Source organism: Centroberyx gerrardi, chromosome 7 (assembly GCF_048128805.1).
Source record: "Centroberyx gerrardi isolate f3 chromosome 7, fCenGer3.hap1.cur.20231027, whole genome shotgun sequence".
NCBI classification, from domain to species: Eukaryota; Metazoa; Chordata; class Actinopteri; order Beryciformes; family Berycidae; genus Centroberyx; species Centroberyx gerrardi.
This window is the reverse complement of record NC_136003.1, coordinates 2,918,571-3,062,749: the sequence shown is the minus strand read 5'-3', so window position 1 is coordinate 3,062,749 and position 144,179 is coordinate 2,918,571. Positions and strand designations below refer to the sequence as shown.

The window sequence follows — 144,179 nt, the reverse complement described above, 5'->3', positions numbered from 1 at the left end:
TCTGATTGGTTCTCTGAAAAAAGAAGGGGGTGGGAGAGGTGGTTGGTATTCGGTAGTCTTCCTGATTGAATTTACGCATAAACTTAATTTCTCAAGCTACAACATGGAGTGTTTCAGAGTACAGACTAGGGCTGAAGACAAGACAGTTTACTGTGTCACAACAACCTAGAAAATCCACCTTATCAGACTATTCACTCTTGCTTAGAACGTTACTGAATTGACCTATGCCCACACCACAATAATTTGTTTTGGACAACTCTCTTATCCTACCTTCACTGTTGTATGTTAAGACATTATTTGTGCACAGCCACTTTTCCAATGGACCTCCATGATGTGTTTGATATGATGTGTTTGATGTGTTTGATATGGCTGTGGTTGATAGAAGATTTGTGGCACAATTGCAAAGCCTCTATTTTCACTGCAGACAGGATTTCCCTCTGTGATCTTCACTGACTCTCATGCCATTTTAATTGTTCAGTTTGGTATGTGTTTTGGAGGATAATCCGAAAGGTCAGGTTAGACTCAAATCTCTGCTCCCTCAGCCTCACACTTTCTGGGTCACTGATTGGTCAATCTAAACTGGCACCCTGTCCTACAATGTGAGTGAGGTCCAGAACACTTCATGTTTTTCTTGATGTGTTAAGATAAGACAAGCAAAAATCTGAAAAACCAGCTCGACCTTACCTACCTTACAATGACATTTTGACTTATTTTATGTATTTTTTCAGCAATAAAACCTCAGATTCATAATTCTCTCTGGATAATCAAAAGAACTACTTCACTCATGTAAAAGGGATTATTACGAGTTGTCAAATTTTGGAATCATGTTAACACTTGCAGTATTGGCAATAGTCATGTTATTGTGCGCATGTAAATGTAGCCATTGTTTTGAGTCCCTAACAAAGTAACTAACAAAATGTGTCCCTGTATGATAAACAAAGCAAAAAAACAGTAACACATTTTGCCTTTTTTTTAATAAAGATATATTTCATATTGCAACCATACATCCAAATAAACGCTCTCTTTTCCAGGAAAGGGGGTAGTCAATTTGCCTCCAGATGTTTGCACACTGCGATTTTGTCCATCTTAATGCTGTCCCAGACAAATGTTCCACGTCTGGGAAAAATATTTTTTCGTGAACAACGGTCGGCAGTCTTTGTTCATTCATTGTGACAAGGTCAAGGACAGCCGATCGACTGAGTCCAAGGCTCTGACAAAGTTCTGGCAGTGTAAGAAATTTGAGCCCATATTTGTGTAGTATGACCAGTGCCACGACACTATTCTAGAGAGCGACCAATGGGAGCACAGTAGGAAATGACGGCATATTAGCGCACCAATTGTATAAAATGTAAACAAAACCAAACATGTCCAACTCAAAAAGATGACAGGAGAAGAAGGTGTGACAAAGATCCCAAAATCCATTAGGATACAAGAAAAGAGGGCAGAACATTGTTGTTTTTACCACCATCGTTTGCTGTTTGGCCAACACCACCACCAAATTCCCCAGGTCGCTTTTGTTTGGTGTCAGATATAGGATGTCAGACCTCGGTCGGTGTGCCGTTGGCTGAAGTAGGATGCAATCTTGTCATTCAACCAATCGCACAATATGACAGTGGAACAGCTTTAATTTGTACAGTCTGACAGGCTGATAACCAAGATTTTACTTCTCTCAAATCACATAGTCTGACATAAAGTGAATGCAAAAGACGGTGACAATCACATAGTCTGCAAACAGCTTTAGTGATGTTCTAACTATGGAGGCAGTAGGAAGGCAGACAGAACAGATGTGTCTGGACACAGGGGCGTTTCCAGGGTTTTTTTAATGGGGGGGCCCAGGGGGGACCAAGAACTAATCACGGGGGCCCATGGAAAATCAAAAACTTCTATCAGAAATAAATACAGCGTATTTATAAGTCTATACATTTATAAGTATGTATAAGAGTTATTTATAAGTCAATTATTATATTATTTATAAGAAATGACTATGATTCTTGTATGTGCCTCTATCACCACATACATTTTATACAAGTTTCATGTTGAAAATATAAGAATCTTGTAAAATTCTACAACCAGTATATCTTATTCCATATGGGAGGTACCTTGTGAACAGGTTGTGAAAAAAACACAAATGAAAGGTGTAACAGACTCCTGCTCTGACTTTCACCTGTTGCTGCAGGTCCCTGGCTGCTAGTTTGGCTCTGACTGGTTGCAGGTTGGCTCTGACCTGCACTAAGAAATCTTTGATATCCTGTCCCCTTTTTATTATTCATTCATTATCCTTAAAAAAAATAAATACAAACTACTAAGTCAGTAGCCACTAATATTTACACACTGCTGGGGAATTATGTTTTTATTCTTGTATTCTCTTATATTGTCAATATATAAGCTATTATCAATAAAGGATCCCATTACCTGGATGACTGAAAAATTATCTAATGTACTCCATTTTAAATAGTTCCATTTGTCAAACAAATAACTAAACTGTATATATCTTAAGTTCCCTTTCAAGTACTTTGCGTCAAAGATAACATAACTTAAAAATAGAAACAGTGCTACACTGTTCTGTTTGTTGCTTGCTTTTGTCTACAAGTTACAGAAAAATAGAAATGAGGCCCCTTTTACAGAGAAATCTGCTGCTCTGCCCCTCTGCCCTGCTACATCTCTCTGTGCTGTCAGTTTCACCTGTATCTTTACATTGTTAAATTACTAGCCTTTGACATTATTATCTACTCTGTTTTACCACTCAGCAGCTCCTCTGGTCCAGACTGTCCCTGCTCCTCCTCAGGACGAGTCCTTTTCCTTCTTTGAAAATATTTTTCAATATTAATCTGGATTGAGGGAGCAAACATTCAGAGTCAGAGTTAAAAAGTTAATATTAACGTTATCAGTCCACTCAGTGGATACTGACTAGCAGCTTTATACAGCGTGCTAATTTCGGAAACCCAGCTGTATTCTGAATAACGGTAATAACTGTTACTTCTTCTTTTCGGTCTAATTGGCATGGAAAAAAAATATATCCCTCACGCCCGTGTGTGTAATGGGAGGTGCACAGAGGGGTCCGTTGAGAGAGCGAGTGAGAGAGAGAGAGAGAGAGACCGAGTGAGAGAGAGAGAGCGACAGAGAGAGAGAGTGAGAGACAGAGAAAGAGAGCGAGAGAGAGAGTGCGCGGAGCAAGTAGGGGCTGAGTGAATCAATGCGCTACACGCAGCTCTACATTTAAATAGTAAAAAATAAATAAAAATGTGGCGGTATTGTGATATTGTGGTGGGCCACCACAAAGTTGTCTATGTATGGGAAACCCACCATGAACAGAGATGTGGTGGTGTTGATGCCGAAAAAGTCTCTCCTCCTGTCTTCTGACAGCACAGTAAGTGTTACTTGTCTTCCGACAGCAGCAGTGGCAAACATGGTACTGTTGTCTTCCGCATAGCAAATCAATGAGCAAGACTGATCGTGCTCTGATCCAATGGAGTTGGGCATTGTCAGATTGACAGTGTTCTCTGGCCCAATGGTGTTGGGGAAGCCCCAGGGGGGGGGGCAATCATATTGCAGGGGGTGGCAGTGCCACACCATGCCACCCCTTTAGACATGCCTATGTCTGGACAGTTTCTGTCCAAAGTTTGACATTCATGCCTGACTGGTCCCAGTGAGGTCAGTTTTAGGTTAAATAATGTGGCTGAAAATGCTATCCAGACCCCCGTTTCACGTACGTGTCTTAAACAATCCAGGATAATTGGATGCGTGCCGTATCGAATTATCTTATCAATTGAGCTCAGGCTCAGTCCGTTTCACGAACGTGGATTAGGATTTGATTAGTCAATCCCGCATTAGTTAATCTCAGATAACTGTGCGCACCCACTTTGCTACAAAGGGGAGATGAATCACACACCAAAAACAGGATCACACTCCTTATATGGACACGAGGCGAGGCGAGGATACCTTTGCAGGATGACGTAACATATTGAAATTGACTAAACAACACCTTTTTTTAATTCTCATAGTGTAACCTGTATATTGCTTTGATTTTTTTTTTGTGGTTTCAGTTTACCAAATTACATTTTTGTCACCGGAAGAAAAAACAATATTATCCAGAAAATCCAACACTGGCAGAGCGGCTGAACTGACGGAGGAAGGAGGCAGAGAACATAAATGCATAAGAAGACTTTTATTCACTAAAGAGTGTGGCTAATTTAATTCTGGTCAATTTTAAAATGGTTGTAAGCCCATAATATTTGGACTCTTGTGCTTTCTAATAATGTCACCAGGGCTTGAAATTAACACCCGCCAACCCGTCAAATGTGGGTAAAAATTTATTGTGGCGGGTAACATTGTAAAGTTACTAGCCAATTTGGCTGGTGATGAACCAAGCTCGAAATATTTGAAGCAGGCTGTGTGGTAGAATCGCTTGCGCGTGTAAATGCAAAAATTTACTTCACCCGTTGTGGGTCAAAATGACTAAGCAAGGTTCAAAAGTCTTCTGTGGATTCTTTATTCAGACATGCATGGTTCAGTTCAGTGTTCCAAACAAGCAACAAAGAAGTGACCAAGAACGGAGTTCAGGATCCACTTATATAGGTTAAAGTAAACAAAACTATAAATCTTGGCCCATAGCCAAACCTACTTGGCTCAAAACCAACCCACTAGTTCAGACTTTTAACTGCATGTCCACCTATAGAATCACTCAAAACCACACATAATCATATATAGTACAAGGTACACGCATACATGCACTGATTACATCATTATGGTATGTAGAAACAAAAAACACTCCACTTTCCAGGACAAAGGAAAGCAAGAACAGAGTGTACTATCCATATAAAAAAGCACAATATTAATTTTATTTCTTACATTCCTCCCTTTTGTCACAAGGTGACAACTAAGATTAAAATAAAATAACGCCAGATACATCCTACCCTATGTATACTTCACTTAAACAATGAGGAAAACAAAAAAGGAATAAAAAAACCCTCGTCTTCAACCCATGAGCTTTACACTCAGTAGAGGGCTACCACTCTGGAGAGGTTTACTAGCACATTCGATGCAGAGTGGTTTCCCCTCGTTCATCTAAGAGCTGCTTCGTCGTTGTCACTATCATCCTAGAAGACAGATGCATTTTGCAAAATGGGAGAGACAGGGAAAAAGAGCAGCAGCTTTAGCTGCAGCTTCAGCAACAGCATTTCCCTATGAAACTGGATCAACACCACCTGTATGAGCCTGACAATTACAAACAGCATGAAAATTATGACACATTGAAAGCATACTGAGAGTCTGTATGGACCATGATATCTTCTCCAGCACCTAGAATAAAAGCACGGGTTAAGGCAAAGAGTTCTGCTGCTTGCGCAGAAAGATGTCCTGGTGAACCCTCTACAAAGAAAACAAAGTCAGGGTTAGTCAGTGGTATGTTAAACAAGGCATCACAAAGTTTGGTAGCAATGTCAACCACTTGCAAACAGCAGTGGGGTTCACTTTCCTCTGCTGTAGGAAGAAGTATGGAAGGGTTAAGGACAGTACAACACCAATGCAGCATCTTCGCAGGAGTCAGGTAAGCAGTCTTAGCCTAAAGGATGAGAGAATGAACAGCATATGGAACATGTACAGTTAAGGGACACATAGCAACAAGGTCAGCATTTGCAAGGACAGCTTCAGTAGCTGCAGCAACAGACCTTAGGCATGAGACCATTGCTCTCTCAGTTGTAGACAGATGTTTAGAAAAATAACCAACAAGGCGTTGCTTGTCACCATGGGACTGAGTCAAAACAGCTGACCTAAACCCATCTCGTTCAGAGACAAACAGATTAAAGGGTTTACTATGGTCAGGGAGTCCTAAACAAGGAGAACTAGAAAGAGCCAATTTCAAGTCAGTAAATGCTTTGTCAGCTTCAGTAGTCCAAGTCAGGAAGTCAGTCATGGCCAAATGTTTACCACTGTGCACGATGTCATACAGTGGTTGAGATATCTCTGCATAGTCACGTATCCATGGGCGGCAGTAGCCTACAAGACCCAAAAACAACATCATTTGCTGTTTTATTTAAGGTTTTGGTACCTCCAAAATTGCTGTAACGTATTCGGGACCGAGTTTACGACCGTCAGGTGTGACTATATGTCCTAGATAACGCACGGACTGTAAAACCAGCTGGATTTTGGTTTTGAGACCTTGTGTCCGTTCTCTGCTAAGTAACAGAGAATGGAGACAGTGTCTGTTTTGCAGGCCTGCTCAGAAGTGGAACACAACAACAAATCATCCACATGCTGTATCAATGTACTACCACAAGGAATCTCCCAACCTGAGAGGTTCTCAGCTACAGCCAAAGCAAACAAAGTGGGGCTGCTTGAGAAACCCTGAGGCATACGAGTCCATGTGTAGCACTTACTATTAAAGATGAAGACTAACCAGAACTGGAAGTTAAGATGCACAGGAATGCTGAAAAAAGCATTAGCCAAATCAATCACAGTAAACCAACAAGAATCAGATGGGACCTGAGACATTAAAGTTACCACATTTGGTACTGTGGGCGCTAGATGTTGCACAGCGTCATTTACAGCTCTCAAATCCTGAACAGGTCTCCAACCACCATTAGGCTTCCTAATGGGCAGAAGAGGGGTATTACAAGGAGAATGAGGACATTCCACGATGGCACCTTGTTGTTGCAGTGACTCAATATCAGGAGCAATTCCCTCCATAGCCTCTAGGCTGAGGGGATATTGCCTCTTACATGGTCTGAAAGAGGATTTAGGTTCTACCACTATAGGTGTTGCAGTTTCATACAACCAAAATCAAAACCGCTAGTAGCCCATAGTATAGGCGGAACCATGGAAATCATATTTTCTTCTTCAGTTGTTAAAGGCATGTGAACAAAAGAGGTGGTGTCTGGTTCTTGGTGAAGAAGAACATCCTCATCTACATGCTCTTGAGATCCTAAAAATAACCCTCATATTTTGTCATAGTAAAAATACCTAGCATCTTAGAAGAGAGAATGATACCTTCCGGACTGCAGTACATATTTATTCCCAAAGCACACATGAGATCACGCCCTAACAAATTCACTGGACAAAAATCTGTCAATAAGAAAGGATGATCTCTTAAATAATCACCATAAGTGACAGAAAATGGTTCAGAAATCGGTTCTAACACCGGGACTCCTAATGAGCCAACTGTTTTAAGAAATGTTGTCATTTTGGGCGCATTTGGGAGTAATTTGGACTGCACAACGGAAACATCAGCACCAGAATCAACCCAAAAAAAGGGCACCACTAAATTTCCTACTTTCAAACTTAATTTAGCTGCTTTCTGTTTCCTTGGGTCTAATTTAGAGTACTGACCATGAGTTATAATAGGGTCAGTGTCTGCCTATCCATCTGAACTATCCTGTTCACCTATCTGACCTGTCCCCGCTATCTCCTATGGGTTAGCTGGCTGGAATCCTGGAGCATTCACAGACAGGCTTGAGGGCTGCATGTGACCAGGATCCATCAGGTGCATTCTCATGTCTTTGTATGCCAGACCTGTGATCTGATGAACAATCACGAGCCATATGACCATACCCCCCACAGTTGAAACACTTTAGACATTGCTGGTTGTAAAACTGTGTGGGTGGCTCTCTTCCATAGCCTCTTCCTCGCCGTCCTCGTCCTCTTCCGCGCCCTCTGCGTACTTCACTGCCCCAAGTTCCAGTCTGTTGATAAAACATTAACTGTGCAGATTGGAGTTTCTTACTGTGTCTCTGCTTGATGCCAGTCTGGTTCCTTTCCCCATGGAGGACATAAGCCCAGACTTCGCTGAGGGGTTTGGTTTCCCAGGCGATGCACGTAGTCATGGTTTGATTCTTCAGAGTTGGATGGAGGCCTTGTATCAATGCAGTCTTCAGCAGGTTGTTGTAGGCATCATTATCCTGGTCAACACCAGAATTGGCAGCAAACACAGATTCCATTCTAGCACGATAATCAGTGGCAAACTCACCATCATTCCGCTTGGTCCTGTAGATTTCAGGCCAACTGGTACGCAGGGAAAACGCGGTTTTCACAGCAAAGTAGAGCTCATCCACCTGGTCTCTGTATTCCTGGTAGCCTGGATCGTAGATTGTGTCCCAGCTGGCTGGCTTGATGTTCAGCCATCTTAACAGAAAACACCTGCGACATACTGCTTCCACCTCTGCCAACGTAGGATTATACATTATCAACAACTGTTTCCTTGCAACCTCCCTTTTCTCACCTCCGGTTTTGTGGGGGTCCGGCAGTTCTTTGGCAACTTCCTTCAGCTCATCAGGTTGCCATGGCCTGTGGACCAGGACATGCGATTGCCAGAGGCCTTGACTGTTATCTGATTGTGGATTTGGATACATCATCATAGGCATCTGGTTCACTGTCTCTGTCTGTAGGTTTGCTGCCATGCTACGAGTCTGTGGGCGGTGTGAAACAGGAGTGACATAGGCGGAACCTACATTTGAAGGAGGAGCTAAAAGCCCCAATGAAACCTCCTTCTCCTTGAGCTCAGACCCTCCCACAGTTTGTAGTGATGGATAAACAGTAGATGGTTGAGGTGGAGCCTGAGATGTAGGAGGGGCTGAAGCTGCCATCTTTAGGACCGCCCCCTTGTTGTCATCTTCCTCATCATCACTCTCGTCGTCACACATTCCTGATGGTGGAGTTGTGCGAGAAAGAGCATAGGGGGGAAGCAGGTCCCTCTCTCTGTCCCTACTTTTCTTCTTCTTTTCCCTTCTGCTAACCATTTCTTCTTCTCCCTTAGTCATCTCTTCTGTCCCTTTTGAAAGCATCACATTAGCTATGAACTTTACTGCTTTAGCTTCTGCTTCTCGCTCCCACTTTTGGAACGCATGCCAATTTACCTTCTTTTTACTCTCCTCACTCAATTTCATCTTTTCCTGCTCTTCTTTTTCTTCTAGCATAACCCTACATCTAGTTAAACAGTTTACGCTCAGAGTGCCTCTTATGGGAAAAACACCTTCAGTAACGTAGTGCCAAAACGGCACATCCTCAACCACGCTTTTGCCCCATTTTTCTTCTATCACTTTTACAGGACCTGCAAGTGGGTCTGAAAGTAGTTCTACTTTTCCTAGTGTGCTTTCCATCTCGCTCTCAGTTGGTTGCTTTCTTTTGGTTTTTTTAGAAGGCCAGTGTGGCCTCTTCCCTAGACACAATTTATGATGCTGGTGTCCAGCACCGACAAGCTACCTCCCCTCTTTGCTCTCTCTGCTCTGCAACTTTACTCACTTTCTTTTTTTTTTCTTTTTACCACTCGGACCACACAATAAAATCCCCCTGGACAAATGACTATGTCAAAAGTCTTTTACACTAAATATCACAATAAGTATCTATTTTCTAAATTTTATAGGCGATGGCTCCTCTATACCCACTATGATAAGCATATATCATTATTATTATTATTATTATTATTATTATTCCAACATACACTATTAATTTCGGTACCTTGACAACCACTTCACCATACTCTATTACACACCCATCACTCATTTCACAACTTCATTCACACAATACCAATGAAATGAACCATGATATCAGCCAGGTAGTTTGTACGACACTTTCGTTCAGAGCAACGTACCCTTTGTGTGGATTAATACCCACAGGACACTGATATCACTGCTTCATTCCCATCCACTCACAGTATATCACAAACAATGTCACCCCCTACATTTTTTTTTTTTCACTTAGGATCCCTTTCTACCCCCTGGGCTATGTACTTTTTTACCCCCTGGGCTATGTCCCTTTTTACCCCCTGGGCTATGTCCCTGACTATCTTCCTTATCTAATAACGGCAACCTCCCCGAGGCCTAACTATCCTCCCTGAGCTAAAATTTTACGCCCCCATGAACTACCTAGGTTTTTTCTTTTCTCTTACTTGTTGCAACTATGAGAATACCCCCCTGAGGACTTTACAATCTCATTTACTTCCTCCCCGAGGAAGAGAAAAAAAATTCACAGAAACTCACCACTTGCTCTCTTAAAACGGATGGACGACCCACTGAACGCCACCCGTGCCTGACTTTGGGCGGGATCCAGACCTCCTTTGCTGGAGCGGAACTCTCCCTGAGTCTCCTAGAGACTCCTGCCGGCAGTTGACCCTCAGTCTAGCCCCAGGCGTCGCTCAGTGCTGTGTCCATCCCATCCTCGTCGCCAAACTGTAAATGCAAAAATTTACTTCACCCGTTGTGGGTCAAAATGACTAAGCAAGGTTCAAAAGTCTTCTGTGGATTCTTTATTCAGACATGCATGGTTCAGTTCAGTGTTCCAAACAAGCAACAACGAAGTGACCAAGAACGGAGTTCAGGATCCACTTATATAGGTTAAAGTAAACAAAACTATAAATCTTGGCCCATAGCCAAACCTACTTGGCTCAAAACCAACCCACTAGTTCAGACTTTTAACTGCATGTCCACCTATAGAATCACTCAAAACCACACATAACCATATATAGTACAAGGTACACGCATACATGCACTGATTACATCATTATGGTATGTAGAAACAAAAAACACTCCACTTTCCAGGACAAAGGAAAGCAAGAACAGAGTGTACTATCCATATAAAAAAGCACAATATTAATTTTATTTCTTACACGCGAGACCGCGAGTATACAAAGCAGTGTTGCCAACTTGGCGACTTTTCAGACCCCACTGGCGACTTTATTTCTCAAAAGCGACTAGCGACAAATCTGGCGACTTTTTCTGACCATGGGAAGCAATGTTAATGTGTTGAATCCCAAAGCATTTGGCAATAAATTGGTACAGCGGATGCCGGTTTGCTCTACTTGCTTGTCTAATCCAGAGAGGTCTGACGATCACACCGTTTCCCAGACACAGCATAGCCCCCTCCCTCCGCTGAGAGCAGGGACTGTAGGATAGGGTCCACTTGTAATTTCTACCGGTGTACACCGAAACTGGCCCGGGTGGGCGGAGTCAGCACTTACATTAAAAACGGGCTATGCCGCGCCGTGCATAACAAGTGCAGCATTATATGCAAATTATCGTATGACATCTGGTGACTTCTAGCAACTTTCTGAGCAGCCAATAGCTACTTTCCTTGAAAAAGAGTTGGCAACACTGAGGATAAAAATGAAAACAAAGGAGGGGAGAAGGCGAAAATGAGGACATTTAATGCCAAATGGCGATCAGGTCGTGAGTGTCAAAGACAACAAAAACTGCGAAGAGCGACCTCCAGAGCTTGACAATCAAGCAGGCCAAGACAGGTGTTTTGGAGGACAGTGTCGCCGTTAAGAGCCTTGTATCGATGAAATCCACACAATTTGAAATCAACGCAATTTATGAATATCAGTGAAATACTGTAATTTATTATGCTATATATTTTATTTTTACTAATACTTATGCTTAAATTAACCCAGTAGCACTCATAATCTGGTTTATTTCAAGAAAAACATTTTGGCTAGTGGAAATTCCGATTGGCTGGTAACTTTAAAATCTAGTAGCCATATTGGCTGGTGATCAAAAAAGTTAATTTCAAGCCCTGAATGTCACCAAACTGAAATATTAAATAGTAGGCTATATTATTTTTAATTACTTCCCTGGGCGTCTGGCAGTGGCAAGAAAAAGACCTGACAACAAGTGAAAATCAAATATAAAAATACATTTTAAACAGGTAGCCTCTTTATTGTAATTCTACACTTTCAACCAGGTAATGTGCAAGTAAGTGGACATTATTCTTTGCATCAGAATTGTTACTACTGCTCTCAATATTGTCTGAACGTTATGAGACACTGTCCATTTATGCTGTGGATATAAATTAATTAATTTATTAATTGCTATCTATTCATTGCTGCAGGTAAATCATTCACTCACGACTAAATCGATAGCGTTCATAAAGATAATTATTTGCGTGCGCTAAAGGATCAATCTGTAAAAACACGTTTCCTTCTAAATGCTCCTTATAATGACAGCTCCAGAACCTCTCTTATAAATGCTGCATTCATTTCTGCTGTTGGGTGTGTATGATTTCACCAGGTGGCTTATATATGTCCATACTATCCAGCTAACTTAAACTTAATCCTGGGTTTTTGCAGGTTTGGGTTTAAGGCTCTGTTGCCCTGGTAACAAGTCTGGCTAAACTGTTATCTCGCTTTGCGAAACGGAAAATCCTGGGCTTGCGCCAAATTGTCAACAAACTTAACTGAGTTAACTGAGTTAGCCACGTACGTGAAACGGGATCCAGGTAAGCCAGACCATGTCATGAGTTAATAACAATGTGAGACACATCTGGCCAGGCTGCTGCATGATGCTGGATAGTCAAACCAACCAGTGTGCTGTTGCTCTTATGAAAATCATATCAAGTTGTAAGATTTAACTTGCCAGCGTGCAGCTAGTGTAGACATACTGCTACATTGTCAATCAAAGATTATAGCTGTCTTTGTATGGAGAATCTGTGCAGTCATTTGCTTTTCTTATGATGCAGTTAAACATACCGACACCAGAATTTTATTAAAGTGTATGGCGTCTCTGTTAGTGAGGATGGAACACTCCTATATGTTGCAGCCCCACTTCCTGATTTAGGCTGGATTTGACATAAAAATATTGCATAGTGCAGCTTTAAGCCTTTTATTTCTGATACAACTAGAATTACAATGCTCCATAGCTCCCATGTTATTCATCTGTTGTGAGACTGAAGATCAGCTGTAACAGCCAGCTAGATTAGTATGATATTTACTGGTTCTACCTTAGTCCAGGTCTCCTATCAGATGGGTTGGTAATTTGTGTCTCACACTGTGATAAACATATTTTGTTATTGTTATTAATACTAATCAAAGTTTAAGGAAAAAATCCTCTCCAAAACACCTTTAACTGTCAAAAACATTAATTGGCAATGTACCTTGCATTCCTGGGCCCATTTTGTTGTTTGGTGGTGTAGGCCTATTTTTCTTACTTCCATGGATAACTGTCCAAACGTAAATGATGTAGCCACCATTTTGTACCAACATTCAACAATCATAAAGGGAGAAATCCATCATAGCATTATTTCCTCCCAATCTAATTTCATTTAAGGTGCCGTATATTTGCTTGTGATGACTCTGCACCACCCACACAAGGACACTGGTTTCCTCTTGGGAGAAGCTTTTGTGGCAGATCCACTCTGGACTGTTCTCTCCATCATGAAATTGTCAGTGCACTGTGGTGCAGAGCGCACTACATTTAAAGGGAAGGAAAAGAGGTAATTTGATTGGTGATGACTGACACCAGCCACAGCATCACGCCTACTGATAATGTATTCCTCCTAATCCCATCCTGTTTCCAACTGCACTGCAGGCCTCAGTCGCCACGCCGTGTGCACCCACACCATATGCCTTTGACTGCTCTTTGTGCCACGTGCTAGGGTTGTTTCGATACCAACATTTTGACTTCTATACTGCTACCAGCTCTAGTACCAAATCAATACCACAGTAAATCACTGATAACCGAGAATTTCTTATAAAATGAAACGTAAACTTAGCACATTTCAAATATATTTATTTACGAAATATCTGACACACAAAACACACAGCCTGCCTGAGAAAGAGCTTACAAGCGTGGAACCATTGCTGCATGTATTATATAAGCCTTTTGTGGTTTTTTTGTACTACCTGATGCACTTCTATTTTATTTTTTGGCACCTATGAAGCATGAATAAATTGAGTACTAAAGATATCACACACTTATTTTTTATATGGTGCAGTTTTAAACTGTGTGTACAAATAGGCCTACACATTATTATTATTATTATTATTATTATTATTGTTATTATTATATTTTGCCCCAGAATTTTACAGAATCACAAGGAGGATCAGGCTTGAACCAGTGTGAATTTGTATTCAGTTTATGTTCGTCAGGGACAGGGGGAAAGGATTCTGACTTGCGTGTAAAATACCTTAATCTACTCTGTTACTTGTTATCATACCGGTCTGGCTTTGAATTCCTTGCAAAGACTGGGATGGTTGTCAGACAAATGCTTTGCTAAATTAGATGTGTTGCATCCCTTGGCGATACAAACTTATAAACATCTTTTGCAAACGGGCACAATAATATCTTCAGGTTCACCTTTATCATTGGCTTTTAGGCAAAATACTGCTATATTTCACTTCAAGCACCCTGCTTCTCTACTAGTTGGGGGAAGGGTAGTGGGATCAACCTCTGCCATTTCCAACCTTTTCTGTCTTTCTCTGCGAGGATACTGAGCTATGCAGCTAGCTCTCTCACTTTCACACACAGACACAGGCCGCTATGTATGCCCACCACGTCACCATTCCTTTGAATCCTTAAAGGATATGTTCCTATATGTAATTTGTCTCTTATATACCTGTAATACTTGGATCCTCAGACAATATGTGTCCTGTGAAAACAATATGTTTTGTTTTGAAAACAATATGTCATTTTTATACTACAGCAATCTGTGCTGCAGAGAAAAACAGTTCTGTGATTACCTGATTAGTGGAAGTATGCGTAATGGCAGAATTGTGTCATGAAATCCAAGCTAATTTAAATTTATGTACTTTGCAACTTTTATGTTTACTCTCAACTCCCCTGTGGAGCCTACAAATGACTTTTTTGGATATATTTTGATATATCTCGTTTGGACTGCTTGATAGCAGCAAGAGGCTAGCAATGGGAGCTTGTTGTTTCAACCAACAGCTGACTCGGGAGCCAAAATTATCTGTGGATCCAAGTACTACAGGTATGTAAGAGACAAATTCTAGGTCCAAAATTGCCGGAATTGTGCTTTAGAGGCACAGTCTTTATTTTCCAATGGATGGCACTGAAATGGAATTTTGCAAAATGGTATATGGTCACTGTATAGTACAGTTTAATTTTTTTGGTACCACAGTACTTTTATAGTACCAGTATACCCTGCAACCCTACCATGTGCCATTGATTCACAAAAGTAGACTATTTAAAGAGTAATTCGGTACCCAGTTTGAGCTCCTCTCTGCCTGGTGCCATGCCATTGTTCCGACGGCCCATTATTCCGAAACCCCAATAGTCCGTAAACTCCATGCCTGGCTCCATCCACAACCGTGGCTTCTGACAGCCTTGACCGTAAGCTTGCTCTAACCCTAACCTCAGTGACCCCATGCCTCAACTCAACCACCTCCAGGATGTCGGACAAATGGTCTTTCAGTCCAATATGGGACATTTTTCAGACTATTGGGGTTTCGGAATAATGGGCCGTCGGAACAATGGGCAGTCCCCCTCTGCCTACTGTGTGATTTTACACAATGCAACAATGTGGGTTTGGGGTTGGTCTGGGTTTGGTGACAAGAGGAACAGGACGATGTGTTCGTGGGCATGTGCACGTACTCATAGGCATTTTTCTTACCATATGACGTATCTCAGGACAATTGTCCTTAAACATCTCCAACTGAACACCGGCTGCTCATTTTTACCGCTGGAGGGCACACTGAGCCAGGTTTAGTGAGATAAATATGGCACAGGGACATCTGGGCTCAAATGGTGACAATATGACCAGTGTTGTTGTATTTTATATCTACATAGTACTAAATACCAGTTAACAACTCAACTAACAATGTTTTAGTGTGGAGTTACTCTTTAATCACAAAATAACTCCTGGAATGCATTGAACATCACAGCTTGATGATATCTAACAGTGGATGAGGATCTGAGTGGGGAGTTTTCTTTTAACTTGGGTTTTTGCTCCTCGAAACCACATCCACTGGGTTTGTTTCTGTTTTGGAGAGAATTTTGGTTTGGTTCAGCTCACATTTTCACAGCTGAGACCAGCTCTACATCCTAATCACAGCCATGCCATTCCCACACAACAACATTTATCTACATGTAATCTTAAAGAAAACCATTAAAACATTGTACATCAGTGTGACAACACCAATGATCTACAGTATGTGTTGCCAGCAGCAAGCCAATGCTGTTGTACTGTGGTGAAAGGAAGCAGGAAGACAGTTAGTTCTCCAGCGTCGGGATCTTGCAGACAAAGGGAAACGCCTTGTCACAACTGTTGTCATTCCAGGACCTCAGCGCTGCAACACATACACATACACTGGGTCATGGCTCATTAGACGAGTAGAAAAGCGCTAATGTGGCGTGCATACACAATGTGTGTGTGTGTGAGTGTGTGTGTCTCACCACTGTTGTGTCTGAACCAGATCTCGACACAGTCCTCATCCTGTGGGATGCGGTGGATGCCATCATCCGGCTGGTTGCCGTCCCAATAACTGTATTGATAGTTACTGCCATCTGTCCACTCTAAAGCGCCCTCCTATAGACAACACAGGGAGGACAGCAAGGCAAATTATTAAAAACAAAAAGCTAATTTCCAATGAATGATAACATCTAATCTAAACACTACAATTGGCATCCTTTGCTACATCCTTTGTTGTCCTTACAAAGCAGATTTCCCTAATAACTGCTCCAGTATATCTCCTTCAGGTAGACCCTTATAGATCCTGAGATTGGTGTTATATTCTTTTGAGATGAACTAGCAGGCCTTACTGCTTCCTGTTTTTGAATGGGCCTAAATTGGCTTCTCATGTACACACAAGTTTAGTTATTTTTTCCTCTGATATCCAGTGGACTACATGCATGTTTAACTTGAAAATCCCTGTTAACTTCAACCCTATGTCTAACCCTGCTTCCTCTGTCCCTAAAAATAAATACAATATGGAGTCATGTAAATTGTGGTTCTCATTTCCTCCCTGATAGAAAAAAAAAAAAAAAAACAGAAGGAAACCTATACCTTAAAATGTTCCACGTTTATCTTGATGCAAGATAGTTTTAAAGTATTAATGTTATTGACCGAAACGTTGCATTAAAATATCATGCAAGTGTAGACAGTGTGCGGAACCATATTTCTAAGTATTTCTAAGTATTAATCTGTAACATTTTTATATACCTAGACAAATGTCCGTTTTGCTTCTCTGTATCGCTGATTGCTATATAACACAGTAGTGATTCAACCAATAGCCAGTTCATGAAAGCTTTTACAATTGTTGTTCTAAATACCCAGTGTCTGGTGGGTCTTTGCTGGAAAGAATTTGTGACAGGAAGTGACGCGTTTTATGTTACCAGTTTATTTGAAATAAATAGAAGAAGAACTGTTGGTAGTTAGCATGAGCAGTGATAGCCACCACGGCTAAACAGACAAAGAAAAGAGCGCCACCTACAGAATCTCAAACTTTATCAACAGGAAATCCAAAGAAAAACATGTCACAGCCACACTGTTTGTGTCAGCACTCAGCTTCACCAGTGTACTGATCATCCACACCTGTTTCTCACCATCAAGGACTGATTGATCTGTCGTGTTATTGCTGTACCTCATTTCTCATTTCAATTCTCATTAAGCTTGTGAAGTTTTGATTTAACACTTTGAACCAAGCCTTATTCTGTTGTCATACCTGCACATGCATCCTGACTATGGAGAGTTCATTACAGTTTGAGTGATCTCTCAAGTGATCTCTGGGAAGTGCAGTGCAAAAACACCACAGCAGTGATCACTTAGCACCAAAGATAGAGACAAAATAGAAAAAACACCACAACAATGAGCACTTAGCACCAAAGATGGACACAAAATAAAAAAAAAAATACCACAACAATTAGTGCTTGGCACCAAAGATTGAGACAAATAAAAATACGCCACAGCGATGACTGCAGGTAGGCAGCAGACCGTTTTCCTACCGAGCTCCCTATCTTTGGAATCAACTTCCTCTTGCGATTAAGTTACCTAATTCTTTGGAAATCTTCAAATCCAACTCGAAACCTAACTGTCTTTTTGGGCGCCCCGAGTGGGCTAATCGAGTAGAGCGCGTACCATATAAGGCTCAGTCCTTCCCGCAGCGACCCGGGTTCGAATCCAGCCCGCGGTCATTTGCTGCATGTCCTCCCCTCTCTCTCTCCCATACCTTCCTGTCTCTCTCTCACACTATCTCTGTCAATAAAGCATAAAATGCCTAAAATAAATCTGTAAAAAAAAAAAAAAACCTAACTGTTTTCATTGTCATATACCCTAACCCTGTCTAGTTAGGGTATATTGTTATTGAGTGTTAAAAAATTGTTAAGGTTCATACCCTTTATTATTGGGGAGACAATCCCTAGAGGATTATATCCATTCATTTTGGAGTGTTTAGGAGTAATAATAATATAATTAACTGGTTAACTTTATTAATTTGTGATATAAAAATAGTTACAGCATGCAAGCTTTATTATTACTAGTGCAGTGCCCGTTTGCGCCGCTGCTGCACAGAGCGCTGTTCGCTTGTTTATTCAAAGTTTATTAATATTGAACGTGTCGCGTGTCCAAATTGCACCAAATCCGACACTGCACTTCCTTGGGTCCCCAGCAATACACCCGCCAAGTGTGAAGTAGATCTATGGTTTAAATCCAGACAGAAACTTCACCAGTGAGACTAAACTGCGCTTGAACCGTAGAAGCAGTTTACGGCCTTCCATTGGTTGATTCTGCTGCCAATCAAACGTGTCTGCGCTCCTATTGGCTAGTTTTACTGCCTCCGCCTCTGTTTTTTTCTCCTGTGTGCTCCTTCTTCCCTCTCGGGCAGTTTAACTGAGCGGGGCACGTGCCTTTGTCCCGCTCAGCCAGTCAGAGCCCTGAAGCCCCCGCCCCGCTGCACTCAGACACAGAGCTGAGCGGCTCGCTGTTCGCTTGTTTAGTCAAAGTTTACTAATATTGAACGTGTTGCGTGTCCAAATTGCACCAAATCCGAAACTGCACGTCTTTGGGTCCCCAGCAATACACCCGCCAAGTGTGAAGTAGATCGGACGAACAGGTCTTGAGATATACGAAGGACACACACACACACACACACACACACACACACACACACACACACACACACACACACACTCACTCACTCACTCACTCACTCACTCACTCACTCACTCACTCACAGACAGAGATTCCTCGCTTTAGTAGATAGATGATGAAGATTAGCTCAGAAGGAAAAATGTTATTATTTGGTGAAATAAAAATAGTTGGGACATCCAACCAATATAATTGGGAAGATTAACCCTGGAGTCTTATTGTGTGATCATTGAATGGCTTTTTATTACATTTGACTTAATGGGGCCTTTGAAGATTGGGGAATTTCAGGGATATACCCTTGCTGTCGGCCCCGATAGCATCCTTGTTTATTTATATTATCCTATCATCTTTTTTTTTTTTGTTCAAATCAATATTCCATTTGATTAAGTTTACTTAAATTTACTTAACTTTAATCAGTTTCACGAGCCGTTTCACAAACCTTACCAAAGCTTCAAATATTTATTTACATTAGATTTTAATTAGTCTTTAATTAATCTCAAGGTTTATATGTTTAGATTTGGAGGCAAAGCCAGCTGACACCCAGCAGGCTCTTTGTCAGGCTAAACCAAAAACAAAAAACGATTTCTGTCTAGACAGCATTAGTCAACTGCCTCGCCAACTCCTAAAACAAATGTTAGCTAGGCTACACATTACATGACATCATGTATCTTTGCTAACTAACTTTTTGGCTTACTATTTTAATCATCATTTATCATCAATCGTCATTATCTGCTCCACTTACCGCTGTCCTGCTTTCTTTTCTCTTCCTCCTCTTTCTTTCTCTTTCTTTTTTAACAATTTCTGATAATTCCTCTTAATTTTGCGTGGTAAAATAAATCAATCAGTTATCCAAACAAACAGCCCAGCACAGCGTGCTGCGCTGCGCCGCTGTGCTGGGCACAGAGACATGAATAACATGGGGCCCCTTTAGGGAGGTTTCCTAGTACTGACTGTCGCTGCAACGGTACTGTAGTTTAGGGGGGTTCCCACATTTTGAGACATTGCTGTGGACTGAAGTGAGTCAGCCCTTGGGCGCCCCCTCATGCTGGATTGCTTTATGGCACAAAGACAGATCACTTTACAGCTCAAAACAGGAAGAGGGCGCTGGTCTTCCAGTGCAAACAGAGTTCAGAGTTCCTGGCATTAGCATATGGTGGAAAGAAAGTGAAAGGCTTCCAACATGTTTATCCTCTTCAGTAACACCAAAGACTGTGGAGAATGGTGTGTTTGTGTGTGTGTGTGTGTGTGTGTGTGTGTGTGTGTGTGTGTGTGTTACCTGTCTCCTGTCATGCAGGCCTACCCAGATGTCGGTGGGGATTCCAGGTACACGGCTGTTAACCAAGTCATACACAAATACATTCTCCTGCCAGCTGAGGACGGAGGGGGACAGAGAGAGAAAGAGAGAGATAAGAGAGAGAAATAAAGAGATAAGAGACAGTGGGAGAGAGACAGACAGAGAGAAAGAAACAGAGAGACAAGTTATACAGAGAAACCTACAAAAAGTACAACAGCAGAGAAGAAGATCATCTTCATCTATTGCCAACATTGCAAGTAGCCAAATATTAAACTCACAAAGAAACAAATGGCAATTCTAAGACAGTAGAGTGAGTAAAAACATTCCTGTATCATCTGTAGTATTCACATATCAATTTCAATTTTCAGTTTCAACTTACGTTATTAGCATAACATCTGTGTTGCCAAAGCATATAGAGCAGAAAATATACCAATAAAGGAAAAAGAAAGAGAGACATCAGGCAATAACAATAGAATGTATAAAAAAGTGAATGTAAGGTAATCATCATCAGTCAAGAAAACAGTGAATTTGTGTCCGATAATATAGTAGGCCTACTATGTACAGTATATACTGTAGGTTGTACATGTAGCATGATTCTAGGATGTGAGAAATGCTATATGCATGTTACAATATTATACAGCACACATATATAACAATTAAGTACCTAAATGTAGGTTAAAATGACATGTTTCTTCTTATCTTCAACAAAGCAATAGAGGGCTTTCAGGTGACGTAAAACACCCTCTGGTGGCCATATTGGAGCTCCACAGCTCTTGGTAGCAGTAGCTGTCAAGGGCTGATTGCATTTCTAAACTTACAACTCAGCCGTCTCAACAAAATTCAATAAGATAAGATAGCACTTTATTAATCCCCTTGGTGAAATTCAGGTACCACAGCAGCAACTGGCAGACAGTACCAGGGAAAACAAGTACAATAAGTACAATAAGATAATAAAAAAGAAGAGGTACTAAGATAAAACAATAGATGTAATGTACATAATATAGAGCTGGTTAGTGGGCGTCCTGGTGCCTTAGTGGTCTAAAGCACATACCATGTGACCGCGACATCTTGGATCGAATCTGGCTTATGACCTTTGTCACATGTCCTCCCCTCTTTCTTCAAAACTTCCCTGTCTCTCCCCACTTTCCACTACCTAATAAGGCCAAAAAAATATAGCTGGCTAGTCACATGCTAATCCTGATGTCATCAAGGTTCTGGAAGTGTTTTGGACATTCATTTGTTGTACCCAGATTTCAAAATAGCTGGTGCCATATGGTTCCACTTATTCAATTGATCAGCAATCACACTATAAGTATGATGGATAACAATAGTGTTCTTGCTGAAGCAAGCACACTAATAATACTAATAAAGAACACTAATAATAAAGAAGTTGAACTTGAGGCGCAACCACTGATGACAGCAATTGCATAATGGAGCCTTGCTTCACCCCGTAGACGATAACAAGCCTACTTGATACTTGATATCGGCTGTAATCAACAATAGAATGAAGTTGGATGGGTGGTTAACGTGGGGAAAATCACTTGTTGAATCATGGAACCACGTGACTAGCCAGCTGTATAGACATGGCAAATTTCTGTGCTGGTTTTGACTGGGAAATGATCATTTCACTGTTACATCCGATTTTGTGCTTAGAGAATGTCAGTTTGCTCACAAGCAATCTTAGTTAGGCTACTTGTCTGCTAACCATCACTGTTTTGTGAACACATCTGATTTGAACACTAGCTAACGTATCTAGAGGAAGCTAATTTTAGGATCATTAGTTAACATTAACTTATCTAGTTAAGTAGCTAACAAAGCCAAAAAATAACAGTTCATTGAGGTTAACTGAGCTGTGTTTTGGAGTAGAGACTAGGGCGAAAGACAAGTTTACTGTGTTACAGTAACCTCCATTTGGAAACAAATGTACCTTATCAGACTATTCACTTTTACTTATAACATTACTGAATGGTTCTACAGCCACACCACCACAGTCTTTCTCAGGTATCTCTCTTTTTCTAGCCTGTTATATTAGCTATTAGGCTATGCAGTACAAATAAAATGTATTATTATTATTTTACTATTATTTGCACTCAGCCAATTCTCTAATGGACCTCCCCTTGGCTAATAATAAGGAAGTATTAGGGACAAAAATAAAGGATTATATTTTGAAACTACCTTTTCCAGTGCTGGATGTTGGTTTTCTAGGTAGAAGCACCAGCTGATGGAGTCCCTGTCCTCTAACTAGTCTGTGTGAGTTGTCTCTCATCCATCAACTGTTAAGTTCAACATAGAGATGAAATGTGCCCATCCCCTTTTTCACTCGCCCTAGTTACAGAAGTTAAGTTCCCATTAATTTCTACATAGACATTTCAGACAATAATAAGACAGTTTGCCATAGTAGTAATAATTGGTCAGCTAACCTAGCTGTCTCATTGTTAACACATCTGATTTGCCCACTATACTAACTAGCATATTAACATTAATATCAGTGGCTTTACTTAGTTTGCCTAACCTTTTGCACCAGTGTTGTGCATGAACGCGCTAAAAGAGCGCGTTCATTGAACGTGCTCATGTTTTTGGTGAACGGTGAACTGAACGTATCCGTTTGCAACTAATGAACGTGAACGTGAGCGTCGTTAACTCCCGCGAGAGTTAACGACGCCCACGCACTGTGTTTTACGGCACCCGAGGATTTTACGGCACCCGGCATGGCTAGTGCAACTGGCAATTCAGACGCAGCTACCGGTACCATGCATGGATGTAGACCGGTACTGCTGAAGTACTCTAAATACTCTAAATTGTGTGCTCTGCAGAACTGAAATCATAGCACATCTTTCAGCTAGCAACTGTAATGAAGCCAGTGGTGGAGCCTGTGTATACCAGCTCGCTTGGAAGCATATGACTCTATTTTATGTTTTTGAACTGCTGCATAATTTGGTTCATGCAGGCTAAATACAATTTCCATTGCATCTACAGTATATCTTTACTGCACCTCTTTTTTTCACTTTCTGCATAATATGACACATTGTTTAAGTGGTAAAACATATACTCACATTGGTTTTTCTTGGCTTTTAAAAGTAATCTCTGTGATTCTATAGTAGTACAGTAATTCATTTAGTTTGGGAAGTGGGCAGTGGCAATGATTGGGGGCTGGGGATGGATGGGTAGGAGGAGGTTCTATTGAAAAAGAATAGCTCGGAGCAGCTCATTTAAAAAAAACAAGAAATGAACATGAACTAGTTCATTTTTTGGGACTGTGAACTTAGTTCAAAATTCAAAATTGTGAACTATGAACATGAACTAGTTCATTTTAATCTGTGTGAACTGAACTTTGAGCTAGCTCTTGTGAAGTGTGAACTTGCACAACACTGTTTTGGACTTGTGAGTTTACCCAGTCACAGTAACCTCCAATTGGAAACAAATGTATCTTATCAGACTATTCAGTTTTACTTACTGAATGGATCTACAGCCACACCACAATAATCTTTTACACATATCTCTTTAGCGTGGTTGTTATATATTTAAACATTATTAACTAACAGCCTATTCTCCAACAGACAGAATCAGCTGTGGTTGACAAGAGATTTATGATGCAACTGCAAAGCCTCTAGTGCGTGTGTGTGTGCGTGCGTGTGTGTATGTGTGTGTCTGACCTGTGTATAGAGGTGAGTTTGGCGGATTTAAGGCCGTTGGAGAACTCAGAGCAGTACAGGTCTGCCTCTGCCCAGGTCCGGTTGAGGGGGAAGAAGCGATAGCAGTTCCCTTCAAACTGGGTCCAGAAGAGAGGACAGGAGGCTGGGGGAGCCGAATCTGGCAGCTGGAGGGGAAGACCTGGACGAGGAGGAGGAGGAAGAGGAGAAAAAAGAAAGCGGGGAGTGGGGAATGAAACAGGAGGAGAGTGAAGATTTTTCTCTGAAACTTGACCATTTCTGAAAAATGATTGAAATGAATACTCATTATGTACATCAGGTGCCTCATGCAGTATAAATGCTGGTACTCTTTTATGGAACAAATGACTCTGCTTAAGTTATTTTCCACAGCCTCTCTTAAAGAAATCTCAACCACAAAGCAGATATGGTGAATATTTCTCAAAAACCTTTCCAAAGTCTCAGCAGTGACTTCTCTAAATCCATATTCTATCTCCTAGCTCCTAACCAAAGCCATATTCTCAATGAGAGCAATAAGACTGGTGGAAGGCAAAACTACTTGTAAAGCTAAAACTGAAGTATGCCGGTAGCTTTCAAATGCACTCCAGATGAAAACTTTTCCCAAGCATTCACCTGGACTTTTAAACTTTTAAATACTGCCAGCCACATTCCAAACGATCGACACACTGAACAAAAATAGTTTCACATGTGATCTTCAGGTAGGTGGATAAGTAAAACATACACACACAAAAACATGAAGTGACAATTTGATTAATTTAAACTGGTTGTGAAATGTATAAATATTCAATTTTAGTCATCTGAAAAGTATGAAGCTATCTGGGATTCAATTATCAAATGACAGGCATCAAAATAAAACATCTAAACTCTCTAACTACACAGATAATACAGCAGGGAAAAGACAATTTTGAGTTATCTGGAATTCAATAACCTACTTATTAAATGTGCATATTTGAGATCCAACAATACACTGCGCCCAGCATCAAAATCCAACATCCAAACTCTATTTATACAGACTATTTTTCCCAGTAATCTCCAGCTTTGCCTGTTCCAGTTGTTGCCCTGCTCCCTCCAGCCTGGCAGGCCAGAGACAGAGCTCGTTGTCTGGTTGGACTATCAGCTTTTCTCCATGGCTTGTCAGTGGTGAAGAGCCAGGAGATCAGTACTCACCGTGAGTAATCTTGATGTTGGTGGAGGGTAGTGCTTGGACTGGGAGAACCCAGAGAAGCAGAGCCAAGCACAACTCCCTACAGAGCATCTTCAACTGCTGCACACACTGACACTGAGATACACTGTGGGCAGATAGGGGAGTGTGTTCAGGAAGAGGGGGTGTGTGCGTTTGGCTAGAGTGAATGGTTTGTGTGTGTGTGTGTGTGTGAGAGAGAGAGAGAGAGAGAGAGAGAGAGAGAGAGTTGAGAAAGACTCTTCAGCCCCTTGTTTTTCCAGTCCTTCCCATCACAACTGAGAATAACTGAGAGATAATGAGAATGGGTGGGAGACAGAGAAAGAAACCCACACCCATTTCCACACTTCCACACAGCTCTTAGGAAGGCGTGTTTTGACACACAATGTTGGACATAATATGTTATTCCAAAACATAAGCCAGAAAGTATGAAGCATACCAGTGCCAATCCACCCCTGGACAATAGTCAGCCTTCACTCACTGTAGACAAATGTCAGCAGACAGATGTTGACTGTAACCACCACTCCTCCCATGAGCTGTTCTTAACCAATTGAGTCCAGTCAGATATTAGTATTTCTGTTATGTGGGGAGCCATCAGGCTCCTTAGTTATAGTTTAAAGCTGCACTAGGTACGAATTTTAAGCAAAAATCCAGTGGTCTTATCACAGAGTTGGGCTGCAACAGAGAAGAATATCCCATCCAGATGCTGTAGAATCATCTTATTTTCCCAGATTAAATTCTGGTGTTGGTATGGTATCCTCTCTACACAGGAATTGAAACTTAAGGGTGAAATCCAAAAGTATCTCCTAAACAGCAGCGAGCAAGCGCTCCATCCAGAGAAAGCTGAACTCACCAACGCCAGATCTTAAGCCTCTCTCGTCCCTTTGGTATAAAGCACCACATACCAGTTTACTGATGTCACCTTACAGGATTTCTGAGTATTGAAGTCTTCAATATCCAAACAGTTACCTCTCACTGCCATTTGGGGAAATTCTCACTTTCATCATTAGTTTGACTGCTGTGATATTCAGTTAAAAATTTTGACAAATAACATCTTTCCAAACCACTAGTTATAATCAGCTGGTTGGTTTTCAACAGTAAGAAAAGCATGAGAACACATGCGGATTCAACTTATTCCTCAAATTAAAAATTTTATTACATTGTCTTTACATACAGTAATTCCCCAGTTGTAGTCACTATAATTTTAATTAATGTTATTTTGTAAATTAAATGAAAGTATACTAAACAACAGTCAGTTGAACTTGCTATGATAGAGTAGAAAAATTTGACTTTCTATACAGCTTCCCATAAGGTCCTCTTTTGTTGTACTGAATGACTTTCAGTGTAATTTTCTTTTTAAAGAGCTCATTGGTTTGTCAACCTGATAGGAAACAGCCTCTTAACTGCTTGAATGACCCCAGCAGACAACCTCTGTGGGGTCAGAGGTCAATTCCCTGGCTAACAGACTGACCTCCTTATCCACAGTGGCCTTCACTCCACGTTCCTAAACCACTTCCATCCTAAAACTGGTTTTCAAGATACCCCCCCTACCCCCCCAAAACTGGTTTTCAAGATACCCCCCCACCCACCCACCCATTTTTCCCTCAACCAAGCTATGTGTGGTGTTAGTATTACATAAAACACATTATGTCTGGCATTTATTCTGGCAGGAACCTCTACGGCATTTTCTAAATTAATCAACAAGCTAATAATTTAATTAAAGAGAAAGTTCCTTCAAGCCTAATTGTGTCAGATGTGATCAGCCCCCCTCTGTGTGTGTGTGTGTGTGTGTGTGTGTGTGTGCGTGTGTCACAGTGTCGTATCTAGCCACAACAGTATCCAGAGTACCTCCCAGCTCTACTCCTTTAAATTGAACAGGTTCTCTGTTTTTCTGAAGGCTGACTTAAATTAAATCTATTCCAGACTGACTACCTGATCAAAACTGTATTCACTTTCGGCCAGTTCACTTGAATATCCAAGTTCATGATGTGATCACACCTACAATTGGTTTTCTTTGGTCTGAACCAGTGGAAAAGTTTACTTTGTTGCATTTTTGTATTTGGTTTGTTGAGGTTCAGACTGCCCAATTACAACCAAACCAGGGCTTGTAAACAAAAGTCACATGACTCACAAGTAGCTAAGTAGTAAGTAGTTAAAACAAATCCAATTCCAGTCTCTGTAACTTTAGCTAAGGATGATGGACTTGTCTGCGTTCTTTGCCGTAATTGTTCATACCAGTTAAGAACACATGAAGGAGTAGTTGAATATGAACATCAGTCCAGACTTTATTTTGTTATGCTAGGCTTTCCAAGCATGAGTAACTGCTGGCTATCAGATGTCAACATCCATCTCCTAAAAAGTTTGCTTTTTCCCAATTCTCCAAAAAAGAGGCTGTACTGTCACAACAGCCGGTACAGGATCATGGCCTGGAGAAAGCAGATGAAACTGGTATTGTAGTTGATATGTCTGGAAAAAAAAAATTTCATTGAATCTCTTAGTTATAGCAAAATTGTGTTGGCAAAGCAGTTATGCATTCATAGATGATGAACTTAAAGTCCGCTTTTCACCCACTGTCTCACTACAGACAGACCGCTTGCTGCTCGCCAATACACAGTCAATACGCCTTAAAGTAGCTCGGCACAGTGAACACTGGGTGTTAGCAAAGCTCTCAGCTGATATTGCATGAAATGAAAACGTTATTGCATCTATCAACACTGTTGACATCCCCAATGTCAAATAAACAGTATACTGTATATATAGTATGTATATGTATGATGTAGTATGATATATGATGGTATGTAAAGCCCTTTGAGACTTGACTGTGATAAAGGGCTATATAAATAAACAGACTAGACTAGACTAGAAATGAGAGAACAGCCACTGTGGCTGTGGAATTTCAATTTCCAATGTGACATAAGAGTTCTAAATACATTTCACTTTATGGTTTTAATGCTTTACTCGTGGCATAATTGTTGCAGTTTGATTGTTTGCAGTTGTTGAATGTCTTTTTATTTATTTTTATTTTAGACTAGTTGGTTAGTTACATCATTTCTGTTTAAATATCAGGGTAACTAAACAAAATCCCCATGTCTAGTTTCTAAAGAACTTCAAATTAACTAAACTTGTGAAAATAAATGGGTTCATTAGTTGTTGTACAAGCCAAACTCCTGGGCCCTGATTTATTACCTGAATTTCCCCAAGGGGATTAATAAAGTGCTATCTTGTCAACGCTGCATAGAAAAGGTTCTATAGTCACTCATACGAAGAAAATTTAGAATGCTCGTATGTACAAGAAACTTTATCAATTGTTCGTACACTTGATTTACGCACACCTGTAAGTAATCTGCCTTGATAAATCCCTTACATGCTTGTGCATGTGAAGTCTCATTTTTTATAAAGAACCGCCCTAAAAGATCATGGTCACAAACCTTCCCTTTAAATGCTGCAGGAAATGTCATTGATGTCACCCCTATGCTGAAGATAGCTCAAACAAAGAAAGCAGGAGGAAGATTTTTCTCATGCAGAAATTGAATTTTTGGTAACTGAGGTACTTTCTGGAAAACTCAGTGGTAGATTAATAAACAAGCGAAACAATACAGCTTGTCAGTAGTTGTGAGCTGTTTTATCTGCAGAGCAGTGGCAGAAATAAAAAAATAAAAAAAGTTTGACCTGAAGCAAAAAAACAAAACAAAAGAATTATAGTCAGCAAGAGGGAAATTGCTGCAACAGGCGGAGGACAGACTGAGACCAGTCTGACCGATGTGGACTGGCCACTATGGACCAACCACTTGCTTCCTGTCGTGATAACTATAATTTTTAATATATTTCTCTAATGGCCCTGCTCCACTACAGCCATTGGGCGCATCAGGCATTGCCATCAGCCGTCAGCCATCGAAGGAATGATTCCTTTACCAGCAGTGAAAGATGCTCGCCGAGGTTCAATTCTCGATGGCTGACGCACGCGTTCTCCCACATTGGAATAAAGTTGAATTGATTGTTTTCTGGTGAATCCATTCAAAAGTCAATGCGTTCTGTGGAGCAGGGAGAACGTCACGTTGGCGCAACGCTGATGGCAACGTGACGCAACGCTGGTAGTGGAGCTCTAACGTAAGCCTAGCACATCAAAATATCGCAAAATCTACACTAATCAACAAGCCATCCATCCACAGCTCCTCCCTAAAGGCGAAGTTGGGGGCAGACGTCCAGCAAAACAGGGCTTGGAGAACTATCGAGTAGCCACTCATCGCTTTCAGTCAAAATGTTGATGCGCTCTCTGTCAATCAATGTCTTATTGTTGCCTTTTATGATTGCCTATACTCTGAATTTCATCACCCATACTAATATTTAAAATGATACCAATTAGACGATTTAATTCAGTATACTAAATGGACTAGATAATATAGTTGGACAATATGCACTGTTGAAATTACTTATGAATGGTATAACATGCACTTTTAGTCTCAACGAAGCCTAGCCTAGCCTAAGCATTTTTATATTAATTATGAAAAGGCCTGTTCCTGTCTTTCTTGATGGTCTTTCATTTTCAACCGCTTGGTGCTGTGCGTAAGCATGCTGAGAGCTGTACTGTATTTGTATACACACACTGAATGGCTCATTGAGCTGTCAATCATCCCTTGTCAACCGAGCATATATATATGATGTGACAGTGGAAACACCTCATTCACCCTTCCTTCGCGGTGGACTTCGAATCCTCTATTGAAGACGAACTACCACGTTATCTATTCTTTTGCACTACTTGGCTATGTTTTTCTCTCATTAGTTCACGACTGATAAGCTCACTGCAGCTGGTATTCGTACCCCTGCCAGAGCCTCGTTGAACTTTTTGGGCTGAATTGCGAGTGCTAGTGGCTAGCCCGCTAAGCTAGCTAGCCACAGCTAAGTCTCTCTGAAGGTAAGGAGTTAACTTTGGAGTTAACTTTGGTGACTACGGTTAACTTCTTTCAATTATTATTGCAACGAGATACTTGATTGACAAGATTTGTTCTTTCTTCTAGATTGCTGGTCAAGGTCACGATATGCAGCGCGCCTCGTGTAAGATGGCGGCCTCAAGGCGGTGTCCATGTGGCCACTACATTCCCTCCTCCGATGAGCACGAGCTGTGTGTGTTCTGTCTAGGCCCCGAGCATGCAGACAGCTCGCTAGGCCTGCCAGGGTCATGGCTCCTAGTGACCTTAAGTCTAGAGCGGCCCTTTTTTAACACAATTCCCCCTTGGAAACCATGCCCCAATTGAGAGATGCAGCTGGCTCCAATAGGGCGGATCCACACATGGGCCATCACGGTCTGACCCTCCAGAGACAGGGGGTGTGGGGGGATGGAGGTGGGGCTGCCATCTCTGGAGGGTCAGACCGTGATGGCCCATGTGTTGTTAAGGCAGCACAGAGGCTGGAGGTGCCCTGGCCTGATCACCCCCCTTCAGCAACATCTCGCCTGGGGAACGCCTTCTACCCAGCCTCTGAGAAGAAGGCACAGTCATGCCCCTTTTTCTCAGATGTCTTTGATGAAGTAGAGCGTACCTGGAAGGCTCCGTATGAAGCTAGGGCCCCTGTGCAGGGGTTCCTCCCCTACACCAGCGTGGATAAGGCAGCAGATATTGGCTACCTCAGCACGCCACCTGTTGAGGAGAGTGTAGCATCTTATTTCTCCCCCACATCCAGTCACTCCCTACTAAGCCCTGCAAGATTACCTCCTCCCTGGCAGAGAAGACTTACAGCTGTTTAGGCCAGGCTGCTGCTGACCTGAACACTTTGGGCCTTCTACAGGTACTGAGCACAGAAAAGTTAACTGACTTTGTTATGACCCTATCCAGATGCGCCGCCCAGGCTGTTGGCAGATCAATGGGTTTTTCTGTTTGCATCCAGAGACATTTATGGCTGAATCTAGCTCAACTACAGGCTGAGGAACACAGAGCACTACTAAACACACCTGTGTGCCCCTCAGGCCTCTTTGGGCCTGCTGTTGATGACATGCGCAAGCGCTTTGAAACAGATAAGAATATAGAGGCAGCTCTCAAAGACATGATGCCCAGGTGGAGATATGACAGGAAACCCGCACCTCCATACTCCTACGTGCCTCAGCAGCACCAGCCCCGGCCTAAGCAGCAGCAGCCAAAGCCAGCGTTCTCTCTCAACTCAAGGGACACGCGCACCTGAGAGGACTGTGCTTTCTTTGTTGTAACTCTCTTTTTCCTCTTACACTACATCTGCCGGCCCCGTCTATGACTGCTTGCAGTCCTAGTTTTTTAATTGTAATCTATCATAGTAACTTAAACAGCACAAAATGTTATTTGTATACCTTGTATTTTACACATTATGTATTTTGTGTATTTTCAAGGTTTTGACAAAAGGCCTATTTGAGTGAAATTAATGCAGTAAGCCTATAATCAACCATACACAACTAAGCATTTCAACACTGGACAGCGCGACTAACTGTACATTTACACATACCTGTCAAAAGTGGTTTCCAGAGCCCAATGTGCGCTCTCTTCATCATTCAAATCCTCCCCAAGACCTTGCTCCACTGTGATGTGATCAGCAGCGCAACGCATGGGTGAAGTGTAATGAAATCAAATGTGACCAAAGATGCACTTAAGGTACGATGCTCTTAGCTTAAGTGCTGTTTTGGGCAACACATGAAAGAATCTACAAACCTTATTAAAATCGCTCGTAGGACAACCTTTGTAACCGCTCGTTATTGGGAAACGCAGCCCTGGCTGATGGCAGGGAGGAGACAAGGATTGAGAGTAGCCCATTAAGCAGAGGGATGATTAGATGGTCACGATGACAAGGACCCAAATGGAATTTGGGTCAGGGACATCCTCTAGGATAGGCATTTTGGGTTGTTTAATTACCAGTGAAAGTTGGAACCTTGGTTTAATGTCTCATCTGAAGGAGGATTGTCATTATATGTACCAGCCTTAAAACCACACTTTGTTCTTTACAAGTAGTGCATGGTTTCCCTCATCTGATGCATGCCACCTGCCACTGTTAGGAGAGAGGAACTTCTTCTTCATGTTGTCAACCTCACCCACCGCAACCAATGGTTTTGTTTCTTTTCTGAATTTAGATTTCAGCGACTGATGCAAGGTGTCCTGAAACACAAAATGTTGCAGACAATACAGTTTTAGTCCAGTGGATAGGTGAAATAATGATCTTAAAGTTGGTGCAAAAACCATAGGAAACTACAGTGCTGTGCTGTTCTCTACTGTACTCTACTGTGCTGTAGTAGATTTAGAAAATAAGCTATTTTATAAAACATTTTTTCTTTTATTTTGAAGGCCAAACTGCCAAACTGGAAGTCTTGTTTCTGGTAATTCGAGCTAGTCTTACCTATCGAGGCTGGGTGCGCGCAAACGTGACGTATTTTGAAAGCAACAGCTAGAGTGGGATTTCAGCTAAATAATGGTGTAAATATCAGTCTTTTCAAGTCACTTTGGGATCTGTTGGCTTCAAGAGACTTGGATTATGCTGTGAGAATTGCATGGAGCCATTTTATGGTTATTTTCCGTTATTTTTTGAAGACTGAAGACAGGTCTCCAGCAACTTCAGTTGTTTTGGAGCAAGCTGCAATATATTCTTTCGGGGATCTCCGGGACTGTTGTATGGACTAACAAAATTCACCCGATTTTCTACTGGCATGGGGGTGAGTTAGCCTGGTAAGACCATCCTGATCACGTGACCTCATTCTGTTTCGCTCCACAGATCAGTCTGGACTTCTAGCCGCCCACATCGATGTGGGCGGGAGTACTTGCCTTGACAGACAAACTCCTTCAGCCAATCAGCGAATCCAAATTCAAATCCAGTCGGAAGAACGGCGAAAACATCTTTTCCGCCGAGAAACTCCACTAGTGCATGCTCTTGTTCTTGTTTAATTGTTGTTATTGAGTCTATTTCTGCAATAACTGCACTTATGGCTGTGTTTACTCTACTAACGTTAACGTTACCGCACATTGCTTCGGGAGACGGCATTATGTTTTGCCAGCGGCGGCCTGTATTTCACGTCATCAACTACGACGCAGTCCCTGATTGGCCCGGTTACGTCATCAACTATGACGCAGTCCCTGATTGGCCCGGTTACATTGTAATTTCAGGAAATCGATGTGGGCGGCTGGAAGTCCAGACTGATCTGTGGAGCGAAACAGAATGTGAGGTCACGTGATCAGGATGGTCTTACCAGGCTAGGGGTGAGTAGATAATGACTGAATTTTCATTTTTGGGGGAACTATTACTTTAACTGTACATTACAACAGGAAAACCATGAATGTGCCATTTATATTATATAATATTATGAATTATTCGGGTCAACACGGCAAAACAAGTGTTTCCATTGGGAATTTGCAGATAAAAATTCACCATATTTGAACTCTGCGAAAGGAGTGTTGTAGGAGAAGATTTAGATCAGAACCCTGTAACAAGTCTTTATAGAGGTGGAGAAATAACAGGAGAGAGTGAAACTATTACAGGGCTTACAGTGCAGTGATACCAAACTGTATGTTACCCCCATCTGTAAAGTGAAATGAATACATTTGGAAGGTGTATAGTTCTCTAAACACATATCTACATGCCTAGTTACCTGTGTTCATATGTATGGCCTCCTGAGGCAATGCACTTCCCAGAGATCAAACAGTGTGGCCAGTACTGTGACGTCTTTATCCTTGGATTTTCTGTCGATAAAATTTGAGTTTCTGTAGGTGGCGCTCTTTTCTGTCTCAGCCATGGCAGCTATCGCTGCTCATGAAACTATCACTTTGGGAAACACTAGGTCTGAATGACCTTAGCTGGTCATTGTCTACTTCTCAGCCATCCACCAGCCTAATGCATTCCTCTACCTCTATCTCACATACACACACACACACACACACACACCCACAGTGGTGTTAAGAGGTGTTTTTTCCTGGAGCCAGAGGGGCTACATTCCTGTCTCGGTGTCTAGTCGGTGGGGTCAAACAGAGGATGAATGACATCCACCCAGTTGCTGTATAGAAGTACTGTGATATATTGTATGTGGAATGGAGGAAATTCAGTCCTTCAAGGCTTTTACTGTTTGTTGTTTTTTGTCATTATTGTGACCAAAAATTATTCATTTTGTGTCAGGTTTTCTTAAAAACTGCAATTGAACGTAAAATTTCGGGAATGGCTAAATTTTAGAATAGTACTAAAGTGGCCAAACCAGGGGATGCCAATTTTTTTTTCAATAAAGTATAAAATCTCACCTTTGTGTGGCTTCTCCTGGTTGTTTTCGTATGGATGTCTTAGAAATGGCTGCCACTCTTGTTCTACGCTTCTTGCCTGTGCGGCGAGCTGGAAAATGTCCTTTGCTGCCCCCTCTGGCCACTGGAAAAAAACACCTGTTGCATCCTGTTTACACACATTCACCAGAGCTAACCTGTTGTTTAGGGGCCAGAGGGGGAAGCAACGAGCACGTTTATACTTTATTGCAAATACTTTCACACAATATGATCCACCCGCTTAACAGATAAGGGTTCAAGGAATCCAGAAATCTTGTCAGATTGGCAAAATTCGATTTGTAAACCTTGCCCGGTACGCCTGAAATTTAATTTTAAATTTTAAATTTAATGCAGGGACCCGAGACTGACACCCCACGCAGTGTTGTGTCAGTCCCAACGGGTCTAGTAGGCACCTTAAATCTCTCAAAATCAAAATCAATCAAATCTTTACAACACTGAGTTCAAGCATACCTAATCATGTATGTGTAAATTCTGGAAGTCATAAATGGAAACAGGAATGTCTGCAACACTGCGTTCAAAATTATGTATGGTTACTTGACATGAATTAAACCTGCAATAAGCGATTTCAGACCCTATATCCTAATCCTGAAACTACCATGTGCTATGTGATTTCCTTGAGCATAATGATATAAACCAATATCCACACACGCGGGCCAGTTGTGTTGCTGTTTTCACCTCTTTTCTAAAGCTTGTTGTCAAAATCCGGACGACTCAAAGCTCCTCCCGGCCCATTCAGTAGCTTTTCATTTTTTTAAAACTAGCTTGGCACCTCCCTCGCTGTTTAAAGAGTAAACCCCAAACCCAAGGTTCAAGGTTCAAGGTTCAAGGTTCCACAGCAATGTAATAACTGTGTTCCATCACATCCTCTAACCTGTATCAGTGTTCCTGACCATCTAGAATGTCTGTGGGTGAAAGTGAGACCCCTGAGACTCCCACGGCACATATCTGCTATTGCTGTGCGTGTGGTGTATTCACTGCCCCAATCACCACATCAGGATGAACTCATTGAACATCTAATAGCCTCATCTGACCTGCTTCGTACTAAGTACCCAGACATTGGACTTGTAATTCTTGGAGACTTCAACCACATCAGAGTCCATGACATCTGCCTAGATAACAAACTCTGCCAGGTGGTTCAGAACAATACCAGAGGTGAAGCCATCCTTGACATGATTATCACTTACATGAAATCATTGTACCTGAAGCCTGAGATTCTCCGTCCCGTTAGCTCAAGTGACCACAATTGTGTCCTCTGGAGCCCTAAAGCACAATCAAGACCTCCCCAGTGCACCAAACGGGTAGTACGACCTATAAGGGAGCCTGGCTTGAGTGAGTTTGGCAGGTGGATTACCACCCATCCATGGCAGGAGGTGAATGAAGCAACTAGCACCAATGAAAAAGCCAACGCCTTCTATAATACCATTCTGCCTGAAATTGATAGACATTTCCCTATGAAGACAGTGAAAATCTATCCTTCGGACAAACCATGGATCACCCCTAAGATCAAGCACTTGATCCACCAGAGACAAAAAGCCTTCAAGATTGGAAAATCATGTGCCCTGGCAAGGTTCTACAGAAATAAGGTCCAAAAGGAAATAAACGCGACAAAAAAACAATTCTACAAATCCAAAGTGGAAGGCATGGAAAAAGCGAATTCTAGAGCTTGGCACAATAGAGTTAAATCGATGTGCAATTCTGTGAAAAAGGAGGACCGAATCAACATCCCTGGAATCGATCCCCAGGACTTTGTGACAATTGCTAATGCAATCAACACAAAGTTTGTCAAAGTGTCCCAGTTGCTTCCGCCTCTCGAACGTTCAGCTCTACCTCCTTTCCTGCCATCCCCCCCACTGCACACTATTCCAGTGTGGGATGTGTATAGCAGACTGTCCTCCATCAACTGCCACAAATCCCCTGGCCCAGACATGATTCCCCCAAGAATATTGAAGGAGTTTGCATGCGAGATCAGCATTCCTCTCTGTGATATCATCAACAGTTCGTTTGATGACGGGGTCGTCCCTAGTCAATGGAAAGAGGCTACTGTTGTCCCCATACCAAAATCTTCCCCACCAAACATTGATGAACTGAGGCCGATCTCATTAACAGCTCAGCTCTCTAAACTATGCGAACAGTTTGCTGCGCATTGGATCCTGAATGATATCACGCCAAATCTAGATCCCATGCAGTTTGGCAGCCGACAGAATCGTTCTACAAAACACTATCTAGTCAGTTTGATGGACTCTGCGTACAAGGCTTGTGATGTTCCAGGCTCAGTGTGCACACTAATTACAACTGATTTTGCCAAGGCCTTTGATGCCGTAGATCACACAATGGCAGTACAGTGCCTCCTTGACCTTGGAGTGAGACCGGGTCTGATCCCATGGATCTGCAGCTTCATGACCGACCGCCGTCAGAAAGTGCGTTACCAGGGACATCTCTCTGATTGGGAATACCCCACGTGTGGAGTTGCACAGGGAACCGTACTAGGGCCTATAGTCTTCCTAGCACTGATCAACAGCGCCCTCCAGGACAGAATAGACCACTGGAAATATGTGGATGACATGACTTTGGCCCAGACGTGGACGCTCCAACTACCCTGTACTCTCCAACAGACCCTGAATGGTCTTGATATCTGGGTAGAGGAGCACAAAATGAAACTCAACCCAAAGAAATGTAAAGTTTTACATGTCACCCACATGAGGCATCCACCCGCCCTGCCGACTCTCTCCACTGACCAGAACATCCTAGAAGTCTATGACAGTTAAAGTCCAGAGTAACTTGCGATGGGACAGTCAGGTGGACCACATGTTGACTTCAGCCAACAGGAAGCTTTTTGCTCTGCGTCGCCTGAAGAAATTTGGTGTCCGAGACCCAGAACTTGTTTCCATCTACACAGACTACGTGCGCCCGGTGCTGGAGTATGCAGTCCCCGTCTGGCACAGTTCCCTGACTGTAGACCAGGCTAAAAGGCTGGAAAGCACGCAGAAACGGGCTTGTAAAATCATACTTGGCCAGAGGTACTCAGGGTACCCAGAGGCTCTCTGCACTCTCGCATTGTGCACTCTATCAGAGAGACGCACTCAACTGTGTCTTGGCTTTGCCAGAAAGCTGCTAAAGTCCAACTTCAGAGACTGGCTTCCCTCCCTCAGGGAGGAGTTCACAGGTCGTCAGACAAGGAACTCAAACAAACTGGCCATCCCAAGATGTCGAACTGAGAGATACAGGAGATCACCAATCCCCTATATGTGCAGACTCCTAAATGACAGCGGATTTTAGATTTGAGATATGAGATATTAGATTTTAGCTTAGATAATTGCAACATTTTACATTTTTCAGTCTACTTAGTATTGATGTTTTATTGTAACAGCAAAATAATTCAGTGTTTTTAATGACAATTGTCTTTATGAACCTGTAATAATGCTGAAAGGTCAATAAACAAACAAACAAGTAAACAAGGTAAACAAATGCAGTACACTAGTGCAAAATGGTAAAGTGACCATCAATAAGGAGTAATATAACATATATAAGAAGTATAGAAAATATAAAGTGACAGAGTATAATAAAATAATTAAATACAATAAAATAAAAATATGTAGCCTATGATATGTACACTTTTCAAAATATATGGCCGTATGAAATGGAATGAAGTTAAGATGTAAATTAAAGTGCAGTTGGCTAAGTGGACAGTGTGCTACAGTAGGCTATTGAGCCTACTGCAAGTATGCATGTGTGGTGTGTGTTTGGGTGTGTGTTTCCGGGGGGGCAAACTGCTACCGTTTGCCAGATGGTAGCAGTTCAAACAGTTTGTGGCTGGGGTGGCTGTGGTCTTTAATAATGTTCAGGGCCTTCTCCCTACTCCTCCGGGTGTAGAGGTCCTGCACGGCTGGAAGCTCAGACCTAGTGATGTGCTGCGCTGTTTTAACCATCCTCTGTAGAGCCTTACGCTTCAGGTGTTTTTTCCTGGCACCATGCTGTCAGGCCTATGACGGTGGTGTTGTCAGCAAACTTGACTATGGTGTCAAGTTTGGAGAGGGCTGAGCACGCAGCCATGAGAGGCTCCAGTGCTGAGAGTCAGAGTGGAGGAGGTGGTGGTGCCCATCCGCACCACCTGGGATCTACCAGTAAGTCCAGAATCCAGCTGTACAGTGTGGAGTTGAGACCTTGATCCCTGAGCTTTGTGAGCTCAGTTTAGAAGGCACAATGGTACTGAATGCTGAATGGAAGTCGATGAACAGCAGCCTGTGTTCCTCTGGTCCAGGTGAGAGAGGGCAGTGTGGAGGGTGAGGGCAATGGCGTCATCTGTTGATCTGTTTGGCCTGTAGGCAAACTACAGTGGGTCCAGGGTGTCAGGCAGGCATGAGGTGATGGAGGCTTTGACTAGCCGCTCGAAGCACTGATGATCGGGCGGCAGTCATTTAGGCACGTTACTTGGGAATCCCAAATCTGTGGTGAAGCCTGACACCTAATGGTGAAAGTAGGGTACTGAACTGGCCATCTGCTATTGGCTGGTCTTTGTGCCAGGTCACCATCAAAGACTAGTCAGATCCAGCTTCCTCTAAGAACCATATCCATAGTCAAGTCCTTCCTCTCTTTTCACGACCTAGAAGTAGTCCTTCATGCTTTCATTCCATTTCATCGCCTCAAATATTGTAACTCCTTGTATAAATATAGAAATGCATAAACGTTAGTGTGTTGTCCCATGGCTTTTCTTAAACAGCTTGGGCCTAATTGTTAGTGTGTTGTGAAAGTACAGGTAGTGTTTTGACATAGAACTTGTGAAGTAGCAATGAAAGGTGACCTATGTAGTGTTTAATCTGTGTAGCCTATGTAGTCCAAAAATGTAGCCAAACAAATGCCAATAAAAAACAATAAAAACGTATATACAAAACTCTAGAAATAACCTAAGAGAAGATTTGTTGAAGATGTAGTGGAAAAGGATAAGGAAATACTGCATAAGGTGTGTAGGAGATTAGCAAGAGCTTTTTTTGGTACTTCCTTGTACCTCATCAGTGACATCACGTGTATAGTTTTGGCCGCCATGACATGACGTATTCAATTGCCCTGTCAGGACGTATTAAATTCTAAAGTCTTAAAGTCTTTGCCCTGTGACACAGTATAAAAATGCGTGTTAACAAGTGCTTTCTGAACACGTGTGTTTTATCCTCTTAACGTGGGTTTTTTGCTTGTGTCTAGAGGTAATAAATGACCGTGTCGAGGAGTATTTTGGAACGCGCTTTTAGCCCCAACAGCGTTCTATACATATCCCTTGAGTGCGTAGCTCCATAAAATGAAAAGGAGCCCAACACATTGAGTAAAACAAATAACCAAATTCATTTAGTTAAAACAACCCAACATTGGGGAATGTGCTATTTCAATACAACGTTGGATTACATGTTGGGTTATTTTTGACTGATTTATTTTGACTGAGTAATATCCATAAACCGATATATATCACTCTAACCTTAAGTACCGACCTTGTAACTTATGCCACAGCACCATGTAGCTAAACCAAAAGTATTTGTATATTTTATTCACTCAGCACTAAAGCTTCTGCCTCTGCTTCCCGTGATCCCTGGCCAGTGTGTCCATTGTGCCACCCACTGAATCAGCAATAAGGAATAGGCCTACTTATATTTCTCTATTCACAAACATTGTGAGCCACCCTGTACTCTTCACAGGCTGGCTCATAAACCACTATCAGTCCTCAATACTGTTATCCTAAATTTGATGGCTGATGAATTGCCTATGTGTCCAGTTTTGCCAGGATTCATAGCAGGCGATGAAGCAACCTGAGGCTGAAGCTGAGCATCACTCTCACTCATAATGCTGTCGCCTGGCAACGACATCCCAGATGCGAGAGAAAAACTACTATTCCTGACCCGAGTAAACGGCGTAGGTAGACAGCAGTAGGTGAGATTAAAGGTTATGCACAAAAATGACACCTGAAACTATTTTTGTTTCGTTTTCTCGGAAGAGGCAAACCTCTTGCACCAATTAGCAAACGTCGAAGGCCGACAGAGGGCGCTGTAATAAAACTAGGGAGAATCTGCTGCTTCCCCAAGAACGAAGAAGGCCGACTAAACATTAGCTATAGCAGCGACTTGCTAACCGATTCATGAACGTTGAATAAACATATAGTGAGAAGTAAGCTTGAGAACGGAGGCGGTTACCGCTGCCGGCGGGTCATGCAGCTCTCTGAAAGGTAATGAGCCGTAAAGCCCCGGGGTCTCGGCTCAGCGGCGCCCACAAACTGCAGCCACACTGGAATGACTGGCACCCCAGGTTGGTGTCCCGCCCCGGGGGAGGCTGGTTAGAATAGACCGGGGACTCACTGGGCCTAAGCACAACTGCTTTATTTAGCTGTGGCCACATGGGAGGGAAAAACTTGTTGGATTTTGCCACCAGCAAGTTAAATAGTCAGCATTATGTGTATCATGTACACTTTGAGATTAACGTTAGTCAGCGTTGTTAAATTCAACGTTAAGTCACTGCGTCTTATACAGGGCTGATTGTTTACGTGCGCCTCACTGATTCCAGATAACTGACTTCTCTTTGCTGGAGCATTCCTCGTGTTGTGAACTTATGATCTAGTAATTTGTTAATTGGTTGGCTGCGAATATATCATACGCCTTCATTTGGTAATTTATCTGATATGGTTATTTTATCACGCTATTGAGAGACAAACTTCCAAGTGCAATTTGCCTTAGTGCACAAGGAAGGCATTTGGCTTCATTAGCATGATGGTGCCACTCATTCGGTTAGCTAATAGCAATTAGCCACCAAGCCTTACACGTTGGCTAATGTGGTAGCTGTGCTAGCGGTAACGTTAGCCTCACGAGTCCTGATAACGATTCAAGACAGTGATTTTGTACAAGGCTCCGTCTAGCACGGCGAGACGATACACGTCTATAATGAGATGTGGTTGTCATCACTGAGCAATGTTAGCTCTCTCTGTTAATGTTAGCTGGTTAGCCTCCTAGCCATCCTTCTCTGCTGTTAGCTTTAGCAAGCCAACTAGCTGGGAGAGACACCACCCTTCTCTAGCAACTTCCCCAAGGAACTTCCGGGCATGTTTTTTAAACATTTGCACACAAATCTATGGAAATATTCGTGTTGCAGCATTTTTGAGTTCATAAAAGATGACTTTGAACATTGACACAGGACTTGATAGAAGATATAACTTGTGAGCAGGGACTGTTGTTATAGCCCTCATGTCTTGATATTTTTAGTTATAGTAGCTTAAAAGTATTCTATTGTCAAAACTAGATATCAATGCTCAGCATCAAAACTCATAACCCAATAATCTTGAAAGTAATCTGTAGGCTACAGGTTTTCAGTTTTCAAAGTAATCTGGTAATTAAACCTGCAATAAGTGATATCAGAATTTATAACCAATCCTGAAACTAATGTGTGCTATGTGGAGAGTTTATAATGATTTAAACCAATATCCACACACGTGGGCCAACTGTGTTGCTGTTTTAACTTATTTTCTAAAGCTTGTTGTCAAATTCCGCTCTGGAATGAAGCTCCTCCTGGGCCATTCAGTAGCTTTTCTTTTTTTAAAAACTAGCCTGGCACCTCCCTCGCTGTTTAAAGGCAGCCCATGTAACCTTCATAGGGAGAAAGATCTGTCAAAGCGAGACTGTTAACTGGCTACACGTAGGTATGTTTAGCTTTTATCCTTTATGCACGGTGCTTTTCTAGGTTTGTCCTTAGTAGGTCTCTGTAGTGCAGTGGCTTTGAGGTGCTTTATTTACAAAGGTGTTGCAGTTTCTGGCATCCTCTAATGGTCTGAATCTTTTGCTTATCGCAGCTTTAAGATGTATATTTTGAATGGAATCAAGGTGTCAGAAAGACTGTAAAGACACCAAATTATAGATTGTTCACCAAAAATATTCCTTAATGTAAGGAAGAAATTTTGCTCTGAACTGTAAGTCATAGTAATATTGTGATAGAATTTTTATGAAGCAAAGTTTTACTAAAAAAAAAATTCCACAGTTGTATTTTGAAGGCAAAAATCTGCAATCCAAAGGTATTGCTGCTGTCCTAGCACAGAATTTACAGCTAACATCTACTCTTAAAATGGATTTTCGAAACACACACACCTATAATCTAAGCCTATTATGTATTTCCCTAACATTACAAGCCAGCATAATGTAACTGAGATATAGTATGACTAATACTGTGAAAAAACATCCAGTTTTTTAGTAGTAAGATTTTGTCTGTGTGTCCATATATTTAGAGTTGACAGTGTGTCATCCAGCCAGGACGGAGTGAAGTCCAGAGAGCTCAGTGCAGCAGTGTTTGACGTGTTGCCCTCCGACTGCCCTGACCAGCAAGCACTGCCCAACGATGCCTACGCTGCCGCAGATACACTCCAGGAAGAGGGTGAGGGCTCCGTTACTGCTGCTGGTTCAAGATGAATGTCTCACTTAACATATTAGGTTTGGGCTGAGATCAGGTTCATAAATAATGCTGAAAGGTAGGCTACTGTTAAAGAGAAAGCCAACCCTAAAACCCTTTAACACTGTTAAAAACATGGTTATTGATGATGCACCTTGAAGTTCTGGGTCCATTTTGTTTGGTGGTGTACTTTTCATATTCCCCTGGATAACTGGCCAAATGTAGACATTGTGATCTCACATCAATATTCCCAGCATAGCTACAATGGAGGTTGATAGCAGAAAATGTTTCAGCTAAAATAAATAATAATAAATAATAATAATAATAAATAAAATGGTAAATGTCAGGTTTTGCTGTCAGCCCCTCAGAATCAAAGAGCAAGGGCTTCTTTCTAGGCCCACCGTTTTGTACTGACAACAATCATACAGGGAGAACTCCATTGCAAAAGAGGCAGAGATACCAATTTCTCCACAGACAGTAGCCTAGATTGCAGTGCAGCCACAAATGGCTAGGTAGCTTTATTCATATGCCCATACACCCACTTTTGATTGAAGCAACAAGTTCATGCTCCTCTGGGGGTTATCCAAAGGCGTTCTGGAAAACAAAATCACTAAATAGAGCATTGTAATTGTTATACCTTCAGTATGCTTGCTGGGTAAGCAGGGAGCAGCTTAGAGCAGAGCCATAAACACCAAACATAACTGCATTATCATTTGTTGCTATAAATGGTTTATCTTGTGACTAGAGTGTTCCTGACTGAACAGAAATAGAAATAGATGAGGCAGGTTGAGGGAAGTGGGTGCACAAAAAATTGCAACACTTAATCACAAAATAACTCCTGGAATGCATTGAACACAACAGACTGATGATATCTAACAGTGTAAGAGTATCTGAGGTTGATTGTTTCCTTTTAATTTAAGAATAGATCATCACCTATCAATAGGGAACTTCTCCCACCGAGTCTTTGACATGTTGAAATTCACTTGAGGCCTCATCCCTCCTAGGTTACTGTATTTTGACTCATAATGGTGTCGAGCGTGGATCTGATGTGGATCTGGTACCTGCATTATTAAATGCTCTGCCAAGTCTTTACAATCAATACTAAAATGGAAGAACAAAAGTCATAACTCTAAAAGTGGAGTCCAGGCAGCCCCAGGGGTTCTTGAGATTGTTTGGCAATTCTAATTTATGCTAGTTAATAGTATATCCTCACTGCTGTTTTATGTGGTAGATGTTTGCAATGGAAAAAAGCCACAAATTGCAGTTTAACTCGTGGTCCCATTTGCACTGTATACAATTATCACATTCTGTACTAAATCGTATCTAAAATGTTGTCTACAATGCAAATGGCCTTGTAGAACTATTGGGGTTCTAGTAGAGGTGCACCGATACTATCTGTAGTAGTGATGCGCGGGTCAATCCAAAACCCGCGGGTCCCGCAGGTTTATCCGCGGGTGGGGCGGGTCAGGGTTAGGGTTGGGTACCGAAACCCGGTACCACTATGGCAACGGTTCCTATACGACCAGTACCTACCGGACCAAATTACAACGCAGATTACGGTGCCTCATTTCGGTGCCATGCCTGAGCTGCCGATTGAAATATCTGTCCTCCGGTGCTCCGTAACCGCCGCACGGGCCATTGGGAGCGCACCGTTTGAAACCCTCTGTATGACGTGCCTGCCGCTTTTCTCTCCTGTGCGATTTGCCTTCCAACTTTTGGTCGAAAGCCAAACAGCAGCGCCGCTCGTCAATGTCACATTTTGGTCGCTTAGCCAATCAGATAAAAGAAGAGGCGGGTCTTAAAAGTTTTCACTACCGATAACGTCCGGTTCATACAAACTGACAGTTATTTGTTAATATGCAACATGTGAAAAGTATATGAAGATCATATCGATGCACCTCTACAAACAATATTTGTCTCATTGGAGAGGATCATGGTGGAGCTACAGTGCAAGATGAACTGGAGCACTTAGCTAACGAATCCTGTCTCCCCATTAGATCTGCTTGTGTGGTGGGATGAGAGAAGCTAAAGTCAGTTGGCCTGGTGTCACCTGTGCACCCGCTCCCTCACTGCCGGTTGAGCATGTTTTTTCTGCTGCGGGTATAATTGTTAACAGGCTTCAGATCTGTCTCTCATCTGAGCATGTGGATTTGCTTATATCCTTTAACAAAAACAGGCCATTCAAGTAAAAGACTGGAAATTTGTGAAGGCTAAATCAATATGATTTGATCAGACGGGCCTACTTTTACTTATTGGCACTTAATGGTATAGTTGTTTCAGCTGAGCTGCCGCATTTAACCAATGCAATTTTGATTTCAACAAATTGGGGCATTTTATGCACATTTTTCATCTTTAAATTGAGCAAATATTTTGTAGTGTTTGCGCATCATTTTTAATTGGATATGTTGTCATATAAAGTTTTGTTTACACAGCGCGTTTAACCCGGTATGTGGTCTGTGTAAATGAAAGCCAGGAGCAAATACCATGGTAACCATGGTAATCATCTCACGTAACAACAAGCGTACCATCACTTGTGCTTAAGTTGCTTGTGGAAGCTGGGCTATCAGCGGGAAACTGTGGCAAACAGTCAATTTAGAAAAGCTGTGTAAAGACACCATAAGATGGCAAGACGTAGGCTAGAAGTATTAATGATAAGCCTATACCTTTATTAAGCCATGAGTTAGTTTCCATGTGTTTTTGCGAATTGAATGTATAGGCGTACATTCAGTGTTCTAAATGGGAAACGTGTTTTAATCTAAATTTAGATTAGCAGTATTTGAGTTAGGGATGGGACAATAACCGGTATTACTATATATCACGGTAAAAAACAATAACGGTTATCACTGCCGCTCCATTTTTAGTACTGTTACCACCACAATAACTGGCAATTTGTTAGGAGGCTGAATAGCAAATGCAGAAAGTCACTTTTCCCCATAAATATTTTACATATATTTTACAGTGTTACATTAAAATGTGTTTAAAAAAAAGAGAAATGTCTTGCTATTGACATTATAAATTAGTTAAGTAAGTTTATGTGTGTGTGAATAAACACAGTGAAATGGATCCTGAATTTCCCCAAGGGGATCAATAAAGTGCTATCTTATCTTATCTCATATTACATCAGTTTAGCCTCTTTATGTTTTTTTGGACTAGTTGGGTAGTCGGTTACATAACTTTAAACGGTAATAATATTATTAAATGCAATTCCCATCCCTATTTTAAGCTCACATTTGCCTGGTGCTGTTGAACATGTTGATGTGAACTTGTTATGCAGGTAATATATCAGTGTAATTCAGCATGTCTTGTGCCCCCCAGGTGGATATGAAGCTGGTGGAGGTGCCTGTGATACTACATTTGGTTGGAAGTCGCTGGGGCAAGAGTTGAGGCTCAATGACGTGACAACGGATTTGACTCCTTTTCAGCATGGAATTCGTGCTTTAGCTTCTAAGGACATGAGGAAGTCGCAGGGTAAGGCCTTTGACTGATGTTCAGTGTTCAGATGCGATGAGTGTAATGAGAAAATGGCAATGGCTACTAGGGCTGCGACGATTCTGAAATTTTAGCTGACGATTATTAGTCACACAAATAATCGCGATCAATGATTTACTTCAATGCAGCTGCTCAGCCAATCTGGAACGGAGCTGGATCAGAGCCATAGGCATGGTTTCTGTATTTGTCAGACTAGGCAGCGGTCTGTTGCATATTTGAGCCATATAACTGACAAGATTTTGCTTATTATAGTAATTTATCATCATATCAGTAATCAAAATAGAGGATACATAAACCAATGTGACTTAAATAAATGTTGGAGATAAGGTTATGGATAGCCACGGAGAAGCCTTCTATTTGGCGACAGTAAGCCAAAAAAAAGTGACATGTTCCTCATGTTTATAGATAATAAACAGATGGTTGGACATGGTGATATGACAAAACAATATTACCTAAACAAAATGAATGAAGTAATTAACCGCACAGAGGCATACTAAGACAAAAGTGTGTTGGACAACCGCGCTATACCAAAATCACAACCTAAAATCACGGCGTGCCCATAATGTTCGGACTTACCCCACAGCACACTCAATACATTTCTGCACAAAAAAAATGCTTACATCCTCACCCCGGGGACTTACATGCTTCCTTCTCAAGGAGAGTAGACTATATATGGTAGTATTCCACAATATCGCAATAAATGAACAGTGACCATATTTTAGGCTGCAGCTAAACTGATACAAACATCACTGAGGGAAGCCTAATATGAATATCAGCAACAGATGGGTAAATATGAGACTCAAAAACAACTACACACGCAAAAAAATGTGTTTTAGAAAGAAACTTAGTTTTAATTGATTTTCCTTTAGGCATATGTCTTTTGTCTTTTTTTCCCTGCGCACTGTGCATGATATAATAAAGTGCACATAGCCTTTGTGTGCCCTATTATTTAAGGTATAATAAAAAAAATTGTTTGCATATGTTGTAATTGAACGAAATAATGATTTGCACAATAGCAGACCCACTTGAGAATTTTAAACAAACACTAAATCTTCACAGTGGGGAACGACCGCAAGAAAGAAGCAGCCGTCCTACTTAAGTGCTCCGGTCCAGACTGTCGTGGTACACATTAAGCCCGATAGGCACACGCCTTAATAGCCTATTGTTGGGTATTAAAGACTAGTGTTATATTGAGAATACTGTAAAGATTATTATAACTAATCGTGGAATCAAGGGCAAAAAAAAATGTAATGTGTCAGGAGTGCTCCATCGGGACCCGTTGCAACCGGGACGAGCAACCACTACACCTAGTCTATTTGACCGACTAAGATAAAATAACATGGAAAACTAAGCAAAACTAGATAGTTGTGTTCACTTGCCCAGAGGTAAAATGTAGACAGGCACAACACAACCGGCAGACCGCAGTGGAAGAACGGACCCGGTGTAGCAGCTTAAACGACTTACTAATTACTAGGGATGCACCGATTTTTTTTTCACTGCTGATTCGATACCAGAATTTTGAGTATGAACCTAAACAGAGTACCGATTCCGATATTGACCCCTTTTTTTTCCTCTAGAAGTACACAGCTGCATACAACATGTAAATAACATGGGAACAACAATTCTATTGTTGAAAAACTGCAGCAGGGCAAAAGAACTGACCAAAATAGGAATGACTATTCCTAGGATATATAAAAGACTGCTGCAATATAGAAAACAATACTAAAACATTCAGGCAGTCTTTGGTTATATTTTTCTCTTAATTTAAAACCAGATAATCTTCAGTGTAAATAACTGACCAAAAAATAAATGAATAAATAAAGTATGCTACTGTTACATAACATAGGGATACAGCGCAAAAAAACTCGCAAAAGAGCAATAAACTGACCAAGATACTAAGCCCAAGGACACTCAATGTAAGTTTGAGCCAAGGAGCAGGCAAATGAAGTTCTTGATAACGGTGAGTTGGATAAAGATCTTTGGGATGCTAGTAATGGCATAGCCATCTAGTAATGGCATAGCCATCTAGCATCCCTTTGGGGCTAAAATAATTCCCAACCGCAGACATGTTTACATCCGCACATTGCCTGCACACTCTCTTTCTTTTTCCAACTTCTTCACTCACTCGCGCCACGTCACGTGCAAACAGGCATGTTTTACGGCAGGCGACCAGTTTATTACTCCGAGGGCTCTTTTTTTTTGAACCAGCATTTTAGGCCAATATCAGTAGGACATGTGGGATACACATATCTCCCACTACAGTATCTCCCACTTGCCATCACGATATCTCCCACTATGATACACTATGATATCTCCCACTTGCCGTCACGAATTTCAGACGTACATCAAGACAGGCGGCAAACATGACAGCGAATCCACCCATGTCAGCAGGCCAAGGTAATAAAAATCCAAATTATCAGTTATATTCACACTAATACAACCAACTCTACTTGAGAAAAATGAGCAGTATAGGTTGCAGTTTGTTTATGGTTGATTGTAAATTCATAACTAAAAATATTTTGGATTTGGGCATCAAACGAGTTAAACGCATTAATGCTTCCAAGTTGTATCAATGAGATGTTGACGTGAACGCGGCATTAATCACACTTTAACCGGTGGTGTCAGTGGCCAGAATTCACTGGGGGAACCCACCTCTTTTGGGGTGTCTGGTGGTATGATCACCTGGTGAATTTGTTTTACATTTTTTTGAGTATTTTGAATAGAATTGAAATATTTCAAACTGTCAGTATTGCTCTGTATTTATTTTTCCTGAGACTGATGACGGATACCGCATTCTGGTTAAATTTTTTTCGTCAAATATCGCTGTTCTGGTGTGTTCCGGCCCAATGACCCCCCTGACTATAACTAACTAATGCTTTAAGAGAGCCTGGTACACAGGCTTGATTCAACAGAGTGGGATTGAGAACAAGTTATTCCTTTTGACAACTCATGTAATAATATAATGTATGCTACTTTTCCGACAGTTTTATCTCAAATAAGTGATGCTGAATTCAGGTGTTCCTTGTTCCTTATGGTACTTGATGCACTAATTGGCTAATTTATCACACTGCCATCATATATTTGGTATCACAATCAAAAGGTGTCAAAAGGTGAGAAGTCAGTCCACATCAAACCACTTAAGCCAGGTATCGTTTTATTAGGTAACGTTGTTTGATCATTGTACTTTATTTTACAAATTGGTCATCCAACCAGTGGTTTTCAATCATGGTCCATTGTGACCCAAGAGTCTGCAGTTTTTCGTTCCAACCAATCACTAAATCAGCTCAATTCACAGATAAGTTCCTCCTCTCTGGTTGTAGATGTAATTTGTGAGAAGTTGCGAACAGCTTGGTGTATGCTAAATTGACTGAATCGCCTCGGACTTGGAACTCTGGATCCCTGTCATAGCAAACTTAGTGTATGCTCTACCAACCGAGCTAAACTGAAAGTGATGCAGCGGCATGGCTCATAGAGTCTTTATATCTGTGTCCTGTAATGGCAGATTTCAAAATTTTTTATTTTTTTAACGAATGACCGACTGACCAACAGGCTGACTTATACTACTGCTGGTCACAGCTATAAACTGCTATTGACGATGTACCTTGCATTTCTGGGCCCGTTTTCTGGGCATGTTCAACAATCATATAGGGGAAAAATTGTAGAAGAGGCAGAGAGACCAATTTCTCCACCGATAGTGGCTTCAATAGACCATAATGCAACGCAGCCACAAGAGATGTTTAGTTTTGAATAAGGGGTACAATGTTTGCCTTTTTCTCGACTGGAAAAACCTGCTTTGTTGCTCTTACTATTACTATCACCATTACTCTCTCCACCTGCACACATAAACACAGCTGATTCAAACAAGTTTAGTTCTCTCTTTCCTAACTCCAGTAATGCATGAAATAGCACAGATTGATTGATATCTAACAGTTGAAGTGTATCCAAGGTTGGAATTTTCCTTTTAATCAGTGAAATCAACTGCTGTAGTGATTGGTAGGAATGAAAACCTTCTGACTGTTTTTTGTCTGCTCATGACACATGGCTGAGAACCACTGCATTAGAGTGCAGATTTCCATCAGTGCAGCCAATGTCAATGTATTGTTGTTGTCCATGCAGACAGAGGGATGGCTCACTCGGACGAATCTCGGCTGGCCAACCTCCTGCGACGAGTCTCCCGGGAGGACGACCGCGACCGCAGGCTGGCCACCCTCAAACAACTGAAGGATTTAATCAGCCATGCCGAAAACAAAGTGGTTAGTCATCTTGCGATGAGATTATCTATCTGTTGGTTTACTGGTTTCCTGAAAATTCTTGCCTTTACAGAATTTTTTTAATTTATTTTTTTTCTTCCTCTCTCCCAGGGTCCACATCTTACACATTTTTTTTTTAGCTAAAAAGACCAATTCATATCATTAGAAAGTAGAGGCAGCATTAGACATTATCTACAAACAGCAAAGTGACTGAACTTTAAAGTACAAATTCAAGTGTCAAAAGACAGGTAGCACTATGACCTTCAGGACAGACAAATCTCTATTTCAATTTGTTTTGGATCATATGTGAAGAAAAGAGAAGAGAAAATCCAAGGCACTCTCCTGAAGTTAAAAAACATGGACATGTTTCATTGTTCTCTGCACCCTGAAGAAGGCCTGGTTGGGCCGCAATGCGTTTTAGTACGTTTTAACATGAAATAGCCAAGTTCAATAAAGGCTTTTTAACTTCAGGAGAGTGCCTTGGATTTTCTCTTCTCTTTTCTTCACATATGGACTCCCCACATGTCCAATGCGCACCTCCAGTGAACACGTCTGAAGTCCATGCAGCGTTCCTCTTCTGATCACCATTGTTTTGGGTCATGTCAAGAGAAACGTGCTAACATTTTGGTCTTAATGGCCTTCATCAGACCATGAAAAGGAAATGGAAGTCATGTCATATGTTAACAGGTGATTGGCTGTAGAGGGTCACATGGTTTTCAGGGTTTTTCCCGGCTCAAAATGAGGCAGAGGTGGTACTTTAATCGTGATCACGTGCACACCTGTGCATGTGCGCATGCACAATGCCTTCATTTGGCTCAAGCACCACTGTCTTCAAGCAATGTATTTAAGAATTTTTATAATTCTACGGGTGAAGAAAATTACAATTATATCACTTGGGGGGGCTCTGTTTAACATAAAATTAAATATAACTGTATTCATGTACACAGTTCACAAAAAGCGGCCCTGTTACATGGCAGTTGAATATAAATATAAAATAAAAGCCATTGTTTTCACAGTTCCCAACCAGCAAAAAGTGGCCCTGTTACAGGGAGCTGAACACTTCATTTAATTCACAACCAGAGGCAGAAAATTTCAGCCTACTGTTTTTAATTTTATAAAACTGCTTTAGGCACTCCTTGTAGTCCAACGACTCCTGGAGCCTCATTTATAAAACATTGCCTGCGTGCAAAACCAGCTTGAAACGTGTGTGCGCCACTCTTCACGCAGATTTTTAGCGCTCTGTTCACCATTTTATATGTCACATGGGTGAAAGTGCGCCGCAATGAGTTAGACTGCAGACTCTCAATTGGGAGACCCGAGTTCGATTTCCGGCAGGAACGAAAATTCAAAGTCGCGGGGCTGTTAGACTCTTAGTTTTGTTGGATTTATAAAAGCAAACTGCCAATTTCCTGCGCTATATTAGATGTGGCGTCAATGGAGGGAGCATTTAGATTGTCAAAGAAATTGTCAGTGAGCAAAGAATTACTCTGGGGTTAAGACATATACAAGGACAAATAGAAAGATCTGAACTTGGTGTTAATCTCTTGCTGGTCAGAGGTAACAGTGCCAGAGGAGTTGCGGATCTGAGTGATATAGTTCTGCGCTGCCCATTGTGTCAGCTGTAGAGCGAGGGTCTGGCTGGCCTTATCAACATGTTCAAAAAAAGTACTGCGTAATTTTAACAGTAAAAGTTCTACTTGGTTACATGAAAGTAAATCAAATTCATTTTGCAGTCTTAACCTTCCTTACAGATGTCAGTGGACAGAGACATTGCATATGTTTTTCAGATTTGAGATATCATCTGATATTTCTGAAAGCCTTCTATTAACATGAGCTGTGTATAAAATACTTTGACCACGCAGGCAGGTCTTCAGTGTTTTCCACAAAACGGGGAATGGTCAGGGGTAGAGTTTGTTTCAAGAAAAAAGGATATCTGTTATCCAGTTAATAGGCTGTGAAATAGGCTACATACAGCAAAGCGGTCCAGATCAGGTAGAGTTAGGCGTCCCACCAGGCGCAGCAGAATGCAGCGTGGGCAGAATTTGGGCCTGGTAAAATTCAGTTGTCGCTTGTGGGGTTAGATCTTTGGAAGGTTAGTCGTAGTCAGGTTGGGTGAAGTACTCCAAATCAGATTCCAGCACTGTGTAGTTGAGTTTTCATCTTTAATCATCATCTTTAAAAGCAGCTCTGCATCTTGCCAGCTCAACTGAGAGGTCAGGAATTTGTCTGCCTTTGTAAAAAGGTTTGCCACGCTCATAAAGAATTTTCATGATCTTTTTCTTGGTCCAATAAGTGGTGGAGATGCACAATCATGACCCTTGGGGAAATATGTGGTTCAGGCTTCGCGGCTAATGAGTGATGAGTACTTGGACTGAAAGATTCAGTAACAAATAGCTTTCTATAACAAATATTCAAATATGCTCTGAATCTCAAGTGCACTAATAGGCTGTGCTAATAGTTGATAGGATAGGAGGATTTGGAAGCCTGACACTGTTGTTGCCTGTCAGACTGGCTCTAGATAAACTCTTTTTTTAGATGCAGTTCAAGCTCTAGTTTTGAGGTGGTGATGAGACCACACACACACACACACAGTCTTTATGCAGCTGTCAGTGTGGGAGTCTTGTTGGAATGTGTCAACTAGGGTCAAGTGTTTTCCCCTCCCACAGGCCCTGGTCAAACAGTTGGACACCATCCTCAGCACCCTGAATGACATTTTGAATGAAAGGTAAGAGAAAACTCTGCTGTATTCCAGTGTTACTCTGGAGGCAGGACTTTGTTCGTGCTGTGTTCATGTCATATCGGATTTAAAACTGAGCAGCTCACTGGGGAAAAACGTTCACCTCAGCCTCTTAGTGGTAGTTGCAAGTAGGACGTGGGATTTTTTTTGTAGGCTCCGTTATCTCCCGCATGGTGTCATGAATCATGGAAGTGTATCAACACAGGCAGCAAACATAGCAATCCACCAATGTTGACAGTTAGCGACGGGATGGTATACAGAAATTCAGTATATCACAATACAAAAATGTGACAATATGTATCGTGGGGAAGAAAAATGATTTGTGATATTGGCTACATTTTATTCTGCTGTAGTAATCACAAATTGGACGGCTTGCCCATCACAATTTCACTATCAATTTCTCTATCCAAGTTATATTATGGATTCACCCTGACCGCCGCCGCGTCCGCTGCAGATCCTCCATGTGAACGGGATAACAGTTTTTATAAGAATCTTTTCAAATTTGGTATGGACATTGATGACCCCTAGAGGAAGAACTCTATTGATTTTGATGTGTTTATGATTATTATAACTATTATTAACTGATTAAATTCATGTCCATGCTATTTGGACCCATATCTCACCAATGGTGCATTATAGTGTATTGAAATTTGTCAGGAGAATTGTTCAGGCTATTGGGGAGATTTGTATGAAGTTTGAACTTTTGATGATAATTATTAATAAAATAGTTAATGTTATTGAGTTAATTTATTATTCAGTGTTAAAAAAATAGTTAAGGTACATACCCTTTATTATTGGGGAGACAATCCCTAGAGGATTATATCCATTCCATGTTCAGGAGTAATAATAATATAATTAACTGGTTAACTTTTTTAATTTGTGATATAAAAATAGTTACGGCATGCAAGCTTTATTATTATGAAGATTAGCCCAGAAGGTAAAATTTTATTATTTGGCAAAATAAAAATAGTTGGGACATACAACCAATATAATTGGGAAGATTAACCTTGGAGTCTTATTCTTATTCTTATTGAATGGCTTTTTATTACATTTGACTTAATGGGGCCTTCGAGGATTGGGGTATTTCGGGGATATACCCTTGCTGTCACCCCCGACAGCGTCCTTGTTTGCCCTTTGTAATGACATTTTAAAATTGTTGTTTACATTCTAGTAAGTAATTCATACTTTGTCACTGAACTTTTTGTTTGTGTCGTATCTTGGTTGTATTGAATTGTGAACTGCATATCGCGTCTCGAATCGTGTTGTGAGATAAGCATATCATCCCATCCCTATTGACAGTCCAATGCAGTAATCTATGGTTTAAGTAACTCAACAATTAACCTTACGATTGCCATTTTGGATGTGGGTGTTCCAACGAGTTAAACACGTGAACAGCTCAGTTGTAGCAACGACATGTCATCCCGTTCTTCCGCTCCTTCCGATATGATGTGAATGCTGCATCAGTCTTGATGTATTTTATACTGATTTGTACTCTGAATTACTGGAATGATCAGAATGCCTTTAAACACAAAAATAAAGAAACTTCGCTGTGTATGGCTCAGCATGTAACGTTTTAACACAGATTTCTAGAAAGAATCTTATATCTGTGCAACATTTTTTCACATTCACTCCAAAAATGCCACTGCCAACACATTTCATTCTAAATCATGTCCAGTCAATTGAATTGGTCACAATGGACTCCAGTCAAATTGTAGAGACATCTCAAGGACGTTCAGAGGAATTTGGATGCACCATAATTCAGCTGGGAATGTCACTGCAAATGGGTTGAATACTCATTAACTCAAAAAATGTCTTCTTTTCTAATTTTCTAATTTAAAAAAAACATCCACTTTGACATTATGGTTTATTGTGTGTAGATAAGTGACAAAAGATCCCGATTTTATCACCTTAAATTCAGGATCTAACTTCAGGATCTTTCTGATGGCACTGTAATTGCTCTGGCACATTAATTTCCATGTGTCCTACTGCAAGACTGTAGCCAATGCCACCTTAGTTGAGTTCAACTTAATTCCAAGACCAGGTCCAGTTGAGTTGAGTCAAAACCGACACCAGAGCAAATCAAAACTTATTCAAGACTCAGACAATAAACAGTGTACCTTTCATTCCAAATATAAAAGTAATGATGAAGAAGTTTCTTGAGGACCAACAGAGATGTAGATCTATCTGCGGGAGCTCTGTACTATACCCGTCAACATCCACTAAGCAATACATAGATGTTTTTAGGACCATCACATACTATACACAGGCGTAACCATTGAAATTGTTTGTTGTGCTGAGGAGAAAATAAATGAAAGTTCAAGACATCAGAGAAGTGGTCTGGAGACCAGACTCGGGATAGTACACCCCTGACCATATGCACTTTTGTCTGTTCACCTTCTCAGAGGGCTGAAATGAATCCTACTGCTGCCAAAAAATCTAGAGCAAACCCTGCTATTCTGATATTGACTGCTCTCTGCTGTCATAGCTCTTCTCTCTTCTGTGGTCACTAACATCTTGTATCCTTGGTGTTGGTCCTGATGCGAACAGCAGTAAGCTGCTGTGGGAATTGCGTCAGGATGCGGCGGCCTGCCTGGGTCTGCTCTGCACAGCACTAAGCTACGAGGCTGAGCGCATCTTCAAGTGGCTCTTCCTCAAGTTCAGTTCGTGTGGTCGCGACGAGGTGAAGCTGCTGTACCTGGTGGCAGCGCAGCGTGCCCTAGAGGCCGCCGGGGAGAGGAAGGCCTTCTCTACCGTCATGCAGGTAAGCACAACCAAAGGCTTCAGTGCCGATCTGTACAGCTGCTTTCCCAAAAGCATCCTGGTGTTTAAAGAACACATTTGGTCTCCAGTGTTTCCCCTAGAAAAGTTTCTATTAGTGGGGGTGTGTATTGGTTGTTGCCCATGGAGTTCAAAACACTGTTGTTTGCTTAACATTAAAAGTTAAATTATTGAAAGGGGGTGAGAGTGGCAGAAATGCATTTGCTTTAGGAGCGAGGGGGGATCACATTGTTGCCTAATTGATGATGATGGCGATTAGTGGGCGGGTGATTACTGGGCGGCCCGTCCACTAATTTCTATGGTAGGGGAAACACTGGGTCTTATTCACAAAACTTTTCTTAATTAGGGCTTCACTGCAAAGCGTTTGGACCATAGGGGGCACTATAATAAGGTCCCAAAGTCTAAGGCTCAGCCCCGCCGTCCCATTAGTTGTAGAGATGTGAAACTTGGTACACATACAGTTGTGGCCAAAAATATAGGCACCCTTGCAATTATTTCAAATAACTCTCCTGTTCTTTTAGAAATAAGTTGAAAGACCAAATATTTTGGTGTCTACATGTTTATTTCTTTGCTTTGTATTGGAGCAAAACAGAAAAACTGGAAAAAAAAAATTAAATCTTAGGTTTTTCCTCAGAAATCCTAAAATGGCCTGGACAATATTACCGGCGCCTTTTAGAAAGTGTTAGAAATCATCTGATTTCAGTCAGGTGATTCTCATTTAATGTGGAATTGAACTCACCTGTGGTGACTTGCAGATGCCTACAATATAAAAAAGCACTAATTTAACCACTTGAATATAGAAAAGAGCTCATACTGCTGTGTTGTGTCACTCTTTGTACAACAATGAGCGTGGATAAAAGAAAGAAGACCAGAGAATTGTCTGAGCAGGTCAGACACAAAATTATAACCAAGCACAAACAATCTCAAGGCTACAAGTCTATCTCCAGAGACTTGGGAGTTCCTGTATCCACAGTGTGCAATGTAATAAGAAAGTTTAAGGCCCATGGAACTGTAGCCAACCTCCCAGGACGTGGCCGCAAAAGAAAACTTGATCGAAGATCACAGAGGAGGATTTCTAGAATGGTGGAGAAAGAACCTCGATTAACTGCCAAACATTCAAGCTGACCTTCAGGCACAGGGTACAGTGGTTTCAACCCACACCATCTGTCGCCAACTCAATGAAAGAGGGCTATATGGTAGGAGGCCCAGAAGGACCCCATTTCTGAAAGAGAGACACAAGAAAGCTAGACTGGATTTTGCCAGAACACACCTGGACAAGCCAAAGTCCTTCTGGTAGAATGTTCTGTGGACAGATGAGACCAAAGTAGAACTTTTTGGTAGAGCACGTCACCTCTATGTTTACAGAAAACCAGGTGAAGCGTTCAAAGAAAAGAACACCTTCCCCACAGTCAAACATGGAGGTGGTTCACTGATGTTTTGGGGTTGCTTTGCTGCTTCTGGTACTGGGTGCCTTGCATGTGTGCCTGGCATCATGAAATCAGGAGATTATCAGGGCATTTTGCAGCGCAATGTTGAAAGAAGTGTCAGAAAGTTGAGTCTTCGTCGAAGGTCATGGGTTTTCCAGCATGACAGTGACCCAAAACACACTTCAAAAAGCACCAAGGACTGGATTAAGAAAAAACACTGGACTGTCCTGGAGTGGCCAGCAATGAGTCCAGATCTAAATCCCATTGAAAACCTGTGGAGAGATCTGAAAGTAGCTGTTGGGAGAAGGAACCCTTCCAATGTGCGAGAACTGGAGCAGTTTGCACAAGAAGAGTGGGCCAAATTGCCAGTAGAGAGTTGCCAGAAGCTAATACATGGTTATAGGAAGCGCTTGACCGAAGTTATTTTGAACAAAGGCTGTGCTACCAAATATTAAGTCGAGGGTGTCAGTAATTTTGTCAGTGCCATTTTTATTCATTTTTGGATTTACAAGGATGTATTAAGTTCTAATTCAAAAACAAGAGATTTGTAATATCGACCATGAAATTAAAATAATGCTTGAACCATTTTTTTTTATCAGTTTCAAGATTTTTCAGATAAAATTGTGAGATATTTGAAGTAATTGCAAGGGTGCCTATATTTTTGGCCACAACTGTATGTATCTGATCATGCTTAACAATTTTGCCTCTAGGACTCATAAAGGACTCACAAAGTCTGCCTAAAAAAAATATTCAATCCTCCCCAACTGGTGAAAGCCAACCCCAGATTCACTCTTGTTTTGGAACTTTTTTACTGTTTTTTACCCTTCTGGCAACCGCAGGGAGGAGGGGTCAACTTTGAAAGTTGTGTTTACAAGCCACAACCAGTAAAATCCTACTCAGTATGCCTTAAGCTTAACAAATTGTTAATTTGCTAAAAAGCCAACTATTCCTTTAAGAGCATTCTTCTGCTTCTTGGTGTCTGGACCTTAAGAAGCTAGTAAGTTCTGTCAGATCTATCACTTCAAATATTTTCTACTCTAAAAGTTACTTATTGGTGGAATCACCAATCCACCAGCAACTGTGGACATAGGAGGAATAAGGCAGCTTCATAGAACTATTGGGCCTCATTCACGAAACGTGCGTACGATCAGATTTGATCTTAAAGTGTACTTACGAACGTTTCCACGAACATTTCGGCATTCATCATTTTTTTTCTTACCTGAATTTATTCTTTGGTACGAAATCTACGTGTGTTTGGAAACATGCGTGGGGCATTACGCATGAAGTGGTTTCTACTTAGAATGCCTTATTCTTTAAGGGAAATCTATTAAAGCAGTCCCAGACCTCATATCAACAACAAAATGTGTTTCAGGCCATTTGTAAGCCTGGTGATAATAACCATATTAACAAAGCTAGGCCGATATGAACAAATTCATAGGCAATTCTATTCAATTGGAAACATGAGTGATTAAAGTGATTAATTAGTATCGTATATATATTATATTATATTATTATATTATGTATTGATCAATAAAGTTCAATCTTATCTTACCACAGGAGCAATAGACTGTGCACATCAAAGCACCGTCTCCAAACGCTTTCCCTATTTAAATCGCAAACAATAACACACCATAAACATTCAGTTAATTTGTGACGCCAACCTAAACCTCCTACATGTGGTTTCCAGCTGTCCAGGAGGGATCCACGACTCGTTGGTGCTGCAGAACAGTAGGGTGTCGTGCGTCTTGAGCAGGTGCTGCTGGAGACGCACGGCGCATATAGGACTGAATGGAAGTTAAATTAACCAGAGTCTCAAGACTAACTAGTTTGTCTCTAGGTGATAGAGGTTATGCCTTGACCACATTGCTAATGACACACCTGATAAACCTTCAGACCCCTCAGCAGAGATCATATAATTATCATACGTGCACTCGCTCCGCCACAGAGTGAGCGCAGCATACTGAGCTGGAAGGCTGTGATGAGTTTGGACACCGCAGGAAGAAAGCTCCTGTCAAGAGCTACAGTCAAAACCAGCAATATTATTATAAAGCCTAAAGTCTGAGCTTACCATCAGATGGAGATGCTGCTTGAATTAAACCAGTGTCCAACTCCACTGATGACTGGACACCTGACAGCACAGTCTCCATATTATTTCCCCAAACATTTTGGCAGCGCCCTGCCCTCCGCCTGGAGCTAATAAACTGCATCTATTTGGAGTTAGACTATCGCCCTCGTTTTTTAGATTCTAGCTGTAAGTCAAACGGTTTCTTTTTAATTTAATTCAAGGTGTGTGTTTCTGATGTTGCAGCATTGACAGCATCAGTAATTTCGTGCCATGTTTTCTTTCTCAGTTGCTGTCACTCCACCGCTTACACTTTTAAAAAGTATATATATTTTTTTCTCTCACTCCCGAATACAACACTTGTATTATAGAGTTTGAATTTTTCTTCTTGGGTCTGTTTGCCATTCTCCACCACTCCAGTAATGCTTTCCATTTGCGCACAACCCTTCAGTCTGCAGACCTTTTATGGAGTTGAACGGGGCGTTTAACTATGCAAATTGATTGGCACAGGCACGCGCATCCAATTTACGAACGATTGGCATTCATCATTTGATACACCTGTGGTCCGCACAAATCGAGGTTGTCCGCACGTTTCATGAATCCGACGTTGGTCTTTCCTTACGAACAGAAATACGCAAAATATACGAGGAATTTACGAAAAGATTTTTGAATGAGGCCCAATGAGTGTAAAAATAATTATGCGTTCTGTCTTGACAAATCAAATTATGCATTCGTACCACAAGCAGCAGCTTAGAAATTGTTCATTGATAAGCTTTGTCAGTAAGTGACTTCTGTTTGAAGCTGCAGAGTCAGTTTATTCAACAGCTGAAAATTAGCTCTGATTCGATTTATTTTCCTAACACTTGTACATGCTCGTTCTATGGTCAGTGGAATATTGTAAGGGCGCTAAGGCTCTGGCCTTAGCCCTCCTTAATTTTGATGTTTTTTAATGTTGGTGATTTAGGAATCAAAGCTTATTCTGCTGTTTCACTGATTGTCTGTCCAGACAAGAGTGCTAGCTAAAATGTACATGTAAAGTGTTTACATCACAGTTCTATAGAAGTGCATGGAGCTACCTGCTGGCACCAGGTAGAGGCCTGATAGCAGAGGATGGACTGACTATGTTGTGTTTCAGCTGGTGATGAGCAGCCTGCAGTCCATCCTGGAGAATGTGGACACGCCAGAGCTGCTTTGTCAAAGTGTGACGTGCATTCTTCAGGTGGCTCGCTCCTACCCTCATGTCTTCAGTACCAACTTCAGGGTGAGAGTCATTAATTATTGGTCATGCACAGTTCAACTGGGATAGCAGAATGAAAAACATCTGCTCATGCTTTTCATTCTTTTTTTTTACTGCTTCTGTCTGTCTATCTGTGTTTCTTAATCTTCATTTTTTAACCATTATTTATTCAAAGAAAGTCGACATAGCCCCATGCTCTTTCCCAGCAACACACTGCTTCACATTCATACAGTTCCACACATTCACACTGGGAGCTACCCAGTACAAAACAAATTTTAAAATATAAATAGGACCCTTATCTATAGCCTACAGTATGCACATGGTTCTCTGTTGGAACCTGACTAATTGCACTGATGGGGAAAAAATAAATAAATAAACATCCAATTCTAGAGAATATTAGTATATTCCAAAGTATTCCAGAATATAATTAGATATAACTATATAACTACCCAACTAGAACAGAGTTGAGTATTTAAAAACAGATAGATACCAGCATATACCTGAATAACCCCAGCCCCTGGTCACGGTCAAGAGTTCCTCACCTTCCAAATTTCAATTTAACCCCTGTGGGTACGTGACGTCCTTCAGAACAGAGCACCAAGAGTTTATCATCTTGTCCAAGAGCTCCACGTAGATGGTGCCTGTTTCAGGGGTTATTTTTACTGGACAGTGGATTTGACTGGCTGGTTCAGCTTATGAAACCGCTCAGTCCACCAGAGGATGACATTAACGTAGTGCGGCTAAAGTTGAGATATATTCAACTTGGGAGTGCCTACCTGCTGCGACCAAACCATTGAAAACAAATGTGCTTTTTCGCACATTTGTTTTCAATGAGAACACAGAGTGTTCCAAAAAGGGTCCGATGTGATCACAGCCTTTCTCATTCACTTTCTCCACCCACATTTTCCCAGCAGGTCCAGGGATTCAATCTGATGGCCTTCCAGTCAAAAGTCTGTTTTTTAACCTCTAGGCCACCTGTCTTCCCACAGGACACAGTGGACATCTTGGTGGGCTGGCACATTGACCACACGCAGAAGCAGTCACTCACTCTGCAGGTCTCAGGTCAGTTGGATTTCTCATTTGTACAAAAAAAGATTATTTTCATAGCAGTTTCAATAAACAGGGTATCTGCAGTTCCTTAAGTCTCAAAAAAAGTCTTAAGCTATCTAAATTTTACTGCCTGACTGTCATTAGAGATCTTCATTTTTTTTTTTTTTACTTAAAGCTGGATTGCAACAACACGGTTTAAACTCATGTAAGATTAGTTGTAATCAGAGTTAGTAAAACTGGGTTTAAAAATAAATGAATCCAGATTTAAAATTCATAGCTGTGTTGCAAAACTGATTTAAGCCTACATTTAAATAATGTAAACAAAGATTAAACAACTGGTTAACAAAAAACTAGCAATCAGATGTGGGCGTTTTGGCAATATGCCTAACAAAAATAGTATAATCAAAAGGGAAAAAAAGCCTACTCGTGTTAAATTTGAATTCAAAAATTATTAACCCTGCTTAGTCTTAAACTAGGTTTAAAGTTTGAATCAACTGCTAAACTATGATTTAATCCAGTTGAAAAGTTAATCCTTGTGTATTTGTGATGTAATTATAAAGATGGAATTAGAGGTATTGACAGATTCTTTACAGTCAGTGATTTTTAGTCGAGGCAGAGTTGAAAAGATAGGCAAATGAAACAAGGCAAATTAATTGCCATGAATTGTGTAGTTTCACCAAAAAGATGTAAATGGGCAGCCGAGCCAGCAATAGCGTTGGTTTTTATTTTCCTCTGTTGTAATACATTACCGTAATTGGCCTCCATTATTATATTCCTGCAGTTTTCTTCCAACTGTCCACTCATAGATTAATACAGGACATGATCTTATGTTGGACATCATGTCCCAAAACAATTAATTTCCTGGTATCCTTTTGTTATACTGTTCATTGATAGTTTCAGAACTTTCATTAGCTGTGTTCATTCAAAAATAGGCTGGTTTTGCCAGTTTTGTTTCTTTACTTTGGCTTTTAAGTTGGTCTTCAATTCCAACTAGCACTAAAAGCTCTTACAAGGTTATAATTGACATTATGAAACCTGCAGAGAATGCATCACTATGTGAATATAGTGAAAGGCTGAACGTTTGTGTTTTGAGAAACTGAGGAATTTCACAATATGCTAATCCAAACTATCATTTCCATGTAATTGTTGTATAATTGTTGATATTATATTATATATATTATATTATATTATATTAGGGCTAGGACGATAAGTAATTGTGAAAAAAAGATACATGGGGACAAAATAACTTTTACAGTATAGTCAACAACAGTTAAATTTTCAGTAGTCTATTTCTAGAACAGTTTTTATTAGGCATGTGTGTGCGGTGAATTTACAAGCAACATTAGTGAGATTAGTCTCTGGTGTGACAGAACATAACATGATACGCAGCGTTAGAAATCACTTTAGATCAATTTCTATATACTGACAAACTTTTGATTTTGTGGCGGCCCGTACTGATATTGTGGTGGACAAGCTTAAACACCGAATGGCATTTTTCTTGTGCAGCAGCGCCCGACTGATTGTTGTGACAGGCTCAATCATGCTGTGGCTCACTAGGCAGCAAATCGCAGCGTACATCAACTGTTACTAGGGAAAACCAGGACAGGAGTGTTTTGATAACCAATCGGCGTGCCACATTTATCCATACAAAAAAAAGATATGTTTTACTTATCGATTTTCCGCCCGTTATCGATAAATCGATAAGTGGTCCCAGCCCCTTTTTATATGTGTTGTGTTTTACAGTTAATACTGCTTAAATTTACTTCATCAATAAAGGTCGCTGTTGTCTGTATTATGACTTAATGTGCCATGTTGTTTTTAGCCTGTTGCTCTAAAGAAGCTATAAAAGGTAGAGTGAATGATGTTCCTGTTGTGTGCTCCTCATTTTTCATGTTGATACCTTACTACTGCTTACAACAATATGTCTGCCAACACTTCTTGGGGCTCATTCATAAAACTCAGCGGTAACAGAATAGCGATGTGCACAATCTGCGACCCAGTAATTTTACCTAATTCATAAATTGACCACAGCCGGGAGTACCGTGACGGAGCCACGTTACCGCTGTGTTATCCCCAGCTGTAGCCCGGGTGACAGCCAATCAAAACCAAGATATTAATTAAGGTTTACATACAGTATTTAACACCTTGTCCGCACCTGTGTGTCAGTGCAATCGGCAGATAAGCCTCTTCCTCCTCATGCTCTCTTACTGCTGCAATTGCAATGTTGACCATGATAAAACGAATGTTTATGATGTCACTTACTGAAATTATAAATTGGCCATAGGTGGTGATTGCGACCAGATGAAGACCTATCGAAACTTTGTAAGATAAATAAATATATGGGAGCTTTGGCAGCGGTGTGCGGCGTTCTCTTTCTTAAATACTTTATACTTTACTAAGGTTTATGGCATGTGCCTATGGTCATCTTCTCTTTTGTGTCATGATAAACTGAAACTATCAGAAACTGCCTTTTTATAACCACAATCAGAGCATTAATTAGTAATTGCAAAGCCAGTGTGTGAGTCATATTTATTAAACATTTTCATGTTTCCAAAGAGAATTAATGCCCTGGAACTTTCTACTGATTTTTTTTCATTAATTTCTGCAATATACCATCTGACTAGAGCAGGTGGTATTTTTTGTGGCTTTTATGAATCACTTTCACAATATGTAAATGATCAAAAGGGGTGGAAGTACGGGGAAAACGGTAATGCTAATAACGTCCCGGTATTTCACATTTATGAATGAGAAAACACCCTATCATGACGGTATCTGCCCCTAACATCACGCTAAACCTGCATGTAAGTTTTATGAATGAGCCCCCTCATTTTTCAATGCCAAAGCCTCTGCACGACGTTGGTAATTGTTAAATTGGTCCTAAATCCAGTTGTAGGTTGCATTAAAATGACACAAATTTAGCTTTTTGAAAGTAGTAAGTATGTCTGTCTGCCTGTCTATCTCCCTGTCTATCTTTAGGCTGGTTACAGAGTCTGGAGCAGTTCTGGGTGGCAGACCTGACCTTCTCCACCACCCTGCTGGGACAGTTTTTGGAGGATATGGAGGCCTATGCAGAGGTGAAACTACGGAGTCTGAAAGCATGTTGTAAAGGCCACATTCAGCTTCTCTGTAGCAATGCTCTGATACCACTTTAACTCAAGCTTAGAAAAGCTTTAGACAGTCTGAAAAAATATGGAAAATTAATTTGATTTTTTCTAGGTCTTGAAAAGTTTGGGAACTACACACAAATGTTTGGAAAAATATGATAAAATATTGTTGTTCAGTCATAATATACATGTGACTACACAATTTATGTTGTTTGGGACCCACTGTCAATTAGGGCTGCATGATTAATTGTATTAAAATCACGATCTTGATTCATACTACTCTATTCATACTCTATATTATCTCATTCCTAAATGACAACAATTCTGACGCATGTTCATTAGGGATATCCAATGCATCAAACCAAGCGCTCCTAATTTCTCCCTAAGTTGCATTAACAAATGACAACACTGCGTTACACCACGTGACGAATTGTGCACATGCAGAACGGGCAGAAACCAGCAGACAGGAAAACGAATCCAATGAGCGACAGAATGGAAAACCGTTGTTTAAAGAGTAACCAAACCCTACCCAAATCTGTGGTGAAGCCTGACATCTAATTGTGAAAAGTAGGGTACTGAACTGGCCGTCTGCTATTGGCTGGTCTTTGTGCTAGGCGATGTCCCCTTCTATAGAGTACAACAGGTGGTGACATCACCTGGCACAAAGACCAGCCAATAGCAGAGGGCCAGTGCAGTATCCTACTTTTCACCATTACATGTCAGGCTTCACCACAGATTTGGGTTTGGGGTTCAGTTACTCTTTAAAGGTTGTGTTCTAAATAAGAGAGGACGAGAGATGTAATTGATTGTTTTATGTTCAGTGTTTGATTCAACAAGCAGTTGAATTTAAGCTATTTTTTCTGTTAAAAAAACAAGCACATATCTTGGGCAGGCCCACGGCGCGTGTTTTCAGCTCAATTCAATACATTGAAGCATTGCCACATGGTTATCAGTAAAATGACCTAATTCCACTAATGTTACTTAAATGCCACAAGGTAATAACGTTACCTAGGGTTAAATTTTGTAGGGCAGCAGAAGACGAGTTATCAAGTTACACAGGAGAGTTTGGCACAAATTGTGGAATGTTAAGTGTCACTTTTGTATGGCGGTCTACTGTTTGTGCACCTCCACGTCAGACATGACATGATGTAACATTAGGCGCATTAGAGATCGATTTAGATCAATTTCTATACATCGACCAACTTTTTATTTTGTGGTAGAGCTACTATGTATGAGAAACACTGCATCTCACTGCCAACGACACCCTCTAGTGGCCATCTGATGAAGCGTAGATGGCTGGCTGACAAAGTTGATGTGACAGTCCCATATTAGTCACTATCAAATTTTTTGTTGTTTCTGTCTGTATCAGGCAAAAAAGTGCAATCAAAATTTATATTAAAAATTGGTTTCCCTAAGAAAAGTGAGAGAATTGTGATCTCAGTTCTAAGCAAGAAAATCGAGATCCCCTTTTTTTCCAGAATCGTGCAGCCCTATTGTCAATTCACATCTTGTGATATTTGTTGTTGTGTGTAAGGATAATCTTCAGTTACAGAGTAATGTGGCTTTAATGGCTGACTTAATGCTCCTTTTAGGACCTGAGCCATGTGGGGTCAGGCGAGGTGTTAGACGAAGACATCCCCCCACCCACGGTGTCGCTGCCCAAGCTGGCAGCGCTGCTGAAGGTTTTCAGCACCGTGGTTCGCAGCATCGGAGAGCGCTTCAGCCCCATTAGAGGACCCCCCATCACCGAGGCCTATGTCACTGATGTAAGAGCCACACTCAAGGAAACCTGACTGCTCCTAGGGCAGAGTAGTATTAATACTATGAAAGCTATACTTCTGTAAACCTGCAATAAGCGATTTCAGACCCTGTAACCAATCCTGAAACTAACTACTACGTGCTACGTGGAGATTTCCGTGAGGCGTAATGACATTGGCTACTCTAAAAGTTACTTTAGTTATTGGTGGAATCGCCAATCCACCAGCTACTGTGGACATTGGAGGAAAAAGGCAGCTTCATAGAACTGTTGAGTGTAAAAAGAATTATGCTTTCTGTCTTGACAAACCAATTTATGCATCGTAGCACAAGTAGCAGCTTAGGAATTGATCACTGATAAGCTTTGTCACTAAGTGGCTTCTATTTGAAGCTGTAGTCAGTTTATTCAGCACTATCTGAAAATTAGCTCCAATTCTGTTTCTTTTCCTAGCACTTGTACGATGTGAAATGTGTCCTAATAGTACAGTTAAGTACACCAAACCTAATGGCTCGGTCGGTCAGTCACTCTGTTCACCACTTTCGTTCACGTGGGTGAAATTGTGCCGCAGGGAGCCAAACTGCAGACTGTCAATCGGGAGACCCGTGTTCGATTCCCGGCAGAGACGTGTCCACAAATTTGTTGTCGCAGGGCTGTTAGACTCTTAACACTGGGTTCACACAGGACGCGTAGCGGCCGCAGAACGGCCCCAAAGCGGAGGCTGCTTCCTTTCGACACCCATGTTAATAGGTCAGGTTGTTCACACTTGTCGTGGCGCAGCAAGTGTGAACAACCTGTGTGAACAATCCAACCATGACTCGTGCACGAAATCGCGGTCCTTGCCCGCCACGTGTCCTGTGTGAACCTAACGATACAGCATTAAGCCAAAACACAATTGCATTAAGCCAAAACGCACAAAATTAGCTACAACACAGCGGAAGCTGGTCATAACGGAAGTGAGAGGCGGACTTGTTAGCAGCGAGATGCATTATGCTGCCTTCAAAATAAAAGCATGAAGGTTTAAATGTGTAAAAATATAGATTTAAACCAATTTATTTGTATTTAATCATCAAGCCCAATAAGCAACAACTCAACTTGATGTCACCATAATAATGAAAAATACCATAATGTGCAGCATTTTTTAACTACAAAGGCTGCTTATATTATATTGCACAGAGCACAGACTAAATTGGACACTGCAAAGGTCACCTTTCATTACTACAGCACAACAGTGTTGGGGAAACTAACTAGTTACGTTACTAACGTGGTCTTTATTAAAAATAACTTTCACTGTGCTCACAAGCGCTTTCAATTCAAATCTTAGGTATGATAGTGAAAGCTAAACTTACAGTTAACAATAATGTTCTTACCCTTTTCATTGATCAGTTCAAAGTAACGCAAATATTTCCAAGTTCTGCATTTTATTGTTGTGTTCATTCTGAAAGCGAGTCGTAACCTACAAGCCTCCACTGCACCGCCAGCCTGCTGCACAGTCTGCTTTTAATAACATCATGTAGGGCAATACTTTCATGTTTTTTTAATTTGCACTAACTAAACATTTAACCATTTGAAAGAAAAATAAAAGTAGCGAAATGTAACTTTGAAGTAACTAATAACTGATAAATTGAAAAACGCATTAAGTTAGTTGTTACCACAAAAAGTAATCTCATTACTGTAACCCCCAACACTGCTGCACAAGATGTCAAAACACTCCTACAGACCTACAGTTTAATTTCATACTAAAATTTAGACCCAAGCAAAAATCATGGCAGGCCCTCAAAACCAGCTACTGTATGAAATATTTAAAACAATTGTAGATCTTTGTAATGCCAGGTACTGTAGAGTTGACTGCAGGTAACGTTTGCTTTATTTCTTCACCATTTTCAACTTATCAATTTGTGTCGTTTTTATTTTATTTGGCAAATACTCGTTCTTCTAGTTCATCAAGTAAACAATAATAACGTAAATATAACGACCCTACACTACCTTGATTTGGTCGCGCTTCGCCGCGTCATCAGAGCGTGGAAAAAAGTTGAAGCCAGCTGAACTTCAGTTTGTAGCTGCCCTCGCCCGGCGTGCTGCTACATTTTACACAGCCGGCTTCCATTGAAAACGAATGACGTCCTGTCGCTTTGTAGCCTGTAGTCTGAACGCACCATTAGAATAGCACCTTTGTTGTCCCCATGGGGAAATTTGGGTTGAAGTGTAACACATTTGAGGTGTTAAAAAAGTCTTGTCTTTAACATTTACGCTGCAATGAAACCCAATTTCCCCGCGGGGATCAATAAAGTATTTCTGATTCTGATTTGAGAGCAAGAGCTCATTATTCTCTTCAGGAGCTAGTTAAGGTATTTAAATCGTTTAAGGTATTTCATATGCTGCGTTTCTAGTTAACAATGCTGCATAATTTGGTATTTTTCATTATTGCTATGACATCAAGTTATTGCATATTGGGTTTGATGATTAAATACAAATAAATTGGTCCAAATCTATTTTTACATGTTCCAAATTTTGTGCTTTTATTTTAAAGGCAGTGTAACACATCTCACTGCGAACAAGTCTGCCTCTCACTTCTATTGTGACCAACTTCCATTGTGTTGGCTTAATTTTTGTGTTATGGCTTAATGTCGTTATGTTGTGGCTTAATGCTGCTGCTGAACCAACCCTTTGTGGTTTCCCCTTTCTTCCTTTCCAGGTACTGAACCGGGTTCTGGCCTGTGTGACCACAGCCAAGCAGGTTCTGTTCTCGGAGGCGGTTCTGACGGCAGGGAACGAGTGTGTGAGTGTGTTGCTGGTCAGTGTGGAGCCCTGTGGTCAGCTGACGGAGGCCGTACTAGCCTACGGCCTGGACCAGCTGGACTGCTGCCGGGCCTGTGGGTCTGACTATAGCCTGGCAGTGCTCAGCCTGCTCACCTTGGTAAGATCACTTTTAGAGTGCAATCACATCTATAGTTTGTTTTTGTTTGGTCCAAACCATAGTGTAAATATTTGATAAATTCTCAGGGAATTTCAGGGAATTTTACAAATTGCTCACTTTTAAGGAATGCAGAAGAATGTGCTCTCTAATTTATTTTACACATTCCGTACATTAGATGGTGGTTTTCAGCTCAACTGTAGTGGAAACCAGACTGAAACACGACCAGGTCATGGAAGTGTTCTGACTTATGCTCCGAGTTGTGGACAGTCATGGAAGGGTCATGGTATTTTACGTAGCATAGAGCATACAGGCGTAATCTTTTCCAAGCTTCCTGGGTCCATTAATCCTACTCTAGAGACTTCAGTTATCCTCCTTTTCCCACATTGATTCCTGCTTGTATGTGTTGCCACGACCACATCCCTGCTAGCACTATAAGGCTACAAATGACTAACCACCAAGCAGAGGAATAATTAAGCTGATTATTTGGTTAACGTTTTTCTCAGCCCAGACTCATCTCATTTCTGACTGTGGCATGGTACCTTGTGAATCCCACACTTCCTCAAAATTCCTCCTTATGAACATAAAAACAGTGTGGTTGAGTTCACTGCACCTTGATCACAACTATCTCTCTCTACCGCTTATTGTAAGTCGCTTTGGACGTAATGTAATGTATCTCTGTAATGGTAGAGGACAGTAAGAATTTGGTAAGACATGGTTAGGGGCTTGTGGAGTCTGTGGACTTGAGTAAGAAGGAAAATTAGACTAAAAGTCTGATGACCCCTGTTCCCAGAGGAAATGATGAATCCTAAGCAGCTCTGATTTGATTGGATTTTGGTATTTGCAATGCCAAACCACATGATATTAGTACAAACTTACTGATATGCCAATCTTGACTGTGTGTGTGCATTTGTTTTTAGATTGTGGACCAGATCAATACCAAGCTGCCTGCATCATTTGTGGAGAAACTGTTGGCACCCAACTCCCAGCTACTTGAGCTGCGCTTCCACCGTGAGAAAGAGGTGTGTGTGTGTGTGTGTGTGTCTTGAACAAGATCTCTGTATATGTGAGGGAGGGTAAGAATCAATAATGGGAGTTTCGTATGCCGAAGTGTAAGGCTTGCTTCATGCTTTCTGTGTGGCTAGATGCGTGTATGCAGACGTGCCCACAGTGTATCTCGGGACGCATGCTTCTTGTGCTTCTCATTATGACCGCGTGGCTACTGCTGTGTGTGAAAATCTAGCTCTCCACATCCCCCAACAACAAAAAAAATAACCCCACCGGAATCAGACAGTAGTCTTTTACATCTACCCTATACTTGGAAACCGTTAAATGAATATAGGTGAGCAAACAAGATCTAAAGGAAGGAAGTAAGCACTTTTTGGTGGAGATAAGCCTGAGATGTTTTCTCCTCTCTGTATGCTTATGTAGCCCCACACAACACACACACATAACGTAAAGGGTCGGAGGAGCTAAGATACTAAGATACTATCCGCTAAGGCTAGTGGATAGTATCTCCTCCGACCCTTCAAATGTGCTTTACGGAGCGTACCAAGTCCTGCCTTCAAACAGGCGTTCAGAGTTCCGCAGTTCAAACACAATAGACTGATGAATTATTTTATTCCCCAGTCAATTGGGTTACTTAACTAAAACAGCAGGCCAGCCAGGAAAGTGATATCAGGGACCCCTGTGCAATAATAATAATAGTTGTGACATGTGCAATACCAAGATTTTGTGTGGAGAGTACAGTATATGGGATTAGTGTAATATGGGGATAACTTAGTGTCCCTGTGCCCTTTATGTGCTATTCTGATGTTTATGTATAATTGACTAGTGTGATTATGTGTGCTATGTGCAATGTGATTGTGTGTTCACCTCACTCTATGTATGGGAGCTGCTATCATGCGTAACAAATTTCAGAGAAATCTGACAAAGTTCCGTCGTATCGCAATGATTCACTGTCGTGAGAAGTTTCGACAGGCGCAGTCTCGTGCGAACATGAGGCTGCATTCAAGAGCATAGAATTGCAGACAGAGATACTGTAGCTTCTAAAATGCTTTGGTTAGAAAACCATGGCATTTTAAAGCATGGCTAATTATGACATTGGTTAATCGCTGCATTCCTGCTGTCACACCAGTGCCCCTAAATTCAACCTCTCATTTGCATTTTTAAGGAAGTAGGAGCAAATGCATTTTGCTTGCACTGTAGAACCTTGTTTTAGCTGGCATGACACTGGTCCCTTCCTACCAGTGGTTGAGAGTGCAAATGTGTTTTGGCTTTTGGGGGAGTAAGCACAGTAGTGCTCCTATAGAGTAAAATTTGTTTCCTGGAGATAAATACTGGAAATAAATAGGCTAAAATATTTAGAAGTAGGCTAAAACTTACTGACTACTACTGTATTTAAAGTTTGTTTCAAATCAAGTGCAAACTCGGCCTGGTCGTACCATTCCCACCCCGCAGGTTTGCCCTCGGTTGATATCACAATTCCCTGATTTAGTCTTAAGAGCCTATGCTATAACTAGCTTACTTTTATTGTCCATGAAGATTTGAGACTTTTTATTAATCAGGTAGCCCAAAGAAGTCTAGTAGCAAAAACAAATGGTGAGTGCGCAAATCTAGGAGATGAGGTGAATATTGGACTTTTGGACCCACAGTGCACTCATATGGCTTCAAAACACATGGATTATGCTGCACGAGCTGTTTGGAGCAATTTTATGGTAATTTTTCCCCTTTTTGGAACTGTAAAGAATAAAGCCTCGACAAAAGGCTGACATGGAGCTGCATTAGCTAACCGGCTGTTTGTTATGTGGATATACAAACTTCACTGGTGTTAACCCTGACTTAACCAGGCTTAGTGTAGGGCTATTCTAAAATTATATCATTTTATTATTTTGGTTAGTTTGGGTTGGAATCATCGATCGGTTCTCCTGATCGTCCTATATCGGAAAAGAAATATCGGAATTCTCTGATCTCAAATTTAGAGTGAATACAACCGATTTGGATCGCGGGCCGATCTATCGGTGCATCCCTAATAGATGTGTATAGTCACTGGTCATAGCTTTATCTGGTTAGATTTGCAAGACTGTAGACTAATGACATGCATCATCTTTGTGTCCAAACCCTTTGTTGTCTCAAAAGATTTTGCCTGTCTCCATGACGGGCAACACTTTTAGCAAAACAATTATTACTAGCACTTTTAGCAAAACATTTATTACTTTCCAAGATGCTCACAGTTGACATGGATGGATCTAGCACTGAGGTAGTTTTCATTTGTGTGTGCCAGGTGATGTCAGCTGTTCACGGCGTATACCAGTCACTGCTGAGCCTGAAAAACATCCCAACGCTGGAGGCAGCTTATAAGCTGGTATTGGGTGAGATGTTGTGCGCCCTGTCCAGCCTTCTGGCACCCCTGCAGCCCAGTGGTGGGACCTTGGCACCCATTGGCCCCTGCCCCAACATCCAGCACCCTGCCTTCGCCTCCCTCACGCTGCCCCCGGACAGAGCCCAGTTCACCCTCATCTTCAACCTCAGCACCCTTACCACCATTGGCAACACAAAGAACTCTCTCATTGGGGTGAGAAACTAGGCTTTTCGTTCCTGCTGCTCACTAGAAAGCAAATGTACAGCAGGAATTCCTTGGTGTTTTGGAGTCAACAACAGTAATTTCTTCACCAGACATTTCAACAGAATTTTCTTTATTTGTCCTTCAACCCTGATGGTGGTGGTGGCGGCTAATGTCACCATCTGTTGTATCTGTGACATGGCACCAAAGATCAGCCAATAGCAGAAGGCAATTTCAGTACCATGTGTTTTACCATTAGATGTCAAGCTTTACACACATTCTTCAAGTCCTCAAAATTCAACCAGTTTCCTCTCGCTACCATTTGTGGCCTGCAACGTGTGAAAATTGCATAGTTCAGCTTTAGACATGTTCACCAAAATGTAACATGTGCCAAATGAAAGAAAATAGCAGGCTAAAATCCAGAATGCATTCATTATATCCCTTGATTTATCCCTGTTTAGATGTGGGCGTTGTCTCCCACGGTGTTTGCTCTGCTCAGTCAGAATCTGATGGTGGTCCACTCTGAGTTAGCAGTCTACCACCCTGCTGTCCAGTATGCTGTGTTATACACCCTCTACTCCCACTGCACCAGGTAATACACATACACATACACGCACATATTGTATTGTAGAATAAGAGGTAAAAGATGCTGTTGACATGCAACCCTGCTGTCCTATATGGGATTTTGAATCCTACACTCCAGTTAGACTGAACGGCCTTGAGATGTCTCTGCCATTCATTGTCCCCCACAGTGAAATTGAGAGTATGGATCGCCCTGGGCCTCGAAGGAAAGAAGGAAAAAAACACTTTTTAACAGAGTTTAAGGTGTATTAATCTGTTTTTATATAATTTACTGTTATCCAATTTATTTTCATATTCATATTAGGCCTGTATTTTTCCCACTAATGATCTGTATAAAATGGATGGGTGTGGTGATAAATTGGAAAATATGAACAATAAAAAAAAGTCTTCGGTACTGAGGGAACCGTGAAAGAACACAAAACAGATCAGTCTAAACAAATGAGAAAATGCCCCAATTTTACAGGGTCATACAAATGCCTATTGGGGCTTTAAAGGGATAGTTCACCTGAAAATGAAAATTTGGTCATTATTTACTCACCCTCATGTCCATCCATAATAACACACAGTGAGTTTGCTAGCGCTGCCCCATATCAGCCTTCTCCAAAAGAAATGAAGTGGCTGGGTCCTGGTTCTTTACAGTTCCAAAAAGGGCAAAAATGACCATAAAATTACTCCAGACACTTAAAAGTTTGATTTTGTTGTTAAAATCCACTTTGATCAAAAAACTGAAAAACTACATGTCTAAGTCCACCATCAAAATTCAAATTAAGAGTGATATATGGGTCAAACAAACTCAATAAACACACTTAATAGCTGTGTATAATATAGCATTGTAGCCAGGTATATTAGATTGGCATGTTTGATCAGCTTATCACTCATATTTTGAAATTTGGTCTTGGTGTGCTAGGGACAGCGCTGGGTTATGGAGAATGGAGCTTCTTCAGTAGGACAGGGAGTTTCCTGTTTGAGAGGCATTCAAAGCAGATTTGAATAACAAAATCAAACTTTTGAGAATCTATTTTTCACATCTATTTGTTTTGTTGAGCAAGTGATCGCATCAGATCCCATCTTCAACCAGCTGTTTTCTTGCTACACTATGTGGTTAAGATTTCCTCTAAGGTTTTGAACGGGTCACATTCGGAGTCAAGATGCAAATAAATGATTGACAGAGACATCTTGAGGCTGCTCTGTGATATGATTGTCCTCTTCTAACCAGCCTCATATCTGTTCTTTCTGTCCATCCTTCCAGACACGATCACTTCATCTCGTCCAGCCTGTCGTCATCTTCCCCCTCCCTGTTTGATGGAGCAGTCATCAGCACAGTCACCACAGCAACAAAGAAGCACTTCAGCACACTACTAAGCCTTCTGGGAGTTCTGCTGGCAAAAGAGCACCTCTACCCTGAGGCCAGGTTCTCTCTCTCTTTCTTTCTCTCTCTCTCACTCACACACCAGGTGCTGGTCCAAAGTCTCAGCCAGTACTCAGGCAACCAAAACCACGTCAATTGGCCGCATGGTGGTGCTATAACAAGAAACTTTACATTTTGGCCGATAACTTCTGATCCGTAGGTCGTAGAATCAAATTGGGCGGGGTCCAAGCACAATATGGTAATTTGTCCAAAAATGAGAAACTTAAAGGAATAGTTCCCCAAAAATGAAAATTCAGTCATTATCTACTCACCCCCATGCCAGCTGAAACTCAGGTGAAGTTTGTTAGTCCATACAGCAGGCCCTGATCTCCACAGCCAAATGGCATAGAAGCCTTCTCCAAAACAGTTGAAGTTGCTGGGGACCTGACCTGAGTTGACTTCACGGTGAAAAAAATAACGGAAAATAACCATAAAATGGCTCCATGCAGCTCGTCCAGCATTATGCAAGTCTCCGGAAGCCAAACGATCCCAAAGTGACTTGAAAAGACCGACATTTACACTATTATTTAGCTGAAATCGCCACTCTAGCTGTTATTTCAAAATACGTCACGTTTGCGTGCACCCTGGCCTTGATAGGTAAGAGTAGCTCCAATTAGCAGAAACAAGACTTCCAGTTTGGCCGTTTAGCCTTCAAAATAAAAGCGCAAGATTTTAAAATGGGTAGAAATACTGTTTTAAACCAATTACTTTGTATTTAATCGTCAAATTCAATAAGTCAGCACCCATATTAATGTTTGATGTCTACTTAAGTCTCTGTTCTGTATGTATTCTGCACAGTGTAATACATGCAGCGTTTATAGTTAAAAATGCCACATTTTTCATTACTATTTTGACATCAAACTCGGTGTTGATTCATGGGGTGCTACTAACTTTTGTGGTGGTGTTACTAAAATTTTCAGTAGGTAGCACCAGTGCCACTAGTGGAAAAAGTTAGTCTGAAGCCAGTTGAGTTATAAGCCAGCAAGTAAGGTAATTTAGCAACTAATGTTAATGTTAACATGTGACTGCTAGTTAACTAGCTACTAACTCTAGCTACTAGCCAGGTAACATTAGCTATTGTGCAAATCAGATGTGTTAACAAGACAGTGATAGCTGACCAGATACTATGGTTACCTAGCTAACAAGCTGAATCAAACAGATGTATCGGTAATGAAATGAGCACTTCCCAGGTAAAAAAAGGCACAGAAATAAACTATCTGTTCCATAATGTTGAGACCACTGAGTTGTAAGTTCAGAAATTCAATCAGCTGTTCTCAAGCATTGTTGCAAAGAGGTCCTCCAACATGGCTGGTAGAGGGTGTGTTACATCACCTGAAAGCCCTCTATTAGAGGTGAAGCCAGAGTGCTGAGTGTTGTGTTGCTGTGTTCAGGAAGCTGCTGCTGACCTGGGCTCAGGAAATCTCTGTTCTGATGAAGAAGTCAGACACCTACAGCCCTCTCTTCTCCCTGCCCTCCTTCAACAAGTTCTGCAAAGGCCTGCTGGCCAATGGTGAGCCTAGGACCGACACAACCAGCATTTCTAGTAGAGTAGTAGAATTTTTCGCCTGTTAAAATAGGATGGCAAAATATAATATAATAAATAAAAAATAAATGTATGCAATGTATTAACCTTTTTCCCATTTCTTTTCTCTGGACAGCCCTTAATGAAGACCCAGGTATCTGCCTTCAGACCTGCAACAGCCTCCAGGTCCTGTCTTCATCCCTGTCCACCGAGCTGCTGCAGAGGTCAGCATCACCCATACACCCACACACACACACGGTTCCATGTTTGTTGTTCCTGTGGGGAGTGATGGGAGTGAAAATCCAGAATGGTCAGACTGAATTGCATTTTCAGAGATACGATTTAAATTGCATTTTTTGTTTTGTATTGCGTGTCATTCATTGGATACAGAACACTGAAATGTATTTTTCCCCATCATATTGTAATATATATATATTACTGTAATTTGTACTTGACAACATCAGTAGAATTGCAAGAGAGAGTGGACAAGGTTCTTGGGCATGATGTTGTGGATGTCAAACAGCCGTCACATACAGTTCAGTACTTCAGAGAAATCCTACACGGACTAACCAGGAGGAACACTGTCTGTAGGGAAATAATACTTACATTGTCTTGTCTCATTTCCTTCTTTTTTTATTTTTTTTTTATTTTTTTTTTTACATTTGCTTTATTTTTCCATTCAAGAGTCAGTCATTACAAAACAAAACACATTGTACAAGATCTCACAAAGGAAGAGAATGAATGAATCAATGAATAAATAAATGTATACAAGTGAAATAAATAAGTAACAATAAGTAAGAGCCGTAAAATTGCGTTTCCAACCACCTATGGTTGTGGTTTAAATCTTACCTGAAAAGACTGGATACCATGTGAGTTTTTGGCCTGTTTAGGCTTGAGAAAAAATATCGAAAAATTTGAGCTGCCTGTCTGAACATAGCATTTCTGCCAATACAAGTTTTCGTTTAACCATATGTGTATGTCGTGGTGTATTAGGTGTGTGGATGTGTGCAGAGTCCAGCTGGTCCACTCAGCAGTGAGGGTGAGGCAGGCCTATGGCAAGCTGCTCAGAACAATCCCTCTGGATGTGGCGCTCAGGTCAGACTCACATTAACCACTATAGGGCATCTAAAATAGATCTTTTCTAGGTGCTGAATCCTTTTAGATCTTGTGTATGGCATATCCTGGATGTAAAACTGTTCAGTGAAAGTTAATGAAGTGAATAGAAATGTGCTGGAATCAAGACTATTTTACACATGGTCTTGGAATGGTCAGTTGTGTATGTTTCTATAACCCTTGTTCATTTATATCCTATGCTGTGTCCTATTTGCAACTGCATTGACCCAGTTTACCCACAGGGATAAATAGTTTAATCTAATCTATCAGATTATGGATCTAATCATGTTGGTTTATTGTCTTAACACGGTACAAACATCTCAACAATTTTAGGTTGTGAATTGAGAAGGTAATGATCTCACAGGAAATAGCTGACTAGATTCAGAACCAATGTGGATGTGATGTCTGTGTTGAATACCCATACACATCTTTTGGATTGTGTCACATTAATGGGTGGTGTGTGTGTGTGTGTTTGTCCACAGTAACCACAGCCACCCAGAGATCGGGGAGATCTCACTGGCCATCCGCCGTCACATGAGCCGAGCGCCTAGCAGCACCTTCCACCCTCAGGACTTTAGCGACCTGATTGGCTTCATCCTGTATGGAGTGCTGCACCGTGGAGGGTATATCACTGTTTTCAGGGGATTGACTGCACTATTGTTTTTACAAAGTCTGTTATCATTGCAACAAGTTAGTGTTGAGAAGAATAATGTATTTCCATCAGCGCAAGTGGGGGGGTTATTCTGAAAATATAAGCTATAGCCTGAGATACATTAGATAACTTCTCTCACAGATATTCAAATGGCTACATTGATACTGATTATTGTTTGGAGCCCCGCTACCTCGTAGCTCATCGACTAACTAGCATGAACATTCCTGCACAACATGAGAATTACAAAATTCTGTGGAGTCTACTTCTGGACAGCTCCAGTTCAGAAATTCTGTTTCTACATGTATTGTGACAAAATTCAATACTACTCAAATTTTTTAATAACCCCACTGCGACACAGAGTTCCTGGTTCCAGACAGGGAACATGAGGGAATTAAAAAAAAAAAAGGAATAATTTTACAGTAATTGTATCCTCGAAATAACCACGTCCGCGACCCCTAGAGGAAGAACTCTATTGATTTTGATGTATTTATGATTATTATTATTTTTATTATTATTTATAATTAAATTCATGTCCATGCTATTTGGACCCATATCTCACCAATGGTGCATTATATTGTATTGAAATTTGTCAAGAGAATTGTTCAGGCAATTATGGAGATTTGTATGAATTTTGCACTTTCTGTGATTATTATTAATAAAATAGCTAATTAGTTAAATTTATTATTGAGTGTTAAAAAAATAGTTAAGGTACATACCCTTTATTATTGGGGAGACAATCCCTAGAGGATTGTATCCATTCATTTTGGAGTGTTTAGGAGTAATGATAATGTAATTAACTGGTTCATTTTATTATTTGGCGAAATAAAAATAGTTGGGACATACAACCAATATAATTGGAAAGATTAACCCTGGAGTCTTATTGTGTGATTATTGAATGGCTTTTTATTACATTTGATTTAATGGGGCTTTAGAGGATTGGGGAATTTCGGGGATATACCCTTGCTGTCAGCCCCGACAGCGTCCTTGTTTATTTCTTCACTATCACTTTTCAGCTCATATAAGCTCCACATTGGCAAAGCGAGAGAATAATATTTCCATCTTGAATTCTCGCCCTGTTTACAGGACGCGTGTACCATCTTCATTTCAACTTCCTTTTTGGTTGCGATTGATAATGTATAAAAGTAGACACTCTACAGTAGCCATTTGTAAACACTCCGCTCAGGGTCACTGGCTCCAGCTTAGTGGCTTTGCTGACCCTTTGTGGGTAAGCAATTTATAACCTCAGACAGGCTCCAGGAAGCTGGTTGATGTGCCTGTACTGTAAGCAGAGAGGTTGGTCTGTTGCCAACTTGCACTAGAGTATGTGTGCATTGTGTTAATGTTGTACCAGGCTTAAGTGTTAAGAAACCTTTCTAAGCTTCATATTTACATATTCACAGCAAGGATCCGTGGCTGGAGCGTTTGTACCATAGCTGCCAACGGCTGGAGAAGCGGGACAGCCGAGGCGGTGCGGATGGCAGTGGGCTGGGCGTGGTGCCGCGGGCCCTGCTGAAGACCGAGGCGGTGCTGTGGCAGTGGGCGGTCTGGGAGGCTGCCCAGTTCACTGTGCTATCCAAGCTCCGAACGCCGCTGGGTCGAGCTCAGGACACCTTCCAGACCATCGAGGGTAAGGGAGCAGAGCCCAGGACCAGCTCTGTGCAGTTGAATCACCAATCAAAGATAGGTCATAACAGGCAAATAATCAAATATTTGTTCATGGGGATGAATGTTTTACTTGGCTTTTCTTTAACAAATGCGCTAGCGCTTTTTAGTTGCCCAGAGAGGGTCGGGGGGATACTGTATTATTGAGTGAAACTACGTTGACTTTAAAACTCCCCCTCTTAGCAAAGTACTTTGGTAGCACAGTATTGTTATAACAAAGAGATTCACTGAACAAAATATTAACTATAGTTAGAAAATCACATACTACTTCCTGGTATGTGGATTTCTGCAGTCTGCAGTAAGGAATACAAGATGAGATATAGAGATGAGATATGGCACACTGCATTTCCCTTACGCAGGGCTCTTGGTGTTTTGTGTTACATAAAGTGTGCATACTGTACTTCCCCTAAAGCACTGCACATTGCAAAAAGCACCTAGAAATATTGAGTTACGTTATTAAAATGATATTCCAAAATTAACTATGTAGGAATGAAGAAACAGCTGAGGAAGAGCTATGGCATAGACCAGCCACTAGAGGGCTTCTGGAGTCATTTTAAAGTTGCACTGAAATGCCTTTTTAGCTTTTAGACAAAATTACTCTTCTGAATTATCCCTCCTCCTGCGTTATGTCCTGCCCCAATATCCTGTTTGAACAGGAAATGCGTCACATTAAGGAAGTAAGATGGTCTGGTTTCATTGTGACTTTAAAAAACCCTCCACCTCTCTCTGGCATTGTTTTGTTAGCTACAGTTATCTTTATCAAAGTCTCACAAACTCTAGAAAATAAAGGCCAGTCTGGTTCAGTGGAAAGTAGCATGACTCATCCAGCTATTTCTACTATCCAGGAAAATGGACCTAGCCAAACACAACATTTGAACTGAGAGAATCTTTGGTGAAGGAAGTGATGCTTTTTGTCCAAAATCTGCTTTAGCCATTTGAAAATTTTGGCACACACTGAATATTTAAGTATTTGTTTAGAACACGCACAAAAGAATATTGTTATAGAATTATTTTCGATCTCCAACAGCAAGCTCTAACATCCCTGTATGTGCAGAAAAATGGCAGAAAATTGTGTTCCTTTGCTTTGACGTTTTTAGGCCTGTGAGGATTAGTCAGCATCATCAATTACATTGACTGTGTAAATTTGTTAATTTGTACATTCATGATGAAGGCCTTGTTTTGTTTTGAACATCTGTTCATTAAGCTCAAACCACTAATACTACTACTACTATACTTATTAGAATTCCAAAAAACTGACCGACAGCGGGAATATTGTCAACAGAAACTCAATAATATAGTGATTTATTCACTGTGCATAACTGAAACGATATACCAGTGTCAACTGCCATGCACCACCTCAACTAAAAATGCAATGCCAAATGCCAAGCAATATTTGCAGTGGCAACATTTTTGCTTTATTAGCTTGCTATTATTATGTAGAAAGGTGATGCTAGCTATTGCTGTTTGATCAACGGCCAAATTGCTGTTCTCAGAAACATGGTTGAAAAAGCTTTATTTAATAATTGTGTATTTTTTTTAATGCATTTTATTTAAAGGAATAGTTCACCCAAAAATAAAAATTCAGTCATTATCTACTCAGAATCAGAATCAGAATCAGGTTTATTGCCAAGTAAAGTTCACAATACAAGGAATTTGCCTTGGTATGTAGGTGCATACAATAAACATGGAGAAAAATAGGAAGTAGAAGTAAAAGAGCACAACGAGTACTGTAAGTCAAAGTCAAGAATAGCTCTTTTCTGGTGAAAGAGCTACTGGTACTGTAGCAAAACACTGAATTTACGAACAAAACAAGACAAAACAATGCGCACCAACACACCGAGGCAGCCATCCGCGGCGCCATCATAGCAGACTAGCTCACCCCATGCCAGTAGAAAATCGGGTAAAGTTTGTTAGTTGCTGGGGTCCTGTCTTCAGAGTTCAAAAAATAACGGAAAATAACCATAAATAACCATAAAATGGCTCCATGCAGCTCTTCCAGCATAATCGTCAAATTCAATAAGTGAGTACCAATATTAATGTTTGATGTCATAATAATAATGAAAAATGCCCATAATATGTGCCATTTTAACTATAAACGCTGTATATATTACACTGTGCAGAATACATACAGAACAGAAACTAAAGTGGACATCAAACTTTGATATGGGTACTCATTTGAATTTGACGATTAAATACAAAGTAATTGGTTTAAAACAGTATTTCTCGGACCAAGGGTTTATTCCTAAAATAAAAACCCAACTTCAGCTTCAGTTTTTTGACCAGATGCTGTATATGCTACCTAAAGGAGAGTTGATCATCAAGTAAAATCCCTAAGTATTTGTAGGTGGTGACGAGCTTAATTGCTTTACCTTGTCAAGTGGCAGTACTCTGATTCAATGAGATATTCTTGGAATTAGAAAAGCCAAGTTTGGTTTTCTCTGCATTCAGGACAAGCTTTAGTTGGCAGAGCTGAGCCTGTGTGATGTAAATTATAACCATCAATGCAAATGTGGTGGTGGTTGGACCAGACCCTTGTGCATGTGTTTCATTGAAGATGAAAATGGAATATTCCAAATGAAAAAGGACTGATTGCAGATGCAGTGAATTTTTCCACTTTTCACGAAGCTGTATCCCTGTGTTTCAGGTATGATCCGGAGCCTGGCTGCCCACAGCCTGAACCCGGAGCAGGACGTTGGGGCATGGGCCGGGGCCGGAGGTGATGGGGACGGTCACCACTCCAACCAGCTCCGCCTGGCTCTGCTCCTGCAGTACCTGGAGAACCTGGAGAAGCTCATGTACAATGCCTATGAGGGCTGTGCCAATGCTCTCACCACCCCGCCAAAGGTGACTGTACATACATGGGCCCATCCAGACTTCAGCATTTGCAGTGAGCTGCTGGCGCCTCCAGTAAACCAGTAAAACAAAAATTCAAAAGTACTACTGAAGGAGTGCTGACTCCAGGGAACTAAAGCTAATAGCAGTGGTGAAAATAGGTGGCAACTAGATCCCTTAAGTCATCTTTATTGGCCTATGCATTTCAGAGCTAGCTATCAACAAGCAACCAACAGTGCCCTGAAGATGTATCAAGTATGTATCAAGTTGCCGTCCTGAACCTTTTTTTCCTCATTACTATTTGCTGAATTAGATGCGTTGAGGCTTTTGGTGGTACAGTTTTTTCTAACTACACTACTGACAGGCCACCTGTGGCACAAAGGAAGTGATGCATTTTACATTTTCAGCAGCTGCAGCAGTTTGAAATATATATAAAAGAAGAACTAGCTACTTAGCATGAACAGCGATGGCCACCATAGCTGAACAGATAAATAAGAGCGCCACCCACAGAAATTCAAACTTAGTCAACACAAAATCCAAGGAAAAAGACGTCACTGTCCTGCCACTCTGTTTTTTGACAAGTGATTTCTGGGAAGTGCAATGTAAAAACACCACAGCAGTAACCACTTAACACCAAAGGTGAAGACTAAAATAAAAACAAGAATCCCGCAGAATATCACTTAAAAAGAAGGTGCACACATATTCTGTACACACACATACAAGTTTTTTTTCCAGCAGTGGCATGATAAATCCCTCCCTTCCTGCCTCTCAGGGTATCAGGACGTTCTTCTACACCAACCGTCAGACGTGTCAGGATTGGCTGACCAGGATCCGCCTGGCATTGATGAGAGTGGGTCTTCTGTCCGGCCAGCCGGCGGTTACGGTTCGCCACGGCTTTGACCTGCTTACCGAGATCAAAAACAGCAGCACCCAGGTCAGTATACATTAGCCATTGTATGAAGCTTTCAAGTGACCAGCAAGTTCAAATTTCATTATCCAAAGACTGTACGTTTTTTTGTACCCCGCCTTCCCTATAGTGGATTATCAGGCGTACTGCCTAAAGCTTATAGCCTGCATGAGTCACAGAATACGTTGCGGGAGTCATGAGTTTATTAAAAGTTTATTATAAAAGAAGACAAAGATAAGGGGAACTACGGTAGGCCACTGTGCATTTGCCACTTTTTTGCGGGTGGCGACAAAATATCAGTGTTTTAAAGAAATCATTTGGCTACAGCTACTAAGGCACACACAGTTAGCAGCCTGCCTTGTATGCAAACCACCACGATTATGACTGAAGGATAAATGAAAAATGCCCACTAAACCACCTTGCAGTTCACGTTCCTGTGTTGAGTCACAACAAAAAGCAGGATCACCAAGTTTGGGAAAAAATAATAAATCTATCAATAATAATAATAAATATATCAATAAAGGATCCTGAAAAAGGATGGCTGAAAAATTATCTAATGTACTCCATTTTAAATAGTTCCATTTGTCAAACAAATAACTAACCTGTATATATCTAAAGTACTTTGTGTCAAAGATAACATAAGTTAAAAATATAAACAGTGCTACACTGTTGTTTGTTGCTTGCTTTTGTCTATAAGGTGAAGAATAGAAATGAGACCCCTTTTACAGAGAAATCTGCTTTTCTGCCCCTCTGCCCTGCTACATCTCTCTGTGCTGTCAGTCTCACCTGTATCTTTACATCGTTACATTACAGCCTTTGACATTATTATCTACTCTGTTTTACTGCTCAGCAGCTCCTCTGGTCCAGACTGTCCTGCTCCTCCTCAGGACCAGTCCTTTTCCTTCTTTGAAAATATTTTTCAATATTAATCTGGATTGAGGGAGCAAACATTCAGAGTCAGAGTTAAAAAGTTAATATTAACGTTATCAGTCCACTCAGTGGATACTGACTAGCAGCTAGGCTATACAGCGTGCTAATCTCGGAAACTCAGCTGTATTCCGAGTAACGTTAACTGTTAGTTCTTCTTTTCGGGAATTCAGTCGGCCGTCTTCTTGGCATGGAAAAAAAATATCCCTCACGCGTGTGCAGTGGGAGGCAAACAGACGGGTCCGGTGAGAGAGCGAGAGAGAGGGAGAGACAGAGACCGAGCAACAGAGAGAGAGAGGGGGAGCAACAGAGAGAGCAAGCGAGAGAGAGCGAGAGACAGAGAAAAAGAGAGAGCGAGAGAGAGAGATCGCGTGGAGCAATTAGGGGCTGAGCGAATCAAAGCGCTACACGCAGTTCTATGATTAAATTGTGAAAAAAAATAAAATTTGTGGCGGTCAGTGCTGATATTGTGGCGGCCCGCCACAAAGTTTTCTGTGTGGGAAACCCTGGAGGGGTAGAGCGAGGGGAGATTGTCCACTAGTTAATTGATCGCGGATGGCGTCGTTCTCTCGGACGGATAAAAAAATAAAAATAAAAAATGCTAAAATGGGTCACCAAATATACTTTGGCGGCCGTGAATATACCTGGGTGGCCCACCCAAGTAAAGTCTATGTGTGGGAAACACTGGTGTTACATGAATCCGTTCTGAAGTTATATGCCTTTTTGTGATAAGCCACGCCCACTGCCACACCCCTCTTTGGCCAATCGGTGTGAAAAGTTAATCAGTGCTTCCTTGTCCCATGACCAAACTTTCCACAAAGTGTCATGCAAATCCCTTCATAACTTTTGGAGTTATGTTGCTAACAGACAGACAGACGGAACAGGGGACAGTTGGACACAACCCCCATCCTACTAAAAAGTAAAAAGAGGAAACCCCCATTAAATTAACTTTCAATTACTTTAAATTTACTTGCTAGTAGGGATAGGACATATGCTTATATCACATTACGATTTGATACGCGATATGGAGCTCATGATTCGATAGAACCACAATACAGTGTAATATAAGTTCAATGACAACAAAGTGTCCTACTTTGTTGTCATTGAACTTATATTATTATTGTGCAGGATTATGTTTTATTATTATGTTATTTCTGAGCCACAAATATTTCTAGCAATGGCATTGGCTTGATAGAATGCACACATGACATTTAAAAATGTCATTACACAGTGCAAATAATATAATTTAGATGGAGAGCTTGTGAAATTGTGATAGGCAAGCCATCTCATTTGTGATTACTACAGCAGAATAAAATGAAATAAAATGTCACGATTCATTTTTCTGGCCCACAATACAAACACACATTTTTGCGGGTTTTACTTTCAATCAATAACTATAGCAGCTGATTTTACCGATTAATGCCATTTTTACAGATAGTTGATTGGTGAGGCGGTGGGCTTTTTATATGTTTTGATCTGGTAGCCTGAACCTAACCTGCTCTGGTATGCAGCCTCTTACCATGGCAGTGTTACCCGCTTTAAATTGAGACACCGTCTTGACAACCCAGGGTTAAGCCCAGAGTTAGCTTGCTAAACCACTAATGCATCCACTCATACACCTTCTTTGCAACCTTTTGGAAGAATTGAGTATTTTGAATCCAAAATATGTGCGCATTCGTGCCTTGTGTGGATTAAACGGGCAGTAAGCGGGCAGCTGATCTCCTCTATCTCCCTCAGGGTCCAGAGCTGGAGGTTCCTCTGATGTTGCTGGTGGAGGCTCTGTGTGAGCTGCGTTGTCCTGAGGCCATTCAGGGCCTGGCAGCCTGGAGCCTCTCCACTGGTGGCAGGAGTCTGGGCTGGCTAGGCTCCGTCGCCCTGCAGGCCGAGGGACGGTAAGCAAACTGTTTTAACCAAGGGCTTTAAAACTAAAATATGAAATGAAATCATCTAAATTTATGGCCATAAAGTATTTGTCTTAAATACAGTCATTAGAGGGTTTTTTTTTTTTTTATAAAAAATTTTATTACTTTAATTGTGTTTCATTTTGATGCAACTATAAAATTAGACAGTGGCCCTGACAGATTCTTGACCTTCAATGATATTTAGTTGAGGAAGAGAGTAAGACAAATGCCATAAATTGTGTAGTTTCAACAAAACATGTGAATGTGACGGTCAGGAGTGTTTTGTTTTCTTATGTTGTGTTACATTACATTACATTACATATTACATTACACTGTGACCAACTTCCAGTCACAGTAAATTTGACCCACATCCATGTTCACTCTTATATTAAGTTGGACTTGCATCCAATTCGAAGCAGCATTAAAATGGTCTTAAATCTTTAATTTGGCTTTCTGAACCTGCAGGTAACCTGTCAGTATGTGAATAGTCAAAGTACTGAACTTTTCTGTGTGCTCTGAACTACTGAAAAATGACAAAATACTAATTACTACTATTATACTAATACTGCTAATCCAACTGGTAATATCCTATAATTTTAGTTGTTCATAATTCATATGTCTGTCAACACTACTCTCATTTTCTAATGTCATACAGATTACCAAAGGCTACGCAGGCCTTGGTAATCTGAACTTCAGTAATGGTAGTAATAGTACAGGTTTGTGTACCCATTACCTTCCCTGTAAAGTGTAACTAAGCAATGTTTATGTGGTTTATTATGTTATTTTGTTATATTCTACTGCTTTTGACCACATACCAGCATTTCATTTAAAACTATTGAAATGCTGTGATTGTTATTAACTTTAAGCAAATTTAAGCAAATTGATAACATCCACTAAATTGCATGGCTCAACTAGGAAATGAAGTATACTTTTCTCTCTCCACACAATTTTTTGACTATTGTACAGGTAAGTTCTCTATCAGATGTTAGGTTAATTTAATTGGTTCTATGGTACTGAATAATGTGTGCATGTGTGTGTGTGTAGGTTTGAGAAGGCAGCTGTGGAGTATCAGGATCAGCTGTGTGCGGTTACAGGGATGGACTGCAGCATCAAAAGCTCTGAACGTTCTCTGCTCAAACTCTCCAGCAGTACCACCAGCCCCAAACACACGAGCAACGGTCAATACCAAACACACCAAACACACACTGTCCATGTAGTCTTATCCCTAGACAACAGTTAAGTTTTGACGTGGTATGTTGCAATGTCTTTTTTGTGGGGGGTGGCCTCTACCTGTATTTCAGTCGGTAGTGTCCAGATTTAGACTTAGGAATCGAAAACGACTCAAATTGAATTGAAATTGCATTGAAACTTAAGTTAGATTAGTAGAGAAGTGGCCAGGGTGGATTCAGAGTTTAGCACTCCTATGTGGATAAAAGCGTTGGACTCAGAATAGAACCCTGGTGGACACCACAGGTAACTTGTGTCAATGGACTACCCAATAGCAGCAGAGAAAGTTCAATTGTTCAGATAGGAGGAAAGCCCGTCTAGAGCAGAACCAGTACATGCAAATATGAGGAATGATCAACACTAACATCTAGGAGAACTAAATAGCATTTTCCTGCATCAACCACTAAAAGAAAGTCATTTTGCACTTTAAGAACTGTCTGTTCCATGAAGACTCTAAAACCAAAATGAAAGTTCTTAAATAGACCATTATTGCTTATAAATGTAACTACTTGGCTGACAGTTTTTCCCAAAACATTGGACCTGAATGGCAATTTAGAGATCGGTTTGTAATTGTTTATGAGGGATATATGTATGATACAAATGAGGTTTAAGAGTAGGTTCTTAAAGCTGCACTATGCACGTTTTGCACGTTGGTGGCCCCAGATGCCAGCGAGAGGTCACTGTTTGAATTTTGAGGACTTCATTAACCAGAAATTCTGTAACGCGATGTCAGTAAACTAAATGTCTTCTTAGTGTGTGGTGGTGGTGGAGGTGGTGGAGAGGATTTTTACATTAAAATCTTGCGTAATGCAGCTTTAAGGATAGCAGGTTTCTGTGTTGTTGTTTTTTTGGGGGGTTTTTCTGATGGAGTGGCAAAATTTATTTGGGCATCTTTATTAAACCATTAAACTAAACATTGGACCCATATTTAATTATCTTCTGGAGGGAGATTGCGTTAACAATGAAAGTGAAATTGGCAGAACTGATTTACTGGCATTTTAACACTGGCTCCTTTTCACACATGACAGCTTGCCGTTACATTTACAGAACAGGCTGCATGTGTGAAAGGGACTACACACTCGTCCTTAAGACTGGTTCATGCTGTATGCGGAAACACGTAATGGAGTGCGTGCAGTGAAAATTATGTTATTGCAGCCAAAACAACTGGGCGTGAGTGAAACTTGGAACAACGCAGACAGCACCGCAGCAATTTCACTACAGCAACCATTTCTTTTTCTTGCTTTGGTGTCTCACCACTACAAAATAAAAATAAGTGCAACACTGTAATGTACTTGCAATGAACTTGTGCATTGAGCATCCCAGTACCCCTGTTTTAAAATCTTTTTGTTGGATTTCCTCTGACCAGGCGACAGCAGGAAGACTGTGTTGCTGAAGTCCAGCGAGTGTTCTCCTGAGGTGATCAACTTCCTGGCCAACAAAGCTTGTCAGTGCTATGTGGCACTCTGTGATTGGCCCTCAGTTCAGGAGTGGCAGGCCAGTGTCCATGCCCTCAAGAAAAACTCCACCAATCCAGCTAGCATCCACCTGAAGACGGACTTCAACTATATCCGGGCTCTGAGCCGGTTTGAGGACGGAGATCTGGCCGAGTGTGGAGCTCAGTTGCAGCTGTTGCCTGGAGAAGACTACAGCCTACTGAGCTCTAGCAGCAAGGATAAGCTGGGTAGGTGCATTATGGGACTCACCCCGGAAACAAAATGTTATTGAAATTTTAAATCACCAAATTAAACACAACACAAAGGAAGGTCTGGGATCGAATCTCCGCCCCGGTCCTTTCTGTGTGGAGTTGCATGTTCTCCCTGTGTTTGCGTGGGTTTCCTCCCACAGTCCATAGACATGCAGGTCAGGTGAATTGAAGACCCTAAATTGCCCATAGGGCATGAGTGTGTTTGTGTGTAGTATAGTATATGATGGTATATCAAGTATATAATCTAGCAAAATGATGTATATGAAGTAGAAAAAACAAGCACAGATCCTGTGCAGGCCCACGGCGCCATCTAGAGGCCTATTAACGAAGTGTGGATGACAGACCGACTACTTGCCTGACCTGAAAATGCCTCTTCATACTGCCGTGGGTAAACAAGCACAGATCCTGTACAGGACCACTAATGCTACTTAAATACCACAAGGTAATCATGTTACCTACCGTTAAATTTGTAGGGCAGCAGAAGATGTGTTATCAGGTTACTGTTTACAAATCCCGTTACTAACACAGGAGCAAATTGTCAAAGCCGCCCTCTGGGAAAAAAAACAATGCTGTGTCAATTGCGTTTTTTTTTTTTTTTCAGGCATTAAACATTTCACATTAATTGCAAAAACTTAACGCAAATTTTCACAGCCCTAAATGCTATATATTATTTTAGCGTTCCTTTCAAATAAAGAGCCTGCAGAGATGCTATTTCTTCATTGCTAGTAATTGGACCCTGTTCAGTGGTGCCAACGATTTACTTGGGGACACATGGATGATTTTGGTGTCTGTGTTCTTATCACTTGATCATTTTGACGAGTTTGCCTGCTCCACAAGATGAGCAAGGTTTGAACCTCAGAAGCAGCACAGTTTGTTTAATTGTATAGTTCAGTGATTTTGTTTTTCAGCCAAGATTCCCTTTTTACCCTGGACACTGTTTGTGTGTGTGTGTCTGTGTGTGTCTGTGTGTGTCAGATCTGAAGAGGCTGCTGCCTTCCATGAGTCCAGACCCATCAGAGCTCCAGAAAGCCATCGAGGTGCAGCTCCTCCGCAGCGCCGTTAGTGCCATGACAACAGCCACCACCAGCAATCACCAGCAAGAGCAGAAGACCACAGCCAATCCTGAGTTAGTTTTCAAATGGGGAAAATTTTCCCCATTCCCCATTTTTGTTTGCTTTGGATGGGTCTTTTTATATAAAGGGATACCATGACATTCTGAATTTTAGTTGGTTAGTCAGCTTAACTCTGAGGTCTTCCCAGATTCTTGAGCTCCTCACCCTGTCATGGTAATTGAGGCTAGCAACCTGTGGAGAAACCTCATTTCCGCTGGTTGTATTCGCAATCTCATTCTTTAAGTCACTACTCAGAGCTGGTGACCACAGGTGAGGGTCGGAGCAAAGATTGACCGGCAAATCGAGAGCTTTCCTTGGCTCCGCTCTCTCTTCACCATCACGGTCTGATGCAATACCCTTATTACTGCAGCTGCTGCACCTAACCGTCAGTCAACTTCATGATCTCTTTTACCCACATTTGTGACTAAGACCCCGGGATCCCTGAATTCCTCCACTTGAGTCATTTGCTCACCCTTTGGACCATTGGTTTGCACCTTTTTATGGGTGTGCGCTCTACTGCTAAACTACTTGGTCACCAGGAATTACCCAGAATTTTAATATGACAACATGTGGATATATCAGTACAGTCTTCTCACCAAGGCTGGATGTAATTTTAGTGGTTGAACAGTGGTTGCATTTTTCATGTTGTTTCATGTTGCAAAGACAGGATATTTATGGCTGTTAGAGCAGAACCCAGGACTGCCATTATGTGCGATAGAGGGTCAACTAGAGCCTGGCCTTGGAAAATGTTATTAGCATTCATCATCGAAGGCATCTCTAGTATCAAAGTTTGACTTGCTTCCTAATCTTTGAGCATGAGCATTTTTGACCCCAGTTATGTCACATTACTTCCGTTTGTACTTGGAATAAGTCATGTAATTTGATGTTGCAGTACCTTGGTGCGCTGCCTGAAGCAGACTGGCCGGATCTGCTTGGGTCCCCTCCGTCTGTCCACCCTCACCCTGTCAGATGCCCTGCCCACTCTCCCCACTCTGCAGCTACACTGCACTGCTGCCCTGGAAAACACACTCACCGGACAAGAGGTATACACAAACACATATTTGCACACTATCATACCCTGTCTCACACCAAACATGTTTCAAGCAGCGTTTCAAGAGCGCAGACATTACGTCATGCTTAACTAAAGTTACAGGGACTTGAATCCCCCACTCCCCACCACCAAAATCTCTAACCTCACGGGATGACGGGGTCACATGCAGCTTGTCCAACAAGCAAGCTGCATGTGAATTTTGTTTACAAGCCCTGGTTTGCTTGTAAGTTGCCCAATTGCCCGTGACAAGTACTTGGGCAAGTGGACTTTGCTCTGTTTGCCTGAATGGGCAGTTTTGTTTTTCATTCAGATCATTCATTGTTGTTGCTTCTGAAACAGTCCAACCTGCCCACCATGCTGATGGTCTCGCTCTACAAGGATAGAGTGTTGTTGCAATGACAAAGCTGAACGATAAAGGCCAGCACTGGACCAGACACATAGACCCTGTTAAAATGGACATTTAAAATATAGCAAGACTCAGCAAAGTGAGTATTTGGAACAAATCCACAAGCAGACAATATCTTTCCCTGCATGATGAGATCAGATTGGCTCATAGACAGTAAGGACAGGCTGTGGATTGGCTCATTCTCTCCCGTAGCACTGCACTGACTGACTCTCTGTGCATGTGATTCTTAATGGAAATTCAAACCAGGTGCCCAAGACTGGTTAGAGGTAAGAACCTCCAACCACAGTTATTACCCAAGATATAAGATATTGTAGAAGTGGCAGGAATGTAGAGACGGACAACTTCTCTCGTTGACTACACCAACTCGTGTGTCATTTATTTCAAACCACAGAGCCAGACAATTTACATCGCGCTGCCCAAAACACAACAACACTACGTCGAGCTGACGTCACTCAGAAAATACAGACTTTCTTAAAGGGACCGTGTCTCCTTAACCCTGAGAACCACACAATATAACTGCGTGTGTTAAACATACCCAAACCACAGATTATGGTGAATAATGTCCATAGAGTCCGCTACATAATCATTGTTTCAGTTGTCACACAGTGCTAAATAAGGTTGCCACTAGGCTTGGGCGGCTATTCGATAATATTGCGATATTCATGAAATATTTTTGAAACTTTGTCAAATCATTTTCTTTTTTTTTAATATGAAATTAAATATTATTCATGATTATGACTCCGTGTTCATTCATTGAAAATTAAAATTTCAAATTTGAAGTTTTTTGGAATAGGACACTCATACAGGAAACAATGTAAAAATGAAAACTGAAATAACGGCAATATTATTTTATGTTTGCAAGTACCTGAAGCCTTAGTATCAACTCCTGAAACTAGGTGTAATTACACCCCGAGTGTTGTTGTCTGCTGTGTAGGACTGTGTGATCCCTTTGTACAGCGAGGCTCTGAGCTCCTGTAAGCAGCAGGACGTCCAGCCCTGCCTCCATGCCCTCAGATACACCATCTTCCAGAGACAGCTCCTCCTCAAACTCAAAGGTAAATCTGTCAATTAATATACACATTGCAGAGTATTGTTACAATTTTCTCAGAACAATGGCTCTCAACTGGTTTGGCATCAAGACCCAAATTTATCCTTGCCTTTTAAGTCCCAATCCTTAATTAATGGGCAAGGTATGAACCAAGTTGTTCTTTAAAAAGAAAGTCAGCAAAAACATCTGGGGGGAAAAAATGTAGACATGAGCAAATTCATTCTAGAGCCAGAGCTGGTGATATATGGATATATATATATATATATATATATATATATATATATATATATGTATATATCACCAGCTCTGGCTCAAATTTATCCTTGCCTTTTAAGTCCCAATCCTTAATTAATATATATATATATATATATATATATATATATATATATATATATATATATATATATATATATATACATATATATAACACCACCGTAATTCATATTATTGAAATTAACCCCCCTCCCCCGCCAACAACCACCGTCATATTAGTGATCAGTATGTTGTTAGCATGTCCATTTATCATTTAGTAGCCTAAGTTGAACATAGAACCTCTGAATATGTGCTCTTATGGTTTTTTTTATTACAAAATAACGGTGTTCCCAGTGTAAGGCTAATAAGACAAGCCACTGATGAAGTCGGTGTGGCCTATAATGTAATAAACATATTGTCTTGTCTGGAAAGACATTTCAAACATGTGTACCAAATTTTATGCAGCTCGACCAGAAGGGTGTGCTGTGCTGTAATGACATTTCAAATTTTAAAAGGCTGTATCTCAAAGAAAGCCACGAAATGTGGTAACATGATCCAGGTATCCTAGCTTTACAAATCTGCCTTGGGATCACCCAACGCTTTTTTTTTTTTTTTTTTGACCTATCACTACCAAACTTGGTATATAGTTAAAGGGGGTTGAGTTACACTGTGGAACCATTTTCCAGCAAAATCAGATAAACAAAATAGGCGTCAACAACCAATGAACTTTACAATAGGCATGCCTTAACAAAAAAACAGAGATCATCAAGCATGTCTGCAACAGCATTCCAAATCATCTCATAATGGATGCCAAAAATGCCATAAATTTGTATCTCCTAAACTGGTTAATGGAATTACAAACATTTGGTCCCCATGTTGCATGTAAGTGTGCCTTTACACAATATAGGTCAAGCTGGTCTGAAATGCCATTAGTTCTTGAACCACGGAATCACTGCTCGGCTATATTTGTCTGTTGTTTTCATTGTCTATATTGATCCCAACGTTGCACTGGTGAGTCATGACTAGTGTTGTTTATTATATTATTATTATTGACAATTTCAGAGCTGTCCTATGTTGGATATGTGTGTGAGGAGTGGGTTCGTTCACATGACGGTCTGAAATTTTGTCATCTATACTCTGGTCCAGGTTCCTCTGCCTCCGTAGACGGCCACCTAATGGAGCTGTGTCTCACTTCTGTCAAATTTGCCCGTAAACGGGGCAACATTGCCCTGGCGACCCGCCTCCTCAGCCAGTGCAGTGACGGAGAGGGCGAAGAAGAACTGAGCCAGACCTTCAGACGTCTGACCCTAGAGGGCGCTGTTGGGGAGAAATGGGGGCCGGAGCTGGAGATAGAGAAAGCCAAAGTCCTGTGTACTGCTGGTGAGGAACAGGAGACATTCAAAGGCTGTATGCCAGCTGTGTGGGAAATTCACATTTAAAGGCAATTTTCACACGTTGGCAGCCCCAAATGGCAGTGAGAGGTAACTGCTTTGAGGACTTCAATACCCAGAAATCCTTTAACGTGATGTCAGTAAACTGCACACAGCCCCAATTGAGCAAAATCGTAATTAATTTGTGTCAGTTTCTGCGAAACCTCTCCTCAGGAAGTTCTATTTAAACATAATTAAGCTGGCTTGACGCAGGTTCCATTCACGGCAGCAACGACGTTAGCAAGTATGAGGAGCAGCTTAGTTTCCATTCAAGGTGCTGACAGCAGGGTGATTGTTACACGGTGCAGAGAAATGGCGTTTGGATGGCAGCTTTCCTCTTCTCCTCCGACTTCTCCAGGAGATGACACAAATTACACCCCATATTGTTAATTCTAGCTTTCTCTGGACGGAGGACTCGCTCACTGCTGTTTAGGAGACACTTTTGGAATTCACTTTTAAGATTCAATTCCTCACTTAACCTCACTAACTAACCCTAACCCAGAATTAAATTTTGGCAAATAGGATGCATCTGTGTCTCAATTAGTAATGATGAAGACGCCCTTCTCTATTGCAGCCCCACTTTGTGATTTAGGCTATGAGATGGCTGGATTTTTACATTAAAATCTTGCCTTGTGCAGCTTTAACATGCATTAAAAACTACAGGACTCTCACCACTATATGTTATAGATTCTCAAACATAATTAGCAGAGACCACTCATTTTTAGCCTGCACACACAGCTGGTTCAAAGAGGCTCTACACAAATGATACAACCAGAAGTGTCAGACAATTTGTAACTGGTGAGTAAAAAAAATGGATCAAAGTCTCTTTGTAACCGCAGTGAAGGTGTGAACTCTGTGCTCTACAATCAAGCTTTCATTTGGACCAATTTCAGTCTTGAGTTTGATTCCATGTAAAATCTAAAAGAATATCTGGTGGTTTGGCAAGTTACACATCAAGAACAGCAGGAAGGACAGATGATGAAACATACTGATAGAGAGCAGAGGTATGTTGAGGCATGAGGCATGTTTTTAGAGAAAATCCTTCAGATTACCTTTGAGGATCAAGTTATGGAGCTGTCCAAACAGTGATAGTCTCAAAAAGGGATCAAGTAAGATTTTCTAATAATTTGAATACATTCATTCTTTTGTGTACTTTTTGTCATTCTGTTTTTATACTGCCAAAGTGTTGGAAGGAGAACTATTGTTCATGAAACAAAATCACATCTGTAGGGAAGCAAGGAAGAACGAAAATCTGATTGAATATTTTGTGGTCATCAACAGCCAAACATGGCTAACTTTTCTCAGCCGACAAGCCTCTTGACCATCCACACATCGGCTGAGTTTCCTTAATCGCTCAACTCTATAGGAAATGAATTGCCCTCCGGTGACTTGTTGATCGTGTTGCTCACAGTGTGAATGCACAGTGATGCTGTTTCTAGTTTCCTGTAAGCAGTCCTGTCCTCTGTCCACAGGCCAGTCTATGGCAGCCATGGAGATGCTGAGCTGGGCCGCCCTGTCCTATTGCCGTCTGGGGAAGAATGAAGGCGCCGCCTGCCGTTCGCTGCTGACACTCTGCAAATGGCTGCTGGCCGACTGGAAGGACCTGACGCCTCAGCTGAAACAGGCAGGCTCAGCCACCAATACAGCTCATTAGTCGCTTTTCTTTGAGTTCTGACCACATGCAGGTCCTGAAAAAAAGTCTTGAAATGTCTTGAATATAGATAAATACAGTATTTAAAACCATACATTCTGTTTTAGAGGTCTTTTAAAATGGGATTTCTTGAATTTTAGTATTGGCAAAAATCTCAATTACCAATTTCTTCCAATTGCCTGGTATTGGATACCACTATCATTGTTTGTAGATCTTAGGATATTGCCAGTGGTTACACTAGCTAGCATAGTGACCAGTCTTCTAAACTCTACTGGCTACATAAATTCATAAAACACTTTATTTGGGGCTATCAGCATGCACTATATGCAGCACCAACCAAAATATCTAACACAGTCCAGTAATTAAGTTCTGGAAAAACATGGAAATATGTAATGGAATATGTGCAGTAATTACAAAGCTTGAACTTTCATTTACCATGTAATAAGTGTGCTTTTCCTTAGTATTGATCAGAGCTGATGGTGATGTTTTGGTCCAGGTGGTGAAGAGGTCAGGAGCAGTTAATGCATCCAGTGCTATTGGCAGCATGTCACCTCTCAGCCGCAACATTGCTGGCCTGCTGGAGCTCCCACTGGAGGACCAGGGCATCCCCCGCATCATTGCCGAGACCTCAGGTAACATTAGACACACGCAGGTACTCCCGGGCACATCTAGATACATCTAGACACATTCACACACAACTAGACCAATCTGGACATCCACACAAATCTAGAACACCTAGAAACATCTAGACACATCTGGAAATGTCTAGATACATCCATACACATGCAAACACCTACAGAAATGCCCAGACACATCCACAGACATCTAGGCTAAAGACCACCGTTTGTACCATTGCTGAAGAGATAATGAAAACTTTTGTGCACACATCCTCAAGCCATAGTAAATGGGTATTTATGAAAGCTCATGCTGCCTATTACTTAGCACTAGCTTAGAACATTTTGTTCATTGTCAGTAAAATGCCTTGGGGAAAAAATATGAACCTTTGATAGAAGACAGTAGATATTACTGTAGATGTTCATCTTGTCGATAATTAAGTCATTGATCTTAGCAGATCCAGTAAGAGGGCTCATATTACACCCATATTGGCCTCCCTCCACTGGTTGATTTCAAAATCCTGCTGATTACATACAAGGCTTGTATTTTGCTTGTATTTTCACTGTGTAGCCTGTGTCTTTTATGTTGTAACTTGTGGAACACTTTGTGACACTCATCTTGAAAGGTGCTATACAAATAAAGTTTTACTTGCTTTCTTCATAGATTGAGTTAATAGATTTGTGTATTCCTGCTGCACAGTATTTAGTAGGTAGTGTGTAGCATGAGCTTTCAGACAGCCAGTGAGTCTTGAAAGGCTTTATCCTAGCAACCATTTAACCTTGGTGTTCTTGCTTCTGCAGTGAGCGTGGGCGTTGGGGAGCCAGACTTTGTACTGGGCCAACTCTACCAGCTCTCCACCAGCCAGGCTCCAGAGATGGCCAAGTCCTGGGCAGCTCTGGCCAGCTGGGCTTACCGCTGGGGCAGGAAAGTGGTGGATAATGCCAGGTTAGTAGACACAGTGGAATACAACACTTACGCAGTGTTATGCAAGCATTGAGGGATTCAGTTATGGTTGGACTGAATTTCGGAATGGCCAAAAGTGATGTATGGAGCTTGGAGCATGTCATTCTCACAGATACAGTGGTTCCAGTATCAAAGTGGCCGTCCACCTTGACTTTTCATCACAGCAGTGGTAAAAACCATTCAATCAGGGTCATTTCTATGGCTAAATACAGCTTTTTCTGTTGAGAAGTAGAACCCCCACATGTGCAGGTTCTACTTCTCAACTGATGATCGGCACTTAACCCAGCACCCACTGTCGATGTGCGTATAGTTAGTTGTTGGCTAAATACAGCTTTTTCACGAGAGCTCAGTGGAGAATGGAAAGAATCGTGAAAGCAAATAGGCGGGTCAAAAAAAATGCAAACTGTGGTACAGTCCTACCATGTTGTCCTGGACAGGATCTCAGCAACGATCCTGATCATGATCATTTACTGCTGGATACCTAATAAACTGGCTAAACACTGTATTAAGCTTGGATGTCTTTTCTGTCTAGTCCCATCATCCCTTTTGAGCAGTATGATCCATAGTATTTCTTCTGATTTATTTCCTCTCCAGCCAAGGGGAGGGCGTGCCCCTCCTCTGTGGGGAAAAGAAGGAGATCGAGGAGCTGCTGCCAGTCTCCACCAGCGAAGAAGACAAGGACGCCATCTTCAGCATCCTTGGACAGGCCATGTGTCGGCCTGCTGGCATACAGGTAGTCTCATTTTCCATTGCCAATAGATCACGTTGTCCCAGCGCAACCTGCATGATCAAATCCTAACTTGGATGTATTGGGTCCTGTTTTTTTCCCATGGCGCAAATTCAGGTCAGGCAGGCAGTCAGTCAGGTAACGCTTAGTGAGATGTCGCATCGTGAGATGGCCTCTAGTCCCTTAGTCTTTGACTAAGTGATGGCCTCTCGCCTATGGGCTAAATGCCGCTACACTGCAACTAAATATGGTTGTCACTTTTCATTGTAGTGCTTAATCCTGTTAAGTTCACACACAGTTAGGTTATTAAGGAGAGTGGCAACCGCACTCTACAACAAACTCACTACCTGAAAATTTGGGTATTGACTACCGAATTTGAGAGCGGATTCGGTTAGTCCGAGTAGTGTGTACCAGAACCGCACTGGAGAACTGGTTGTTATGTGACGTAAGGCACAACATTCGTTACCTTACATAACATTATCATTGTTATTTTGAAAGAGAATGGAGGTAAGTGTTGTGAGACATTCTCAAATTTTCTATCCAGTCTGTTTCCTCAACATTGAGGTTGTTCCTACCAGTTCTGCGGCCTTGGGCCCAAATGTTGCAGTTAAAAGTGTCAAGTCCATGCGGTGGAAAAAGAGAATATGACGCCGCTGTCAGTGGCGGTTTATTAAGATCTTATGGATACATTGACGCCTCTGGTTACTGGTGTTACTGGTGTCAAGTAAACCGAAAATACAGGCAATGGTAGCCGCCATATTGGTCTGAGGTAAACGTTACTATGGTTACAGACATTCTTTACAACCATCGCGAGATCGGAGGAGTGGAGTGACTCCTGTTTCCCGTACATACACAGTCTGGTAATTTTACTCGCTTTACTCGCTCTGCTCCGGTGTGTACCAGACATATCCAAATTCACTCTCACTCATAAATGCGGTTGTCACTATTTATTTTACTAGTTTGCGCTGAGCCCCACTCCGTTCCGTTAATTTACATACATCCATGTCTTCCATTGCCCTATAAACTTTAATGTTGGGTAACGTTGATACATGTGGTATCTAAGTGATGTTAGTGGAATTATTTAACCGATAACCATGTCGTGATGCTTCAGTGCAGTGAATTGAATTGAACACGCGCCGTGGGTCTGTACAGGATCTGTGCTTGTTCTTGTTTCTGTTGAATTTTATTCTTTTTCTTTTGATTTAATATTTAATGGACTGTAAGGTTACATGCATCTGTTGTCAATACACAATGCTCTTACTTTGAAGCATTGCTTAAAGGTGCAATAAGTACTTTTATTGCCCCATAGCACAACAGACCATAATATATCTGCAGGAGTTGATAGGGTTGTGGATCAATACCAATGACTCAAAGGTTGCTTGGCCAGGTGTTCTGGCAGTGCAATTCATACTGGTCACCGTTAGAGGTGATAGATGACTTAATACCCCTTTAATAATATCTCAGTGATATTACCTTGTCATTAGGCATCAAGGATAAATGTACAGTGCAGTTAGGAGTCACACAGCTGTATGATGAAACATTGAGTTTTGTTCATCGTTCCTTTTCCCGGAAAAATCTCTCCAACTCTCTCAACCCTCTCCAAGGATTTCCTATTATTTTTATTTTTTATTAACGGCTCATTCATGAACAGTGCAGATTGTTCTGATCCTGCTCTTTTTTTTTTTTGGTGCATGTCAGGATGAGGACATGGCTCTACAGCAGGATGACGAGGAGGATGACATGGTGGATGTTATCTGGCGGCAGCTGCTTGCCTCCTGCCCCTGGCTGGGCGAGGCAGGCCAGCTGGTCACCGACGGACTGATCCATGTGTGGAGACGCGTGGTGGACCGCATCTTCAGCCTCTACCGGGTCTCTTGCCGGGCCTACTTCACCTTCCTCAAGCTCAATGCCGGACAGGTTAGGCTATGACACACCATCTGCAGGACTATTGCAGGGCACTGAAATTGTTTTAATCAGGGTGTGATTTTCGATGGGGGTGGGGGGGGTGGGGGTGGGGGTGATTTCCCTTCCTCTGCTTTTGATTTGCCTTCCTCTGCTTTTGATTTCCCTACCTCTGATCATTAAATTCAATCGCCGGTGGGGACACGCTTTTTCCCCCTCTCTGGTATGTTTTATTAACTAACCCTCCCAGGGATTGGTTCTTTGGAGTTCTAAAAAGGGCAAAAAAGACCATAACATTTCTCCAAACAGCTTGTACAGCCAAGTGTTCTGAAGCCAAATGATTGCACCAGAAGACCTATATTTACATCAGTATTTCACTAAAACTCCCCTTCCCCACTGTGATCAGTAGTATCATTGTATCTTATCTTAAATAGGCTGCTCTTGATCAATCTGTGTTGCATGTGATTGGCTACTTGTAACAAACCCTGCCCCTTTCATGTGAATGCACTTTGTTGAACTTGCTTGGAAACAAATTAATATTCAGTATATTTCAAATCCCAAAATCATCCCAAAATGCTGTTGTGGTCAGGTCCCTATCGACGAGGATGACCCAAAACTCCTGCTATCCAATCAGAACAGCAAGCAGAGCAATGACGACGTGATCGTCATGGCGACCTTGCGTCTCCTCCGCCTGCTGGTGAAGCACGCTGGTGAACTGAGGGAGGGGCTTGAGCTGGGCCTAGCCTCAACCCCCACCGCACCCTGGAGGGGTATGCTGCACTGCAAAACAAGCATCCCCACACACATTCTTTAAATGGGAACTAGTAAACTAAAAAAAATAAAAATCCTGTTAAGAATAATATATATTTTTTTTTTAATACTTTTTTTAAATTGTCATCATAACTTTGCAAACATACATCTTAGTGCAACACATCTTGATGACATTTCTTTTTGTGTGTAAAGGTGGAGACCAATGTGTGAGAGAAAAAAAAAAATAATAATAAAATAATAATAATATGTATACATATATAAATAATAATAATAATGAAAAACGATAGTTATAATAATAGTAAAAAAAAAAACTAAACATGTTTGGCCTCCTCAGGCATCATCCCCCAGCTCTTCTCCCGTCTGAACCATCCAGAGGCCTACATCCGACAGAGCATCTGCAGCCTGCTGTGTCGAGTGGCCCAGGACTCCCCACACCTCGTTCTCTACCCCGCTATAGTGGGCTCGCTCTCTCTGGGAGGGGAGGCCCAGAACACTGGTATTTATCCTCTTCTGTTCACTCTGTACTCAGTCAACCTGGGTATCTGCAGCTTTTGGCTTTGTGAAACCTGCAAATCCCCTGATGTAGCCATTGTTAACCAAATTTGTTGACAGGGAGCAAGCTGCCATCAGCCTTGCCCACCTTCCTGGACAACATGCAAGGGGAGGGCCTTGGTGAGGAGGACGACGAGCAGCCAGAGAGCAGTGGGCAGGGAGGAGCTACAGAGGAGCTGGCAGCACTCTGCTCCAGTCAGGACCAAGCCATGATGCATGACTGCTACAGCAAGATTGTGGAAAAGCTGTCATCAGCCAACCCCACCATGGTGTTGCAGGTAGGAGGCTGCACAGAATTACAACACTCATAGTAGTAATAATAATAATCATAATACTATTAGTATTAACATTGTATTTCTCAATGTTATTATTATTATTATGCTGCTTCTTCTTCCTCCGAGGAAATCTGCCTTCCCATGCATGAAAATAAACAAAACTTTGCACATAGGTCCAGTCCCATGCCAAACTTCCTCAACTGGCATTGGGGGCCAATAGTCCTGATGGGGGCGCTACAGCAACCGTCTAAAGTTCAAAACTTTGAAAATTCATTAAAAATCAGTCGTACGTGCTACGGCTTTGCAACTTCAACCTCAATGTAGGCCCAAGTGTGAGGAAACTTTCGTAAACTTCGACCTAGCGCAAATTATGAAGTCCATCACTCTGTTTTTCTCAAAAACTGTAAAACTAATTAAACCTATCTCCTCCCACATTTTTTGACACCAATTGACACCAAACTTGCTACACAGCATCTTGAATGTCCTCCACAAACGATCCAGCCAGATTTTTGAAATATCAAAAATTGAGCTCAGTGCATCAAAATGTTTTGCTGTAAACACTACTGTAAACAGCTAACTACAAATTCTCGCTAAATAAATCTCCAATATTCATGAAAATAAATTACAAAATTTTGCAGTCATGGTAGATAAAATTTCAGAATTGTATCTCAAAAACTGAATTTTTGCAGTCAATGGAAATAGAGCATCTTTAAGCATCAGTTTTTCACTTATGGAGCAATCAATCTTTGTAATAATAAATTACAGACATCTCTATGTTGTCTACATGAAGTACGCAAAATCTTTGAAATCTGCCTTTACATGCATGGACAGCTGTTATCGGGCACCCTGGTGGTTGGCTAAGTCATGTGTGAAGCCACCTCTAATTTTCCCACTTCTCAGGTAGCTCAACTCGATCGCAACTTGCCATTGGTGGCAAAGGTTGTGAGTTCGAGCCCCGGGGGATGCAGAATGAACATGCTTATGCCTACTCAGGCATTGTGCTGTGTGAATTAGAGACACATGATTTCAAAGATATTTTAATGATACTTATGAGCCGGGCAGTTCTGCTGATGGACCCTCATGTATTTGTCATTTGTCTTCCTCCTCTTCTTCTTCCTCTTCCTCCTCTCCATGGAAACAACAAAGTGTTGTTTCCCTGGAGAATCATGGACTTTCTTTAAAATGCTTTAAAAGGAGACATTGTGCCAAAAGTTCTTGTCTTCCTTTGGCGTGGTGGAAATAATACGAGTGTGGCATTGCGCCACACCAGAATGTTAACAGCAGAAATCCTGCTCCAACCATGTGCCATCGATAGCCATGTACATGCAGGTGCAGTGTGCAAACAGTACAGCAGCTGTTTTCTTTGATTAGTTCCTCCTCCTCCTCTCTGGCTGAAGACGTGTTAGTCAGGGATATCAGCTGCTGTAGTGTTGGGTTGACATGAAAACATGCATACACATGGGTCTTGACAGCACGTGGTTGGAGACCACGCTCTGAGCGGACAGTGTTGTCTGCCCTGAGGTGAAGTATGTGTGTTTTTGGTCTTGACCAGCCAGTAACCAGTTGTGGTATTGACCGGCCACTTAACCAGCTAGTAACCAGTCCTGTGTGTTGACCAGGTCCAGCAGCTAGTGGGCGAGTTACGTAGGGTGACTTTACTATGGGATGAACTGTGGCTGGGCGTCTTGCAGCAGCAACACATACATGTCCTGCGCAGGATCCAGCAGCTGGAGGATGAGGTCAAGAGGGTGCAGAACAACAATACACTGCGCAGGTGAGACTCATTCACTTCTATTTGAAAAGTTTTGCTCCAAAATCAGACCCCCAGGCTATTTATCACTAATTGCAGAGAGGTACAGTAACCTCTTAAAACAGAGTAAACCATTGGTTCTCAACTATGTGCCATGCCCAAGAGTGCAGGTGTTTATTCCTCCAACCAATTACTACAGCAGCTTATTTCACAGAGTAACACACCTTCAACCAGAAAGGAGGAACTAATCAGTTAAATGAGCTGCTGTTGTCTGATTGGCATGAAAACCTGCATACACATGGCTCTCAGTAGCACATGGTTGAGAACCACTGAAGAGAAAAACCCAGGACACTTTAGCATCTGTTCATTTGAAAATCCTACTGAGTGACATCACTACAGGTAACCTGGACAGCCAGTAGCTGATGGGGAATGCACCTACACAGGGGTCTGTGTCCCAAATATAACACCATAGTGAAGCATTGATGTGAATTGATTAGAAGCCTCAGTATTTAGAAATCATAGGTTCAGCAACCATCAGGCATGGAAAGTTTTCACCTTTCTGCAATACAGTATTTGCCATTTTGATCCCATTGTTTTCAAAAATACATTAAAAACAGCTTGCAGAGACATACTGCTGCTTTGACGAAAAATAATCCATAATTTTAAAATACACAAGTACTTTATAACGGCACAATCATTGCAGTTGCAATCACATCAAAAGTAGTTCCATTCTGGCAGAACTAAAAGTGAAGAGATTATTGCATGTATTTGCCTCCAACTCACGCTTCAGGATTTGTTTTGCCTCTTCACTGCCACCAGAAGTAATAGTGCACAGTAATGGAAAAAGTGAAAATAGTCCCCATTAAATGCAATAATTAGCTACATGATAAAGTCATGTTTGGAAAATCTGCAATACACATGCTATTCAACATGATGTATTCCGTTAGTCAAGGTATGTCTCTGTGAGATGATTTTACTCTATTTTTGAAAACAGTGGCAGCCTATGACTTTTGGGACATAGGGCAAACCTGCAGAAGAACAGACAGCAGTAGCTTCTGCAGCTTCTAATGTGGCATATACATTAGTAGGTTTAGATATTTCATGGGCAATAATGGCGATAGGAAAAAAGTAAAGTTACACTGGTGTTACTCTTTAATATGTATTTTTTACCCTCCTCTACTCATTCCCTTTGTAAATTGTTCATCCTTTGAACCAAAGTTACCCATAGAATGATTTTGTAGTGACATTAACTTGACCTAAAGAGGTATTTTTTGATATGTTCTCCTTAATTTTTTTTTTTACTAGAAATAGGCTTTTCTTGCATCCTTTAACCACAGACTTCAGTACTTGAACCCTGTGAGTAATTATCAGTCAATGCACTCTGCCTTGCCCTGCAGAGATGAGAAGATTGCCATCATGCGCGAGAAGCACTCTGCTCTGATGCGTCCAGTGGTGTTTGCACTGGATCACGTCCGCAGCATCACGGCAACTACGGCAGAGACGCCACATGAGACCTGGTTCCAGCAGACCTATGGTGATTCCATCACGTCTGCCCTGGATCGACTGAGAAATCCCCACAACCCGGCCAACCCCGCCAGCAGCTGGCTGCCCTTCAAACAGGTGGGTGCGCACACGCACATTTGTATGAGGTGTTGGAAAAGCTCATTGGCAACCATTATTTTCTTATTCTAATATCTATACTATCTCACAACAAAGTCAAACAAGTGTCCCACACAGTTGACAACTATAGCACTAAGGATGTAAAACTTTGATTATGGCATACAACTGGTGAATATCTACATGTTGTCTTTTTCCTTTTAGGTTTAAGTTTTTCTTTTTCTAAGGGGACTCGGTGATGGGGTGGGTGTGGGAGTCCTAGACTAAATGTGAAAGAAAATGCCATGATATGATCATTATACATTGTACACCTGTGTCTTTTCAATAAATCGAATATGTTAACTGAGTGTGTTGGTGTGTTGGTCAGATCATGCTGAGCTTGCAGCAGCGCGCTCAGAAGCGAGCCAGCTATCTGCTCCATTTGGATGAGATCAGCCCTCACCTGGCGTCCATGACCACGACAGAGATGGCCCTGCCAGGCGAGGTGTCGGCAACGGACGCCGTCACCATCCAGAGCGTGGGGAACACCATCACCATCCTGCCCACCAAGACCAAGCCCAAGAAGCTCTTTTTCCTGGGCTCAGATGGACGCAACTACCCTTACCTTTTCAAAGGTGGGAGACCAACTCAAACACAGTAACACACAACATCAGTGTGTTTGGCTACATAGTGGACATATAGAGGTCACCTTCCAAAAATTGTAGCGTTTCTGGAAAATGATTAGGTTGAGCCAGGGTCTGAAATCACCACCCACCAAGCACCAAATGCCGTAAAATGCATCTTTGGTGGATAAATCAGTAACAATCACCCGTCACAATGGCCAGTAACCTTTTGAGACATTAACATTTCAATGCTTCGTTTATATACAGTCTTAGGTCTTTGCCTGTGAGCCAATCAAATCAACAATCAAGATAAACAATGTGGTAGTGAAAGTGGTAGCGTCTAAACTTCCTGGATGGTTAACTAAAAGAAAACTTGGAAGTCCCCATGAAATGAACTCCCATTACTTTGACTTCCTGGAAAATGGAGTATCTTTAATGGTGACCTCATGCTGCACCAGTAGGCAAAAATATAAACTGCCTTTTCTCTCCCTGACTGCTATTCCATTAGTTTACATCCTCACTGCATTATGTCCCACCTCAAAATCCTGTTTCAACAGGAACTACATCAAATCAAGGAAGTAAAGATGCCATTTCATGGGGTCTTTAATGTTATGCCCATCTAGCGTCATATAGCAGATGTGCGGCCACCAAAAAGAGAAAATGAAGATCACCACAAAAAGGTCCACTGTATGAGTGAGCAAGTTGTAAATTAAAACTCTAGATCTGCTATTGTCTCTTTATTGAATGTTTTACATTTTAGTGTTCACGTAACTGATTTTATACAGGAAATGGCATTGAAAATGCATAGAGTGACATATTTATATGACAAATTTGTATTTATTATTTTTGCTGGTGAATTTTGTTTGTTGGCAGGTCACTGTAAATTAATTTCCGACTCTGGGTTCAGGGGGGCCAAAACAAGCTGATGCACGATGAGTGACATTTTTTCTCTCTCAGGTTTGGAGGACTTGCACTTGGACGAGCGCATCATGCAGTTCCTGTCGATTGTCAACACCATGTTCACCAAGGTCAACCAGCAGGAGCAGCCACGCTTCCACGCCCGCCACTACTCCGTCACGCCCCTGGGAACCCGATCAGGACTCATCCAGTGGGTGGATGGAGCCACGCCCCTCTTCGGCCTCTACAAGCGCTGGCAGCAAAGGGAGGCTGTGCTGCAGGCTCAGAAGGTAAGCCTGGTTTCTCTTAACACTGTGAATACTAAGTGGACATAAACTACAACAGGTGAACGGCAAGCAAGTGATTGGTTGATTTGTTTTTATGCCTCCGCGCCGGCAACAGCCGTGGCCGGAGGCATTATGTTTTCGGGTTGTACGTACGTCCCATTCTCGTGAACGCGATATCTCAGGAACGCCTTGAGGGAATTTCTTCAAATTTGGCACAAACGTCCACTTGGACTCAAGGATGAACTGATTAGATTTTGGTGGTCAAAGGTCAAATGTCAAGGTCACTGTGACCTCACGTCCGTCCCATTCTCATGAACGCGATATCTCAGGAACGCCTGGAGGGAATTTCGTTACATCTGGCACAAACGTCTACTTGGACTCAAGGATGAACTGATTAGAATTTGGTGGTCAAAGGTCAAGGTCACTGTGACCTCACAAAAGACGTTTTTGGCCATAACTCAAGAATTCATACGCTAATTATGACAAAATTTCACACAAATGTCTAATAGGATAAAATGATGAAGTGATGACATTTTATATCCAAAAGTTCAAAGGTCAACTTCACTGTGACATCATAATGTTTTGCTTACCACTGTAGCTGAGAAAACGATCTTGGGTCAATCCTTTAAGTTGACCTAATAATCACATTAATTATATGTGTTCAATAAATAAAGACTGTCCTTGCAATGATAAAACAAAGTTTATTGGCGGAGGCATACAACCACGAGGCGGTTATTTCTAGTTTAAAGCTGCACTAGGCAATTTTTACATGTTTGCGGCCCTGCTAATGACAGCAAGAGGTCACTGTTTGAATATTGATCACACATATATATACATGTATATGTGTGTGTGTGTGTGTGTGTGTGTGTGTGTGTGTATATACTGTATGTAGTAGTTTTTTTATGGACAATTCCCATTAATTTGTAATGTTTTATTCTGTTTATTGTGTGTGTTCCTGATCACATCCCTGGAAAAGTGTCAAGCCAGTACTACAGAGTTACTAGAACATTCATTACATAAATAGTCTTTCCTCCGTCCTCCCCAGGCCCAGGACTCATTCCAGCAGCAGCCCCAGCCGGTGCCCCTGGTACCCCGCCCCAGCGAGCTCTACTACAGCCGGATTGGGCCGGCGCTGAAGGCGATGGGGCTCAGCCTGGACGTGTCGCGACGAGACTGGCCTCTCAGCGTCATGAAGGAGGTGCTGAAAGAGCTGATGGAGGCCACACCCCCCAACTTGCTGGCCAAGGAGCTTTGGTGCTCCTGCACCACACCCAGCGAGTGGTGGAGGGTCACTCAGGTAACATACAGAGTTAGGATAGACTTGGTATGGGATGGGTCATAAAAAAACTATTTGAATATTAATTTGTGGGGATTGTCAATTTTTGTAATTAGGCTGTCATTTATTTATTTATTTTTTACAATGGTAAGATGTGTCATTTAAAACAAGGGCTTCTGCAGCCATTAAATTACTCTCCTCCTCTCTGGTGTTGTTACCTCCACCAACAAATTCGGAAGTAAGTTATGTTTTCAATGTTTTATGTTTTGTCTGTTGATATGTTGATACTCTTAGTGTTTTTCTTTTAACAATTATTTTATGAAGGATTCAGTTAAAGTAATGTAGTAAGTCATAGAACTTGCAATCTTGAACTCCTGACTCCTGCAACGTATTCTGTGACTCATATATGGTCTTGAGGCAGTACGCCTAGTAGTCCACTCGAGGTCAGGCAGGGTGATTGATTCCACCATATGAATGATGACGAATTAGGCAATATTGGCACCAGGATTGCAGCGGTGATGAAAATTCTGGCAGCCCACCGCTGTCAAATGAATATATAGGAAACACTGGGCCTTTTACAACGTCATCACCGGAGTCTTGGTCATCCTGCAATCAACATAATGCTTAAAGGCAGACAATTCTGTGTCTCACAATGACCCATATCAATACACATCAATCATGTGTGTGGAATAGAATTACCACTCATATAACAGTTAACATAACTTAAAGTTAACGTGACAGTCAGTGCTATTTTCTAACTTGTAACGTTACCAGTTAATGTCAGCAGCTTCAGGTTAATGGATGTATATTTTGTGCTTGGTGTGAATAAGAACTTTAATAGTTGAGTTGAGAGTTGTATTGTGGGTTTGGATTAAATCAGTTATGATAGGGCCACTTCGTAATTAACAGATGCCCATTTTTGATAAGGGAGTAGAAAATAAACTGTCCCAAATGGCCTCCATTTTCCCTCACTTCTCTCCTTCACTCTGTTCCTCCCCTCGTCTCCTCATGCATTTGCAACACGCATTTTTCCTGTGTAAATTTGGTCCAAAAGTCACATGCACTCACAAGTAGCACCTTTTAGTTTTGGTCCAGTCGTCCTGCTAGGTTCAGAGGTTTTGGCAGCCGGGGAGAGACAAAACAAATTATTTTCCAGTCCCTGTAACTTAAGTTTAGCATGATGAACTTGTCTTCGCTCTTTGCCATAATTTACCTTCTCTGGTGCTCATAACAGTTAAGAAGACATGAAGAAATAGGAGAATATGAGCATCAGTCCAGACTCTGGTTTGCCCTTGCTTCATTTTGTTACGCTAGGCTTTCCAAGCATGAGTAACTGCTGGCTATCAGTCAATCCATCACCTTATACCCATAAAACCTTGCATTTTGGGGTCGTTTTCTGTAGTTGGTTTGGATTATGTTCTAACTCCTAACAGACCGCACCACAGACCTGCATTTTCAGGTATCAGGTATGTCAGTTGATACAAGGGTTAGAGACTCATTCGTAAAATGGAGATGTAAAAGGACACTCAGGTGTGTTTATAGAGGAGTTTCCCAGAATGAACTAAACACATCTGCAGTCTTTGTGGATGTGTTTTCTACCACAATCTGTCCAAGTAAAATGTTTAGTATGCAGATATATTTGGCTGACATCCCCTCTCTGGTATGTTACAGTCCTATGCCAGATCCACTGCTGTTATGTCGATGGTTGGGTATATCATCGGCCTCGGCGACCGTCACCTAGACAACGTGCTGATTGACATGACAACCGGAGAGGTGGTGCACATTGACTACAACGTCTGCTTTGAAAAAGGTAAAGCCTTTGAGTAAGCAAAACCACTTCGTCTCAGTAATGATGTGCCATATGTCTTCAAGAAGTAGTGGAGCTGCTTGTTGAGATGACATTGGAACTTTATTGATCCCCGTGGAGATGGGGGTCGCTGCAGCAGCAAATAGTAATAGAATACAACAGGGAAGAAGGGGCTACAAACGTATGCAGCTTACAATTTCAACGCATTAAATAGACTATTTGGGTGGGAAGTATGGGTTACACCGTTATATCAGTCTGCCGATATTGGCCTTTCAATAAAAATCAAATATCAGCCAGTCAGTGCAATGAAACCTGTAAGACTCTGTTAACCCACTCTGCTAACCCACCTAAAAGAATTTAATGAATCTGGGTTTCATTGTGTTTTAGTGTCCCATGATGTCCTAAATGCTGTTTCAGGCTTTTCCAACCTGACAAGAATACAAATCTTGAGTCTCTGAATCCTCCTCATTATTTGGGATATTTTTTTTTTGGTATGAAAGTTGTCAAATTTAAATATACAGAAAATTGTCACAAAATATCAGCTATCGGCAGCTTCACTTCAAAAAAATATTAGCGTCTTGATATCAGCCTTGAAAATCCCGTATTGGTTGAACCCTAGTGGGAATTATGGGCAAGAGTCTAGATAACTTATAATAATACAATATAGTGACCAGATTTGTTAGTTCATCTCCATATCATTGAGAAACCAGACACAGCAGCTCCTGCACTCTTTTACACTATTTTTTATTTTTATTTTGCTTCCTTTTATTGCTTATTTTATATTCTGTTTGTGTCTCTATATTCTATTTGTCTTTTTCCCTGGTGAATCTTACTACTTTTGCTACAGCAATGATCTAATTTCCCCACAGGGAAATACAATTATTGATAAAAGATAATCAGCGATATCAGACCTTATAATCAATCCGGAATTAAGCTCCTTCTGGTCCATTCCGTAGCTTTTCTTTCTAAAGCTACTGAATGGCCCGGGAGGGACTTCATTCCGGAGCGGAATTTGACAAGCTTTAGAAAAGAGGTGAAAACAGCAACACAGCTGGCCCGTGTGTGTGGTTATTGGTTTATATCATTATGTCTCAATGAAATCTCCACATAGCACACATTAGTTTCAGGATCGGTTATAAGGTCTGATATCACTTATTGCAGGTTTAAGACCACACTTCCCATGAACCCCATTGCTTCCAGAGAAAAAAGATCCAATAAGTTTACTTGCCAACCAAGGATGATAATTGGATGATGACAAGAACAAATGGAACGTCCCAAGTCCAGCCACCATCATGTTTACGATAATTTTACTCAAAATTAAAGTGCCTAGGCTTTACTAATGTTAAAATGATACAGGTAGCACCTTGTAATGATCCCCATGGGCAAATTGGGTCGCTGCAGCAGCAAATAATAATAGGATACATCAAAGAATGGGATAAAATAAGAGGGCAAAGAGGTTTTGCCTAATTGGTTTTGCAAAAATGGAAGGCTGGTTTTCCTGGTTGAATTGCTGAGTGTAGCTTTAACAGTGTATGTGCATCACCAGGGAAGAGCCTTCGGGTGCCAGAGAAGGTTCCATTCAGGATGACCCACAACATCGAGACTGCCCTGGGAGTCACCGGGGTGGAGGGCATCTTCAGGCTGTCTTGTGAACAGGTCAATGTCACATCAAGCACTACTGGGTCCCATATCACACTACCTTTTTTAATGGAATATTGAATAAGTAATGTTTCCAGTGTATAAGAGTGTCCGGTTAATTATTTGATGGTACTGCTTCACTTTGGGAGATTCTAATTCTTAGTCTGTGCCATTCACCCTGCTTTCTTTTGCTGTATCTTGCTGGCGGTTGAGGCTGTGCTGAGTAAACAAGTCAGATGTGTTGTTTCAGGTGGTTCAGATGATGCGTCGGGGCAGAGAGACCCTGCTGACCCTGCTGGAGGCCTTCGTCTATGACCCACTAGTGGATTGGACGGCCGGGGGGGAGGTGGGCTTCGCCGGGGCTGTGTATGGAGGAGGAGGCCAGCAGGCTGACAGCAAGCAGAGCAAGCGGGAGATGGAGAGGGATATCACACGTTCCCTCTTCTCCTCAAGGGTGGCTGAGATCAAGGTGAGGCATCGCAACTCAGGAGACTAGGCCATAGGGTTGGACTGATGTATGGGTTTCAGTATTTTCCGCAGGTTGACAATTGACTTGTCTACTGGTCTAAACCTACAGTGACAGCAGTGGAATCCAGTGGTAAACAGGGGCAGTATGCTAGTCTCTGCACTGCACACATGTTAACTCTCCATCTGAGTGTTGAGCAGTTTTACACATCTCCGATTAAAAAGTATCAAGTTACTCTTTACAAATACCGTTAATACATGCGAGTTTGGAGCAAATTGTAGAATTTCAAGATTCACTTTCGTTTTGACGGGCGACTCGGTCAACATGACGTGATATGCACATAAAGGCCCTGACACACCAAACCGACGTCAAAGAACCAGCGGCGACGAAGGCCGACTGTTGCGTCGCCTCATGTCGCCTGCGTCTGGTCCAAAAAGTTGCACTTGAACACACCGCAAAGACTACACCCGACAGCCAACTAGCACGTACGTTCTGCGCCTGCGTGAGGGGAAATAACTCTCCATACCTTATGTCTGATAAGAAGTTGCAAATGGCACTGGCGTTGTCAGCCCTTGGTCTTTTGGTTGTGGAAGAAGAAAGGAAGAGGCGAAAAAAAAGAGAAAAATAAGGAGAAACCGCACTAAATCATGGATACTCCAGCGACAGGCTCAAGGGGCTTTCCCGAACCTGTGTCGAGAGCTGGAGATAAATGAAACCTCCGATTTTAAAAATTTCGCTCGGCTCTTTCCTGTTCAGTTCCACATGTTGAAGGAATTTATCAGTCCAATCATCAAGAGGCAAAACACGAACTACCAATCAGAGTGATCTCTCTCACCGACGGGCTCCGACGCCGATTCAACATGCTCAGTCGGCCGAAAAGCCGCTGACAGGGTCCGACTAGTGCCGACGGTGCGGGACACACCGCAAAAACTAGGGACACAGACGCTTACCGACGGCCCGACATTGGCCGACGGCCGACCGTCGGCCTGGTGTGTCAGGCCCTTTAGGCACAGCGTTAGAGATTGATTTAGATCAATTTCTATACATTGACCAACTTTTGATTGTATGGCATTTCTCTGCAGAGCCTGTGTGATTGTGTACGTCCCCGTCTCGCATGTGCGGAGCATGCGGCAGCAGAGCGAACAGGGAGGGGAGGGGCAGAGGAGGATTGTTTGCTCCGCTCTAGGAGTCCTCTAGTTAGTCAGTCACGGATGATATCCCTTTCTCAGATCAATCAAAAAAATTTAAATGATGATGATTTTCTCTGCTAAAAGTATCAGCTCAGAAGCAACCATAGGCAGGTGGGATCCAATGGTCCCCCACTGCTCAGACAAGGCAGTCTACGCATATTGGCCAGATGGTGGCACTATAACACATATGTTTACCTTTTGGTCCATAACTCTCATACGGCAAGTCCAATCTAACTCATACGTGTATACAAATTCATACTATTTTGTATACAAATGTCCCTGAAAAGATCAACTAAATGGAGTCAGTTCATTACTGCACACTAATGATCAGGAAGCAAAGTATTTTAATTTGATTAGTGTAATGTGTGGACCGTGTGCAGGTGAACTGGTTTAAGAACCGTGAGGAGATGCTGGCGGTGCTGCCCCAGGTGGAGGAGGCCGTGGAGGAGTACCTGGCCCTTCAGGAGCTGCTCTGCCAGGGGGAGAGGCTGCAGGCCAAGCTGCTGGAGGAGATTGCCTTCCTTGAGGGGGCCGAGAACCACCCTGACCACCTCATCCTCACCCTGGAGCAAAGGTCAGAGAGGGAAAGGACTGGTCACCTCAAACCTTCATCTTCATCATTTTCTTTTTATTCTTTTTTTCTTTTTCCATTTGTGTGTTTTTTTGTTTTCTTCTCATAGGACCATGTATTTTCATAGGTTCACACACACACACACACACACACATAGTAAGGTGTGATTTTGTTCATTAACGCTTAGACGTTTAGACTATTCAATTAAACTCTAAAAAAAAAAAGAGTAAAAAAATGCAAATGCCCATCCCTACTAGGTAGACACTCTGGGTAGATGACATTTCAATATATCTTGGGATGCGCCAGGTGTGTGGAACAAGATCTCTCTCATTAATGATGTAGAACTGGCTTGGAAATACTTTCATGATGCTTTTACTAATATTATAAATAAACATGCTCCCTCCCGCAAATTTAGAGTGAAAGGTCGAAACAATCCTTGGTTTTCCCCTCAGCTGTCCAGTCTACTAAAAGAAAGGGACGTTGCCTGGGCTAAGGCCAGAAAATCCAAATCCCAGGCTGACTGGCTGATTTTTAGACAGCTCCGAAATCGCTTTACCTCTCTCATCAAAAAGGCTAAATATGAGTTCTACCTTTCTAAAACTACTAGTAACTTAAATGATCCTAAGAAATTTTGGAAAGTAATAAAATCTTAATTTGGGAGTGTAACTACGAATGAGTTGCCAGCCTGCATTGTAAAAGACTCATGTACTCTAACTGATAAATCAGCCATTCTTAACTGCTTTAATGAACATTTTGTTTCTTCAGGTTCTTTATTTGAGTCTTTACATCCAGATCCAAAACAGCCTAATGAGCAGAGGGTTTACTCTTCACCACCCCCAATTAATTCTATGGTTCAACCATTCAATCTTACTCCTCTTGATGTGATAGAGGTCCATAGAGCCTTAAAGCAATTGGATCCTAATAAATCTGCAGGTCCTGACAAGCTTGATCCTTACTTTCTCAAGTTAGCTGTAGACTTTATAGCAGAACCTCTGACTCATATTTTTAATCTTACCCTTTCCAACAATGAGATTCCTAACATATGGAAATCTGCCTATGTTCTCCCTTTGCTGAAAGGAGGTGATCCCTCAGTTGTTAATAACTACAGGCCGATCTCTAAATTATGTGTTTTAGCTAAAGTCCTTGAAATGTTTGTTAGTGAACAACTTAAAGAATTTTTAGACACAAATGGTATTCTATCACAACATCAGTCAGGCTTTAGAAAACAACACAGCACAATAACCGCTGCTATTAAAGTGGTGAATGACATTATTGAGGCACTGGACTGCAAAAAATATTGTGCAGCTCTTTTTATTGATTTGATCGGACGGACAGAATGAGGAACACTCTGTCCGTCTGTCCGTCCGTCTGTCTGCACATGGGCATTGAGCATTGGCATAGGCAGGGACTGACGCAGCTGATTTTTCCATTTTCCCAAGTTTACGCTGTTTATGCGCCTTTTTGCCAAGTCTGCGCGGAGTTGTGGCGCGCGCATCCCCGGGTACGGACTAGTAGTAGGATTATTGATCAGAACTTGTCATTCAAATCACACATTGAAAACCTTGTTTCCAAGCTGAAACTTAAATTAAGTTTCTTTTTTAAGAATAAATCCTGTTTCTCCCTCCAGGCAAGGAAACACTTGATTTCGGCAACTTTTTTACCTTTATTGGACAGCGATCTGCTCTTTATGAATGCACCTGACCAGTGCCTAAAAAAGTTCGATACTGTATACCATTGTGCTTTACGTTTTATTACTGGCTGTGGCAATCTTGTACACCACTGTACTCTGTATGCTGCTGCTAAGTGTCCATCTCTGTATGTCCGCAGACTTTCGCATTGGTTGGCTTTTATATATAAATCTCTCCTTGGGCTGGTTCCTCCTTATCTGTGTACATACATGTGTAAAAACCAAAATCAATATGGCCTGCGCTCTCACGATATTCTACAGATGTTGGTCCCCAGAGTTAGAACAGAATTAGGCAAAAAAGCTTTTAAATACGCTGCCGCTTCTTCCTGGAATAATGTACAGAAGGACCTGAAATTGTCAGAGCTGATTACTATGGGGGAATTTAAGTCAATTTTAAAGGATCGAGAAAATAGTACTCTTGGTCAATGTGATTGCTCCTAAATTTTCACTGAAATCGTTTTAGAAAATTGTACCTGTTGCTGTTATATGCATCATAACTGGATTTTTGTCTTTGACCTTGTATTGCATATTAACTGGATACTGTGTTCTCTCGTTTGTAGTGTGTGACAGTTGTATTTGTCTGTTTGTATTGTTTGTGTCTATTGTTGTAACAACGTTTATGCTGCTTTCTTGGCCAGGTCACTCTTGAAAAAGAGATTTTAATCTCAATGAGACTTTTACCTGGTTAAATAAAGGAGATATATATATATATATATATATATATATATATATATATATATATATATATATATATATATATATATATATATATAAATAAACACTGCAGGCAACAGTGTGTGCCACCTGCAGTCTGAGAGCCTATCCATCCACTCTCATCTCCATAGGTACTCTGAACACACCCAGCTGCAGTCGCGGCAGCGGACTGTGCAGGAGGCCATCCAGAGCAAGCTGTCTGACCTGGACCAGTGGATCTCCCAGTACCAGGCAGCCTTCTCCAGTCTGGAGGCCACCCAGCTGGCCAGCCTACTGCAGGACATCAGCAGCCCCATAGACCTTGGTTAGTTTGTTCGATAAATGGGTTTGTTTGGTTAAAGAGACAACGTACACCGTTTTTAACCATCAATGACTTTATGTCACGTGCCGTTGCTTCACAGTAAAAGCCTTCTAGCGCTGCTTCGTTGCTTCACACGTTTAGTTGTATTACTGCCATTTTTTCAGTCCCTTTTTATTTTGTTGTATAATAGAGAAAATGTGAATCAATATTATGCACTCATTTATACAGCAGTGAAGCAACTTGCACAGAAAAATAATTGCATTCTGCATGTTAATTATTTTACGTGGTAAAAGATGTACTGCTCCTATAAGCCCTTTTCTTATTTATTTATTTATTTATTCTCTAGCCAAAACCCTTTTTCTTTTCTGTATAAATCAAAGTTAATTGATCAAAGATAATTGATCAGTAACACAAAGATAAAAATGATCTAAAGGAAAAATATAAATCTATTGTCCTCAGTGTTGTGGGAGCTGTAAGCAGTTCCCATCCACTTCTCCCAGAATGCCTGGAGAGAAAAATTGGAAGCTAAAGGGGTTAAGTACTTAAGTAACTTAAGTAGTGCTACTAGCTTTTGTGCTACTAAGATTTTCAGTGGTCTAAGTAGTGAAAAAAATTAGTCTGGAGCCCTAAAGTAAGCATAAGTCGTGTTAACACACCTAGATTTCTGCTCAAACTTTCGACTTATTAGAGCATGTGAACACCTTTCTTTCAGCTTTTTCAGACTGTATTTACAAAAGAAATGACATGGTGCAGTGCAGTAGTGTCAAGCCGTAGAGCGGATAGAAACAGGGTTATTCAAGAAATCACGTTACTTAAAACCAAAAATGCCATCATCTTATCCTCTCTCTCCTTGTTCTCTACCACACTCAGGTCCTCCCAGCTACGTGCCAGCCACAGCCTTCCTGCAGAACGCCGGCCAGGCCCACCTGATTAGCCAGTGCGAGGGCCTGGAGGCAGAGGTGGGCTCCTTGCTACAGCAGCGCCGTGGGGCCCTCCGAGGCTGCCTGGAGCAGCTGCACAGCTATGCCACAGTGGCTCTGCTGTACCCGCGGGCCACCTTGCTGCGCCACCGGGCACACCAGTGGAAGGCCTGGATGGAGGAACTGCTGCAAGACATGACAGTGGAGCATTGCCAGCACATCTACAGACAGTCAGTAGCCATGCATGCTTTCGTTTCTGCCATTATACAATATATTACCATCCTGAAATAGGCTGAGCAGGTGAAGCTATGGCCCCTTGTTAACTTAAGCTATTAAATCCACTTTAATCAGATGGAGATCTTGGCTTTAATGGAGGACATGGCTTTAAAAAAATGTCAAGCCTTAAGAAAGGGTCTGAAATTACCACCCAGCATGCGCCAAATGTCTTCTTTTCCTGTTCTCAAACTTTGTCCCTGCTGGCCACCGTACACTCTCTATGATCGTGAGCCAATCAAAGCAAAACAATGGCTCCTGATTGGCTGCCTGTTGCACTCTCCTATAAACAGTTCTACGTAACACAGACAGAAAAGGCTCTGGCCTAAGTGCATTATAACAATAACCATTTATTTACCTCTTTAGAAAGAAAATGCGGTAATAATTTTGAATTTAATATATTAATGGTATGAACATTTATAAGGTATGTAGTGATAGTAAACAGACTATTTTTTTCCTTTCTTCTAACACTGGGTTCACACAGGACGCTTAGCGGCCGCAGAACGGCCCCGAAGCGGAGGCCGCTTCCTTTTGGCGCCCATGTTAATGGGTCAGGTTGTTCACACTGGCCGCGGCGCACATGGAGCTCCGCTCGCGGCTCACAATCTGGAGTGCAAGTATCGGCGTCTGGTCTGTTTTCCCTGCGTGCCGCGGCGCGTATTTCACAGGAAAACACCATAGAAGTACACTATAGATGGTCCATTTTATCACTACAGAAGCACAAATATATTAAATGATCAACTTACCAGGCTCTTCACTGTTGTTGTTGTTGATTAATCCATCTGCACTGATTCAAGTTTTAAATGCAACACATTGTAGGATGATGATCTATCTGGTTTTGAATTATCACTTGCCTTTTTTGAAAATTGGGTCTGTTATTGAAATGCCACAAAAGTAAACAAGGATACATGTTTAGGTTTGTTTATTTATAGGCTACTTAATTTATTTAGGCCTATGTCATTATTTAGAGAGAGAGAGAGATCTAGGTCCCATAGGCTTCCCTAATTATTGCCTGATCACAAGTCACAACTCTGGTTGAGAAAACAAACAAATAAACGTGACTGCTTTGATATGAGGGAGTTTGTGAAGAAAGGAAATGAAGAATATGGAAGATATTAAGTTAATCCCTGATGTGGAAAAGTACAGTGAGCTGTCAGCATTGTTTCTACAAGGACAGCAGTAAAACAGATGAAGTTTTGGTGGCTATTGGAACACAATGTAAGCAGCCTACAGCTGTTTCCACGGGGTTTTTCTCCTCCTGAAGAGCAAGAGAGCTGCTGGTTGGCACGGAGAAATACGCTTTTGCTGTGAACAACCCAACTGCGACTTGCGCATGAAATCGCGGTACTTGCCCGCTACGCGTCCTGTGTGAACCTAGCGTAACATATTTTCATGGTTGTGTTCATTGTCTCCTGTTCCATTTCCATGAACACAATGCAAATCCAAGACCAACACGTTGTTGAATGACCAAACATTGCAGCACAGACACCAGTGATGTTAATAGAACCGAAATGTTTTAACTGCTTCAACTCTTGTTCGGTACATTACGTATTTCCAAGGTACCCTATTTTCAAGGTACCCTACCTTGGAAATAAGATGGAACGAACAGTTAGTAGATTATTTATTCAATCTGTTAGGGGAAAAAAACGAGATTGATATTATAGTTAAAAATGTCAGGCAAACAAACATCAGCAATTGTCGAACATGTGAGAAAATATGCAGATACTGTAAAGGAATAGTTCACCCAAAAATGAAAATTTTATCATCATCAGTATGTCCATATAATACACAGTGAGTAAGATAAGAGACATATTTATTTTCTCTGTTTTTATTGTGTATAGATGTACCCACCCATGTCAAAATTGTGTATTTCCACACTTCACAGACGCAAGTGATTTCGGCAAAAATAGACCAGAATCTGAAAAAGAATGAACTGGCAGAAGATGCCATGCGGCTCCCATCTGGTTCCTGCACTGCGTCCGCGCCTGGTAGACACAGCAACACCAAATACAATGGCTCTATGTTGGCTCCAACACACGGCTCAAACAAACGAACAAATGCATCTGGTTGGCATTGGCCTTAAACCTGCAATAAGCAACATCAGACCTCATAACCAATCCTGAAACTAATGTGTGCTATGTGGAGATTTCATTGAGACATAATGATATAAACCAATATCCACACGTGGGCCAGCGTGTTGCTGTTTTCATCTCTTTTCTAAAGCTTGTTGTCAAATTCCGCTCCGGAACAAAGCTCCTCCCGGGCCATTCAGTAGCTTTTCATTTTTTCAAAACTAGCTTGGCATCTCCCTTAAAAGTGGCCCTCACCCCCTCCCATTCCGGAAAAAAAATTCTCATAATGGCGGAATGGATGAAGCGAGTGAGTAAACTTGTTAAACAAGTAAACTTGCTACCTACCTCTTCACTTGTCATTGCGGGACACGTAACCTTCAGCGGGACATAGGCCAGGCCTTAGTAACCCTCGTAGTGCAGTGGCTTTGCTGTGCTTTATTTACAACTATTTTTGTCGCCCTCTAGTGGTCGGAAAATCGCTTATTGCACCTTTAAGAATCCTTTCCCCTCTCCAGGTACGAGGTGCTGTTTACCCCCCAGCCTCCTGCAGCCTCCTGCCAGTTCCTGTCCAGCGTAGAGTTGGCCCTGCAGCACCAGGCAGCTGACACCAACGGGTGGGTGATGCGCCAAGCCGAGCGGCTCAAGGCCGAAGGCACAACGGGAGCAGCCTGTGAGGAGCAGCTGCAGGAGATTGAGCGCTGCATCGCCGTCTTCCTGCGGGACAATGGAGAGCCAGGCTCCCTCAGCCTGGCTGGCATCATCACCTCTGCCCTCTGCACACTCTGCAGGTCCTATGGAAATAGCTGTTTTACACTGCCTTGTTAATCAGTGCCCACAAAAAGAGAGAAAAAGCTTATTGGTATAATAATTTGTGAGCCAAAATGAGCACAGCACAGGGTATCTGTGGGTCCTTTAAAAAGCCTTGAAATAAATCATAGAATTGTAAGGCCTTAAAAGTATTAAAATGTGTTAAATCCAGTTATTAGAGGTCTTAACGTTTTTCACCATGTAATGACAGGTTTCATTGTGCTGCATGTGCATAATCCAGAACAGGGATCGTAGTACAATATGCATTCTATCTACTTTACTAAACACAGCTGGATTTCATGTACCTTAAAAATTCATTTCCTGGTGTCATTTTGACACATTTTAGAACTGTTCATTAGCAGTGATGTGTCAATGTAGAGTCGTGTTTGTGTCCCAGGCGTAGTCTGGTGATGGAGGGGGCAGCGGCCAGTGCTGGAGAGCAGCTGTTGGACCTGACATCTCGGGATGGAGCCTGGTTCCTGGAGGAGCTCTGCAGTATGAGCGGTAATGTCAGTGCTCTGGCAACCCTGTTGCAGCGCTGCCTGCTCTTACCCCACGACCTGGAGCTCCCAGCACCCACAGCCATTACCCAGGCAGTCTATCTGGCCAACGCCGTCTACACCTGCCTGCAGGTGGGTGCAGCACCGACCGCACTGTGAATTCAATTACAAATGGAAGCAGAGCATTCACTTGGTTGGATATGGGCTCGGTCAAGAGGTAACGGGTCACATTTTTGCTGTTTTAGTGAAATAACTTTTTAAGGATGAAGGCTAATTTACTATACCATACATATTTGGATAGGTCTTTCCAAACGCTTTCATTTGGTATTACAGTTTAAAGCTTGGGTAAGCAACTTCAGAGGAATGAGAGCCACAGATGTTCACTTCTGCTTGACCGAGCCCATATGACAAGTTTCTCAAACAAAAGTTTTCCATTATTTAAATCTTGATAATGATCCACTTCTTGAATAAAATTTGAAAGTGAATTGAACCCAACCTCTATGTGTGTGTGTGTCTGTTTTTTTTTTTTTATTACACTGATCCGTCTCTCTATTCACTGTAGGAGCTGAACACAAACTTCCGTCAGATCATTTTCCCAGAGGCGCTGCGCTGCATGTTGAAAGGGGAGCCCACACTGGAGGCCATGTTGGCAGAGCTGGAGCAGCTGGTGGAGCAGAGCTCCGACGGTCTTGGACTGCAGGGTTTGGCCGACAGCCTGCAGGCCGCCACAGGCCTCGACCCCGACGCCCATAACCACTGCCTCCACATCACCAGGTTCGCCTTTCAACGAGCCACAGGGACAACATGCTCGTTAGCTGTGTATAGGCATTAATGAATTTACACACTTTGGGAGCAGACAAGTGTGCAGTCACAGATAATGACTGAATTTTCATTTTTGGGTGAACTATTCCTTTAACACTAAGGCAAGTCTGTCATATGATAGACTAATCTGCTTCAGCGACCCACACATGGTCATTGGCTGTTCAGCAGCTTACAAGTCAGCCTGTGTGTTGGAGGCTGGAGCTTAGTAGTTGAATAGTCATTCTGATTTTTTTTTTATTTTTTATGAATGAACAGACATTTAACCAAACCAATTCTGCAGAGATCAGATAACTACAGACAAATGATACTAAAATAAGTGACTACACTTTATCAAATATCTGCTGTAATTACTTCACCTGAGATGAAAAGGTTTTATGCAGTAGTTTGATGGCTGTGCCAGAGACTTTGTAGGAGGAGATACGTCCAATAAAGGTCATAGGTTAGTTATGTACCTTTTTTAAAAGTACCATATGTAAATGGAAAGGAGAGTGCAACACATTCAGTTTCTGTGATTTGTGTATTGAATTCTACTTGTCATGCATTTGATCAATACACTTCAGCATGGGCTTGGACTGATTGCAAACAATGCTGGTAAACATAGGAGAAAATACATGCAGCTCAAGAAGGGCTTTTAATGTTATTGTGCAGTTTGGGATATGGGTTTGTGGTAGGACTGTCTGATATTAGTATATGTATCCAACACTGGCATGGCTAATGCTTAACTGGCATTTGTTTGCGTGCTCAGGATGCTGCGTGCCCAGTACTCTGAGCTGATCCAGCCTCGCAGCATGGATGGGCCAGGCCAGGACACACCCAAGATGTCCGCTGGCCAGATGCTTCTGGTGGCGTTCGATGGCATGTTCGCCCAGCTAGAGACGGCCTTCGGACAGCTCACTGAGAAGGTAGCGCCCACTTTTTTTCCTTAAAGTGTAGTAAAACTAACAATAGGCCTTAAATGACATGGTGTTATGTATTCTTTCTTCCAAGACCAATTTTTATGTAGGCCCTGAACCTAGTTGAATAACACAAGGGATAGTTACATTAGATCTTGTCTTGTGGCAAATGTTTAGTGTTTGTACACTGATTCTCCTGACCCATCTGTAAATGAAAGCCCTTCTCTGTGATTCCGTGGTTGAATACAAGTTTTTTCAAGGTATACAATATATAAAACTCACCTGTCCTTTCCCTATTTTCCCACACTCCCCATCTTCTCTGGCTGGTCAAGTTGAGTTCTCTGGAGGTGTCATCAGCCTGGAGGAAGGTGGATGTACTGCGGGAGGCTCGGGCCGCCCAGCTCCACTTCTTTGACAGCCTAGCTCAGCGACAGCTCCTGGACGAGGTCTTCTTCATCAAGAGGCTGCAGACCATCAGGGATTTCTTCAGACTCTGCACCTCATTTGCACAGACTCTCTCCGGTAAGAGCTCTCCACCACTGCCACATAGGCACTAAGGCTAGGGTGCCCAAATTGTGGCCCGCGGGCCATTTTGGCCCACAAAGACTTTTGGTTTGGTGACAGAGGGGGGTCAGAAATATAAGATAATTTAGAATAATAATTTAGAATAGATAAAAACTTTGTATAAACTCAACAGTATATTATTCAAATGACAAAAATACTTTAATATATTTTGTTTGATTATAAACAAATATGTAATGACCATAAAGTTGGGGTGTCTGTATTGATATTTTTCCCAATAATGGACTAGCTATCAATGGAAGTGAATTGGCATCTGGTTATCAGTCCATATTTTCATTGGTGTCCTTGCAAATCCTTGCAACACTTAGACACTTTCAGTTGCTCTTGGAAGTGAGGGGAAGGGCAGTCCGTTATTCAAAATATCGAGGATTTGTTTTGTGGGTGATATTATAAATAATTTCAAGGCTTGAGTACATGTGATATCAACAGATAAACTTAAATTGAATATAGTTATTTGCCCCTCATGGTCAGGACAAATGTACCACTGGTCAAAATGGACCACAGAACAGTTAACTAACACATCTGGCATATACTTCTCATTCATTTGTCAATTGATCATCGAAGCAAAATCATGAACAGAAAATCATGTTTCTGTTCTGTGAAATGTCTAGCAAGACTGTTGTAATTTGTATAAATTGCTGATTTAAAAAAAATAAAAAAATGATTTGATCTCTGACATATTATACATAGTTGTTGGTACATATCACATATTGGTGTTGAGGAAATTCTCTAGTATCCTATTTTAGCCTGTTGTCTGACCAGTATTCGATGAACCCTCCGTGATCAGGTAGTTGTCCCCCAGCTGAGGACCCGTCACCTTCCAATGGGCCGGTGGGTTTGGGGAAGCCACTGTACCGGGGCCCTGGAGCGACAGGGCCAGGCGTGGCAGTCGTCAGCGAGGACCAGATGACCCGGCCCATCAAGGCTTTCACAGCAGAGTTTGTTCGTCAGATGTTGATGGGTCTGCCCAGCCAGGCCCTCGGTCTGGCGCTCTGCAGCACCCTGTCAGCCCTCGGCCTCGACCTCGTTGCCCAGGTGGAGGCCAAAGACTTCGGAGCCGAGAGCAAGGCAAGACCACTGTGTGTGTATGTTATACATAAGAATGTGGATTTTTTTCACATCTGGTTTCACTCTATTTTATTTGGCTGAGTAAGGGGTGACCCTGAAGAGACACAACAGGTAGGGTACATTGGTATAACATTGTGCTATATGAAGGAAGTAACTTTTTGGTCGAGGCTTGTATAGGCGTGTATTCAACAGGGTATACATGGGTCCTTAAAAAGTCTGAAAAAAGTCTTTAAATTATTTATCGAAATTTGAGGCCTTAAAATTTTTTCTTTTTTCACTTTTAGGTGGGCCAGGTAGCATTAAAAAGCCTCAAATTAGGCTTTCTGAAACCTGCACTTGATACCCTGTTCAAGTGGAAACCATATTTCCATATTTACAATTGATTTACTTATCTGTGGAAGTAGTTTGTAGAATAGAAGACTGATTGAAAAGCTCACTACTTCCCAGACTAAGCAGCATTTGAATCTGACCCTAAAACATTGTCTGTCCTGGCTCTGAAGGTGTCCCTGGACGAGCTTTGTAAGAAGGCAGTAGAACAGAGCCTGGCGTCAGGCCGGGTCTCCCAGCTGCTGCTGAACCGCGCCACAGTGCTGGCCTCCTCCTACGACACCGCCTGGAAGAAAGTGGACCTGTTGAGGAGGCTGGACGCCAACCTGGAGGCTGCCAAAGTCAGCCTGCAAAGGAGCCAGCTGCACATCGCCATGTTCCAGGTACTCATAAATGACTGTGTGCTGATGCCTTTAACCAGCCAATCAGTGGATCATATGCCGCATTGACATCATATCGGTAGAAGTGGACGAATGGGATGACATCTCATTGCTGCAACTTGGAAGTTCACATGTTTAACTTGTTGGAATGCCCACATTCAATATAATTTTTATTATGAATTTGGAATCAACCAGAAATGAACTGCACCAGATAGGCGATTGCTTGCTTTTCATAAGTAGAGTTGATTGTGTTAGTCAGAATAAAACTGATTTTCTATTTTTATTACCTTGGGCTGCCATGTTCTGCCTGTGTTGACACACTTCCGCAATTTATGACTCTTAAGTGGGAGATTGGAGCCCGCAAAAAAAATCCCACATGTCCTACTTCTCTTGTTCCTCCTCTCTCTTCCCTACTACTCTGGAGGCTGGTGTGAATGTTTTTTTCCCCAGTCGACTGCTCACATTTACGGTAAATCTGACATGATGTGAATGTGGCAATAATCCGGCCACAAATATTAGTTACCGCCTCATTAAAGCCTTAATCTGGAACAATGACCGTCATTTGCTACCACATTTCTATGTGTCTCTATGTGTGTGTGTCCATCCTCCAGTGGCAGCATGAGGATGTTCTGGGACCCAGTAATCAGCCACTGAGCGTCAGTCTTCCTCCTCGCTCCATCATTCTCAGCAATATGAAGAAGAAGTTGTACAAGCTGAGTCAGGATGAGGCCGCCATCGCAGCCGTTCAGGTCAGCATCACGTCACATATGGCATCTGGTGGTCGCTTTAATCCAAACACCCTTACAACACTGTGAGTGCATGCGTTTTAGTATTGGTCACCCTTGTGGGAGTGGAACCCCTAACCCTGGCAGTATTAGTGCTTATGGTGTGTTATTGTTTGCAATTCAAATAGGGAAACGTGTTTGGAGATGGCGCTTTGATGCACACAGTCTATTGCTCCTATGATGTTTGGCAGGCCAGCAATAGCATGGAAATTGCTTTTTATTTGAGTCTGTTCAGTCCCTCCAGGAATTTGCGATTTAGATCCAAGCAAGTGTGTGTGAATGAGAGAAGGAGAGGTAGACAAAATCACTTTAAAAAAAAACAAATCGCAATTATTTTTGCAATTTTCACCCATTCCTGCAATTTTATCGTAAAAAACACACAAAAAATCAGGAATTGCATTGCAAGCCACCGCAAAATCAAGCATTTTGGGCCCCAATGATTAGAAAACAACTGGTCTGTTCTACTGCAGAATATGGGAATTTGATATATGATAATCCTCAAGGCTTCTCCAATAACAGCAAATGCGCCATTGTCGGGTTTGGCTGTGCACTCGAGGGTCTTTATATCATAATTAATCACTTATTCCCTATGAATTTGTTCATATAGGTCTACCTTTTTTAACATGGTTATCAGTAGGCTTACAAATGGCCTTAAACACACTTTGTTAATATGAGGTCTGTAATTACTTTAAGTGACTTTGCATAAAGAATAAAACTTTCTAAGTAGAAACCTCCTCAGCGTATCTGCCCTCACGCATTTTGATTGTACCAAAAAATAAATTCACGTGAGAAAAAAAAAGATGAATGCCGAAATGTTTGGGGAAATGTTCATAAGTACACTTTAAGATCAAATCTGATTGTACACACATTTTGCGAATGAGGCCCATTGAGCTTCACATCCACTGTGTAAGTATCCATCAATCCAGTGTCGTCATCTTGAGGCAGCAACAGACTGTGGGTTTGATTCAAGAAAACGTGATAAACAGGAATAGCCTTTCCTCTCTGTGTCCCAGAGCTGTCAGGATCCTGTTAGTTTGAAGCCCTGTGAAATGGAAAAGGTAACATGTAAGGGGTATTAAAGTTATACTGTACAATTTTGGCATGTTAGGAGCCGCAAATGGCGATATGAGGTAACTGTTTGAATATTGAGGACTTCCATACGCAAAAATCCTGTAAGGTGATGTTAGTAAACTGCACACAGCATGCTCATGTTTCCCAAGCTGGCTGGTCTGTGATCTCTTTATACCGGTTTTGGTCTATCACTTTCTGTGTGGAGAAGATTTCCCACCAGGGACCATACCCACTAGCACAATTTAATAGGCCGAATCTACGGTGTCTCAATTAGGGGATTGAGAAAATGGGATGCTCTCCAATCTCGGCTGCTAAAACAGCTCGATTCTTATCTTGCCTGATGTAGCTTTAAATTTATCACCAACCAACAAGTCCATGTCCTGTGTTTGATTGCTGGTGTCCTCAGGAAAAGCTGGCGTCGCTGGAAGCGAGCATCGAGCAGCGCCTGAAGTGGGCCGGGGGGGCCAACCCGGCACTGGCCCCCGTCCTACAGGACTTTGAGATGACCATCGGAGAGAGACGGGCAATGGTGGCCAGAGAAAACCAGCGCACCAGCCAGGTATGAGCACATCACTAACATTACTGAAAATTTCTGAGAGACCATTTGTAAGATTAAAGTGACTTGGATTAGGAGAGCAAACTCTTTCACAGTAGAATACATCAGCCACTGTGGCCGGTGTATTCCAGACTTCACCAGCTACTTACACTATTTTACCAGCCAAATTCATTTTTGAAACGGAAATAATCTCTAAAGCAATGTTTGTTTTCCTTCCAAAGTGGCTAGTAGAATAGACATACTTAGCAGCCACAGCATTTGATTGGTGGTTAATGATCATTTTTGTTTGGTAGAGAAAGTGATGGACTACTGCCATCTTTCTCCAGGTCACCTTCTTGTGCTCCACCATCCTGAACTTTGAAGGGCTTCGGACTCGGTCCCCTGAGGCCCTCAACATGGATGCAGCTCTGTTTGAGCTGCTGAAGCGTTGCCAGCAGACCTGTTCCTATGCCACCCAATTCAGCAGCACAGTGTCACCACTGGAGCTTCAGCTGCTGCACAGACTGGTAGGTTTGACCTCTGACCTTTAACAGTTAGGTACAGAGCCTACACTCCTGTCCAAAAACATGAGAAGTAGGGCTGCACGATATTGGAAAAAACTGACATTGCAATATTTTTTTTTTCCTGCAATATATATTGCGATATGAAAAAATACAGGAATTTTCACCAAATGACTTGAATAGCTCTATCAAGCCTTGCCCCTTTAAGAAGGTGGCCTTGTGGGTAACTTGCGCGGGTGACGTAGTAGGAAGTGAGTGTGTTTTTAGCCGCAGCCAGAATGAGTTGCAGGATGCAACTGAGTGAGTAAAGTTACCATAGTTAGCGGGAAAGGAGCTTAGAACGTCACCGAGAGGCCGTGCATTATGTTCGCTGCTGTACCGAAATAAAGTGCCAGTTCTCCACTGCAGAGTTGGTCCGGACTCTTAGTAAAAAGCTTGTTACCAGCTACGAGCCAGGCTAAGCTAAAATAGGCTAGCACAACACCAGAGGCTTCCCAACTACAGTTCGGAGCTGCGAAAGCTGGAAAGGTAACATACGCTACTCTTACAACAAACCCTTAAATCGGAGTAAATGATGTTATATCAGACAGACTTCTCTTGTAGGTTAGTCATGGAAAATGAGAACCGTGCGAGTTTTCCTTTTGTATCAAGCAGCAAAAAAGTTGTAGCATGACGTGTTTGAGTTCATTTGCCTTACTTGACATCGCAGGATATATTGTGCAGCCCTAATGAGAAGTTACTTTTGGGAGGCAACTATATAGACTCTCTATATACCCTGTATTTCAAGACCAGTAAGCCCTCCTCTCCCCTGACCACCACAGAGCCCAGTGCTGGACCTGCCCATCGGCAGCCCTGATTGGCTGGCCTGTGCCCAGAAGCAGCTGGAGGAGGAGCTGAGCGTCCAGCGAGGGTCGCAGGAGGATAGGGAGCAGCAGCTGGAGTCTTGTGGAGAGACATTGCAGCTCCTGGTTGACTCCATCAAGACCATCTTGTCTAACCACAACCGCCAACTGGCTGATGTCAAGCACCTGCTGAGAGCCATGGCCAAGGTAGGCCAAACACTGAAGGTCCAGCTACCACACACACATATGCTCTGCTGGCTAACATTACCTGGATACTAAAGATCCAGGCGTCCAGTGTTTCAAGTGCACAAAAAGCAGTGGCTGCACTGCTTAGCTAATCGTCTGTTATATGCCTTCTTTCTTCATCTGTTATGAGTTATGCCAGTGGTTTTCAATCATGGTCCATCGTGACCTGATAATCAGGTTTGGTTGGGATGAAAAATAGTGCTGCGATACCCTGGAGGCACAGGCAGAAAGTGTCAGACACTTGCTCCATTTGTGCCACGCTCCAGTCAAAAGGCTTGTGCTGAGTTAAACCCTACCGACCATCATGTTTTAGCTGTAACCCAGGAGTCGTCCCACTGTGTGTATCCTCTCCTACAGGATGAGGAGGCGGCAGTGGCAGAGGGCGAGGAGATGGCATACGAGGGCAGCGTGCGTCACTTCCTGTTGGAGTACAAAGCATGGCAGGACAACATCCAGCTGGTCCTGTTCACAGTGGTCCAGGCCAGTGGGCAGCCTCGCAGCCAGGAGCAGCTGGACCTGCTACAGGAGATCCCTGCTACCCTGAAGGAGCTGCACTCCCAGAGCCAGAGGTACTGATACAGACACACTCTCATACATACGTACACTCTCATTCACACACACACACTTAAACATTTTTAAATTATACTTTATTAATCAGGTATCCTAATTGAGATTCAAGAGAGACCTGAGAATAAAAACAAACATTCATGAAATTAAAAATAAGAAAATACATAATACAGTATAGTGGCAGAAACCAAGTAAACTAACCACTCCTGTGATCTGGTATCATAATTGCTGGATTTAAAAGGCAGTAGAGATGTGAGGTAAAAGGAGCCTTATAGATAAATGTAATGCAATACATTTCCCTTCTCATTGTTAAAGAAGACCAGCCAACTTTTTGTCATAAATCACAATGGTTAAGTGTGAAATGTATCTCCTGTACCTACATCCAGTGGCTTCAGAGTAGAGGCAAAATGTCTCCATAATCAGACATGAACAGACATGAATATGGATTGTAGGATTGCTTTTCTGTTTTCAGAGGAGAAACATGCAATGTTTCTGTACAAAATCCTATTTTTACCCAAAGAATTTTGGGCAAGGTGTTCCACACTGGTCAACATGGCATCATTCCCATATTTCATCTGCTCCTGTATAAATTGTGTGTGTGTGTGTGTGTGTGTGTGTGTGTGTGTGTGTCTCTCCATACAGTGTGTATAATGGGCTGGTGGGCTTTGCCTCCCCGCTGGTGACTGACAGAGACAGTGAATGTGCCAGTCCTGTTTCTACAGCACAGACGAGCTTTGCAGCAGGTATGGACTTCCTGGACTGTACATGAGTCCTATTCACTAAGGTTGGGCGATTATCTCCATACATTACTGGGATATAGGATTTTATCAGCGTTTTCCATACATAGGCTCATCTGTGGTGGACTGTCACAATATCGGCACCGCCGCCACAAAATAAAAAGTTGGTCAGTGTATAGAAATTGATCTCTGTCACATCAGAGACTAATCTCACAAGGCTGGGGCACTCACTCAGCTGTTGCTTGTAAACACACCACACACACATGCCTTTTTTTTTTAAATTAAAATGTGTAATTTCTCAGTTAAATGCCAGTGATTTCTGGTGATAATGAGTAATTATTAGCATGATAACTGAAACATTTGCTTACTGGTCCTTTCATTCTCTCTTAAATGGAACTTCCATGTTTTAGTCAGACAGATGAGGTTGTTATAATATTGTTACCCAGTTATGAAAGTACTAGGTAACACCATCAAAAATGTACTGCCAAGTAAAGACAAGCTTGATACCTCAATATTACACTGATTTTACTCTGTAGATGCTTTATTCCTTGGTTCATTAGGGTGATGAGGTAGTTACCACATCTCCTCTTTAAACAGAGCGTCTAACAGCTATAAACTATGGTGCCAGCGATGACATCAACGAGAGATAAGTATGGTCAAAAAAACTCAATAGAAATGCGTTCGCATTGCAGCGGCCATCTTTGTTGTTCCCTTGATTGATTGATAGGAAGCCCAGCCAATGACAACAGTTTCAGTGTGAAAGGCATATAATTGGCTTGGATACAGACGGAGGGCAGATCACTGGCCCGAGAGCAAATGGCTCTGGCTCCAGGCCCCATAAGTTTACAGGACTTCAAATACAAGCTGACACAACCTGAAGTTACAAACTGATCCCCCGACAGAACACTGACAGAAATCCCAGGAGCCGTAGCTCTGAAAATGAAGTGCTGAAACTGTGTGAAGAGTGTTGTAGCTTTACATGTAAAATTTTATTTCATTATGCGTAACCATTAATCAAGCCAATACAAATATTAAGTTACAAGCATTACATTTTTATATCCCCGAAATGTGAGTTTCAGGGATGTTATGGATTCACCCCACCCGTCACCATGTCCGCCGCCGTCTCGTCTGCCGCAGATCCTTCGTGTGAATGCGATAACTTGAACAGTTTTTATAAGAATCTTTTCAAATTTGGTATGGACATTGATGACCCCTAGAGGAAGAACTCTATTATAACTATTATTAATTAACTGATTAAATTATTCTCCATGCTATTTGGACCCATATCTCACCAATGGTGCATTATATTGTATTGAAATTTGTCAGGAGAATTGTTCAGGCAATTGTGGAGATTTGTATGAAGTTTGCACTTTCTGTGATTATTATTAATAAATTAATCAATTAATTTTTGTACTGTTACTTTTTTATTATTATTGTTTTTCTCTTTGGGCTCAATTTCCCGTGAGATGGTAAATGCTAGAGCCATGAAACTTTGCACCATGGTCTAGTATGGCTTCAATTAGACCCACAAGAAATATGCCCCCCATCGGCCTGATGGTGGCGCTATAATTAAAGGTCAAAAACTAAAAAGTTTAAAGGGCTGTATCTCCCACACCGTTTGTCCGATTTACATGAAACTTGGTACACATGTCCACCTAACCATACTCTATAAATTTGCCATAAGGACTCGCCTCGAAAATTTTTGTGATATTGTGAATTATTTAAGTACACATTTTTAACATCCCCTCCAACACCATTTGACCGATTACCAATCACCAATCACCAATCACTATGAAACTTGGTAATCCTGTTCCAAGCTTTATGTGGAACATGCACACCAATTTCCATACAGATCCGACCAGATTTTGCCCAACAGCAGCATTGTGAGTGTACAGCTAAACACAGTAAAGCCAATACGAAGTTGGATATTGACACCTTTTAACTTGCTATTACATTCTTCAGTATCAGAACTTGATAGCTTGGGGCCTGATGGCTCAACAGCCTAATATGACAAAACTGACGGTAATCTTAATGCAAACTTCCACGTTTCAGCTCTGGCTGCTGTACTGGCATGAACCCAGCCATGGCCGCTAGCGGCTATATGTAATTAGTTAAATTTATTATTGAGTGTTAAAAAAATAGTTACGGTACATAGCCTTTATTATTGGGGAGACAATCCCTAGAGGATTACATCAATTCATTTTGGAATGTTTAGGAGTAATAATAATATAATTAACTTTAGATTAGCCCAGAAGGAAACATTTTATTATTTGGCGAAATAAAAATAGTTGGGACATACAACCAATATAATTGGGAAGATTAACCCTGGAGTCTCATTGTGTGATTATTGAATGGCTTTTTATTACATTTGACTTAATGGGGCCTTCGAGGATTGGGGAATTTCTGGGATATACCCTTGCTGTCGGCTCCGACAGCTTCCTAGTTCAGTAATGACTACATAACTTGCTACATAATGTAGTACTGTTATCATGCTAATAGTTACCCGTTATCACCAGAAACTACTGCCATTTAACTGAGAAATTACACATATTTATGAAATAGTTACTTGTTATTACCAGAAATTGCCAGTTACTTTCTGATCATTTCTCTGTAATTACACAGTTATTACCCTGTAATTTGTGTACCATAATGTAAAGTGCTTCCAAGTAACACTTTATTTGGATAGTCCAATGTTGATATTCAACTATCAAGGGGCTATTCCACAAAGGAGGCTTAGAAAAGCGGGGCTTAACATGAAAGGCTTGACTTGAGTTAACCTGACAAATCAATCCAGGATTAAGCAGTTCCACAACGCCAAACTTCCAGGTAATCAAGCCTGTTTTGAACAGTCAAGATAATTGCACATTCACAACCTTAAAACACAGACTAACCCTGAAAATTAGCCCAACCGTTGGACCAAGCTAGTTTGGAAGCAAAGGTTTCCATGGTAACCTAGCTCAAGTTTAATTAAACCTGCTTTGTGGAACTGAATTTCCTGAAAATAAGCCTGGCTTAACCAGTAATCTCACTTTGTGGAACAGCCCTGTAGTGCCAGTTCAAAAAAGTGTCCCTTGCCTATTTGCTGCATCTCTACGGACTATGGTAACCCTAACCTGACCCTATATCTTACCCTAACCCCAACCCTACGAGGAACCCTAACCCAGACACTGAATATCTATAAACTACTCTTCACACTATTGAGTATCAGTAGACTTTTTAGTGAAACATTTTAGTCACTTGATATTAAGTTGAGTATCAGCATCGGACTATCAAATTAAAGTGTGTTGCTCAAAGATCTTTGTGTATTGGAATAAGTGCTTGTTAAGTGTGATCTCTCATGTGGTGGTGTCCGGTTGGCTTCCAGCTGTTCGATGCAGCGGGGTGAAGACTCAGCCAGACTCCATGTCCCAGAATGCACGGAAGGCCCTGCCTCGTAACCTAGGCACCCCTGCTGACACTCCACCCAGCACGCTGCTGATGACCAGCAAAGGCCTACACCCCAGTCCCAAGAGGGCTGTACGAGACCCCAAAACAGGACGAGGTACCACCCGCCTCTACACTTACTGCCCTCCTTTGTTATGCTGCCTTCTGGAAATGTTGGAAAGTCAAAAATACATTACACTTGCAGCATAAATCTGCAAGTGTAATGTATTTTAGTGAAATCAAAGTGCACTGTAAAACCTGCCTTCCCAATGCCGTCAGCCTGATGTGGTTGTTGTGTTGCAGCCGTCCAGGAGAGGAACTCCTATGCTGTCAGTGTGTGGAAGAGAGTGAAAGCTAAGCTGGAGGGCAGAGACGTTGACCCTAACAGGAGGATGAGCGTCACTGAGCAGGTAACACACGCTCTCTCTCTCTCACACACACACACACACACAGACGCATGCCTGTGTCTTTGACATATCATTTAAAGACAGAATTTCAACTGCATCTGGCAAGATTTTTATATTTAAATCCAACCATTTTATCAGCCTAAAAGTGTGGCTTTAACAGAGAAGAGCATCCCATCCCATCCCCCAGATTCTCGTGTCAGTATGGTCACTAGTGGGAAATCTTCTCCCCACAGGAAGTGACAAATCCAAACTTGAGAGTGAAATTCAAAAGTGTCTCCTAAACAGCAGTGAGCCAGTGCTCCATCCAGAGAATGCTGGGCTCACCAACGTTAGATCTTGTCCTCTCTGGTCCTTTTAGTATAAAGCATCACAGGCAGGCCAGACCTACGTGAAGTTTACTGACATCACCCAAAAGAATTCTGGCTATTGTAGTTGAAATTTTTCAGAAGGTAACCTCTTACTGCCAATTAGGGCCACTGCCATGTGAAGTTGCCGAGTGTAGCTTTAAACAGCTTTTGTTGAACTTTGTGGCTTTTCAGGGAACTTTGACGATAACCTTTCTGATTCCAAATGTGTGTGATGCCGGTTCCTGTTAAATGACCCGTGGCCTCATGGAGCTGAACCAGTGTGTCCCGATGTTTCCTCTCTAGGTGGACTTTGTCATCAAAGAGGCCACCAACATGGACAACCTGGCCCAACTGTACGAGGGCTGGACGGCCTGGGTGTGAACACTACGGCGCTTCATCTCTTTGGTCCAGCAAAGGCTTGGAGATCCACCAGAATCCAGCGGGTCTGGGGCGTCGGAGCAGCAGCACCGGGCCACACTGGGGGGAGGAAGGGGGGAGCGGATGCTTAGCCCACCCCCCCAAACTCCTGGGCACCCGACCTGGGGGCAGCAACCTTGTAGCACCGCTGCAACCACACTCCCCCAACCATCGGCGATCCAGCTAACACAACGCTCTGTGGGTCTGCAGCCCCGTCTCCTTTCAGGGGTTTAAATGGGTGAAGCTGCCCGAGACGGGGGGGGGGGAAGGAGCGAGGGAACGTCACAGTGGTGAAGGCCTCCTCACCATCGGCTTTGAGATGCCTTCCCCCCTCACCTGCACCACCCACTACCGAGCTCCACCCATAAAAATCACTGCGTCCTGTTGAGCAAACTAAACTCCATCACGAGGCAGAATATAGTCAGAAGTGAGGACTTGCCCTCTGAAGCACACAGCTGGTTCATGAAACAAGCTGCTGGTTGGACTTCACCACGGGACAAAAAGGCTAAGATGGATGGGTTCATCAAAATGGCCACTCCTGTTTTACTCAAATCTTTTCCTTAATCATATGGTGATTCTGATTGGCCAGTGGCAGATCTGCGAGTAAGCTGATTGGGCAGGTGTGATGTGGGCATGGGGTAGCTGAATGGACTCCCACCTGAAGCCTGCAATAAAAAATGATTTAAACGGGGGAAAACGGTGTAAACGAGACTTTATTTCTCCTCAATAACATATATCATAAAAACACTCGCACATATCTCTCAAATGATGTGTGTCACCAAATTTTGCCGAAAAAAGGAATGTCAAGTGGAGATGGTTTTCCCAGGAAGATTCACTGTGGTTTTGTGGTTAAAGTTGAAGCATCCCGTCATGTGAAATTATTTTTTAGGGTTGATTTGTGGGCTGAGAAAGGACAAAGTAAGATGTTAGAATTCAGAGGGGTGACATCTTGACGCAGGAAAACCTATTTCTGAACCCTCTTCTTCAATGTGCATCTTTAATCTGTGTTGTGTACTGTAACTTTTCTCCCAACCCCTTCTTTAAAAAGAGCCTTAGGAGTAGATTGCTGCCTTTTTTGACTTGCCTGTCAGAAGCTGTCGCCTTCCTGATATGTATTCACTCCCCACCCCTAATGCTTGCGTTTTATTGATGTTGACCTTCTAGTTTTACATTTTTAGTGGGAGAAATTAAAGAGAAGATAGTGATGTTTTGGTGATGGTGCAAACTGTTATTTCTTAAAGGTTTTATTGGATTTTGTTTGATGCCAAATAAACGTGGAATTGAGAGGTCTTGCGTGTCAGTTGTTTGCTTCAACGTCATGGCGCAAACTGAGAGAGAAATCCCTTCAGGCCCTTATCACCATTTATCTCTGAAATCAATCATGTCAATCTGCACAGAAGCATTTGTCTGTTAGAATCACTTAAATCCTGCTGTATGGAAAAATTACAATTGCAATGAAAATGGTTACTTTACACAAATCAAATCAAAATCTGTACTTTGTTGAGCAGAACTGCTAATTTTATGTGTACAGTAAAAATAATTTCCTATGGCACAAATAAGCAAACCTTTGATAAAGACACTTTCAGTTTGTTGGCCCCATAGAAGATTTCACTGAAAAAGTGGAAAAGAGAAAAGGCTCTAATGTTTTCCATTTGAACAACAAACCTCATAACTCACTTTATAATGGCCATGTATGATATTCATTTATAATTTACTATAACAAAACATGTACTAATATCTGCAGATCTGTGCAGACAAGCTGTTTATTAAACCCAATGTCAACCCTAACCAGTGCACATATACTGTATATATACAGTATGTCACCATAAGGAAAAAAAAAAGTGAAAGAATGTTGAAACACTAGGCAGTGTTTGGGCAATTTATATGGTCAATGATATTTTATCCTAATGGATATAGTGTTTTGGAATGAAACCCTTCAAAGACTGAAAAATGCATTTAACTTCCAGCTCCCATGAAGTGAGATTAGTGGGTTAGTGAGCTAACTTTGGGCTTAACCCTGGCTTTTCAGTCTCATGATGGTGGCTCACTTTTCAGCGGGGTACATCACCATAGTAACTTAGGCTGAACATCTAACCTGCAGGTTATGTTCAACAGGTTATGCTCAGGCTATCAGATTTGCACATATGGGAGTGTTCATACTTTTCATTCATACAATACTACGTCTCCACATTGAAGCTATTAAGATTTACTATTCACAAAGTTGGCTTATATTCCCCGGGACTGCGGTGATGGGAATATGGGTGCAATATTTTTTGCATAAATCACTCTTAGGAATCCACCTGCTGTTTGATTGCTTTTTTTATAGTGGCCAAATGGTCTGGAAACGCTACAAACATTTACTTAGTCTGATAGGCTATATTAAATCATCACAGAAAGCAAAGTGGCGCCAGTCTCTAAACACAGTCGCCCTGCTAACAACCCTTCTTAGGCCTACTATCTATAAATTCAATAGAATCCCCCTGTACAGTTCCTTTTATTACTTGTCATTCATTTGAATGCAATGTTTTTGTTCATATTGGATTTTGGAGATGTGATTTTACCCCTAAAGGTTATTAGAATAAATGAGCGGTGGAGTAGTGATACCATTTTTCCATAGCTGATTGGTGAGGAGACGGGCTGTGATAAGCCCATTTACTTTACATATTACACTATCTGCAATTTTCCTCCAGCAATCCTCTCTAGCCTTGCCAGCAGCAACAGTGTTACTTTTCACTGTTACACGTTTGGTATTGCCCATATTCATTATAATAGTTTGTTCTTCTTGAGAGAAGAACACAAATGTTAACTAGGACGGTTAACCCAATATTGCATAAAGGGAGTTGTAATGAGTACAGTTTTGGCATGCTTTGTTAATGTTAGTAAATCGTTTATTAATAGAAGAAGTTCCAAAGCTAAGACGGTCATGAGCAGAGTTTAATTACAGCATTTGCATTTGATAATTACTTAGTTAACATGAAGAAATGTATTCATGTCTCAGTATTTGTTCACTATCAATTTATGTATTAACTCATGTTAGTTAATAGCCTATAACCTTATTATAAAGTGTAACTGGTGAGACTGAACCTGCAGTATCTGCCAAGTTTGGTTGCTGTACCTCTTCAGATACTTTTAGGGCAGAAGAAGAAGAAATATAGCTGCAAGCAGTGATTGGAGCAGCAGATATTAATCATATGGTATGATGAATAAAAATTTAGCAAAAAAAGTCATATAGTGGTGCTGTGATACTGTGGTTTAAATGCCCTTCAGACTGGCTATATGCCCTGTTTAGCTTATAGTTTCAATAACAAAACTCACAAAAAAACATTAAACTTAATTCCTATAATTTTATTCATATGGCATTTAAAAAGAGCAAATTGTGAAAATCAGTTTCATGTACAGCTTAAAATGACCTTTTAGAATGCCTGAAAAGAGCTATTCCATTTTGTCCATCTAAATTAGTTATTAGTTATATATTAGTTAGTTGTTAGTTATATTGTTACTTCACATTATTATTTATTTTACTTTCACCATTAGGCCACAGCCATGGTTCAAAAACCAGGCCAGTCCATGCCAATTCTATTGGGACACTTAAGCCAACAAAATGTATTTTATAGTGCGTTTAAAAACCACATAAATTGACCAAAATGCAGTAAGAAGACTTTAGATTGATATAGAACTGAGCTCTATATTTTCAGTAGGAAATCCTAACCTTGGTGTAACTGCAGCCTCTGTCCAACTAAATAAAAAGGGATTGCATCTCAATGAGACAACCTGGTAAAATAAAGGTTAAATAAAATAAATAAATAAAATATAACTTCTTAACATCCAGACTGGATGTTTCCATGGTAACTGAGCTCAGGCATATTTAAACCTGCTTTGCAGATAGGGCTGCAACTAACGATTTTTTTCATTGTCGATTAATCTGTCGATTATTTTCTCGATTAATCGATTAGTTGTTTGGTCTATAAAATGTCAGAAAATGGTGAAAAATGACGATCAGTGTTTCCCAAAGCCCAAGATGACGTCCTCAAATGTCTTGTTTTGTCCACAACCCAAAGATATTCAGTTTACTGTCATAGAGGAATAAAGAAACCAGAAAATATTCACATTTAAGAAGCTGGAATCAGAGAATTTTGACTTATTTTTCTTAAAAAATTACTCAAACCGATTAATCGATTATCAAAATAGTTGGCGATTAATTTAATAGTTGACAACTAATCGATTAATTGATTAATCGTTGCAGCTCTATTTGCAGAACCAAATTTCTTGAAAATAAACCCCGTTTAACCAGTAATCTTGCTTTGTGAAATACCCCCCAGGTCCTCCGTCTAGGGAGGCAACACTGTAAACCATTGAGCCTCTTATCAAAACAATTGCTAATAGCACTTGTAGCAAATTCAGCAGATCCAATTTAGTACTAAATGTAATTTAGCCAAAAGGCATATGTCTATCATGTATCATCTCATTGGAAACTGAAAATGTGGTAAGAGAATTAAAAAATAAATAAATAAAGGATACAGCTTGTTAGCCAATTAATGTTGGGGCTGAACTGCATTGTGTTATGCAACAGCACTATGCATTGAGGAGAAAGGAACCGTGAAAGTTCTGACTGAGAGGAAGTTCACCAATAGTCAATGGAGGAAAACAGCAGTCAACAGAGGACAGGTTTGATGCATATTTACTGAGGGTGTAAAACAGGAAGCATGAATTGGCTGGTGGCCATATTCACGGTGCAATGTTAGAATGCTTTTGAATAAAGTGCTTTCCAGACAGAAGTTAAACAATGAACACCAATTAGTTCAAATCAAATTACTGAGACTATGAATAAATCCATCCACTACGTGATGAGGAAATACTCGGAGGAAACATCGATTTATAGGAATACAAGAGAAAATGCTAAGTGATGCTCAACAATAACCGAAATGACTTATTGGACATTCATGAGTGAGCCAGCCACCACCCCATGACAAAAAGAATGTGCCTGACGGAGGGAACATATACAGATGGTGAAACAGGGGAAAGTGATCAAGAGTGAGTGGATGATGTGAAGTCAAAGGGTGAGAGTAAGACAAGGAGTGGAAGCAAACTGCATCAGAGCGTTTTAAGCGTGAGGGGAAGTTAAAAGAATATAGTAGTGTAGATCAGAACAGAAAGGGTAAATGAGTATACAGCTGAATTTGAAGCATGTGGAACTGAATAATACACATTTCTACAGATATCATGCATCATTGTCAGTGGTTTCCATTCTAGCCATCCAGAGGTGTGACCAAGTCAACTTTGCCAGAGTCCCAAGTCTCAAGTCAAGTCCCAAGTCTAAATGTAGATTGCCAAGTCAAGTCCATGTCATTACTGTCAAGTCAGGTCTCAAGACTAAACAAACCAATCAAGTTTGATTTCTGTAATCAGTTTCAACTTCAATAAATTCAATCATTCCATACAAATTCAGAAAACAGAATTTAAATTCAGTCGTCTGCTGGAACAAATCTCATCACTTTCAATCAAAGTCATTTACACAAACACAAGATCTCAAGTCAAGACTTTAGAAACCTTTTCAAGTCATAGTCAAGTCTTTTGTGACTTGAGTCTGACTCAAGTCCCCACCTCTGTAACCATCTAATAGGGACTGATTTAGACATGAGATGTTTTTTCTTCAACATTGATATAACTGTACTTAGAATAGTGCTTTATTCTGTTTCAAGTATTGTAGTGATCCAGCTGAATTTGTTTATCTGCTAAGAAGGCAAGGGGTGTTATATGTGGAAGGTTCCCTAGTGGCTAGTTTAAAGAAGCTAATTGTCTTTTGTTTAACTGCTTCTGTTAGGGGGCTGTTCTCGTGGACCCAAATGCAGACACGGACAGTTTGTAGGAGAGAAAGGAAAAAGGTTTATTGGAGGTTGGAATTGGGTGTAGTAGGATGAAGGCAGCAGGTCGGAGTAGAGGAGATGATCCGGACTGGGCTGGCTGACAAGCAGATGAGCTGGCGGGTTAGCAGGCGAGCGAACAGGCTGGCTGGAGCTCGGGTAGATGTGTGGCGGGCAGGCGGACAGGCAGGAAAGCTGAGAGACTGGCAGGTGTGGCGTGGGCAGGCGGAGAGACTCACTGGGAAATCCACGGAGTTGGTGGAACAATCTGACGCCGGATGGAAGGCAAGCCGGGGTAGATATACTGGTGGTGATGATAGGAAGCAGGTGAGCAGACGAGCAGACCGGTGATGAGCTGATTGCAGGCAGCTGAGCTGGGAGCCAGGAGAACAGGGAAGGGAGGAAAGACCAAGGGCAGGCACAAGGGCTAGGACCAAGAGGGCAGACCATGACAGCTTCAGGCTTATTTTCACAACTAGTCTGTCAAGGCAAGGTCCCTCCCCTCGTATTTACTTAAATACTGTTTCTGAACAGGCTCTAGTCTATGGTTAGAACATGTAACTGAAAGAAGTAGCTGCAGTTCTTCCAAGATTGGCTAAGTGAGTTGTGTTTAGAACCGTTTTTACTGTTGTGGTGATCCAGTTTCTATTGTTCATCTGTGAAGTAGACTAGGTGTGGTGTGTGTGGAATTCTCTTAATACCTCGTGTTTAGTTTCAATAGATTCAATGTCTTTTGTTTAATTCTTAAAAGTGCTAATCTGTGAGATCTTAGTTTTGGTTTTTTCTTTTTGATTCTGTTGCCATCTTTGGTGCTAGTTGGTCATTGCTGTGGTGTTTTTGCACTGCACTTCCCAGAAATACTACACAATAAAACAGCGAACAGTGTGGTCAGTACTGCGACGATTTTGAGTTTCTGTAGGTGGCGCTCTTTTCTTTGTATGTTCAGCCATGGTGGCTATCACTGCTCATGCTACTACCTAGTTCTTCCTCTATTTATTCCAAACAAACCAGAAACGTAAAACACATCAGTTCCTGTAACATACGCTAGGGGACACCAGCTATTTGGTAGATAAAACAGAAGTTGTTGTTTTTATTCTATATTATCAAATCAAGTACAAGTACAACGTAATGACAGCTCTTTTAGGCTGGGCAAACTAACTAAGCTCACTCCCTTTCTTTAGTTTTAATTTTTTATAAAGCAAAGTACTAGTTACACTTAGCTCAATATAGCCTACTCTCGCTGGACTGTTCGATAAAACTTTGAAAACATTGAATAAAACCTTAGAAAAGTCAAGAGACTTTTTAAAGATTCTTAATAAACTTTGTGTATTACCTCTGTAAAATCGGGCTTCTTCACAAACTTTATTATTTATTATTATTTCATTAAGGCTTATAAATGGAACTCAAGTACCGTATATTCTTTTTTATATAACTATGAGCCCATGGTTCTCATGTTCAGAAAATAAATTTAAAAATGAGCACTGAAATATAGTTGTTTCTGTGATATGCAGTATGCTTTTTATCGAAGGAAGTGATTACATATGACCAGGGGCGGAGCTAGACTCTCGCATTCTCGAGGGGCCCTTCTGATAAAGTAATTTTAAAATTCACAACTGTAAAATAGCTGATATATCCTATCCTATCCATAAACACAAATTGTCACTTATAGAGCCAAGCAAGCCAATGTCTAAGAAAACATACAGTGAAGCCAGAGCCACTTTGTCAGACAAGCTTTTTCTGAAGAACAAAAAAAGAAAACAGGTTGCCAGTCGCTTTCAAATGTTTCAGCACCGAGGCAGTTCAGCACCACAGACACCACCACACAGACAGCTGTCTATCGGCGGTGGTGCTGAACGCCGACAGGAGAGAGTGAGGAACAGCCACATCTACAATGCCCTTAACACAAGTAAATTGTGCGTAACCAAAATGTAACATAGGCTATTTGTGATGTGGCTGTTCCTCACTTTACCTCTTTTTTCTCCGACATCTTCTTCTTGATGATTCTGCCGCCAAAAAAGGGGTCAGAGACGCATTTTTTTTTCCTACCCCATTTTCTGGAAGACCCGCCCCTACTCTGCCTCTGATTGGTTAGGTTTAGGCAAAGGAGTGAGATGCTATCCCCGCCTCCAAAGTCTCAAAAGTCAACTTGACGAGCGAGCGAGTGTTGAGCAGTTGCGAGCGCTCGCAGGACCGCATTTGTGCACGCGGAGCAGAAATGCTCCCTCGCGAGGATGGTTTTCCGCTCGCGGATACTGTTCTGTGCGTTCGTATCACGTGCGCGCGCCTGGTTTTTATGTGCGCTGGTTGTGAGACTAATTAAACGCCATAAAATAGCTTAATTCAAATGCTTGATGAATCCAACACTTATCATAAAAACAGTCAACTTATATCTTTCTTCTCTTATTTAGAACACAAGCTTTGAACAAGTGTTGTGTGTGTCTACTGTTCTCCGTCATGTCATGAGTTGTTTACCTTCCTGCCGGTTTCTGCCCGCTCTGCATGTGCGCATTTCGAGGTCTTAATTGATATACTTGAGTTTGATACTTTAAGCTGTTACAAGTGAACTTGAAACTAGCACTAAGCTAGTTCTCACTTGTTTATGGATAATTGCATTATTGTCTTGAATAATCACATCACCAACTTTATCAGCAATGACCAACACACACACACAACTCTCATATTAATGCGTCTGGGATCAAAGTTCACAGGCAGCTGACGAAATCTGGTTACTGAGTAACTCTGTCTAAACACACACACTCCGGATGTCTGTACGCTGGATGGCTCACCAACAGAACCAGCAGC

General features: G+C 41.6%; 2 protein-coding genes across 2 annotated transcripts; one reads left to right on the top strand and one right to left on the bottom strand.

The window, feature by feature from the left end:
• Positions 1–15,932: 15,932 nt before the first annotated feature.
• clec19a (C-type lectin domain containing 19A) lies at positions 15,933–25,054 on the bottom strand. The gene is made up of 5 exons (XM_071904428.1): positions 24,934–25,054; positions 23,752–23,929; positions 20,081–20,174; positions 16,116–16,248; positions 15,933–16,009 (listed from the first exon to the last, which is right to left on the bottom strand). Exons 1-5 carry the CDS (start codon positions 25,019–25,021, stop codon positions 15,933–15,935), a joined length of 570 nt encoding a protein of 189 aa, XP_071760529.1. The 5' UTR covers positions 25,022–25,054.
• Positions 25,055–40,279: 15,225 nt separating this feature from the next.
• Positions 40,280–136,019, top strand: smg1 (SMG1 nonsense mediated mRNA decay associated PI3K related kinase). Its single transcript, XM_078284825.1, has 64 exons — positions 40,280–40,494; positions 42,455–42,600; positions 45,931–46,083; positions 50,221–50,357; positions 53,021–53,079; positions 55,639–55,852; positions 60,494–60,619; positions 61,585–61,657; positions 64,622–64,719; positions 66,342–66,515; positions 69,198–69,419; positions 70,337–70,438; positions 72,700–72,990; positions 73,440–73,570; positions 74,810–74,971; positions 76,360–76,478; positions 76,627–76,714; positions 77,484–77,585; positions 78,086–78,226; positions 79,656–79,882; positions 82,562–82,761; positions 83,522–83,683; positions 86,321–86,475; positions 87,529–87,662; positions 89,078–89,392; positions 90,392–90,542; positions 91,421–91,571; positions 92,920–93,040; positions 94,432–94,665; positions 96,188–96,339; positions 96,863–96,998; positions 97,782–97,926; positions 98,539–98,677; positions 100,370–100,588; positions 101,163–101,343; positions 101,679–101,840; positions 101,957–102,174; positions 103,791–103,945; positions 105,319–105,541; positions 105,906–106,152; positions 107,098–107,327; positions 108,370–108,621; positions 110,272–110,410; positions 111,954–112,063; positions 112,296–112,514; positions 114,082–114,275; positions 116,805–116,977; positions 117,845–118,124; positions 120,755–121,027; positions 121,444–121,678; positions 122,109–122,320; positions 123,114–123,270; positions 123,594–123,783; positions 124,631–124,911; positions 125,412–125,621; positions 126,230–126,367; positions 127,881–128,033; positions 128,357–128,536; positions 129,352–129,579; positions 129,976–130,187; positions 130,828–130,928; positions 134,287–134,463; positions 134,649–134,755; positions 135,403–136,019. The coding sequence occupies exons 1-64, from the start codon at positions 40,418–40,420 to the stop codon at positions 135,478–135,480; spliced, it is 10,971 nt and encodes a 3,656-aa protein (XP_078140951.1). The 5' UTR covers positions 40,280–40,417; the 3' UTR covers positions 135,481–136,019.
• The last annotated feature ends 8,160 nt before the right edge of the window (positions 136,020–144,179 follow it).

Bases quoted from the DNA above. Each gene is read 5' to 3' on its own strand.
- clec19a (XM_071904428.1), bottom strand. From the start codon at position 25,021: ATGCTCTGTAGGGAGTTGTGCTTGGCTCTGCTTCTCTGGGTTCTCCCA. The intron at 23,930-24,933 runs GTGAGTACTGAT...CTCCTCGTCCAG, and splicing joins CAACATCAAGATTACTCACG to GTCTTCCCCTCCAGCTGCCA. The intron at 16,010-16,115 runs GTGAGACACACA...TATGTGTTGCAG, and splicing joins CTGGTTCAGACACAACAGTG to CGCTGAGGTCCTGGAATGAC.
- smg1 (XM_078284825.1), top strand. From the start codon at position 40,418: ATGAGCCGTAAAGCCCCGGGGTCTCGGCTCAGCGGCGCCCACAAACTG. The intron at 82,762-83,521 runs GTGACTGTACAT...CCTGCCTCTCAG, and splicing joins CTCTCACCACCCCGCCAAAG to GGTATCAGGACGTTCTTCTA. The intron at 128,537-129,351 runs GTAGGTTTGACC...TGACCACCACAG, and splicing joins TTCAGCTGCTGCACAGACTG to AGCCCAGTGCTGGACCTGCC.